Raw genomic sequence first — 144,179 nt, forward strand, 5'->3', positions numbered from 1 at the left:
TGTAACTAACTCACACATGATAACCAATTATACGAATAACCACTAGAGAAACAACCACCACCACAACCACCTTTGTCGATAGAGCCACCCATGGCTCGCGAAGAACTTGCACTATGAGATTATGCGTTACCAAAATTGGATGTTGTGCGAGGTAGTATCGAAAGGTCGACAATAAATGTGAACAACTTTGAGATTAAGTTGACCATGACAAAGATGATTCAAAATAATCTGCAGTTCAAATGGACAATGATGGAGGATCCCAACCAGCATTTAAAACGATTGCTTCAGCTTTGAGATACTTTTAAATTTAATGGGGTCACCGATGACGCTATTCATCTTTGGTTGCTCCCCTTATCCTTTGTTGATAATGCTTTTTCTTGGTTAGATTCGCAGGCTCTAGGTTCAATTACAACATGGGACGAGTTTGTGGAAAATTTTTTTGTACAAAATTATCCCTATCAGTAAAACTATTCACTTAAGGTGATATATCGAAAACTTTAAGCAAATTGAAGGAGAAAATGTACACAAGACTTAGGAACGCTTTAAACTGCTATTACGAAAATGTCCTCATGATGGTATGCAAGAATGGTTGAAAATGCAGATATTCTACAATAGGTGTAAGATCCCGTTTTTAGTAGTGTCGAAAATAGTGGTTCTGGGGCCATAAATCTTACGCGTGACTTCATAAATATTATTATCTAATATTTACGAGTCAAATATAGTTTTATATTAAATTTTGATTTGATAATTTTTGCTAATTGAGCTAATGGTCCCTAAAGTTAAGTGGTTTTTGAAAAATGAGATTTTGAGACCTCATTTCTGCAAATTGAGCCCATAAATATTTTTATTAAATATTTAGAAGTTACTAAATAGGTATATTAAAGTTTTGTCCGAAATTTTAACGCTTTTATAGTTAAATTAGTAATAATGGACTAAATCATAGAGTTTGTAAAAGTTAATCGACATCGATTATTATTATTTAAAACACATGATTAATGGTTGTTTAAGTGTTTAAATAGCAAATTCACCCTTTTTAATTATAATTGGTGGTGGATGAGTAATTTTAAATGTTTAAGTTAAAATTTTAATTAAAATAATATTAAAATAAACTAAGCATAAAATAAGAAAAGAAAAACCTTACCGTCTTTTTTATTTCTTCTCTCCCACCGAATAAGCCACCATTGAAGAAGAATTTGAAATCTTCAAACACCTTTCATATTCTTCCTTTGCATGGTATGTATATTTTAATCCGTTTTAGTAATTTTATATTTTTGAGATAGTTGTAACTTAACTAGCTAGCCTAGAGACTAATTTTTAAAATTGTTAAATGTTTAAAATTTTACCATGGATTAATTTTTGATGTTTTTGACGTTTAATGATAAATTATTAATCTTGATAGTTAGATAAGACTATTTTGTAAAGTGATATTGGTTAGTTTTAAGTTTAAGGACTAAATTGATAAAATAATAACTTTAGGATGAAATTCTTGTGAAATTTAAATAATTATGGGCTGTATTTGAATAAATAAAAATTCGACTAGCTGGGTTTTTGTGCTTAATTGTGATAATTGTGTAAGTTTTGGGTTTAGGGACTAGAATGAATAAAAGTTAAAAGTTTAGGGTAAAAGTGTATAAGTTTAATAAAGGGTCAAATATGTGAATATAAATGTTTTAAGGTATTTGAATTGGGTAATTGAACTATATTATTATATTAGATCAAGAAACAGATCAGTAGGTTAACAATCGCGGGAAAGGAAAAGTCTTTGAATAGTTGTCATCGAAGTGTTGATAACTACTGCTTTTTGTTAAGTTCGTATTAGAGGATCTTATGTTTATTAATGTTGAAATCATATTTGTATATAATTTTTTGTGTATATGTGTTTGATAAACATGGTTGATAAAGGTAAGTTGAAATATGTGATGGTGAATGAATGATCTTGTATCTAAATGCACTTTTAATTGTTGTTTTGGTATGTTTATGTTAATAGGTAACTTGGAATGTTTTGTGCTTTGTTGAAATGGTCAATTTAGTTGTGGTAAGTTATGACTTAGGATTAGATATATGTGCATTACATAATTTGGCATTTGGTGTCTAGAATTTGGATGATAATTGAATGAGTTTACCTTGTGGTATTTGTTTTTGGCTAAATGGTTGTTGTTTATGTTTGAAATTTTGGTGCCAATGAGGGCATATTGGTCAGGCAAATAGGTTGATTGTGAATTGGTATATTTTTTCTTGTTTTGGTACATTTTGAATAAGTTTGATAGTTGGTTAATGTATAGCTTGGAGTCTAAGTTTTGGAATGTGAAATGATTTGTGTTTGAATGTGTTTTTTGGCACACATGGCCTGGACACGGTCTTCATGGTCGTGTCATGCAACCGTGTGGGACACACGGCCTGAGACATGATATGCTACACAGCCATTTGGCATTTTTTATTTTTGGTGCAGGTTTGTCTACACGGTCTTAGAGAGTTACAAAGCCTAGAGACATGGCCGTGTGAGCCTAAGTTACATGGCCATAAGCTGTTACACAGTTTTCCCACACAACCATGTTCTTAAGCTGCATGGGCTGAGGTTTGTCACATGACCATGTGACCCATGTTGTCACTTTTTACTTAAATTTTTTTAAAAGTTCCATTTTAATTCAGAATTGTTTCTAGTTTGTTTTAAATATTCCGTAAGCTCGATTTAGTCCCTGATTGATTGAAAGCATGGAAATGATTACATATGAATTATTTTGGTTATGCTTGATTAAATTATGAATAATGTTAAAGTTTTATAGCTGTAATACCTTATAGCTTGGACCGGTGACTGGGCTAGACCGACGGTGTCCACAAGTGCACGGGTTAATTTGTAATATAATTAGTACAATGAAACACTTGGAAGTATTTTGAGGATCGTGCCCAAGGAAGGATGTAATAAATCTATGAAAACCTTTTTTTTACACTAATAAGTCTAAGTAGCAGTAAGTAATTCCTATATTACGATAAACCATAAAATATATTAAGGAGAGAATTTAAATGACTAAAATAAATAATCAAGAAAGAAAATAACAAACTACTAAAATCAATAAACCAATCAGAAAGATTAACTCGCTTTAGGGTTTCTAAGTAACTTTGAATTAAGGTTTTAGGGTGGATTAGCTACCGATTAACTAATTATTACCTCCTAGCCTTTAATTAACATATCGATTGATTGATACTCGCTTATCTCCTGACCTCACTTTCTTAACCAGGATAAATTATGATTTACTCGATTCAACTTATCTCCCGACCTCGTCTAGCCTATTATAACTTTCTAGGGTTGTCAATCCTAGTGGTTTAAGAACACATAATTTATACGAACTAACCCTATTGGGAAAACCCTAAATCCTCTGTTAACCACATCCCATCCACTTGTTCATCTCCCCTAAAGGATTTAGCCACTCATGTTATTTATAATCTTAATCTCAATTGAACAAATCATGTGAAGAACAAAATTGAATCAGAAGAGAAGAGAGATTTTAATAATCGTGGATTTGATATAAAATGGAGAACAAAGTAGAAAATCATTTGATTGAAATAAAGAAATAAATCGAATGCAAAGACATGATAATCTGAAATACTTCGATTAAAATAAATAAACTCTTGGATTGAAACTGATTCTAAGATGAAAAACAACTAAATTATGAAAAGCTGAAAGAAAATTAATCTAATCCTGCTCCTAAACTACTAAGGTTTTTTAGTGCATCTAGGACGACTTCGTTACATCAAACCCCTAATGTCTTAATTATAGAAGTGTTGGTCGCCTAAATTAGGTCATCAATATGTCCTAGGTCTTCGTATAAGGTTGATTGCTTGAACAAAAATAATCTCAATATTCTTGGGTATCACGTTGACCTGTGGCATTGTAACACCCTCAGCCAACCCGATCACTGAATCCGGATGTGAAGTGCTACAAATGGGTTTTTTTGGACTAAATATCAAATTGTAAGCTCGAAAATTTCAAGTTAGACTTTATTAAATAATGACTAATTCTTTACAACCGCACCCTTAAATTTTAAAAAATAAGTTTACTATCCCAACTTAAACTCTATGGGGTCTTATATAACTACAACATGGACATCTCGAGGTGAAGTTTAAAATGGTACTCCATTTCTATATGCATGACACCTTACTAATAGTGTTTCTTATTTCAACACTATCTAGCTTGGTCCCTCCCCGAGTCCCTTATCCTATGAATCCTATAAACACAAGCCAAAACTTTGTTAAGTTCAAAGAACTTAGTGAGTTCTTTTACTGTATTATACTAAAATTGTCCCCATCTTGTAAGGGTTTCAAATAGAAAAAAACTAAACAAAAAAAAATCCTTGTTTTGTGTTGGTGACCCTAGTTTGCTTGAGGTGTTAGACTTTAGTTCCACGTCCACCTATCTTTACTGGTGGTGTGATCACTAGACGAATTTTACCAAGTCGACTTATAACCCTTTTGACTACCTATGATGGGTCTTAGCTGATTTAACATTCATGCGAATTCCCACACTGTTTTTCTCAATTTTCTTTTTGTATTCTTTCTCCTCTCAACTTCTTCAATGTTTAACTTTTTTGATTTCATCCTAGCTTGTTAACATGCCATAGTTTCAGTGCACACACTGATATTCTACCCATGAGGTCTATCCACTCTTAAGGTCCACTAAAAAGGTCCACGCGCATTGGTGTCCTTATATGGGTTCTTCTTTATTGTTTTTTCCCAACCCTAAGGTTACAATGTTGTTTGGATTACTTTCTTGTACTCTGCCCTAATCATGGTATCTTTCTTTGAGGGGAAACATGCTTGTTTACTCTGGATTGCTTTTGCTTGCATTACCCAATGAGCCGTCATCTGGGTGACCATTTCGGTTCATGATTCCTCTCGCTTTCCAGTTCCCTACGGAACTAGCCATTTGGCTAATACTTCCACACTAATTTTCCCTTAAAGAGGAATAATCTTGACAGGCATATTTGTCTCTTAATGTTTCATTTTTTGGTAACTCTCTCTATTATTGGGTTCTAACTAAGCCCTCATTTCCTTGTTGACTATTCGGCGTACTTTCTATCAGCCACTAACATATAGGGTTCCTTGAGCACCCTTTGGAGATTGTGATGGCGGATCCTTATCTGTGATCTTCAGCTAAACCTTATTTCATTTGCTTGTACACTAGACACCACTAGTGTGTTAACTCCCGTAGCGACTTCTTGCTGGGTTACCACCCATATGCCCTATTGGCTTTCACCATTACTCTTATAACAATATTTTCTCGCTTTTATTATGTTTCTCATTCATTGGTGGATTCCTTCAACCCCGTTGGCTAACTATTTTTTGTCTATAATTCCATTTTGCCTCTAACTCTTCTTCATTGTTTTCAAAAGTTCCCACTATTGCCGTCCTAATTTACCACTTGTGTTTATAGTCCCAATAGACCCCACAAGCTACCATAGCTGAGCTATGATCTTACTCGTTAGGTTCCATGTTTAATGTCCTGACGGACTCTAATGGATACCATAGCCGAGCTATGGACTTACACCTTGTAATCCCCGTGTTTATTGTCCCAATGAATTACCCTATTTTTACTGTCCCGGTGGACTATATCGGTTGCCATAACCGAGCTATGGTCTTACACCTTAAACTTCTGTTAGGTGTCACCTTAAAGGACCTTACTGCCATTGCGGTGTCCCCCTATAGAGCTTGGTGATTGCTATCGTGGTGTTATCCTATGGAACCTAGTAACCGTCAATATCGTTTTATCATATATCCACCTTGAAGCTTGAACACTGAAGTGTCCCCCCTGCAAGGCCCAAAGCTTCACACATTTTCCTAGTAATCCCGGATGACAGAATCTTAATAGAATTCCATTTTCCTTTTTCCCTATTCCTTCATCCATTCCTCCATACACTATCCTAACCTTGATTCTCGAACACTGCAATGTCCCCTTGGCGAGGCGCGGAGCTTCGCACATCACTGTTACACTCAGCACCCTAGGGAGATACACTCGATCGGATAAATCCTTTGTCTAACAATTCTTGCAACTTTGCTTTAAGTTCTTTCAACTTAGCTAGTGCCATTCGATACGGTACTGTTGATATCGGAGCAGACTTAGGCATTATATCAATTACAAATTCAACTTTACATTTCGACGGCAAACCCAGTAACTCTTCTAGAAACACATCTGTAAACTCATTCACAATCAGTACCTGATCAGGTTTCGACCCCGAATCTCGAGTATCAAGTAGATAGTCCAAAAATGCCTTACAACCTTTACGAATCAATTTCTGTGCCAAAATAGTTGAAAAAACTCCGGTAACACTGTTTTAGCTATTTGACTCAATTGAAATCATTTCACTCGTCTGACATTTCAAATCAATTGGTTCCAGTCTACAATTTACCACAGCATTATGTAACGTCAACCAATCCATTCCCAAAATGATCTCAAATTCACAAAAGGGTAACAACATCCAATTAGCAGGAAAGTCACAGCTTTAAATTCTCAACGGACATTTATGACATATTAAATTAACTAACTCACTTTGACCTAGTGGATTAGTAACTCGAACATCAAACTTGGTTAACTCAATAGGTAAATTCTTACCCATTACTAATGTCATGCAAATATACGAGTGATTTGGCCCAGGTCAATTGGTGAATACACAGTAACATCAAAGAGATAGAATGTACCAGCAATAACATCTAGTGTGGTAGCTTCCTTTCTAGCTAGGATAGCATATGCTCGTGCAGGTGCTCTAGCTTCAGACCTAATAGCTATATCTTTAGTCCCATTGCGATTTGCTATCGTATTACTACTTTGGCTAGGACGTCTACTATTTAGAGGTGTAGACAACTATTTATCATTCTTTTCTTCATTATCTACCACTAGTCTCGGGCAATTTTGCACAAAGTGATCTGTCAAACCACATTTGTAGCATGCACCTGTTCTAGTTGTACATTCACCAGCATGTGGTTTTCCACAATGTTCAGACACTAGCTTTGGAATGTTATGAACACTCCCAACACTATCAACAGGCTTACCCTAAAATTTTAAATCATGTCGTATCGATTTACTTTAACCTGAAAACCGAGATGGTGAAGTGGGACGATTAAAATCTTCTTTTGTTTTCTTTGACAGTGGTGCAAAAAATGACTTAGAAAAGCTTCTTTTACTAAATTCCCGACCCTTCATTTCTCTCTGTTTCTTGTGATTATAAATTTCCACCATCTTTTGAGCTCGATCAGATAAAACAATAAACTCTCCTATTTCTATCCCTTCAATCATCATTTTAATTTCATCATTTAATCCATCTTTGAAATGAATGAACATTTCTTCCTCATTTGGCACAATTTCACGAGCATACTTGCTGAGATGTACAAAATCTCTTTCATAGCTATTGATTTGTTTCTCTACTTTAACTCAAGAAATTCTTTCTTTTTTCAATCCAGGTATCGTTTAGTAACATACGTATTTTTAAACTACTGTTAACGTTGACCACCAACTGTAAGCTTCGTCTTTAAGTAAAGATACAACACATCTAAGATAATTATTAGGAGAACAAGCCATTTCGTCGAAAACTCGCTGAATAATTTCGAGCCAATACTCAGCTTTAGCCGGATCATATTCTATTCTACCCTGAAACTCTTCACCACCATATTCTCTGACTTTATCAATGGGAATACTTCGACTCGTTTTAGTTGTTTGAGGAGGTAGAGGTAACATAGGAAGTACAGTAGGGGGTAGAGGTTGTTGTGCCACAGGAGTGGTTCGTATAAATTTCGTGAACCACTGATTCATTAAACCGAAGAAAACATTTTTGACTTCATTTTCAGAAATTTGTGGAATCGATAAACTACGACTTGCTTCTTGTTCATTATTCAGAACATTACTATTTACTTCATCAGTGTTAGCACAACCATATTCTGCCGACATCTTTTAAATCTATAAGAAAAATAGGGGTTAGATCGGATCAATTAATATCACACTATCACATGTTTAAATGGCATGTAATTTTTAGACTTTAACACACTACGTTCAGTCCAAGAATCAACTAAACTGTAGCTATAATAACACTAAATGTAACACCCTGAACCTGTCTTTGTTATCAGATTAAGGTTACGGAGTATTACGACACATATTGAAACATTTAACATCATTAAACCATTCATATATTAATTTAAATATCAATAATCAAAACTAAGTATTATTCATAGCATAAATACATTTACGGGCCTAAAATCAAGTTTAAGGGGTCCTAAAAATAGTTTGGAAACAACCAGGGACTAATTTGAATCAAAACAAAAAAATATGAAAAATTTTGAAAATTTTAGAAATAGGGGTCACATAGCTGTGAGAAAAAGACCAGCCTGTGTGGCCTTAAACATGGCCGTGTGGCTACCCCACACGCCTGTGTGGCTACTCTGCACGCTTGTGTGCTTAGGCCATGTAACTAACTGTGACCATGTGAAAAATCATGCACTTAAAATTAATAAGGCACATGGCTGTGTGGCAGCCTGTGTCCCAGGCTGTGTGCAGCTTAAAAAGCTTCCAAAACAAGGTAAACTTTCATCCAAAACTTAGGTACCAAACCAAATCAAAACCAACCATTTCCAAACTTTAAAAACACATTCAAACAAGACTAAACATTCCAAAACATTCAACCTAAGTGTCTAACCAATGTGTCCTCATTGACACCACAATTCAATTATCAACCTCAATTCACACGTCACACAAAACTAATTTGCATTCAAGTTCATATATAAAACTCATGCCAAACTTACAATTTCTTTTTATTCATTCAAATTTATTCATACCATGATTCAAACACTTACATAAGGTTTATATCAAATGAATAAAACAACTTTATATGAACATATTCACACCAAGATTAAAGGCACGTACACCTGTAAGCTAATACAAAACTTAAAAAATAACATTTTTAATAAGTATCCAAAAATATACAAACACACCTATTACATGCTATATAGCCCAAAATAAATGTATTAAAATGTAACAGCCCAATTCTAGGCCTAGTCGGAACAGTGGTTTCGAGACCATAAATTCGACGAGGAAAAATATTATTATCATTATATTTTATGGTCTTAAATTTCATGGAAAAATTTCGTAAAAATTTCGTTTGAAAATTTCGACGTTTGGACACTCAATTTAGTCAAAAGGACTAAATTGTAAAAAGTGCAAAAGTTGAGTTCTATATGTTAGAAGCGTCTAATTGTTATGAAATTTTAAATTAGAGGTCCTTATGTGGTAATTATACCATTATTTAATTGATGGACAAAAATGGGCATAGAATTAGTGAAATAGATTTTTTTAAAGCAAGGGCATTTTAGTCATTTGGTTAATAAATAGAATTAAATGGGAAAAAGATGACAAAATATGCTCCTCTTCTCCATAGTTGCTGCCAAATTTCTGAAGACACCATAGCTAGGGTTTCTTCACTTTCTCAAGCTCATAGTAAGTACATCCTAGCCCCGTTTTTAATGTTCTTCGCATTTTTGAGATACTCGTAGCTCGGTTTAGCTTATTCTACCATTAATTCATGTTAGGTTTCATATTTGGAAAAATAACCATAGGTGAAATGTGTTTATTTTGATGTTTTATGATAGAATATGAAGCTATAAATTATGTTAAACAACTTTTGCTAAGCGATATTAAGTGAAAACGGGTAAATTGACATAATCGGTAAAAATAATTAATGTTCAAAAGTATGTATTAGAGTGAGAATTTGATGTTTCCATAGAAGGGAAAAGTGTTCAGCATGTTCCAAAACATAAGAATAAGAAATGAAATTTAATTTTCGAGCTTGGGGACAAAAGTGTAAATATGCAAAAGTTTGGGGACAAAATCGTAATTTTTTTAAAAGTTGAGTCAAGGATTGTTGTAATAAATGTGAATATTAAATAAGCTAAATTTGCTATTATAGATCAAGAAAGACGAGGAGACAACCTCAACCGGGGAATAGAGAAGATCGTGGAGTAAATTGCAAAATTTCAATATTTTGCACCGAGGTAAGTAAGCATGTGAATTAATGCATTATTTTGATATTATTTAATATGTGTTGAGATTTAATTGAACATAGAATAAATAATTGGTATAGATCCTAAAAAAATATGGTTAAGTTGGGAAAGGTGGTAAAATGTTGAAAAACAAGGTTTCCGGTTGAACACTCGGAATAAGCCGGAATACACTGAATATAAAGGTGGTTACTAAGTGTTGATTCCCCCAAGGGGTTGCTAAGTGCTGATTCCCCGAATCATTAGTGGTTGCTAAGTGCTGATTCCACCATATCTTAAATGTGAAAGGGGTTGCTAAGTGCTGATTCCTCGAATCATTGGTGCTTGCTAAGTGCTGATCCCACCGTATCTTAAATGTGAAAGGGGTTGCTAAGTGCTGATTCCCCTAATCATTGGTGGTTGCTAAGTGCTGATTCCATCGTATCTTTGAATGTGAAAGGGGTTGCTAAGTGCTGATTCCCCGAATCACTGGTGGTTGCTATGTGCTGAATCCATCGATAACGGGTAACATTCCGAGTGTTCAACAGGGTAATTGGAAAGTTGAATGTATATATAAGGTGGACAAGATTATGTGAGGAATATTGGGTTTGATACTAAATCAACCCATGTGTAAGATGGAAGGAAATATCAAATCTACAAAAGAGCAAATTTAAATACAAAACAGTTTTGAACAACAGCAGTTGGACAAATTTTAAAAATCACCATAAATGGTGGAAAATGAACTAGAGGTTGAATAATATATGAAATTGAAGCTAAATGAGTCTATTTTCATATGAAAGAAACTGAGAAAACAAAAGAGTTGTATATTTTGGGATATTTGAATTTTATTGAGACAGAGTTGAATTGATTTTGAAATCCCCTGTTCCAACTTTGGAAAATCACCAAAAATTTAAAACAAACAATTATGGCTTGAAATTTACATGATTAAATTTATTAATAAGTTTATTTTAAAGAGAAGCAAACAATAACATTTTTTGAATTTTTTACAGAGAGTTAAGTAAATTTTAGTAAGGAGAGGTTAGAACTATCGGGCAGTGAAACAGGGGAAAGTTTAAAGAATAAACTGTACTAATTGACTAAACCAACAATTCTGAAAATTTTATGGTAGAAAGAAATACAAGTATAGTTTTAGAGAAAATTTATGGAACTTAATTTGGAGCCTTGTAGATCCAGATAAAAATAAATTAGTTACCATGACGCAGACAAATAGCTTGCTGGAAATTGAACAAACAATGAAATTTATGTGTGATTAAAATTATGTTACTAGGTAATCATGTGAGAAATTTATTTATTTGTCATATGTTTACTTACTAAGCTATATGATTACTCTTCTTTATTTTCCCTTGATTATAGTGACATCAATAAGCTCAGAAATTGGACGAAGTCAAAACATCATCCACACTATCATCATCTTTTGGGTATTTTGCAACCAACACTTTCGAAACATGACATGTATAGATGACTTAATGTAATGTGGTATAAGTATGTATATAAAATATTGTTCGGTTTAAAATGTTGGTGTTTACCATTGGATAAATTGTGTTTGAACATATAAATGTATTTGGTTGAAATATTGAGTCGTTTGAAATTGTGTTTGAAAATTTGCAGGGGGTTTTATGTAAAAATAAGCAGAGATGCTGCCGAAATTTATAAAAAAAATATTTAGTGACAATGTATCGCAATTAGAACAATTACAAGTGTCTGAGTTCTAGTAATACCTCATACTCTGTTCTGGCAAGGAACACGGGTAAGGGGTGTTACATAAAATCTATCAAAATGTATTTGGATAGTGTGATCTTCAAGTTGATTCGATTGCCCGACTCTACAAAACGTTATCTTCAAGGAACGGGAAAGAACGCGAGTAAGCTTCACTAGAGCTTAGTAAGTTTAACAGTTGAAACAATAAACTTACCGTATAAATATATTAATCATAATAATTGTTTGCAAATGATAATCTTGTAAACCAGAATCATTCAACAGGTGAGTCTTTATGTCTATAGACATATTGTATAATTTGATCGATCATACTAGATCATTCAATATCAACTCACTTTATACCTTCAAAGGATATAAATGAACGATATAAATGAACTACCCGATGAACAATATAAATGAAAATGGATACATGGTTAACCATCTAGAACACACCAGAACGCTCAAAAGAGCTTAACCAACCGAGAACACACCTGGGCACCAAGTGCCAATCCCGTAGGCTGTACATCTGCCCTCAATAACACACCAGAATCATTGTAAATATAACAAGATAGTCCGCAACAAATGCTAGACTTTGTTATATTCAGTGAATAGAAACAGCAACAAATGCTAGACTTTGTTATATTCAGTGAATAGAAACATGTCAACAATCATCATCTCATCACAAGTCAAAAACCGTACCGCGCGCATTAAAACTATTGGCATGCCAATTGTATCCTATCCTATATTCATCCAGACTCGATAAATCATTGTATTAATAATAAATAAATCATTTACTTTCTCAACTCACAAAAAATTATAACAGTTCAGTTATATCTAAAATATCCAATAAACACAACACGACATTTAAAATTAATTAAACTAAATCGTACGAACTTACCCGGGCTAAACTGTAGTGATAGTAAAAGTTCAGAGACTAATCAACAACTTTCCCTTTTCCTCGGTTATCTACTTGTTCTTGATCTATTAATAGTTTATTTCAACTTATTGGCCTCAATTTCGCATAATATTCAATTTAATGCATATGATTTCCTATTAATAAATTTTCACATTTACCCTAAATTTTTACATTTTATTCAATTTAATCTCCACAATTAAAACGAGCTTATTTTTGCAATTACTTCATATACTCGACTTTGTCAAACCTTTAACCATACATAATCAACCCCTAAATTCTAAAGTTTCACAATAAAATCCTTCCTAATTTCACATTTTATCTATTTAGTCCCTAAACTCAAAACTATTCAAATTTACTTTACAAAAGAGTTCAAATTCATCATTAAGCTTTAAGTTCAAGCATAAATATTAAGAAAGCTTCAAAACAACAATGGATAATTTTTAAAACTTTGAAAATTTCACAAAATAGTCCCTAAACCATGTAAATATCATTACAATGATCTCAAAAATGTAAAATTCATGAAAAACGGATGACAAACAGACTTACACGCAAAGGAAAATAGAAAACCAAAGCTTCCTTCTTCTCCAAGAATGCATTTAGTTTCAGGCCAAAATAAAATGAAGATGATGGCAATTTCTTACATTTTCTGTTGTTTTGATTTTACATTAACTACAAAAATGTCATTACTAACATATTTTTAATCAATTTCTATTTACCTACCGTCAACTAAATTATGAAATGACTTAATTGTCATATTAAACCAACCTATTTTATTTAAATGCCCAATTGGCACTAAAAACTAATAATAATAAACTTTTATACCTTTTACGATCTAATCCTTTTTCTTTAATTAACTATCTAAATATTAAAATTTCTTAACCAAAATTTAATACGATATTAATGACCTCGTAAATATTAAAGAATTAATATTTATGGACTGACATGTCAGAATTGGGGCCTCAAATCCACTATTTTTGACACCATTGAGAAAATGGTTGTTATGGAATAACTAAAAATTGAAATTAAATTATGAAATTCCATCTCTATCTCAATCTGGATATCGTACTTGTGGTTATAAAGTGAATTATATAGTGTAAACTTGAAGTACTAAGATGCCTTTTTGATTAATATTGCAATTAGGGTTTTTAAACCCTAAATTACCCTTTTGACGCACAGCTATTGCAACCCAAGAATCGTCATGATGTTGCGACGTGGAGCACTTGCTTGTCATGATGTCACATCTTGTTTATGGGTTTTTCTTGCTTCAAAATTTTGTGTCGCGATGTCATAGCTTGGTGTTGTAACATTCATTCCTGTGTGTGGGTTTTTTATTGGATCTGGTGCCGTAATTGTAATATTTTCGCCTAAGTACACTTGTAATTTCTTGAACAAATTGGTTAATAAAGTTATTAATGAATTACATTAATACTTTTTATATTTTCTTCACATGATTTTTGCATGCCAAGCAAAATGGAAGCAAATGTTGCTTATTAATTATCTAGTGTTTAACTAATATTAAGCGGTATTACGTGGTCGGATCATACTATAGAAAGATAAGTTGTATTAGTAGACGAACTTAAACATGCCTTTAGTTTAATCAGAAATAAGAACTGAATGAAAGAATAATATGTTTTCTATAAAGTCCAATTAGGGAGATGCTTTGTCTTGGGCATCGGAGCAGATGACTCCCAGAAGATAGAGACATAAATGTGACTGAATAGACTGATAGTACATCAAACATGACCAAAAATGAATATATCTTAGATTCATTTATGGATTTATTCACTTGTGACGTTCATAATGTGACATTCCTAAATCTTGAGTGGATGACGAACTATGTATGTGTGACTCGTACACTTTGATGTAAGTAAAAGCTTAAGTTTGAATTGATAAGGAACCGAAATGTGGTGTATTGGGTGTTGTACGTGGCAACATTTAATTTTTTGGTGAATAAATTGATTACTATTTAATAGTAATTGACTTTTATGAAGAAAGATATAATACTATTTAATATCATGGGTAAAATAAGATCATATTGGGAGAACAGATATTGTCCTACAGAGATCAAGGATATCCTATGATGGTAACACACTTATGACAAGATCATTGGACGAGCACTAAGTAGATGCTTTTGTAATGGTATTCTATTGAGGAGAGCTTAGCCATGAAAATAAACCATTCGATCATAGTGAACAAGTTGAGTTGTGAAATATTACATATATTTTTTAGAAATTTTACCAGGGGTAAAATTATCATAATTTTATTGGGGGTAAAATTGGGATGAGAAAATTATTTAATATATAAATATTGAAGTTTAATTTGGGAAATAGAAATACAAAATCAGGTTGGATCAAATTACAAAGTATTGGGTCAAAAAGTTTGGGAAGTACTCATAATTAGACCCGATGTGAGAGAGGCCCAAAATCCCCTTATGGATATGAGGGGGCAGAAACCTTAGTAGGAATACTAGGGGATTCTATCCACCCTAATCCTACTCTAAGTAGGAAGTAGTTTTTTGATTTGAAAAAACTTCTAGAATTCAATAAGGGTTTTACCTTCTCTTACTATAAATAGATGACATTGTAGGATTATAATAACAACTTTAAAATATTGTTACTCTGCCAAAAAATAGAGAGAATTTTATTCTCAACTATTAATTATATTTTTCTAGAATAACAATTCTACAAGTTTCTATTTGAGAAGAGATAATTTTTGTTTTCACCTTAAAAAGAAAAGAAAAATTTTTCTAGTTTTGTGTTTTGATTTAATTGATTTGGACCTACACTCGAAGTAGTTTGTGGCACGAGAATAACAGAGAAGATCGTTTGGTTGAAAGCCAGAAAACATAAAGGATCCGCTTATTCAAAAACACAAGTACGATTTTAGTTTAAGGTTTATTGTTATAAATATCACAAATTAGGTCGATTTTCAAAATTTTGAATTTTCTACTATGTAAGAAAACCATTTTTAAATCAGATTTTTTCCAACATTTTCTTTGTTTTGATGTTTGGTGTTGTGAATCAACAACCTGGTGTTGCGACATTCACTCCTGAGTCATTTCCACGGCTGTTTTCAGCTCTATCTTTGATGTCATGACTTCCATGCTTCCTTGTCACGACATTGGCAGCAAATTCAGTCCTAAGTTACATCTTGAGCTCCCAAATCAACCTACATAACCATATAATCTTATTAAGTATCAAAACATCATAGAAACTATATTTAAAAGCACAGAATACGACTTGAACTATAAGACGTAAATAAATACTTAAAAGGACTTAATGATTCAACTATTAAACAAGCTCAAATTATGTGAAAAGGGATGTAAATAATAGTGTAATTCGGGGAAGATCAACATAACAAGTGAATGCATCCATAAATAGATTTAAGATTTATTCTACTTGGATCTTGCCGATATACTGTTAGCCTAGACAAACACATCCATGTCTCTATCTTTTGGGAGTCATCCACTCGGATATGCAAGACAATGTATCTCCCATTTGGACTTGATAGACGACATAATAGTTTTTTAATCGACTTGGTCAATTTTTTATTAGACTATGGACCATTCAGATGATATACTAATATAAGTTTTTTTCTTGCATTATGATCCAACAACATAATGCAAGTTACTATTAGTTAAATGCTTGATAATCAATGAACTAATATTTGCTTTCATTTTGTTTTGCATGCAAAACTATTGATGACATTATACAAAAGATATTAATAAGAATGATGAAATTTTATTAAATCAATCTGCTCGAAAAATTACAAATATATTTGACGATATCACTACATTAAGGGCATTCGATCCTAACATTGGTTACATCCATCCGACTTCAGGAAGTTTCAATTATGTCAAACACAAACAATTCGACCTCTTTGTTATTCAAAATATCATGAAATTAATATTTAATTTCTCAATCTTAAAACATTTTCATGCCAACAACTTGAACGAACTAGTGGTTAAAACTCTATGTTGACACCTTAAGGTTCAGGGTTCAAGTCTTGCTTATTTCATCCCCTACCCCCAATTTGTAAGCTTGTAATGGCACGAACATTTTCATAATAACAAAATGAAAAAATTAAGTAAGAAATTTTACCATATTGACAACATGGTAAACTAGAAACCTTAAAGCATCCATTTTTTTAAAAAGAAGAAGTAGAAGATATCATTATATTAAATGAGTTGGTTAGACCAACGAAAAAAATAAATTTCACTCAAAATTGACTATGTTGAACTCAATATCCATAGGTGTTGAACTCCTGTAAATTGTACTTAATAATAATATTCTCCTAATAGATAAGAAAATTCTATAATAATTTAATCATGCACTAAATAAAACACACATATATATTAAGAAACCACTAACAAAATGTACTCTGAAAAATAATCTTTTCATAATTGCGACGAGGTGAAGTCAAGTCACAAAGTTGGGCAGCAACACCGCGACGATAGTATCAATGATATTGTGACGAGACTCCCTATTTGTCACATACTCCAATTTCACCTGTTTTGATTTCAAACTATACCAAATTCTTACCATGACTTAAAGCACCATATAATTCACTTACCAACCTCATTAAACAACATAAATATACAACTTGAATCTAGTTTAAGTTTTGACACCTTATATATCTAAAATACCTTGATGAATTCAATAATTTGGCCACTTAAACAAACTAATGAGAACTAACTAATGAAGCAATTGAACATTTATTTGTTTCTAACTCATTTATGCTAGAAAACATGGAATGCATTCAAATGAAACCACAAGGACTTAACTAGTCATATTATGATCAACAGTGACTTAAACTTGTACCAACTTATTACCATACACTTATACATCAAGTTAACCACCTAATCATGATCCTAGAAAATTCAAACATATCACTCAATATACCACAATCCAACAAAGCTAAGTTCATGAAAGATCACTCATAAACATGCATATTAACTTGCTAATTCACGTATCAAATGTAACACCCCTAACCCGTCTCTGTCTCTGGATTAGAGTTACGGAGTATTGCAATAAGATATGAAACCTTTAGCATTACATAGAAACAATATTCAAGATTAATTATAAATAAATAAAACACTTTTGATTTATAAATAACATATACTTATGGGCTTTAAATCGGGTTTATGAGGTTCTAAAAATTTGGAGCATTCTGGGATCAATTTGAAACAAAAAAAAAAAACAAATTAGGAAAAAGTTAAAAATTTTGAAAATAGGGGTCACAAGGCCGTATGACAAAAACCAGACCATGTGGCTCAAAACATGGCCGTGTATGTAGACCATGTAACTTACTATTCCCCGTGTAACATAAAATCACACGGCCGTGTGACCAGATTGTATAACTCACTGTGACCTTGTAGCTTAGGTTTATACGACCGTGTCGCTAGGCCATGTAACTCTCTATGCCCATGTGGACCAACCTACACTGAAAACAAATAAGACATACAGTTGTGTGGATAAACCGTGTGTCCATGTGACAACCCGTGTGCACCAAAATTTGCTTCCAAAACAAGGCACATTTTACACTTATCTTGGGTATCAATCCAAGCCTAAAACCAACCTTTAAACATCATAAAAAAAAAACATTTTCAAATAAGTCAAAACATGTCAATATCATACAACCTAAGTGTCTAACCAATGTGTCCTCATTGACACCATAATTCAACCACAACCAAATCATACATTCATCTTATTCAAATATTACGAACCATAAATTTTAATTACCATATCATAACAAGCATAGTGACTTAAATCATTCGCCTCCAAAAGAGCCAATTCAAGGTAATTTATAACATACTCTTCCAAGGGAAATCAATTTTATTTAGCATACACATTCATGCATATATGTCATCAACTATATTCACAAGATAACTTTATCAAAAACTAATTAATACAAAAAATGACCATTTCTAAGACTTATAACGACCTAGGTACATGCCAAGACACAAAAAGAATACATCACCAATGTTGAGTTCGGGATTATCATCGGATGCTGAGTCGACAATCAAAAATAGATGCCTAACCTGCGCTTAGAGGAATAATCAAATACCGAATAAATTTCATTAACTCCAAGAGCTAAACTTATATATATTACAAGGAATATATTTAAACATTCTCAACTCATTCCATTATATAACTCTTTAGTTAAACTCATTCGTTGGATTGATTTTACGTAATCAACAATCATACCATTATTGGCACCTAGTGCCTAACGGCTATGATGTAGTAAGATTTTGCGCCCAAAAGGTAGTTGGATATACTGAAAAAGTTGTGCCCTGTGCTGCTCGGTTAAATCGACAATTTTTTGCGCCCAGAGCTGGTGGATAAACTGACAATTGTTGTGCCCTGCACTAATCAGATAAACCAACAATGTTTTACACGCAGCGTTGGTTGAATAAACTGACAATAGTTGTGCCTTGCTGTGGTTGGTTATACCAATATTACAAATGTTTCAGTGTGCCGGGCACTAGTTGATAAAACTGACAAATACAAACATAATTATTATATTTCCACAATCTCTAATTTCATATTTCAACCATTTGCATCAAATGACTATAATTAATTTCCTTGATTTATTCTCTAAGCTTATATTTATAACTTCATAATTCATCATTTCAACTACCAATCCATTACATATATCAATATAATTATTTATTAAAGTAACAATTAAATTAATTAAAGTAAATAACAGAGTTCGAGTTCAAGGACTACGAACTTACCGAAATTACATTAATTTTTGATGATCGAGGTTGATTATTCGACAACTTTCTCCTTCCCTCGGTTAACGACCGTTTTACTCATTTCTTGATCTAAATAAGATAATTAAATTAAATTAACTAACTCAAACCACAATAATTCAACTTAAGCAATCTATCTCATAGTCATATTTATACATTTAACCTTCAATAATTAGCATTCACACAACTTAGTCCTTATCATAAAAACTAACTTAATCATATCCTTATCTAATTTCCTTAGCTAACCAAATGTACATATGATTCACTTACAGTCCCTAGACTCTTGAAATTTATAATTTAACACCATGCTATTTTAATTTATAACATTTAACTCCTTGAAAGCTAACACTAACAAGAATCACTACCTAAGGTAATAAATTCTCAAACCATAAGATTTAGTAACTCAACCAACATTTCCAACACAATAAATAGTCTCAAAACTGTCCCTATACTCATCATGTTTTATCCATTTAGTCCCTCAATTAGCTTGGTCTAGCTTCAAGGGTTCCAAAAATGAAAAATCTATTAGAAATGAAAGATAAAACACTTACATGCAAGGTATTCAACAACCAAAGCTTAAGTTTCCCCCTCCTATGGTTTTTTTTTCGGTGAAAAAGAGAGCATTAGTAAAGATGACCACTTAGGTTTTATTTTATCAATGTTTTCTCTAATTTCCTAATTACAATTTTACCATTTAAACATATTTAATTTACAACTAAACCAATCATGTACATCCACTATCTTGGTATTTAGTATTATTACCCACTAAATCCTTTGAACTTCCTTTTTACATCAATTTGTCACATTTACTAATAACTCTAAACTTTCGCATCTATTACACTTTAATATTTTTACTTAATTAACTAGTTGAACCTTAAAATTTCACCACCAAAATTTTATATGACATCCGTAATACAATATAAATTCTACATAATTAATATATTTTGACCCACTAGCTAGAATTGTGGTCCTAAAACCTTTATTCCTGATACCACTGAAAACGAGTCGTTACATCAAATCCATCCCAAAATATGCCCAACCAACAAGATGGACATTAAATCATGCCATAAACTATATACATTCAAAATAAGAACAAACTTGGTTATGAGTTGAGCTGATGAGTTGGATTCTTTACGAACTTTTGATCTAGACAATAAGCTATTCAAAACCCGTGTAGGAAAACAAACATAATTGTATGTTGAGTAGTGTATACTCAGTGGCATTAACATAATTCATATTCAATTATAAACGTAATATTAATCAAATACACAAGCTAAATAAATGAATACATTTGAAATCAAGAATCATTTCATCATCAATGTTCATATAAACATGTATTCAAAAGAACCATTAAACTTTCGAGGTATTCCATAGTCATACATCACATAACTATGTTCATATCAATGCAATGGTTGCTTGCACATTTCAAAATTTCGATGTACCCTTAGGATAATTGCATATATTTATTTGTACAAAAGTCATTTCATATTATCATTATAATCATATTTCAACAACACATATACTTAGTATATAATTTCACATTTCAATTCTTATTAATAGAATCAGACACAAAGACGGATACTTGGATAAATCCACCAACACACCAGTATACACATTGAAGTGCTAGATGGGCATAAATGCACCAATCTCATAAACCACACAAAGATACACTCATACCCTTAGGAATTTAAGTTGGTGATACGTTCTCACCCCCGGGGCATTAGAGAACTATCACAACATAATACGCACTCAACACTAGATCTGTCACCTATAAAAACGGATCCTATAACATAACAACTATACTTGTAACTCAACCCAAAAATGTTAATATGACATTTTTTCATTATCAATAATTATAGAACAAGTTTCCAACAAAATAACAATCAAATAGCACATAGAATATAACAACTCGTTTTCATTGAAATCAAAACAGTGGTTTCGAGACCACAAATCTGATATAAAAATATTTATTTTATTAATATTTTAACATCTATACCATGTTGATAGTGTCGTATAAAAATTCATTAGGAAATTTAATCGTTTGCATGCTTAATTTGATAAAAAGGACTAAATTGCATAAGGTGCAAAATTAGAGTTCTATAAGTAAAAGGTGTCAAATTGCTATGAATTTTGAATATGAGTGGCCTTAAATGGTAATTAGACCATTAATATTCTAGTGGACAAAGATGGGCATCATTTAAGTGATTTTAAAATGTTTAATTAAAGGTTATTTAAGTAAATTAATAATTAAAGTTAGTAAAATGATAAAACAAAGGCTATCATCTTTGTTTTTCTTCCTTAGCCGATTTTTAACCTAAGAAAACACCATTGTTGTGAGCTTGAATTAAAAGGTTTAATTAAAGGTACATTTGAATGTTTTCATTGAGGCATGATTTGAAATGGAATTAGATAGTGAGCATTAAGTTGTTAAATGGCTAGTTTTGGTAACTTTAGATGTGGTTGACATATGGTCAAATTGCTAAAGTAGTGATGATAGGTGTTGAAAGGTCATAATAGTGTTTGTGAGTATTGAAATGGTGTGTGAACATTATGGTAAATGTTGGTATGGAATTAGTTCAACTGGTTGATTGATATATGGTTAGACTTAGCAAATGTTTAATCAAGTTTGATTGTTGTGATTGAGGTGCCTTTTAGGCATATTGGTTGTATGGTTAAATACTATGATGATCTAGCTTGAATATAAATATGCTAGGTACAATTTTGATGCATGAAATTAGGTGCATTAGGTTTGTGTAAGTGACTAAATTTTGGGTGAGAAAAATGGCTTGAAATTGACCTATTTTTCGTTCACACGGGCATGTGTCTTAGCCGTGTGTGACACACGGTCATGCGACACGGCCATGCATCCTCTGTAGGTTTCAAAGGGTTAAAAGTCAGGTAGTTACATGGCCTAGCACACGGCCTGGTACATAGGTGTGTGAGGCCATTTTAGAGGTACACGGCCTGGCACACGGGCGTGTGAGGCCATTTCGAAAGGTACACGGCCTGGCTCACGAGCGTGTATCTTGGCTGTGAACCCAAGTCAGAGAGTTATACAGGCACAGACACAGGTTGGGACACGGCTGTGTGTCCCTACTTCAAATGCCTACACAGCCTGAGACACGGGCGTGTGTCTCAGTCGTGTGAGTCACATGGCCTATCCACAGGACCGTGTGACCCCTGCAGTGTGAAAATTTTTTACTTTTTCCTAAAATTCTGTATGTGTCCAACTTAGTCTCGATTCATTTCTAATGTGTTTTTAGGGCCTTAAGGGCTCGCATAAGGGACAAATAGTATGAGTTTGAATAATATTGCTATGATTTATGTTACATTTTGAATATGTTGAATAGTTTTTCGTTGTGAGATGTAAACTTTCGGTAATGCTTCGTAGCCCAATTTAGACGACGGATACGGGCTAGGGGTGTTACATTTATTGGTTCAGAGCTACAATTTAGCTAATTCTTGAACTGAATGTAGCGTATATGAGTCTAGAAATACATGTCATTATATAATCTGTGATAGTATGATAACACCTGACTCATTTTGAAATATGCTTTTATATAGTAATGACTTCCAACTGAGCCGTCTCCGATAAAGTAGAAAGTAACGGGCAAACCTTCGTTCATGGAGTAGCGTTGAGCAGTACAAAGCCCGTATTTGAGGGTCAAGAGGAGAGGCTAAAGAAGCTTTCTTCCATATAACGAGCGAATGTTTTTTCGAGTTTGTACGTACGAACCCGACTGCTCAATGACCTCCACCTCCACCTGTTCTCCAATCGATCCCCGTAATTCCTCAAGGTCTAGAACCTTTACGTATTATTAAGTTGCCTGTTGATAAAATCTATAAATATGGGGCCGAAGAATTCAGAGCCATAGTTGAAGATGATCCGAAGAGAGTGGAATTCTTGTTAGAAAACACGATTAAAGTTTTTGATGAGTTATCTTGTTCACCAGCAGAATGTGTTAAATGTGCGGTATCTCTATTGAAACAGTCAACTTATCAATGGTGGAATACGATGGTTTCTTTTATACCGAGTGAATGTGTAGAATAGAAATATATAAGTCAGAGGTTTCTTGATTAGAAACGCAAAGAGTTCTTTGAGCTTAAATAGGGACATATGTTAGTGTTTGAATACGAAAGAGAAGTTTTCAAATTGAGCAAATATGCCCAGGAATGTATTCCAACCGAGGTTGCTATGTGTAAGCAATTTGAAGACAGGTTAAATGAAGATATAAAGCTGTTAGTCAGGATTCTCGAACTGAAAAAATTTGTTGTTCTGGTGGTCAGCTGTTTAACGTCAGAGCAATAATGTGCAATCATACACTGTTGATGCAAGTTTAGTAGACAGATGTGAGTCTCTCAATTATCGATCCCACATGGATGGTAGTCTTTTGTCTATTAATGTTGGTGTGATAACTAGATGTAAACAAGATAAATTGTGAGGATAGTTGTTGATGCAATAAATTTAAAAATAATAAAGTAAAATATGATGATGATAAACTGGGATCCCCAACATGAATCTCTAGCAGAATACTAAATGCTCACAAGGTACAAAAGCATAGGTGATTTTCAATGCAATAAAATTCAATGTATATCTTACCCAGCATCACTCCTCTATTTAATCTAAGACTTAAACATGCATATTAACCTCACCTTCTAATGAAGCCAATACGACACTATTTAGAACAAATGGACTAAATTCCTCTAATCCTCACTCAACTTTCGTTGAAATGCTTGTTGGCTCAACTATCACTGCACTTTCCAGTGTCAGTGACTACAATAACACTTCCATGTTAAAAAATTCAAACCCTAAGATTAAACAATAAAAGCAAGCTTGAATAAGGTAACATTTAACCAAGAATTCATGTGTACTTCCATACAAATAGAAATCAGAGATTAATCACCAGCATTTAAAAAGAAATAAGAAAAAATCGAATGGAGAAGACTATCCCTATCAACTCGTCTGAATCTCTCTATTCCCTCTTGTCTCGCACTTAGGTCTCCTCGTCAAGACTAGTCTGCATCTGGTTTTCACGTTGGCTCACCCGTGAGAGGCTTAAGCTGCCCTGGCCGCAAGCTTCAATGTAAGATGATAAAGATGATGATAGAGGAGAAAAAAAATAAAAATCTCCCCTTTTTCTTCTCACGCCCCCCTTTTATGTCCTGCTCCAACAATATATGTGTCCTTTCCTTGAAATTATGCTGTCCTTGTACGTACAGGTTGGTTATACCAGACTGGACAACTCACGCAGTTTTGGTTCTTATTCGGACAACTGTCAGTTGTGGCGACAGTTCTAGATGCACTTTGGGATTAACTCATGCAGCAACATTGCAGATAGCTATCAGGTGCGGTGACAATTCTGGATGCAATCTGGATTTTACTCATGCATCTATATTAATGCAATAAGATAGCAAAATTAAGGATAAAATAGGCTAAGATTCACTGAGTTATAAAATGTAAATTACTGAACTGACAATGCTAAAATATATGCTAAAGATAATTAAATAGAGAAAAATTAACTAATAAGTGGGGAGAAAACATATGTTCTTTCTAGTACTATCATACCTCCAAACTTGAGATTTTACTTGTCCTAAAGTAAAACAGAAACTAGCAAGGCTACACAAGAATTTACTAAGGCAAATGATCATTCTAGCAACTTTAATCACCTAAAATCCCAATGAATGGGTCACATTTAGATGACAGAATATTACATTGACAATACATAAGTATGAATGAATACGATTGCAACTTCATCAAAACTAGCATCATGCATTAAATCCTAAATTCTATCTACCAATACAACATTTATTGTACAACATATGTCTCTTCTTTTTTTTTTTGTGAATAAGGGATATCATTGCATTACTGTACCCTTGTTCCTGAGAAGTAACGATGGAGTGCAACAAACCCCCAAGGAGTATGTAATTACATCGACACATATTCATGCAACGATAGCATTTTGCCAGATTCATTTTTCTAACGCTTGCATTGGAGTGTTCCCTCTTTAACATTTCATAATACACTCACTTTAGAGTGTCTCTTATTCATAACTATATATATAAGTAGCTGTAAAAGGTAGATTCATTCAAGATTCAAGGAATGCTACTAGTCATCCATTACTAATGCAACCTATATCATTCATCAAAGAATTGAAGATACAACATTTAGTAAATTTATCCAACTCATTCATTGATAATTCACATGATTCAAGAATTAAGCATCGAATGAAACAAAAATTTTCCAACACATTTGCATTAACCACAAATAAACCTTGTATGCTTCAAAGAAAAATTTTGAAATGCGAGTGTAATTCCAAACCTCATATGCATTCCCCCAAACTTAAAGTTTGCATTGTCCCCAATGCACTAAAATTAACATGCAATGGCAATAGAAATGCAATGACAATATATACTTATTAAAATAAAACCTACAGCTACATCCAATGCATGAATACTACAACTAAAACTTAAAATAAACTAACTCAATTATCCGCAGCCGTCGATGTGGTTGCATGATGTTTCTTTTTCCTCACTTTCTTCTCCTCATTCTTTTATTTTTTATCCTTGGAGTACTTTTTTTTCTTTTCCTTGGGCTTTGCACAGTCTTCAGATTGCTCCTCATTCCAGGCTCAGCCCTGGCATCATCGACTACTGTTTGTGTAGGAGAGGCCGCTTGGAGTGGTCCAGTGTACACCACTATTACCTATGAATTTTATTGCTCATCACTGGTAATCTCAGTAACTTCTTCTTGTCTCGCTCTAGTTTGCTCCAACTTCTCAATATTTGCACCCATAGATTCGGGTGCAGTGACAACCTTCTCAACAAAATATTCTTTTTCTTTTTCTTTCTCATTTTCAGCAACTTCTTCTTCTTCAGCAACAACTTCTTCTTTTGTAACATCAACTTCCTTTTCAATAACAGTGTCCTCTTGATCAGTAAAAATGTCATCCTCAAAAAGCTATCAATCTTTCACAAGTATTTATCGATGTCTCTGGATTCCTCTTCTTTCTCAGTATCAGATACCTACACAATGGGTGAGGATGCCACGGGTTCATCTCGGTCTTCAAAGTTATCATCTGAGGAAGAGAGGTCATAATTATGAATGATTGGTGGAAACCTAGAGAATTCTGGTAGGGAGGATGAAATCAGTTGGCCTAATGTGGCTACAGTAGAATTGTTCCAGGTTCCGGTATAAGCATAAAACAAATTTTAGGATCGCTCCATATATTCTATTATAGCGTTAAGCTTGATTTTCTTGTTGTTGATGGAATTTACCATTTTTTCGACATCCTTCAGCCTGTGCCATAATGATGTCTCTGCATTCATGCTTGTTCCTTTTTTGTCAACTTTGGCTTTTCCCTTTCTTGTCTTGTTGGTCACCACCTCCTTCAGTATTGGCGTGTCCTTACCTCGATTCATTCTTTCTACAGAGACTTCAGTGGTTGAGCCTTTATTTTCTAGGATTTCCTCACCAGCACGGGGCATGATTCCTCTTTGCTGGCATAATAACATCACTAGGGATGGGAAAACTAAGATCCCAGACTGCTTTGCAGCGTAGTCAACTATTTTTTGTTGAGCCTTTATTTTCTAGGATTTCCTCACCAGCACGGGGCATGATTCCTCTTTGCTGGCATAATAACATCACTAGGGATGGGAAAACTAAGATCCCAGTCTTCTTTGTAGCGTAGTCAACTATTTTTTGTTGAAGAATTATGCCCACATCAATTTTTCGGCCCTTGACTATAGAATGTATCAGACACATTCTGTCTAGGGTGACTGTGGTGCTGTGAGTGAAGGGCTTTAGTTTGCAGTTGACAAGGTGAAACCAACTTTTACCTTGCAATGTCAGGAAGTAATGGTACATCGTATAGTTCTTTTGATGGGAACCCGTCCAAACTGCTCCCTTGACACATAAGTCTCTCACCAACAGGTTGCATTTTTCATTTGTGACGTCATCCATGAACTCAGAGTGTTCGTTGACATCGACCTTGGTGTTGTACAACTCGTTGATGTTTGCAGCGTCCCATGGTATCAAACCTTCTCGAATGAAAATAAAATCTAACTCATGATCGTAGAGATTGGCATAGAACTCACGTACCAGTGAAGGCGAGTAGCTTCCAGGATGGTTGTAAAAAGTTTCCCACTTTAACTTTGAGATGGTTTTGGAGACTTGTTTACCCAAATCTTGTTGTGGCGAAAGAGAAATGACTTGCTCGAGATGAAAGTTACGGTTCAGTATGTTGTGAAATCGTTCCTTTGCCGCTTTATTCAAAAAGACTACTGGCTCTTTTGCCTACACTGGCCTGGGGGATTTTGATTCACGGACTGTGGTAGCAGGGAATGCATGTTCCCTAGCAGATTTGGTGGCTTTTTGGACTGAGCCTCTTGTTTTGCCATGTTTTGTTGAGGGAAAATAGTTTAAAGGTAAAAGGATAGGATTTTTAAAAGATAAAAGAAATAAAAATGGTTGCTTGAATGTGTTACAGTTAGTACAGTGAGGGAGAATTTATAGTGGGTGAAAGAGGAAGATGGACAGGTGTGCTGTTTTGTGGGAAGGTATAGGGTTGGCGGGAAGAGTTGTGTCCAATAGAAATTGTGCCTGCTCAGAAAGATCAAACGGCTGAGTGAGTTTTGATCCAACGGTGGAATCGAAATTTCTCTGAATTTTGACGAGCTATTAATGGTAGTGTAAACGTATAGACTGCGCTGACAACAAGATTTCAATATGTTGACAATGGTACCTAATTATTCTGCAAAAAATAAGGAAAGAAAACTTTAACAAAACATGAATAAATAAAATAAACTAAAATCACAAAGTATTAATTAAAAATTAAAACTTTTTGACCAATTTAATGGTCTCTGCCTACTTTTGATCATTGTTGCCAAAACAGTGATTCAGCCTCTGTCTATTCACTTTAAACTGATGTCCATCACGCAAATCTCAAATTCTGACTGCACCATTAGGAAATACGGTGACAGCTTTAAAAGGTCCATACCAACGTGAACACAATTTACCTGGGTGCAATTTGAGTCGAGAATTGAATAATAAAATCTGTTGACTCACGAAAAATTGTCGCTGTAAAATAATCTTGTCATGCCATCATTTGGTCTTTTCCTTGTAAATTGCATCATTTTCATAAGTATTTCTCCTAATCTTTTCCAGTTCAGTGATATCCAACAATCTTTTCATTCCATCCGCTTCATAGTCCATGTTCACTTGTTTAATTGCCCACATTGCTTTATGTTCCAGTTCAATTGGAAAGTGACATGCTTTTCTAAAAACCAATTGATACGGAGACATCCCTAAAGAAGTTTTGTATGCTGTCCGCAATACCGATAAAGTGTCATCCAATCAGAAAGGCCAATCTTTTTGCGAAAGGTTTACAACCTTCGCAAGAATGTTCTTAATTTGTCGATTTTATACTTCGGCTTGTCCATTGGTTTACGAATGATAAGTAGTAGTCATTCTATAATTAACTCCATATCTCTTCAGTGTGGTCACCACTTGGTTTCAATGAAAGTGTGTACTTTGATCACTAATAAATGCCTTTGGTGTGCCAAAGCGAGTGAGTATATGCTTGTGAAAAAACATTTGCACTGTCTTTGCATCATCCTTTAGGACTGCAACAGCTTTCACCCACTTCGAGATGTAGTCAACAGCTACTAATATATAGAGATTTCCAAATGAACTCAGAACGGTCCCATAAAATCTATACCCAAAACATCGAATAATTTAACTTGCATAATTGGCTGTTGCAACATTTAATTACGTCGGGATATAGAACTGATGCGCTGACACCTATCACATTGATTCACGATAATGCTTCAGGATTGAAAGCATCTCATCTTCCGGAACACAATGCTGAATGATGTTTTCATTGCATACTTTGAATAAATACGACTCGTTCCAATGATACTTCATTATGTCACGAAGAAATCTTTCTTTTTTATGGCCTGTGAAACCCAATGGAAGTTTTCTACACACTAGATAATTAACAAAATCTACATACCAAGGGGTTGTATCTATAGCAAATAACTTTTAATCTAGGAATGCGTCGACAATTTGAAGTATGTTCCCGTCTTCGCTGCTAACTTCTAGTCGAGACAGATGGTCTACAACTTGATTCTCTGAACCCTTACGATTTTTTATCTCGATGAAAAATTCTTGCAATAGTAATATCCAACGCATCAATATTGGTTTGGCATCCTTTTTCACAAAGAGATATCTCAACGCCGAGTGATCAGTGAATACAGTAACCTTTGCGCCAACGAGATAGGAACAAAACTTGTCAAAAGAAAAGACTACATCGAACAATTCTTTCTCGGTGGTGGTATAATTGAGTTGAGCCTTTGTAAGAGTTTTTCTAGCATAATAGATGGCATGAAATATTTTTCCCTTTCGTTTTCCTATAACTGTACCCACGAAAAAGTCGCTTGCATCGCATATAACTTCAAAAGGTTAGGACAAATCTGGTGCAACAACAATGGATGCATTCATTAGCTTCTTTTTTAACTGAAGAAAGGCATCCATGCATGCGTCGTCAAAGAATAATTTTCAATTCTGTTCCAACAATGAGCACAAGGGCTTTGCAATTTTGAAAAATCTCTAATAAACTGTAGGTAAAACCCCGTATGTCCCAAAAAACTGCGAATATCTTTCACGTTTGTTGGTGGAGGTAGTTTCTCAATGATTTCCACCTTAGCTTTATTTACTTGAATGTCTTGACTAGAAATGTGGTGTCCTAACACAATGCCTTTAGTTGCCATGAAATAACATTTTTCTTAATTCAGGACAAGATGTATGTCTTCACATCGCTTCAGTACTTTATCCAAATTGTCAGCGCAATGATCAAAATCATTCCTATAGATAGAGAAATCATCTATAAATACCTCTAAAGAGTCTTCGATCATATCTGGCAATATTTTCGTCATGCACCTTTGAAATGTGGTTGGTGCGTTGTAAAGACCGAAAAGCATATTGCGAAAAGCGAAAGTACCAAAGAGACAGGTGAAGGTTGTTTTCTCTTGATCCTCCAATGAGATAGCAATTTGATTGTACCTAGAAAGTCATCTAAAAAGTAATAATTGGTCTTTCAAGCAAGCCGGTCCAGTATTTGGTCGATGAGGGGACTGGAAAGTGATCCTTCTTTGTGGCCGCATTCAATTTACGATAGTCCATACAAACTCACCATCCCGTAGGAATGCGTGTAGGACTTAATTCATCCCTATCGTTGTGAACCACAGTGATGCCAGTCTTTTTAGGCATGTATTGCACTGGACTTACCCAACTGCTATCAGAAATCGGGTAAATAATTACGGCATTAAGCCATTTTATGATTTTCTTCTTGACAACTTCCTTCATCTTCTCATTTAATCTTCTCTACTGTTGAATCGGTTGCTTGGCTTCATCTTTCAACTTGATCTTGTGCATGCAAAAAGAAGGACTAATACCTTGAATATCAGCAATACTCCAAACAATAACTCATTTATGTTGCTTGAGAATATGAGCCAATTTCTCTTCTTGAGTTGCGTCCAGGGTTACGGAGACAATAACTGGGAGAGTATTGTGATCACCTAGAAACCCATATTTAAGATGATGAGGTAGTAGTCTCAATTCCAGAGTAGGAGCTTCTTTAATAGATGGTTTGAAAATTGGGGTTGTTCTGTTGGCTAGGTCTAAGGATTCAATCTACCATCTATGCTTGAGTTCAAGATTATGAGCTTCAACCATGTTGTCACCATCGGCTAAGAATTCAACATCAAATGTCACTGCAAACTCTTTAAAGAGTGTTGTGCTTTGGCCATTGAATTCTTCCTCAATTAGATCATCTAGCACATCGACAGTATGACATTCTTCTTTGTCCTTACATTGAACATATTTAAAAACACCGAAGGTAACTTGCTCATCATTCAGTCGCATGGTTAGTTCACTGTTATAAACATCAATGAGAGTTCAGCTGGTGGCTAAAAATGGTCGTCCTAAGATTGTGGGAACCTCCTTGTCTACCTTGCAGTTAAGTATGATAACATCAGCCCAAAAAATGAATTTATCCATACGAACTAAGAAGTCTTTTATTTGCCCTTCAAGTTGAGCCAAAGATCGATCGGCTAGTTGTAATGTCACTATAGTAGATTTCATGTGACTAATTCCCAACTTTTTAAAAGTAGATAGTGGTATTAGGTTAATGCTAGCTCCCAAGTCGCATAAAGCCTTACCCAAATAATGATTTCCAATTGAACATGGGATGGTAAAGCTCTTAGGATCTTTCAATTTAAGGGGCAACTTGTTTGTCAAAATAGTACTACAGCCTTCTGTGAGTGCAATAGTTTCAAAATCAGTGAGCTTCTTCTTCCTAGAAAAGAGGTCTCTCATAAATTTCCCATAATTTGGAATTTTTACTAGAGTGTCCACTAAAGGAATGTTGATTGGCAATTACTTCAGTGTGTCTAGGAATAGCTGGTACTACTTGTCATGCTCATTCTTCCTGAATCTTTGTGGGAAGGGTAAAGGTAGAGATATATCTACTTGTGCCGGCACCTTTGATTACATATTTTTAATCATGTTTGTGAGAGAAGAAATTTGAGCACTTAGTGCGGTTATTGCATCCAATTCAATAACTCCTGGAGTAGTTTTTGTTTGTCCAGCTCTAGAGATAAGGTATTGATAATCATTCTGAGTAATTCTCTCAAGAATTCTTACAGCATCGTTATAAGAACAGTCCAACAAAGGTCCATTAGCTGATGCGTCAACAAGATTCCTTGTATGTGTATTCAACCTATTATAAAAAATCTCAATTTGTGTTTCTGGTTGAATGCCATGCATGGGACAATGTCGAAGTAAAGATTTATAACTTTCCCATGTGGTGTGAAGATTTTCATCATCAAGCTGATGTTAAGCAGTAATATCATTTTGAAGATGAGAATTCATTATCGGGGGTTAAATCGCAAAATAAACTGTGTTGCTAGTGCATCCCAAGAAGTAATTGATCTGGCAGGTGGTCCGAAAAACCAAGTGTGTTCTTTTCCCTGTAACTAATAAGGAAATAATTGCATCTTCAAGGCATCATCAGGAATGTCTTGTTGACTAAAAGAAGCACAGATCAATAAAAAAGGATTTAAGATGTTCTTTCACATCTTTATGTGGCAGCCTAGCATATTATCCATTAGAATTCAGCATTTGAAACATTACTGGCTTAAGTTCGAAATTCCCAGCTTGGATTGCTGGCCTAACAACTCCAGGTTGTAAATCATCCAAGATAGGTACTACAAAATCGCGTATAGTTTTATTTTGTATGCGAGCATCTTGCAGCAAGAATGGGTTATTTACATTTTTTTGTTGTATCGGGGGTATGGCTGTATTGTTCCTTAGTAAAGCCATATTTTTTTGTTCTCAAAGTCTATTCTGAACAGTCCTTTCAATTTCTGGATCAAAATTCGCAAGAAAATCCAAATTTTTTTGGGTCATAAAACACCTAAATTGAAGTTAAAGAAATAGCAACAAAGAAAAACCAGTTAGTGAATACTAAATATTTTAGAAAGAAAATAAAATGTAAAAAAAAACACAAACACAAAAATAAACATCAAACAAACGCCATCCCCAGCAACAACACCAAATACTTGGTTGGTTATTTAACGTCACAACAATAATGTGCCAATGTACACTGTCGATGCAAGTTTAGTAGACAGATGTGATTCGGTGGGATATCGATCCTACAAGGATGGTAGTCTTTTGTCTAATAATGTCGGTGTGATAACTAGATGTAAACAAGACAAATTTTAAGGATAGTTGTTGATGCAATAACTTTAAAATTAATTAAGTAAAATATGATAATGATAAACTGGGATACCCAATATGAATCTTCAGCAGAATACTAAATGCTCACAAGGTATAAAAGTATAGGTGATTTTCGATGCAATAAAATTCAATGAATATCTTACCCAGCGTCACTACTCTATTTAATCTAAGACTTTAACATGCATATTAATCTCACCTTTCGATGAAGGCAATACGGCACTATATAGAACAAGTGGACTAAATTCCTCTAATCCTCACTCAACTTCCGTTCAAATGCTTGTTGGCTCAAACTGTTATTGTACTTTCCAATTTCAATGACTACAATAACACTTTCGTGTTAAAAAACATTCAAACCCCAAGATTAAATAATAAAATCAAGCTTGAATAAGGTAACATTTAACCAACAATTCATGTGTACTTCCATACAAACATAAATCAGAGATTAGTCACCACCATTTAGAAAAAAAATAAGAAAGACTCGAGTTGAGAAGACTATCTCTAGACAACTCGACTGAATCTCTCTATTCCCTCTTGTCTTACACTTAGGTCTCCTCATCAGGAGCTAGTCTGCATCTGGTTTTCACGTTGGCTCACCTGTGAGAGGCTTAAGCTGTCATGGCCGCAAGCTTCAAGGTAAGATGATGAAGATGATTATGAAGGAGAAAAAAAATAAAAATCTCTCATTTTTCTTCTCACGTCCCCCTTTTATGTCCTGCTCCAACAGTACATTTGTCATTTCCTCAAAATTATTCTGTCCTTGTATGTACAGGCTGGTTATACCAGACTGGACAGCTCATGTAGTTTTGGTTCTTATCTAGACAGCTGTCAGTTGCGGTGACAATTTTAGACATAGTCTGGGATTAACTCATGCAATGACATTGCAGGCAACTGTCAGGTGTGGCAACAATTCTAGATGCAATCCAAAGTTTACTCATGCAATGATACTAATGCAATAAGATAGCAAAAGTAATGATAAAATAGGCTAGGATTCGCTGAGTTATAAAATGTAAATTACTAAACTAAAAATGCTAAAATATATGTTAAAGATAATTAGATGGAGACAAATTAACCAATAAGTAGGGAGAAAACGTATGTTCTTTCTAGTACTATCATCTGGTTGATCGAGCACACAAAGCCGAAGAACTTAGTAAAGAAAAGAGAAAAGCTTATTATGAAACTCGAGATTGGAGAAAGAGAGCTATTGGAAAGTCACATCAGTCGACATCAAAGAAATCAAAAGAACACCACAACAGTTCGACTACTTCAGTGGGATATCCTAACAGAGATCGAGGTAAACAACATGCAAGTTCTAAAGCTTAAGCTACATCAGTAGCTAGTGTTGGCAATGTTAAAGCCAATAAGCCTAATTTTTAGTGAAGTGGACGTCGACACTTTGGTGAATACAGGATGAAAGACGGGGCGTGTTTTAGATGTGGTTCACATGAACACTTTATTTGAGATTGTCCTGAGTTACCTGAAAAAGAAAAGATCTAAACTGTCCGATCGAGTATCACAACTCAAAGAGGGAAACCATCGAGAAACTCTGGAAATGTAGATAATAGCCGTAGTGTAACTAAGGACCCTGCTATGAGATTCAAGGGAAAAGCACCAACTAGAGCTTACGCTATCTCTGCACGAGAGGAAGCTTCTACTCCAAATGTTATTACTGGTATTTTTTCTATCTTTGACACTAATTTTATTGCTTTGATTGATCTGGGATGAACCCATTCGTATGTATGCACGAATCTAGTGTCAAGTAAGAGTTTACCTATTGATTCCATTGAATTCGTGGTTAAAGTGTCGAACCCACTAGGTCAGTATGTGCTCCTTGATAAAGTCTGCAAGAACTGTCAATTGTTGATTCGAGGTTATAAATTTCCAGATGATTTAATGCTACTGCCATTTGATGAGTTTGATGTGATTTTGGGCATGGATTGAGTGACTCTGCATGATGCTATTGTGAATTGTAGACGAAAGCTTATCGTATTAAAATGTTAGAATGGTGAAAAGCTTCAGTTTGAATCGGGTAGTTTGAGTGGTTTACCTATTGTTATCTCGGTTATGTCAGCACAGAGATATGTGATAAAAGGCTGTGATGCATGCCTTGCATATGTATTGGATTCTAGAGTTTCTGAGTTGAAGCTAGAATACATTTCAATAGTCTGTGAGTATCCAGACATGTTTCCAGAAGAGTTACCCAGGTTACTGCCGATTAGAGAGGTCAAATTTTCCATTGAGTTAATACCAAGAACATCTCCGATATCGATAGCTCTTTACAGAATGGTTCCTGCTGAGTTGAAAGAGTTGAAAGCGCAGTTGCAAGAGTTGACAGATAGGGGTTTTGCTCGACCCAATTTTTCACATTGGGGTGCACCTGTTCTATTTGTTAAGAAGAAGGACAGATCAATGAGATTATGTATTGACTATCGTCAGCTCAAAAAAGTTACGATCAAGAATAAGTATCCATTGCCGCGAATTGACGATTTATTTGGTCAGTTGAAAGTTGCAATAGTGTTTTTGAAGATTGATCTATGTTCTAGTTATTATCAGCTGTGAGTTAAAGATTCGGATGTGTCGAAAACTGCATTTAGGACTAGGTATGGACATTATGAATTTCTTGTGATGCCATCTGGTTAAACTAATGCACCTGCAGTATTTATGGATTTGATGAACATTGTAACAGGCTTATTTTGCCCGGGCCCAAACCAAACAAACAAATCAAACCAAATAAGAAATAAAAAAAACAGTCCATCAAACCCAAATGAAAATTGGCCCAGTGGCCCAAAATACTTCAGACATTTTCAGTAAAATAAAAAACCCTAACCTTAACACCTCATGTGCGCCACACCCATCTGCTACCACCCTCAGTCGCGCCGCTCGCACCTCATCCCAAGGCCTGACACATTGCTGTTGTCGTTTCACCAAAGAAGCAAGGAGCCACCCGCTCCTCTCCGTCAACGCCTGCAAACAAGAAAAAAAAGAGCAGTAGCAGAAACGAAAGCATGAACAATAGCAAATAGTAGCAAAAATATTGTAAGCTGGCTATAAAAGCCACCACTACTAGTTTGTAATTTTGGACACACAATCAATAGAAAAAAGAGTTGATTTCGAACAAAAAAAGGAAACAGATTGAAATTTTAAGGTGATTTTTATTTTTTTACTCTCAAGTTCTTATTTATTTATTTATTTTATATTTTTTACCTATGAAAATAAAGAAGGGAAAAGAAACTCACCTAAGTCGGTCGATCTACTCGCCGTCGAAGGCCACGCCGGAAAAGGAGAAGAAATGAAACGTTTCTTCGTTGCTCCGTCAGGTTTGGCCAGGTTTTCGGCAGTCTTGGCCTCGGATCCTTGCTCCACATGTGACAGGCTTCAAAAGGAGTTTTTTTTTCTCTCCGACCACCGCGGACGGCAACGCCGTCGCCGGTGACTAGCGGCCGCCACGGTGGCCAACAGCTGGAGGGATAAAGGGTGAGAGAAAAAAAAGGGGGTTTCAAGTTTTTTTTTGAACTCAAGCTAAAAATGATTTTTTTTAAAAAAAATTGGTTTATATAAGCCTTATAAAACTGCATCATTTTAGGGTTGATTCCAATAGCCCAAAACGATGTCGTTTCACACTCAACCCGCGCATTGACTCGACCCACAAGGGGGATCCGCGTGTTTTTGATAATTGGGTTATTTACCCTTTCAGTCATTCCGCCTTTTTGGTTTGTTTTAATTTAGTCCTATTGGCACTTTTTATGCTTATAAATTTCTCCCTGGATTCTTTTACTATTTTCAATTTAGTCCCGGGGACGCATATCCCAAGAATTGGGATAATTTCATATTTGGTCCCTGTTCTTTCTTCGCGCGTTTATTTAAACCCTTATTTTTGTTTTATTAGTTTCTATAATTTTTAATCTATACCCCGAATTTGAATTTGATTTCAGTCTCGTCCTTCGTCCATTGAGTTCATTTATTTATAAAAAAAATGCTCTTTTATTTTCATTTATTTTAAGTTTTTATATATATTATTTATTTGAAGTTGTTTTACATATTATTTATTTAAATTTCTTTTATATATTATTTATTATAAACTTATATATATCTTTCAAATTTATATATATTTTAAAACTGTTTTATAAGTTATTTTTTATATTATTTATTTTAAATTTATTTTATTGTTATTTATTTTTATTTTTTATATTTTGTTTATTCGAACTTTTTATTATTTATTTTGAATTGTCATTATAAATCATTATTTTAAACTATTATTTACTTCAAACTTTTTATATATTATTTTGTTTCATTTTCTTTGATTGTTAATATTGGTATTAAAAAGGATGTGTTGTGTAATTATTGTCATTATGTGTATTATAATTGCTTATTCGTATTTTCATGCTATAGTGATTTATTCGTGTAACATTTTGTTCGTAAATTATTTCTCCATGTTATATATTACCATTCCATCACATTTCATTAAAATCACTTCAAAATTTCTTAAAAAATAATAAGCAATATTTTTATTTTAGAATTTGAAAGGTCGTTCCTTAACTTACGGGGATTCAATTTTCTCGATAAATTCAAATGCATGAACCCCCTTTTTAAGCATAAGTTTTTAATAATCTCAGGAATTAAGAAAAGATCGTGTTCTAACTTACGAAATATGATTATTTTTCTAAAATCGAGATAATCAAATATCTTTTAAAATAATAAAACTTTTGGTGTTTATTCTAGTTTCGGGGATTTAAGATATTGTGTCCTAACTTACGGGATATAATTCTTTTTCTCGATGAACATGAAATACACCCATTTCTAAATTTTTTTCAATTAAGCGATATTTTAACAAAGGATCGTATTTTCAATCTCTTCAAAGTTCTTAATTTTCGAGACAAAGACATTAATTAGTCAGCTAGGTACCAATTTTGGGCGTTACGAGGGTGCTAATCCTTCCTCGTCCGTAACCGACTCACGAACCCATCTTCCTGAATTTTGTGAACCAAAATTATTATTTTAATAAATCAAATCGTTTATTAAAATAACTACTTTTTCGAGGTGACCCGATCACACCTCATTAAAAAGGATTGGTGGCGACTCCCGTGTTCGTTTTCATTTTCAAAACTAAAGTCGACCCTTTTACAAAAAAAAATGGTTTCGACAAACATAATTTTCAAACCATATCTAGGCTATTTTGTTGGGTATTCATTAATGATATTTTGATTTACTCTCGAGATGAGTCTGAGCATGCCGAGCATTTGAGAATTGTATTGCAAACCCTGCATGGAAAGCAATTGTTTGCCAAATTTAGCAAATGTGAATTTTGGCTACGGAAAGTCAGTTGTCTAGGACGTATTATGTCAGCTGAAGGCATTAGAGTTGATTCGAGCAAAATTTTAGTTGTTATTGATTGGAAACCTTCGAGAAATGTATCTGAGGTCAGAAGATTTCTAAGATTAGCCGGTTATTATAGAAGATTCATTAAGGGATTCTCGATGATTGCTAAACTGATGACGAGACTACTACAAAAAGATGTGAAATTTGAGTGGCCTGAGAGATGCCAATAGAGTTTTAATCAGTTGAAAGTATTGTTAACCGAGGCACCAGTGTTAGTTCAACCTAAGTCAGGCAAAGAATTTTTTATTTTCAGTGATGCACCTTTAAATGATTTAGGCTGTGTTTTAATGCAAGAAGGCAAAGTGATAGCTTATGCTTCTAAACAATTAAAGTCGTACGAAAAGAATTATCTAACACACGATTTGGAACTGGAAGCTATTGTGTTTGCGCTAAAGATTTGGTGACACCATTTATACGGTGAAAAATGTCACATCTTTATAGATTACAAAAGTTTGAAGTTTTAATGTCACAGAAAGATTTGAATCTGAGTCAGCACAGGTAGCTTGAGCTATTGAAAGACTAAGATTTGATTATTGATTTTCATCCAAGTAAGGCGAATGTAGGTGTTGATGCTCTGAGTAGAAAGTCTCTATTTGCATTGTGAGCGTTGAACACGTGATTGACGTGGTCTGATGATGGTTCGATTCTAGCTAAGTTGAAAGTTAGACGATGTTTTTACAACAGCTTTGTGAGGTTCAGAAATGTGATGATGTGTTATTAGCTAAACAGAAACTGAGTGAGTCGACTCCTGATTTAGATTTTTAGATTGGGTCTAATGATTGTTTACTTTTTAGAGGTAGAATTTGCGTACCGAGGAATTCAGAGCTATTTCGAAAGATTTTACATGAAGCTCATAGTGGTAGCTTATCTGTTCATCCTGGTAGCAATAAGATGTATAGTGATTTGAAAGAAATGTACTGGTTGCTTGGTATGAAACGAGAGATTTCTGATTTTGTATTGAGATGTTTAGTATGTCATCAAGTTAAAGCTAAACATCATGTACCTTCTGGTTTGTTACAGCCAGTCATGATTCCGGAATGGAAATGGGAACGAATCACGATGGACTTTGTATCAAGATTACCCTTGTCTCCGAAAGAGAAAGATGCAATTTGGTTTGTCTTCGATCGTTTGAAGAAGTTTGCACATTTTGTGCCAGTATGTAAAAATTATTCTCTTGAGAGATTAGTTGAGCTCTATGTTGTTGATATTGTCAGGTTGCACGGGGTGCTAATTTCTATTATTTCAGATAGAGATTCGCGATTTACATCACGATTCTGGAACAAGTTACAAGAGGCTCTAGGTACGCGGTTGCATTTTAGTACTGCATTTCATCTACAGACTGATGGTCAATCCGAGTGAGTGATTCCAATAATCGAGGATATGCTTCGTTGTTGTATGTTAGAGTTCGAAAGCAACTGGGAGAAATATTTACAGTTGGTTGAGTTCGCATACAATAACGTTATCAGTTGAGCATAAAGATGGCACCGTATGAAGCTTTGTATGGTCGTAAATGTCAAACTCCTTTGTATTGGATTGAGCTCAGTGAGAAAAAGATCCATGGGGTTGATTTGATTCGAGAGACTGAAGAAAAAGTGAAAGTAAATCGAGATAGTTTGAAATCTGTTTCGAATCGACAGAAATCGTATGCAGATTTAAAATGTAAAGACATTGAATTTCAACTCGACGATAGAGTGTTCCTAAAAGTGTCACCCTGGAGAAAAGTTCTTCGTTTCAGTCGCCAAGGAAAGCTAAGTTCTCAATTTATCGGGCTATATGAGATTATTGAAAGAATTAGGCTAGTAGCGTGTCGTTTAGCTTTACCGTTGGAGTTAGAAAAGATGCATAATGTATTTCACGTATCTATGTTACGTCGGTACCGATTAGACCCTTCACATGTTATCTCATCAGTAGATGTCGAGATTCAATCTGATATGTCATATAGCGAAGAACTGATCAGAATATTAGCTCGAGAAGCTAAAGAATTGAGAAATAAGAACATGGCTTTAGCAAAGGATCTTTGACAGGTTCACGGCTTAGAGGAAGCCACCAGGGAAACGGAAGAAGTTATGAGAAAGCAATATATGAATCTCTTTTTTGGTAAGATTTTTGGGGACGAAAATTCCTTTAGGGAGAGAGAGTTGTAACAACTTGTTTTCAGTGAAATCAGAATAGTGGTTTCGGGACCACAAATCTGACGTAAAAATATTTATTTTATTAATATTTTAATGTCTACAGCATGTTGGTAGTGTCGTATAAAAATTTTGTTTGGAAATTTTATCGTTCGCATACTTAATTTGATAAAAATGACTAAATTGCATAAGGTGCAAAATTAGAGTTCTATAAGTAAAAGTTGTCAAATTGCAATGAATTTTGAATATGAGTGGCCTTAAATGGTAATTAGACCATTAAAATTATAGTGGACAAAGATGGGCATCATTTAAGTGATTTTAAAAGGTTTAATTAAAGGTTGTTTAAGTAAATTAATAATTAAAGTTAGTAAAATGATAAAACAAAGGCTATCATTTTTTTTTCTTCCTTAGCCGATTTTCAACCTAAGAAAACACCATTTTTGTGCATTCAAACATTCGACCATCTCTCTCCTTTGCATGTAAGTGTATTTTCGTTCCGTTTTTAATTATTTCTATGTTTTTGGAGTCGTTGTAGCTTAATCTAGCTAGCACAGGGACTAATTTGCAAAATTGTTAAAAGGTTAGGGTTTTACCATGAATGTATATTGATTTTTATGATGTTTGCTGGAATGAAATGAATGGTTGTTGTTAGTTAAACAACTTTTGTAAAGTGAATTTTGATAAAAATGTAAATTAGAGGTTAAATTGAAAATTGTGTAATATTCATGATATGATGTGAAATTAATTAAAAATATGAGCTACTAAGGACTTAAGTGAAATTCGGCTAGTTTGGGTTAGCATTAAATATGCATGGACTTTCATTTTATAAGCTTAGGGATTGAATTGTAGTGAAATCAAAATTATAGGGGAAAAGTGTAATTTTGCTAAAATATGATTTTTAGATTGAATTGAATTGAATGATTATTGAATGGGCTGAATTTGATTATTTAGATCAAGATAAGCATCGTACGGATTTAGATTGGGGAAAAAAGTGTCGGATTAGTTGAACATATCTCTTCGTTTACGATCGAGGTAAGCTCGTAAGTTTAAATAGCATTTTAATATATATTTTATTTAAATGCTATTTTGTTGTATCATTATATTATGTCTCTACGGAAAATCCAACAACGTTTCGGTGACTTTCGAATCCCGTTTGAACCTTAGGAATATATAGGATACAAATGACATGTCATTAGGGTTACTATGTTTCAGGTGTTGGTCCTGAACGTCTTACCGGTGGTTGAGTTCTAGCATGTGTTGCGGATACTTGACAGCTTGTGTGAGCAGCACCGTGTAACTACATTACGACCAATAGCTTATGTGAGCAGCACCGTGTAACTACATTACTACCGTCAGCTTGTGTGAGCAGACCCACTTGTGGCTTGAGAGAGAACATCTATATGAGAAAAAGAAAGAAATGGTTTCGAACATATGTTAGCACATAGTGTGTGAGATTCCTGCGTATCTACTATTATTCTAAGTGGTTCAATGGGTATACAAAGGGAACGAACGATAGATGTTTCGATTTGGTGAAAGCATTAAAAAGGTATGAGTTGTTGATGTTTAAAGTATGCATAGTCATGTTCATAAATCATGAATGCTTATATGCTATGTACCTAAAAGCTAGTATGTTATATGATGAATTTTCTAAGTTATGTGTTTATCACTAACTTGATTTGTTGTTGTTGTTGTTTAGGCTTGTTCCAAGCTATGTTGGATTAGTTCATTAATTATTCTTAAGCTTAAATATTGAAATGGTAAACATTGTTTATTATTTACGAACTTACTAAGCATTATATGCTTACTTGGTGTATCTCTCTCATGTTTTAGATAATCGGAAGCTCGTTCGGGTTGGAAGCTTGTCGAAGATCCATCATACTATCCATTGGCCATTTCGATGGATTTTGATGATTTTTGAGTCATGGTTATAATGGCATGTATAGGTGTTTTTGTTTGATGAAATAGCCATTATGTTCGGCTAGTAAATTTGGTATTTTGGGTGATGAAATTGTTGTTATGTTAACATGTATGTAAGGTATTTTAATGGTTGCTATTTTAGCATTTTGGTCCTTAAATGATGGTAGTTGGAATGATGAATAAAAATGCATGTTATGAAATGTTGTTTTGGTACGCTTGAATGTTGTCATTGAGGCATGGTTTTTTATGGAATTAGATAGTGAGCATTAAGTTGTTAAATCGCTAGTTTTGGTAACTTTAGATGTGGTTGACATATGGTCAAATTGCTAAAGTAGTGATGATAGGTGTTGAATGGTCATAATAGTGTTTATGTGTATGGAAATGGTGTGTGAACATTATGGTAAATGTTGGTATGGAATTAGTTCAATTGGTTGATTGATATATGGCTAGACATAGCAAATGTTTAATAAAGTTTGATTGTTGTGATTGGAGTGCCTTTTAGGCATATTAGTTGTATGGTTAAATACTATGATGATCTAGCTTGAATTTGCATATGCTAGGTGCAATTTGGATGCATGAAACTAGGTGCATTAGGTTTGTGTAAGTGACTAAACTTTGGGTGAGAAAAATGACTTGAAAATGGCCTATTTTTCGTCCATACGGCCAAAGACACGGGCGTGTGTCTCAACCGTGTGTGATACACGGCCATGCGACATGGCCGTGCGTCCCCTATAGGTTTCAAAGGGTTGCAAGTTAGGCAGTTACATGGCCTAGCACATGGCTTGTCACACGGGCATGTGAGGCCGTTTCGAGAGGTACACGGCTTGGCATACAGGCGTGTGGCTTGGCCGTGTGACCCAAGTCAGAGAGTTACACGGGCTGGGACACAGTCGTGTGTCCTTACTTCGAATGCCCACACGGCCTGGCCACACGCCCGTGTGACCCTTGCAGTAGGAAAATTTTGTAATTTTTCCCAAAAATTCTATATGTTTTCGACTTAGTCTCGATTCGTTTCTAATGTATTTTTAGGGCCTCGAGGGCTCGTATAAGGGACAAATAGTATGAGTTTGAATAATATTGCTATGATTTATGTTATGTTTTGAATATGTTGAATAATTGGTCGTTGTGATATGTAAACTTCAGGTAATGCTTCGTAACCCTATTCCGGCAACGAATACAGGCTAGGGGTATTACATAGCAAGCATATATATGTTCAATTAACATATCCTAAACATTTAGAATAATCACGTATACATGTATTCATTTGCATGTACAATATTAATATCTTTCCATTTCCATTTAATTATTGAATTATGCATATACGTATATATTGAAAGCGAATTATGAAAGCACAAATCGAAATAGATTATTCATTTACGCTTTAGCTTTTCATTTAGCCTGCGACATCTTGACGTCGTCTTTAGTTACGCGCGATAAATTCAATTACAAAAAATCATTAGCTTTACACGCCAACCATAAACAAATATTAATTAAACATGAAATGCATTCTATTTAATCTAGTACTTCAAGACCCTAACATATGAAACGCTCATATCTCACAATTTACCTAATCAAATCTAATTTCAACCTCATAAATATAGCATAGGACCTCATATTATCATTATTCACTATCAAACCTCAAAGTTTTTCTCTCTTACAATTAATTCTCTAACTACACATAATTAACCAAATAATTCAAACTTAATTCAAACTTGATTCAAGCTTAACTTAATATTTCCTACCACAGTTCTAACATGTTCTTTTCATAAACTAACATCACACATGTATAAATTTGAGCTCTTATCATCCAAGTTCTTAAAACTATTAACAATGGAATTTGAAGCAAAACTTCATCATTTGAATAATCTAACAAATGGACTTCTAATATCTATTATTCCTTAGCTAATTTCCAACAAAAATAAGAAGAAAACCTTACCAATACTTGGGTGAAAGCTACGACAATGGAAGGAAAATTCATGCAAGCTTCTTTTTTCTTTCTTTCTGTTGTTTTCTTGTTTTTCCCGTGTATTGAAGATGGAAGAATGAAACCACTCATTCTCTTTCTTCATTTCGTATTTCTTCATGACTATAATAAGCCTTAATCTATGGCGGTATGGCCATAATTAAATCATGGAATAAGTAGTGGGATTTGATGACCATGATCACGTCATGCCACCAACTCCCTATAAATTTGGTCAAATTGCTATAAGGTCTTTGGTAAGTTCCCTCTTTGAGGCTTGTTCATTTTATAATCAATTCTTTTTCCTTTAATCAATTCACAATTTAGTCCTCATACTATAGTTAATAACTAATCTAATTTAATGCCACTTAATAATTTCACTCTACCATTTTCGTATTTGACATGTAACTATTTGATTTTAATTCAATTTAAAAAATTCAGCCTTAAAATCAAAATTTCCGGCCCTGTTAAAAATCGGATAATTACCTTTTTTTTCTTTTCTCTTTAAATATGTATGTTTAAACGAGTTGATCTATACGATTGCTCGAATATCGATTTAAGATTTATTACAGAAAATTAAACCACATGTCGATTTCCTAATAATATAAAGTAAAACGTGGATAACTAGTATTTTCTGTTTTGGAAGAAGAATAACTCTAATACTGAAACAAATGAACCGGGGCTTTAATGCTAGTTATTACACAAATTTTAGGTTTGAATATTAAGTAAATTGGTTTCTGACAACAATTTGAACTTTGTAATTTTTAAGGAATTACTCACAATGATAATGTTTTTAGTTAATTGTACATTTTATTGATATAATAATAAATTTAGCTCATAAAATTTACACATATCATCAATTTAGTCTTAATTTAATAAATTTAGTCCAAATATTTACACGTTCTGTCAATTTAGTCATGATTTATCAAATTTAACTTGCAAAATTTTCACAATCTATCAACATTCACACAAGATGTGTAAACATCAAAAACTAAATTTGTTTTTATATTAATCAGAATCAACCACAATTGACAGAAAATATTAATATCGGGATTAATTATTATTAATTATTTATTATTAAAAAAAACCAATTTTCTCAATTGATAGAGACTTAAAGGTGTTTTTAGCGAAGTTTTACTAACAGTGAACTAAAGGGATATTTTGTGGCAAATATATGAGATAAGAACGTGTTTTTAGATCTAAACTCGGCTCATGAATAGATTTGAGCCACAGCTCCTCCATCCGTTCTTTTTCCTTTAGTGCCCTTGCATTATTTTCAATTTTCCAGAATGACCACACCGCAAACAAATTGTTGGGAACAATAAAAGAATATTATATTTAAAATAATAATAATAATAATAATAAAAAAGCCTGCTTCATTTAGTATATGTAAGAGAACAAGCAATTTTGTGGGTAAGTTTGAGATCATCTTTTATGGTGGTGAAGGAAATTGAATATCTAATGTGAAGTAGTATGCATTTGTGCAACAACCACCCCGTAACATAGTGAAGAGACAGACTGTTTACTTGAAAACAGGAAAATTACAATAAATTCACATATTATTTCATACCGAGGATGACAATATCAGTTAAGTGTTAAAACAGCATCTGAATAATACAAGGTAGCCCATTCATATGGCAGTTTCAATTTCATCAGAGTTCACCGCAACTCCATTCGGAGCATCTTCGGATCGAAGCTGAGCAGAAACATCATCAATAGCAGAGTTCAACTGAGCAATCTTCTCGGTCAGTATCTTTCGTGTTTTCTGCAACACAAACCCCACTTATTACCATTTAGAGGACGCATGTTTAATCCGTAATCACTTGTCCTTTAGACGCCAATAATTATAGACAAAAAAGGTGGGAGGGGGGGAAGTTACCTCCAAAGCTTTTTCTTCATCATATATGAATTTAGGTAGTCTCTTCATTAGATCCTTTCTATCAGCTCCAGCTACTGCCTTGCTGATCTATTGAAGAATAACAAGAAAACCCAAATTCAACATCATATAAGCCATGACAATAAATAGTGCAGGTTATACAAAAAGCCAAACACAAATAATAGTTCCCAGAGTTCTGCAGGTCTGAATCATCTAAACAGAAAAATCAGAACGAATTGATGAATCAATGGAGATGTTTTATTTTACTTGAACAGATAACAAATATGCATAATGGAGAAACAAGGAGATATTTTAGTGCAATTTTGCATCCATTTGCAATGCTAATATCACCTGGGGAGCAAATACACATCCAAGTGCACCAACCACAAGTCCTCCCAAAATAAAACCTCCAACAAAGATGCTTGCACTGCTTGGTCTTTCACCATCACTAAGGACACAAGAAGAGAAAGACTCCCACTGAGTATTTCTATAATATTAATGCCCACAACAGAACATCCAAAAACAACATAATACAAACTTAAGGTATGTTACTCAAGACTTAGATATGAATGTCGGTTACATGTATATGTTCGACATGGGTATATTCAAAATTTTCTAAGTTTTTTTCCATACATTTGGATGGTCTTTGGAGTGTCATCTCTCCATATCCAATCCAAATGTGTCTGAAACATACACTTGAAGAAAAATAAAAAGTTGGATCAACATAGAACCTAATATTTAGTTGATAATGCTTTCATTAGTAGGTGCCAGTTACAGGACTACTTGTACGTATTATTATGCATTCTTGTGCTCCGAACGTGATCAGTGATGATACCTGTAGGAAGCTTGAACTGTTACTACTGGCCTTCTAGAGGAAGAAAGATGCAGTTTTCCTAAGCCATTACAATTGAATGACAAGTTTGTGGGACTAGCACCCCCTGCTGTCTTTAAATGTGAGCCTAAACACACACACAAAAAAAGTAAGGAACAAAACAATGATACAGCTTTGGTGTAGACATACAATAGAAAATAGAATTAATATTAGTTTAGTTTTGCGTTTGTATAAAGAGCAAAGACAACCAATTTTCTGATTTCAAAGAATGGACATGAGCATGATGACGATAATGATGGTATGATCTAAAAATCTGAATCAACACTAAAACCCTGATTCTTGTTGTAAAAGATCTGAACGGCTGAACTAAAATAAACAAACAATCATGAGCATCATGTCAAACAATCAATTCCAACCAAGCTATTACCTTTAGCGAATCCAATCGTTATCTTTTCATCTTTAGCTTACAGCATTTGCAGTCGGTTATTTCCCCAGGGTTTAAGGGTACACCAAGTCAAATATTTTATAAGTATGCTAACAAATTTAAAGAATGAATAAGGCCTATTGTAATTATTCTACTACCCTCCCACAGCTTCAATATTGAAAATTTAATCAAAGTCCACAGATACAACGAAGATGGATCATATTCCTTCAATTTTTTTTTTCTGCATCACTATCTTATTTCACTGAATAAAAAAAAAAAAAAACAAGTACAGTTTAGGGCAATCAAAATTAAGCAGGGTCTTGAACCCAAAAAAATAATTGAAATGACTAGTGTAGAACTAAATGCAGCTAAAAGTTTTCAGCTACTGCAATAAATCCGACGGGCTAAGCAAGAAAGAAGAGGAGAGTATTAATTTATTATGCATTAGAACTTAGAATTTGAATCATATTCCATTTAAAATAAAGTTGATTAGAACGAATGAACAGAAAAAACAAGATTAGAAGAAAAAAAGAACAGAGATGAAGAAAAGGAATTATATTACCAGAAGAAGATAATTGGAATGGAAGACTTGTGGGTAAAACCAAAGAATTAGAGAGGATAGTCATAATGTAAGAGAGAGAGAGAGAGAGAGAGAAATGCAAAGGAAAGGAAGCAGGTGAGAATTGAAAGCAGGGAAGTTGATTTTGACTTTGAGAAGCCCTGTGGTGGAAGTTGTTGGGCCAGGCCTAACTTCTTCTATGGCGCCCGTTGTTTACTTATATTTCTGAAATATAGATATTTATCAGTTCCGGGACATCATGAGGGTTTCTGTGCTGGTTCAGAATTTGTAGTCCAATACTCCAATTCTGTCATGCAGTGCTACAAGTTATTTTAATATTAATTTAATTAATATATTTAATCGAAAAAATTATAAATTTAATTTAAAATATTTTAAAAAAATTATAAAAATATTTTATTTTTTATTTTTATATAAATTAAAAATATTTTAAAACACTAAAAATAATCGAGGTCCAAGAATCAAACTGGAATTGACGAAAATTTGTACATTTATTATTAACATTTTTATAAATATATTTTTACATAAAAGATTTTACTTTTACACACGTGAGTGTGATATAATCCAACGTTCTAAAATTAAATTAATTCAACCAAAATATTATACAACTCCCATTGTATGCTTGGAAATTGGTTTTAACCGAGCAAAGTGAATGGCTTTGGGCAGAGAATCCACTTAAAATTGTTAAATCAACCTAAACAATCGATAGTGTGCCAACTTGACATATTTATGTGCTTTATTCAATTTGGCGTTGTGCCTTTCTACCGTTTTCTTTTCTTTTCTTTTTCTATTTTATTTTTTTAGCTTTATTCAATTATATTTCCTTTGTTATTTTCTTTTATTATGAGCAACTAAATCAATTTCTAACCAAAGGTAAACCAAAATTCGGTATTTGAATTGTGAGATCCGAAATCGTATTTAACCCTTCTCGTTAAGGTATTTGCTTTTTCTCCAGGTTAAGAGATAGATAGGATCGTCTCATAGTATTGTTTTTAGCTCCGTGTCAAGAAGGATCCTTTATACAGTGCTGGGAACAATACACAATTGGTACAACTAATTTGGTGCTGAATTACTTTACCGAAGAACAAGTTGGTGTGGTTCAATTGGCAGTGCAGTTGGGTGACGTTGTGGGATTAAGTGATCTAATCTAAATGATCCACGCAGTTGAGATTGTTAACAAGAGTATGATTCTTCTAGTTTGCAAGGCTGCTAGCGGATTAAGTCGTGGAAGCGTCTTTTGGGGTTATTCATTCGATAAGGGTTAATCGTTGGGTGGTTCCCATGATTATTTACGATTAAGGAAGAATTGGTTATTGAAGCGTCCTTAATCACTATATATGTAACTGCCCGCCCAACGAAGTTCTAGTATTCGGTTACTGTTTATCGAGATATGGTCTTTAATGTAAATTTTGAATAAGGTATTAGTTTTGACTAAGTATAAGACTCTATGAATGTGCTAACTGGCGAATCTTGTGTTTGGTGAGCTCAGTAGTTTGGTCTGTGGAGTATACACCACCCTAGTTGTTTAGGCGTTTAAGTTAAGTTCGTAATTTGATAGAATTAGTTATTATTTTTGGGTGGGACGATTTAGTTAGTCTAATGAGAACTGGTTAGAATGGAACTAAATTACTATAGTTCATAAGACTAAAATTATGGTAAGAGTACTTAGTCACGGTTATCGAGGGAGGGTTAGTGGGATAATTTGATTTTTTCTCTAAACCTTACTTTCGTGTTTAGTTGTATAAAGTTAGTAGTGACTTCTTGGGCAAGTTTTATGTCTTCTTCGCATTCATTTTCCTTTTAGATTTTTCTCTACTCTCGCTTCTTCTGAAACTTAAGACCAGAAACCTGCTTAAAGTTGGGTTTGCTGTATTTAGCTAACTCATTCGTTTATTTTAGCACTCTGGAAACTATCGATGAACTCTAGGTTATTTCTTGGTTATTTACGTGATCTTAGCAATGCATGCTTTAGTGTTAGATTTGTATGTAAGGAAGGAAAATTCCTGAATCTGGGTTTTATGATGATTTTTCTTACAAGCATATTTAATTTATGGTATAGTGATCTGATAAGTTTAACTATCTATATTATAGCTCAAGACACTCTTGAAGGTTCTCGTAATAAGGGCAAAGGTCCTGCTGTTTAGACTTATTGCACTTTCTGGTAAGTTCCATCTTACTTCTATGTGTGTATTGTCTTTGTTAATATTTTGCTTAAGGTAAGTATTCATACCCTGTAAAGATGAAATGTCTGTATATGAATGATGGTTTTTCAGAGTTGTTAGTCTGGTTTTAGCGTATCTGTGTTAAAGAGTATGAACTATTCTTCATGTTTAAACCACTACCTTTTACTCTAACAAGAACGATATAAACTGAATCATGGAAATAATGGTTAAGGAAAATATATTCATGGCATTGCCTTCAATGGATTGTACATTGAACTAGCAGATCATGATACATGAAAAATGTTGTGTAGCCTCTAGCAGGGCAATTATACGTTGCAAACCAGATTGTCAAATCACAACAAAAGACATAAATGATATGGCTTTGACTAAAGGATCCGAGTACATGGTTAACATGAAAAAAAGTTTGTCTAAATGGTGTCATGGGTGTACCATATATGCCAAAGGAAAGGTATGCGTATAGGTTGTCTGTGTACGGTACTCGCCATCTAACGTATAGTGTGATTGTTTGACTATTTGAAATGGTGCATTTGGGTGCATTAGTAAATATTTGATATGTTTTCTCTAGGAACTCACTAAGTTCTTTGAACTTACTTAATTACCTCTCATTCTCAAGCTTGCTGTAGAAGTAAAAGAAGTATTGTTGGACTACGACAGAGGACAATTTTTGTTGTGAGATTTCTAGTGTTTTGTATTATGCATGACATGGTAGGGTGATGTCGAGATGTTTAATTTTGAAGAATGAATCTTGTATTTAAACTTATGTTCATGAAAGTATGATTCTAATGAATTTACAATGAAGTATTTATAGTGATACAATGTGCTATTTTAATTAGTCTTGTACGTCAAATGGTTTATATTTCATATCACCTTAAACTATAGTTTAAGTTAGTTGCACTAAAAATAGTTTTTAAGATAATGGTTTAAAGTAGTGACACAATATTATTGGATCCTCCTTAAGGATTGGGTTTGGAGTGTTTCAAGTTTTGGAATCAGAGCTAAGGTTTAGCGAATTCTTGAAAAGACTGAAGGCAATGTCACACTCCTATCATCCATAGTACACCTCTAGCTTAGTTCTTAATGCTTTGTACTAAGATAAATCTTCTTTTGTAGTAAGATAAGAAAATGTCTAATAGCTTTAAAGAAGCCGCCATGAGGAAATGGAAAGTCATGTGCCTACCCAAGAACAAGCTACTACTGCCAACAACATGGGTAATACAAAGAACACATTTAGAAATGTGTTTTTCACGATGATGACTCAATTGTTTGATCAATTATTGGAAATAACCAAGAACCTCAACCACAACAACCTTATCAGCCACAACATGAAGTGGTTCATTCAACTCAACATGCTCCACCTTTACCTACTACAACTCAACTTAAGATTGATCCTATTAGAGAGATTCAGAAAATAGGTGCCAAGGAGTTCCTTGGTGATAAGGGAAATGTAACAACCCGTTTTTAGTGAAATCAAAATAGTGGTTTTGGGACCACAAATATGAAGTCAAAAAATTTATTGTATTACTTTTTTATGGTCTACAACATGATAGTATTATCGTATAAAAATTTTGTTAAAAAATTTTACCGTTTACATGCTCAATTTGATAAAAAGAACTAAATCACGTAAAGTGCAAAAGTTGAGTTCTAATAGCTAGAGGTATTAAATAGCTATGGAACTTTAAAGTGGAGGTCCTTATATGGTAATTAGACCATTAGTATGTTAGTGGATGATAATGGCTTGGCAATTTTGAAATTTGGCTTAGTTATTAAGGTTAATTTTAGAAATTAGTAAATAAACATTAAATAAATAAAACAATTAAAGCCTTCATCTTTTAATTTCTTCTTCAACCGAATATCAAGAAAAAAGAAGCCCTTTTTTCACTTCAAATTTGGCCAAGCTTGTAAGCTTAATTAGGTATGCATTTTTGTCCCGTTTTTGATAATTTCTATGTTTTCGGGATCGTTGTAGCTTAATCTAGCTAGCCCGAGGACTAATTTGAAAAATTGTTAAACTATTAGGGTTTTTCCGTTGATGATTATGCTTGAGTTTTGATGTTTAATAATATAAAAATGAATGGTTTTTGTTAGATAAACAACTTTTGTAAAGGAATTTTTGATGAAATTATCAATTAGGGGTTAAATTGAAAAATGTAAAATATTGTGAATTTGTGAAATATATGGGCTACTATTAGTATAAATAGAAACTGGCTAGGCTTGGGTAAGGGGAAAATTGCATGAATTTCATTTTCTAAGCCTAGGGACTAAAAACTAAATTGTAAAGAAATTAAAAGTATAGGGGCAAAATGGTAATTTTTCCAAAAATATGTTTTGGATTAAATTGAATGAATTGTATGTTGAAATGAGTTAAATTTATCTGTAGAGATGTAGTTAGACCTTGTACGGAGTTAGATCGAGGCAAAGAGAAAGTCTCGGAATAATCGCCTCCATATCTATGTATATTCGTCGAGGTAAGTTCGTGTAATTAAATTGTGTATTTATATGCTTTAATTGAAGTATATGTATGTGAATTGTATAATTTCCATGCATGAATACCAATCGCATATCCAACGACATACGACGATTACTAAGTCCCGTTTGAACCTTAGGAATTCGTCGGATGTAAATGACATGCCATTAGGGTTACCGATTTCAGCTCGAGAGAGCTTACCGTTATTTAGCTCGCATGAGCTTACTGTTATTCAGCTCGCACGAGCTTACTGATTACAGCTCGTACGAGCATACAGATTCTTAGCTCGTATGAGCATACATGTACAGGAATTGACGGATTACAGTTTAGCAAACCATGTATGAGCTACCCGAGTATCCAACGATATTTTAAATGGTTCAACGGGAACAATTTTGTTAAGAGATTATATGAGTTCGATACGAACTATTACAGGTATATACAGGAAATATATGGAAATGTTATTACATGATATATAGTTGAATGTAATAGGTGATACATGAATATGGAAATTTGATTTTTTATTGAGCTCATCCATGAATTGGTATATATATGTGATTTTACATGGCTAACATGTTGGTGAATATGTGTTTAGGCACTTGGCCAAGTTGTGTTGGGATATGTATTGTTTACTTACCTTATATGTGAATAAATGGTAAGTTAAATTCTATGTTATACTTACTAAGCTTAAATGCTTACTTTGTATTATTTTCCGTGTTTTATAGTGAATCGAAAGCTCGTTCAGGTTGGCGGAGCTATATCACACTATCCATTGGCTCCTTTGGTACATTTGGTTGTTTAATTTTGGTTTTAATGGCATGCATAGGTTTTTTTGACTAATGTTGGCCTATATGTTTTGTTGTGATTATAACTATTTGAGTTGGCTTGTGTTTTGGTATATTTTGATATGTGCATAATATACCTTATAAGGTTTATGTGTAAATTTCCTTATGGTTGAATGATGAAAGGTAAAATAGTAGTTGATTATGCATATGAGGCATGTATTATAACTTGGTGTGATTTGGTGCTATGCTATGGTAAGCATATATATATTTAATGCTATTGATTATATGTACAATTGGTACCAAATTGTAAGTTTTGGTAAATGAATTAAATGTTGTGTATTGATGCAATTATACACATAAGTTGGTTGATGACTTGGTTATATGGACCACAACATAATTATACTTGTCGTTTGAGGTACCTAAGGGCATATTGGTTGTATGTGAATATACTACATGTTTAAAGCTTGCTCATACTTGTTTTAGATGTTTGATTATAGCTAGTGTATGTGTGCATTTTTGGGTGTAGGTTGGTGCCAAATTGGGTGAGAAATGTGGCTTGTAAAATGGTCTATTTTCGTCCACACGGGCAGAGATATGGGTGTGTGTCTTAGCCGTGTGTGACACACGGTCAAGTGACATGGCCGTGTGTCCCTTGTATCTTTCAAAGGGTTGTAAGTCAGGCTGTTACACGGCCTGGCACACGGGTGTGTAAGGATACTTCGAAGGGTACATGGCATGACACATGGGCGTGTGGCCTGGCCGTGTGACCCAAGTCAGTGAGTTACACAGGTAAGGACATGGACTAGGACACAGCTGTGTGTCCCTATTTTAAATGCTCATACGGCTTAAGACACGGGTGTATCTCTTGGCCGTGTGAGTCACACGGCCTGGCCACACAGCTGTGTGACCCGTACAACTTTGAAAATTTACAGTGTTTTCTAAAAAAATCATCGAGTTTTCAATTTAGTCCCGACTTATTTCTAACGCGTATTTAGGGCCTCGAGGGCTCATATAAGGGATAGTATGTATGATTTTGATTGGTTTTATTATGAATATTGATAAGTTATGAAATTATTGAAATTCTATTTGTTTGTACTGTAAACTTTAGTAATACTTTGTAACCCTATTCCGGCAACAAATATGGGTTAGGGGTGTTACAAGAAATGATCCTACTATGGCAACAATATTTATGCTTTGATTGACCCATGGTCTATTCATTCTAACATTTATACTAAGGTCATAGAGGGTCTTAACCTTGAGATAGAGTACTCTAAAATGAATGTGCTTGTAACAAACCCTTTGGGTCAAAGTACTGTTGTGAATAAGTTATCAGGAATTGTCTATTGGATTTTGGCGAGCATGTATTTTTGGTTGATTTGTTGTTGCTGAGTTTTCATGAGTTTGATGCCATTATGGGATTAGATTAGTTGACTAGACATAATTCCATGGTTGATTGTCCAATTAAAAGTGTATGCTCAGTAAGTCTTGAGGATAAAGAGATAGTAATATCTTGTAAACCAACTGGATTGGCGAACATGATTTTTTCTATGAGTGTCCGCCAAGAAAATGATTGTTCAAGGTGCAGATGCTTATCTGACTTACATCATGGACACACTTGAATCTAGGAGTGAGATTAGTTAAGTTCCTATGGTTAGAGAGGTTGTAAATGTGCTTCATGGGGAGCTTCTTGGAATGCCTCTTGAGAGAGAGAGAGAAAGAGAGAGAGAGAGAATTTTCGATTGATCTAGAGCCTAAAATAGCTCCTATATTGTGTACTCCCTACAGAATGGCGTCCTTAGAGCTTAAAGAGTTAAAAGAACAATTGCAAGATCTATTGAGTAAGGGTTTTATTAGGCCTTCTGTGTCACCTTGGGGTGCAGCAATTTCATTTGTAAAGAAGAAAGATGGAACTATACGCCTATGTATACATTGTAGCCAACTAAACAAGATTACGATCATGAATAAGTACCTTCTGCCAAGAATTGTAGATTTATTTGATCAGTTAAGTGGGCCAAAATCGACTTAAAGTTAGGTTATTATCAATAAACATTAAAGGTGATGATGTAAGTAAAACAACCTTTCGATCAAGGTATGGTTACTATGAATTTTTGGTAATGTCATTTAGGTTAACAAATGCGCCTACTGTATTCATGGATTTGATGAACAGGGTATTTCAGCCTTATTTAGATTAGTTTGTAGTGGTGTTTATTGATGATATATTAGTTTATTATAAGAATGAGATCGATCATGAAGAGCATTTGATAATTGTATTGAGAACCCTGCGTAATAATCAGTTGTATGCTAAGTTTAGTAAATGTGAGTTTTGGCTGAAAGAAGTGCATTTTCTAGGACATGTATAGAACGACGGAAATGTGCAAGTGTACACAATCGCAACAAGTAATAAAATGACAAGTAAATGTTGAGTTATCGTACCCACAGGGACTGTGAAAAGAAATATTTATGAATGCTATTTAAAACACATTGGTGAAGAAAAATATTTTGTTTGAAGAGAGTGATTAAAAACTAAGATTTTAAACTAAGTGAACTAAATAAATAAATAAATCTCAATGCACGATTTCAAAATATGATTTTAATCAAGATGACATAATTGTGTTAGATTAATTACATTTCTTAACTTAGAATTATTAAACTCATGTGTATATTGTTACGAATAAGTTCACGGCAACTCTGTAATTTTCTAACTTTTGAACATACTCACCTACCAAAATCCATTTATCTCTTGACTATATCCCTATGTCAATTCAACCGATTAAACAAATCTTAATAGGCAAATATGTTATTGCACATACATACTTATTAAATAGAAATAATCTCTTGTACATATCCCTATGTCAATTCAAACAATTAACTCGATTTAATAAGCACATAAAAGACTATGCGAGGTAACAAAGTATCCTTACCTTGAAATAGTTTAATCACAATAATCTTGCAAGTTATGCGAGGCAAATGTATCGTCAACTACCATTGCTAATCTAACCCTCAGCTACCTTAGATGATTAAACATGCACTGATTAAGTACTTTGTCCATTAATTACAATTTCAATCCGTTTAAATAATTAATTCATTAGTTACCTAACAATTGTAATGCAAGAATAACTTAGTCATGATTTTACTTAATCAAGCATCTTACCGAGGCCTATAACAACATAAACACAATTTTAATAATTTTAACAAACAAAATGCAATCAACCTAACACAAATTAAATTTAAGCTAAATTGATTAAATTAACCATTCCAACAACATAAATATTTATATATATGTTCAGCATAACAACAACAAAAATTAAAAAGATAGGGAACAAGAATTAAATTTGGTGTTTTTCCGTGGCTTGACTAGTTTCTCTGTTCTTCCTTCTCTGTTGTCCTCATCGACCAAGGCTACTATGAACACTTAATTGCTGCTCCAAATAGCTGATGAATGCCCCTTTCCCAAGAGGAGAAATCGGCAAGAGAGAAAGGGAATTTTGGAATGGAAAAGAAGAGAGAAAGTGGAGAGAAGAAAGGAAAGATGTGAATGTTTGAGGTGTGTTTTTCAAATGACTAGCCTAAGGGGGTTTTATAGCTGAGTAGGGATGCTAAAAATAGCTAAAATTATGAGCCAAAGAGCCCTCCCTTGGCCGACCACACATGTGGCAGGTTGATAGTTTCAACTTTGCTAATTTAGGCTTGTGGAAAATCTATAAAGCCACCAATTGTGGAGGGGTTTGATTTCAACTTGAACAAGTCTTCAAGGGCCTCTTTGCAAGCTTAAATAATCAGCTAATAAGCTGATTTTGGTCAGCTCTTGGGACGGTTTTTGGTCTGTCCATTTCTTGGTCGGTTCGATTCACTCGGTTCAGTTCAACTGGACCACTTTTTCATAATTAATTAATAAAAAATTATTAACCTAAATTAAATTGGATATAAATTAAAAATAATTATATTATAAATTAATATAATTTTGGACAGTCTTAGGCTGAAATTTAGTTCACCACGATACCTAAAATTGCTTTTCAGTTTTGCACTTCTAGTAGTGTCTGCCGAGCCATTTTTCGCCCTTTGTGCAAATCTATCGAAAATAACCAAAATTTTTAAAAAATTAATTATAAAATTAAATGAAATTCAACATGTTCATATTTTAAGTACATTTTAATTATTTTGTAAAAAATAATTATTTTTTCGACAAGAATTTTATTGACACTGTATGATTTTATGTTAAAAAGGGTATGTAAAAATGTGTAAATTTTCGTGTTTCCAATGTCATCTCGACTAATGGTATTGTGGTAGATCTTATTAAGGTAAAGGCAGTTCTTGAGTGGAACTAGCCCACAAATGTTTTTGAAGTCTGCATTTTTCTAGGTTTAGCTGGGTATTACAGTAGGTTCGTGAAAGGTTTTTCAATGATAGCATTGCCTGTCACTCAGTTGTTGAAAAAGAAAGAAAAATTTGAGTGAAACTACGAATTTCAATAGAGTTTTGAGAAATTGAAGATAGTTCTGACTGAAGCTCCGATATTACACAACTAGAGCTTGGGATAGAGTACACAGTTTATACAGATGAGTCTCTGAATAGGTTAGGATGTTTGCTGATGTAGAGAGGGAAGGTCATAGCTTATATGTCATGCTAGTTGAAACCTCATGAAAGAAACTACCCTACACATGACTTAGAATTGGCAATAATGATTTTAGCATTGAAATTATGGAGGCATTATTTGTATGGTAAGAAATGTCACATATTTTCTGATCATAAAAGTTTGAAGTACTTGATGACTTAGAAAGACTTGAATCTGCTCCAAATGAGGTGGTTAGAGCTGTTAAAGGACTATGATTTGATCATTGAGTATCATCTCAGAAAAGCAAATGTAGTAGCAGATGCATTGAGCAGGAAAACTGTGGTAGCCTTATTGTCTCTTCGAGCTAGGGTAACTATGTTTGATAGTGGAACATTGCTAGCAGGTTTAGTTGTAAAGCCAACCTATCTATCTTAGGTATTGGATGAATAGATGAAATATATTCAGTGTGATCGGTTCAAGAAAAGAATGATGTCTGGCAAAACAGCAAACTTTAGTATAGGAAAAGATGGTGAGCTAAGATTCAGGAATAGAATGTTTGTACTAGTGGGGAAATGATTACAAAAAGAATTACTTAAAGAAACTCATCAAGGACCTTTTTCACTTCATTTAGGAAGCATCAAAACATACAGAGATTTAAAAATCTCTTATTGGTGACCTCGCATGAAAAGGGAAATTGCAGAGTCTGTCTTAACCTATTTCACTTGTATAGAGTTAAGGCTAAACATCAAGTTATTTTAGGTAAAGTGTATCCTTTGGAAATTCTAGAATATAAATTGGATAAGATTACCATGGATTTGGTATTAGGATTGCCCTTCAGCCCGTCCAAAAAGAATTTTGTATTGGTGGTAATAGATCGGCTAACTAAGTCAACCCATTTTATGCATGTGAATACTACTTATTCTTTGGAGAAATTGGCTAAACTCTATATTGCTGAAATAGTATGCATGCATGGAATTCTATCTTCCATAGTGTCTAATAGGGATCCAAGGTTTACCTTGAGGTTCTAGAATTAGTTGTAGAGATCATTGGGAACTAAGCTGTAATTCAGTATTGCATTCCACACTAAAATTGATGGTCAGTTTGGAAGAGTTGTTCAGGTTTTGGAAGACATGTTGAGGAGCTGTGTAATTGATTTTGGAATAAACTGGGAAAGATATGTTCTTTTGGTCGAGTTTACTTATAACAACAATTTCTATGCCGGCTTGAAGATGTCTCCATTCGAAGCTTTGTATGGTAGAAGGTGTAGAACACCTACTTGTTGGATGGAGCTTAGTGAAAGAAAGTTAATGGGTCTAGATCTGGTATGTGAAACCAAAGAGAAAGATGCTATCATTCGTAATCATTTAAAAGCTGCATATGATCATAAAAAAAACTTATGTAGATTTGAAAAGAAAAGAAATTTCCTTTGAGGTAGGAGATAAGGTATTTTTGAAAGTTTCTCCCTAGAAAAAAATCATCAGGTTTGGCTAGAAAGGAAAATTGAGTCCAAGGTTTGTAGGGCCTTGTGAAGTTTTTGAGAAGGTTGGACCAGTGGCTTACAAGTTGGCTCTGTCTCCTGAGCTATTAAATATCCACAATGTACTTAATGTATCAATGTTGAGAAGGTATAGTTCTAATCCTGATCATGTTGTGCAAATTGAAGATTTAAAGATTGAACTGAACTTGTCCTATTAAGAAGAGCCTATATGTATTCTAGCAAGGGAGGTAAAAGAGCTAAGAAATAAAAGAATCCCTTTGGTTAAAGTGTTATGGAGGAATCATAGTATTGAAGAAGCTACCTGGGAAATAGAAAGCCTAATGAGAGATCAGTATCCTCAGTTGTTTTCAAGTATGAATTTCGGGGACGAAATTTTCTAAGTGGGGGAGAGTTATAATAGCCCACCCGACGAAGTCCTAGTATCTGGTTACTGTTTATCGAGATATGGTATTTAAATTAAATTTTGAATGAGTAAGGTATTAGTTTTGACTAAGTATAAAACTCTTTGATTGCGCTAGCTGGCTTGTGTTTGGCAAGCTTGGTAGTTTGGCGGACTCTCCTGTGGAGTATATGCCACCCCAGTTGTTTAGGAATTTAAGTTAAGTTTGTAATTTGATAGACTTATTTTTATTTTTGGGCGAGACAATTTAGTTACTCTAATGAGAACTAGTTAGAATGAAACTAACTTACAGTAGTTGATAAGACTAAAATTATGGTGAGAGTACTTAGTCACAATTATCAAGAGAGGGCTAATGGGATAATTTGACTTGTCCACTAAACCTTGCTTCCGTGTTTAGTTGTATAAAGTTAGTAATGACTTATTGTCCAAGTTTTATGTCTTCTTGGCATCCATTTCCCTTCTAGATTTTTCTCTACTCTAACTCTTTTTGAAAATTAAGACTAGAAATTTGCTTGAAATTGGGTCTGCTGTATTCAGCCAACTCCTTCGTTCGTTTGAGCACCCTGGCAACTATCGATGGACTCTAGGTTATTCTTGGTTATTTACATGATCTTAGTGCTATATGCTTTAGTGTTCAATTTGTATGTAAGGAAGGAAACTTCTTAAATCTGGGTTTTAGAATGATGTTTCTTGTAAGCATGTTTAGTTTCGGCTATAGCGATCTGATAAGTTTAACTATCTATAATATAACTCAAGACACTCTTGAAGGTCCCTACGATAAGGGCAAAGGTCCTGCTATTTAGACTTGCAGCACTTTCTGGTGAGTTCCTTCTTACTTCCATGTGTATACTGTCTTTGCCTATATTTTGCTTAAGGTAAGTATTCATACCCTGTAAAGATGAAACGTTTGTATATGAATGATGGTTGTTCAGAGCTGTTAGTCTGATTTTGGTTTGTCTATGTTAAAGAGTAAGAAATATTATTCATGTTCAAACCACTACTTTCTACTCTGGCAAGAACGATATGAATTGGATCATGGAAACAATTGTTAAGGAAAACATATTTGTGGCGTTGCCTTCAATGGATTTTGCATTGAACTGGCAAATCACGATAAATGAAAATGGTTGTGTATTCTCTAGTAGGCCAATTATATGTTGCAAACCATATTGAAAAATCACAACAAAGGAAATGAATGATATGACTCTAACTAAAGGATCTGGGTACGTGGTTAACATGGAGAAATTTTGTGTAAATGGTGTCATGGGCGTACTGTATACGCCAAAGGAAAGGTAACAGGCATATAGGTTATCTGTGTACGGTACTAGCCATTTGGCATATAATGTGATTGTTTGACTCTTTGAAATGATCCATTTGTGTGTATTAGTAAATGTTTGATATGTTTTCTCTGAGAACTCACTAAGTTCTTTGAACTTACTTAGTTACCTCCCTTTGTCAGGCTTGTTGTAGAAGTAAAAGAAGTGTTGTTGGACTACGCTAGATGACAATTACTGTTGTAAGATTTCTAGTGTTTTGTATTATGCATGATGTGGGGGTGATGTCGAGATGTTTAATTTTGAAGAATGAATCTTGTATTTAAACTTATGTTCACGAAAGTGTGATTCTAATGAATTTACAATGAAGTATTTATGGTAATACAATGTTTTATTTTAATTAGTCTTGTACATCAAATGGTTTATATTTCATATCACCTGAAACTATAGTTTAAGTTAGTTGCGCCAGAAACAATTTTTAAGATAATGCTTTTAAAGTAATGACACGACATTCTTGGATCCTCCTTAAGGATCGGGTTTGGAGTGTTACAATATCTGGTTTACCAATAACCTAGAAGATATCAATAGTCAGTGATTAACTCTAGGACCGTGATTGACATCGCACCTAAGGCTATAATATTCATCAATTGGGTTTCTCTTATTTAATTGTGAATTCTATTTTTATTTACTACTATATTATTCTTTGATTTTTATTTATTTTAATGTCGTATTACTTGAATCCCTCTTTATTCATTTTACACAGGTCTGCAAAAGTCGTGGGCACGAAATTGTCCACAAAGTGCCTTGGTTGTGAGAAATTCGAACACTGTCAAGCCAATCCCTATGGGATTGACCCTACTTCCTATATTAAAAATTTTATATTCTATTTTTAGGCATAGGATTTATTTTGGTGTTTTTAACAACCGTTAAATTTTGGCATTATTGTCGAGGATTGACAATAATCAAACTTTGTTTTCTTTTCTTAATGACCGGGTCAAATCTAAGAGAATCGTTAGAGTTTAATCCTGAAATCAAGAAAATCGCCCAAAGTTTACGAAGAGAAGCAATAAGATGTGATAAACAACTAGAAGGGTGTAAAATGTTAGAAGACGAAATCAAAGATGAAAATACAGTAGTGACAGAGGTTGACGGTCAGGAGATAAGTTGTAACAACCTATTTTTTAGTGGTGTTGGAAATAATGGTTTCGGGGCCACAATTACAACATGTCAGCTTGTAAATATTAATTAATATTTACGAGGTCATTAGTGTCATATAATTTTTTTATTAAGAATTTTATTGTCTAGGTAGTTAATTAATTAAAAAGGGCTAAATCGTAAAATTTACAATAGTTAGTTCCTATTAGTTAAACATGTTAAATGATTAATTAATTATATTAAAAGGTTTTATTAAGCAAATAAACCATAATGGTTTAAAAATTTTAGTTAATTTTGAAAAGGAAAAAAAGATGAAAATATTATCATCATCTTCAATTTGTTTTAGTTCTTGTTTAGTCCTTACATATTGAAAACAAGTAGATAACTGAGGAAAAGGGAAAGTTGCTGAGTAGTCCCTGAACTATTACTGTCTCTATAGTTTATCCCTGGTAAGTTTGTACTGTTTAGTTTTCTATGAACTACAATGTTAAATAAATTGTGAGTTGTATTTGTTGGATATTCTGAAATTATTGAATTGTATTAAATGGATGTGAGTCAAGTTAGTAATTGATTTGAGTATTTTTACTCGATAATATATTGAGCTGATGAACGTAGGATAGGATGTAGTTGGCATGCCCATAAGTTTTTAATGTGCGCGATACGGGTTTGGCTTGTGATGAGATGATGATGATTGATTCGTTACTGCTCATTGAATATATCGGGGTCTAGCATTTATTGCGGACTATCGTGTTATATTTATAATGATTCTGTTGTGTTATCGGGGGTGGATGTAAAGCCTTCGGGCATGCACTCAGTGCCCAAGTGTGTTTCGGAGGGATGTTAGCCTACGGGCTAGGCACTTGGTTCCCAGGTGTGTTATTGGTTGGATAAGCTCGTTTGAGCGTTTTGGTGTGTTCTAGATAGTTAATCTTGTATCCAAATCCGTTATATCGTTCATCAGGTAGATTTTAAATGGTTATAAAATTTCTTGATTGGTTACATGAGTTGATATTGAATGATTTAGTATAATTGAATAGATTATTTATTATGAGAATCGATATAAAGACTCACCTAATGAATGGTTGTGATTGACAGGATTATAGTTTATTAACTGTTACTATGTGATTTATATGTTTTTACGATAAGTTTATCATTTTAACCATTGAACTTACTAAGCTCTAGTATAGCTTACTCGTTTCTTTTCTTCTATTTCTTTGTAGATTAAGTTTTGTAGAATCGGGCGATCAGATCAACTCGAAGAATCACACTATTCGAATATCTTTTGGTAGTTTTTGAAATGTTTACCATTGGGTTATATGGCATGTAATAGGTGTGTTATGTGTAAGATTTGACTAGTGACTTTACGTCATGCTACTTTAGTTAGTATAAAGTTAGGTAAGTTACTTGTATATGAGTTTATGGCTTTGGTATGTATATGTCTTTGTGAACTTGTCTCTGGCTATTTGAAATATGGTAAGTTTGATATATGCATTATGTATGGATATGTGAATTTGAATGCTATTAGTTGGTATGAAATGTGGATAGTTTTTTATAATTGAATTGTGGTGTCAATGAGGGCACATTGGTTAGGCACTTAAGATGTTGGTTTGGTATGTTTTAAGCCTATTTGAATATGTTTTTTTTAACTATGGAAATTATTGATTTTGGGTTAGCTTGGTAGCTAACATTTGGTTAAAAGGTACCTTGTTTTGAAAGCTTTTAAGGGTGTACACGGCCTGGGACACGGGCTGTCACATGATCGTGTGTCTTCTTAAATTTTGCTGTAGGTTAAACTCACGCGATCGCAGAGTGTTACACAGCCTAGCGACACTACCTTATGACCTCATTTTAAATGCCCACACGGCCTAGGACACGGGTGGGCACACAAGCGACGAGACGGCCATGTGACCCTATTTCAAGTTATGCACGATTTGGCGACAAGGCCATGTCCTTGAGCTACATGGCCCCGACTTTGTCACACGACCGTGTGAGCCCTATTTTCAAAATTTTTAGATTTTTCTAAAACTTTCTATTCTGTTTCAAATTAGTCTTTGATTGTTCCCAAACTATTTTTTGGGTCCCGTAAGCTTGTTTTATGGCCCGTAATTGTGATTATGCTATCAATGAAATGTAGATTCGAATGTTGTTATTTAAATTAATAAATGGATGGTTTAATGATGTATATTGTTTTGATATGTGTTGTAATACTCTGTAACCCTAATTTGGCAACAGAGAACGGTTAGGGGTGTTATATAAGTTTTTCGAGTAAATTGTAATTTATCCTGGTTGAGAAAGTGAGGTTGGGAAATAAGCGAGTATCAACCAATTAATTGATTAGTTAGTGGCTGGGAGGTAATAAGTGGTTAGTTAATAGTTAATCAACCCTAAAACCTGAATCTGAAGTTAATTACAACCCCTGAAACGAGTTAATCTTCCTAATTTGTTTAATTGATTTAATCGTTTGTTCATTTTATTGTTTATTTGTTGTAGTTATTTAGTTTTCGATATTCAACTTTTTTTATCATTTATCGTAATATAGAATTTAACCAATACTATCTAGACTTATTAAAGAGGTTTTCAAAACATTTAATTCATCCTCCCTTGGGTACAATCCTCGAAATACTTCTCTATGTTCCGCTGTAACACAATACTATGTTATTATAGTTGCGGACACCACTGTTTTAATTTTGTATATATTTCGTGTAGTATTTTTTAGTCAAACGTTCTCATGTTTGGCAGTGGTCAAGTTGTTGGCGCCGTTGCCAGGGTGGTTTCGACATTAAATCTAGAAAAAATATTTACAATTAATAATATAAATAGGAAAGTTAAAGACTATAAATACAATACTTTTATTTCTTTTATTTTTAATTTTTGTTTAATCTCTTTTTCGTTTTTCAGGTTGTTTATGACCCGAAGCGGAAGCACCCCAATCGAGCCATACCTAGATCCTGAGTAGATAATTCGTTATTTGAATATCCATAAGAGCGACGAGCAAACATCCAAGAAGAAGTCTCGATGGATCAAAGGACGTTGCGCGAGTACGCCTTACCAACACTTGGTACGGTGCGAGTAGTATTGAAACGCCAACGATTAACGCCAATAATTTTGAAATAAAGGCAGCCACAATCCTGATGATCCAAAACTCACTGCAGTTTAAAAGAAATATGCAGGAAGACCCAAACCAGCACTTAAAGTGGTTTCTACAACTCTACGACATCTTTAAGGACAATGGGTATCCGATGATGTACGTCTCTAGTTATTTTTGTTTTGTTTGTGCGATAATGCGGCTAATTGGCTAGACTTGTTAGAACCAATTTCCATCACCACATGAGACGATTTAGTGGAAAAATTCCTATACAAAATTTCCTCGATTAGCCGAAAGATTCAGCTTAGGTGAGAAATTACCAACTTTAAGCAATACGAAGGTGAATCCCTATACGAGGCGTTGGAACATTTCAAGTCAATGCTCATGAAGTGCCCACACCATGGACTACAAGCATGGTTTTAGATTCAAATTTTTTATAATGGTGTTGACGGTAATATCAGATCCTACCTAGATAGAGGGGTTGGAGGATCAGTCATGTCCTACACATTCGAATGAGCCAATAAAATCATAGATGATATGGCAATGAATTCATATATGTGGCCCAATGAAACATTCACTTATTGGAAGAGGAGAATTTCATAGGTAATAGGGGTCAAGATCCCTATTCAAATATCTAAAACCCTAATTACCAACCTCCACACTTACAACAAAGATCTGTGGGTAACGACCATGCTGCATGTGGTCAACGATTCGATCGACTAGAAGGGGATAAAGACTGACATTCAACAAGTCAAAGCCACATGTTGAAGGCTCAAATCTCAAAAGGATAGCCTCTATGATCAAATGAATCAACTAATGACGATGTTTCAACAGCAAAATGGCCAGAGTATCCCCAGTAACACTGAGAGCAATCCTCGAAGAAATGGGAAAGAGCATGCAAATCCAATTGCTTTGCAGTCGGGAAAGACTGTAACACCTATTAGCCAGTTAAAAAGACATGGCATGTACCAGCCAACCAAACAATCACCCAACAGATCGGGGCATTATTGAGATATTCAAAACCTTGACTTGTTTCAAAATTTGAGAAAATAATTATAGGGATTTCCTCTTTACGTTTAAAATGTTATTCCTTACTCATTTGGTATTGCATCTTTAAGGAGGATAATAGGAATAAATAAACTACCCATTAATCAGGCTCCACCATTAAAGGGGAATGCACTTAGGAAAAGATAGTTTTGGAAACTGCAAATTAGGGAATTTGGTGATCACCATTATAAACAAGGTAAATTAAACATTATAAGACGAAACAATACATTTGTGAAGTAAAATCAAAAGTTAAAAACAAAACGTGTATATACGTCATTTGCCGAACAACTATACATGATACAAAACAAAAGAGTGACTCACTTGTAGACGCAACTCTAGTGCAGTCCCCTTCTATGGATCTTCTTCTACTTATTAATTACCTGAGAAAGAAAGGTAACGGAGTAAGTTCATTTAAACTTAGTGAGTTCCAAGTGGATACATGTTGTTTATCGGATTACCAATAATCGACCTAAAAATAAAAACATTTTTGAGACTCAGTCTTACAAACGCATTGCACCAAGTTTCCAATACAATTTTCCAATAACGACACTTAGCCAAAACAACGCACACTGTATCCCTAGTGGACACATACTAACAACTTATACGCACTTTTTAGAGTCACGTATGTTTACCTATAACTCAACCTTGTTCCAGCCTCGGGCCCACTTTTAGAATCCACAATTTTATTTAGCCAAATCATATTTGTTTTTATATTCTTTGTTAGATTGAACACGTGTTCTCCCGTAAGTTCAGATCATGATTTGTTATTCCAGTTTGAAATAAAGCTGCCCCACCAAAGGCATCACAAATAAATCTTCTTTCCACATTTTTATATATCACAAACAATTTGACACTGGGCACGTCGATCATGGCCATGCTCACGCACACAAAACGAACTTATTACACATTTGTCAATACAAGATACATTGACCTGTCTTTGGCAAGGTCAACTTACCTTTCATAGCCCAAATATCATAGAATTTTCATAACTGAAAATAAACAAGACGAAACTCACCAAGAACTTCAGGATAAAATCTACTTTATTGGTCCTTTGCCTCGATTGTTCAGACTTTCGCTAGCTTCTTAAGCTAAATAAGAAGGAGTCATAATTACCAGAACATTCATCTATTGAAAATTGATTATGCATGCACTAATTCAAATATTTAAATTTTCTCGACAAGATCCTAAGAGTTTTCCCAAAAATTACCAATTAGCTGGTACTTATCAATGGCGTTTGACAAGCTTCTGGAAACTTTCCTCGTCTCCTGTAAAAAAGATAACTTAAAAGAATTTTTTTAAGGATGTGGGAGAGAAACATAGAAAAAAAGAAGCAAAAGTAAAACATGTTGGCTATAGGCAACGAGAATAAGCTTAGTGGGAAGGTCTGAGACCCCACTAGAGGTGATCATGGGCCGAGCCGGGCCGGGTGTATTTATAGGGAATTTTCATGGAATAGAGACTTGACAACAAAATATAAATTATGGAATTTTCATGGAATAATGGTTGTATTTATAGGCACTAAGTGTCTTAGTGATCTTAGGATACCTGACTTGACTTAGGAACCTATTCGGTTTACTAGAAGGTTACGTACACGAAAATTATCGTAGATACATAGTATCTTTATTTCCTAATTTGAGTCTGACTTAAATCTAACTTGCGAACCCCCAATTCCCAACTCAACCGGTGAATCCCCAGTTCGCAAAATAGGTTAACGAACCCCCAGTTCACCAAATAGATTGGCAAACACAACTTCTAATGAATCTGGCAAACCCCTTTACCACATCTTTTGTTGTACACTAGTTCACCAGAACATTGGCAAACTCTCACTTGCGAGGCCAAAACTTCCAGACCTGGTCTTAGGATGTTACAATAGTGATAGGTGTTAAAAAGCCTTCTCTAGGGATTTTGTGACAAAGGTAAGGACCTCGGCAATAATAGTGAGCCCTAGCGCTGTAAGGCTTTAAAGATATGGAATTCCTGAGGGAGACCGTAGTTGTAGAATCCATTTGAGCAATTGCCAATCGTTGGCTATCGAAATTAATGAATACGGTTAACAAGGCGTTAAAATTTGAGTTGAATGCTTTAAATTTGTTTTATTTTATAAATATATGTGAATCTCACTAAGTTCACCTAAACTTATAAGCTTCCTACTCAAATTACAGGTTCATTAAAGGTACTAAAAATTTGAGAGGGTCCAAGCCAATCTTTCGTTAGAAGCTAGGTGGAATACAATAGCTGTGTATGCATATAGAGGGGCTCCCTTAGAGGCAACGCCTCAAGGATTACTTTGGAAGGATTTGTATTAAATTTAGTGAAGTTGTAAACACTATTAGTACAACACCGCTAACCCGTCTCAGTCGTTGGATTAGGGTTATAGAGCATTACAGTACAATCAAAAATTTTAAACTTTATATCATTCAATAATATAATTGCATCATAAGCCAATCATATACATGCATACTGTCCCTAAATCGAGCCCTCGAGGCCCAAAAAAATAGTTTAGAAGCAATACGGGACCAATTTGAAACAACATGGAAAGTCTAGGAAAAAAATGTAAAATTTTCAAAATAGGGCCACACGCCCGTGTGGCTAGGCTGTGTGCCTCACACAGTTGAGACACACGCATGTGTCTCAGGCCATGTAACTTTCGAACAAGGGACACACGACCGTGTCTCAGCCTGCGTCCTCATCCATGTAACACACTCAGTAGGGTCACACGACCATGTCACACACCTGTGCGCCAGGCAGTGTAACTTACTGACTTGAAACATTAATTAACTTACAAATTACACACGGCTATGTCGCCAGGCCGTGTGTGTCACACAGCCGTGTGACAGCCCGTGTCTCAAGCTGTATGAACCCAAAAATGTACCTAAACTCATGCCAATTCAAGCCTAATTCATATCTAACCAATCAAACCATTTAGGCACACATTCAATGGTTCAAACACCATTGAAACCTATATAAACATGCCATTTCAATCATCCAAAATCACCTAACCAATATGCCATTCTAGGGAACTATACGTGCTAACATTACCTCAATACATGCATAAAGACCTAATTCAAATATGTGCCAAACCATGTCTTAAATTAATCATTTGTAAGCCATCATCAACATACCAAAAGAACCTTAAATACAAGAATTATAAGGTAACCAAAATGACATAACTTGGTAAGGCATCAAAATGTACCAAACCAACATACCAAATAGACATTCAACCCTATACATGACACTTATAACCAAAATCAAAGTAATAAAAAACTACCATTATAATAAATGAATAGCGTGACGGTGCTCCGACGAGATTCCAATCGACCGAGCCTTCTGATGATCTACAGGAAAAGAAAACAACTAACGTAAGCAATAATGCTTAGTAAGTTCGCATAAAGGCAACTTAACTACTGAACATATCAGAATAAAAAACTAGGCATAATTTTCATTATATCTTAAGCTAACTTTTGTTTTCTATTCACTACACCTCTCATGGATAATTGGTGTAGCCTTGCATATACATATATTTTTTTTCCATATAAGCATTTCATCTAACTATTTCACTTAAAAATTTCTTCTTACGATAACACCTACACACTTAACATGTGATTATTCTACAATTCATCTTTCGTTTCAAACTTTCATATAAACATATAATCCAGAATCACTTACTTTCACTTAAAAGTGAAAACTACATAAATAGATTAATCATCATGTTAATCATTTATGAAGCACTTATTAGTCTTGAATGTTAATCATTTTGAAGCACTTATTAGTCTGAAAATCATTCATCGTGACGCTTCTGTACTATAATAATAATTCAATCCAAACTCATTGATCTATATCTATATCTATAAACAACTATCTTTAACCGTATAATCATTGATATAATTATACTCACACATGATCAAGTAATTCATTAAAAATTTAACATTTACTAATATCTTGACTATACATTAGCCTTTAATCACATAAATACTTTTGTAAAGTCATTAATATTTAGCTCGATGAACTAGTAACTTGACTCGGATACTCGGGTAGCTACACCACACCAGAGGCATCATAGATGCATAAAAGGAGCACCGAAGTGTTGACAGGGCACAAATGTGCAAACAGGGGCACCGTAATGTGAACAGGGACACTAAAGTGTATACAAAGGCACCGAAGTGCAAACAAAGGCACTGAAGTGAAAACCCCGTACAAGCACACATATTGACCCTATTGGCATGCCAATCGTATCCTAGTGATTACTACGTTCAATTGGGCATTTTATGTAATTCATTACCTTTATACAAATTTATCAATCAAGGGCACTTCATCGTTTCCGTACACATAATAGAATATCAATATATATTCATATTGTCAATGTGCCATCACAAGGATTGTCACCATCCATTAATCACTTTCATGTGAATTTAATTTCAATATTTAAAATACTATTATAACATATAAAATTTCACATGTATTTATACAATTTATTAGGAACAATTAACTTATTTTCAAGAAACTTACAATTTCCACATCAAACATTATGAACTTACCTCAATCCAAGTAACATTTATATAGACAATCAATAATTAATAATCACCAAATACATTAACAATAGTTCACATATCCTTTAATTTGATTAATTCCTCTAATTGACCCATAATAATAATTTATCTCAACTTTATCAATTAGATTAACCAAAACATAAATAACTATTTACATTCATCCAAAATGGAAAATAATAATTTCTATCCATATACGAACTTACCTCGACAAATACAGTTGTAACAACGAAGTCGACGACTAATCCAACCACAAAATTTCCTCAATTTTGATCCGTTTGAATTGTTTTGTGCTCTAAATAATAATGTTTCACTCCATTAAACTCTTCAATAACTTAAAATAATTAATTTAACTTTTAACTCTTATTAGTGGAAAACTTACAAAATTACCCCTAATCTTTTAGCTTTTATGCAATTTAGTCCCTAAATCCAAAACTTGAAATTTCACCACATTTAATACAATTTCATGTTAACCGATTTTCTTAAGGTTTCATATCAGGCCACTTTTCTCTTCATTTCGCACAATTTACTTTGAACTTTACTTTTTCAACAATTTAATCTCTAAACATTAAAATTATAAAAAATCACTTAATAAAATACTCATAATCAACAACTAACAACTCAAATATATTATTTAACATCATGAACATGAAGAACTCCTAAATGGTATCATCTAAAATTTTTGATAGTTTCAAAAACGAAGCTATGGGTTAGCTAGACCTAGTTGCAATGATCTCAAAAACATAAAAATTACAAGAAATAAGCTCAAATTGAACTGACATGCAAAGAAAATGTGATGGACGAACCTTCAACCTTCAATGGTGATTTTCTCCTTTCTCAAATTCTGTCAAAAACAATTAGGAAGATGATAATTCCCTTTTGTTTTATTTTACTAATTATTTCTTTATTAAATTACCAATTTACCCTTCAATTATGCATAAATTTCAACCTATTTCATGCTTTAACCATCCATGCAATTTAGAAATGGCATAATTACATAATAAAACCTCCCATCTTTACTATTTTTTCCCTTTAATCACGTAATTCAATAATAAATGAGTTTTAACATCTATTACAATTTAGTCCTTTTATTCAATTGACGAACTAAACATTAAAATTTCTTAGCCAAATTTTAATGCGACCTTAATAACACTGTAAATATTTGATAAAATATTTACAACTCGGATTATGGAAACGAGGTCCCGATACCTCATTTTCTAAAACCACTTGATTTTAGGGTCATATCACTTAAACCTAATTATTCATTCAAATAGTAAAAATTATCAATTCAAAATTGATTTTAATACCATATTTGACTCCTAAATATTAGATAATAACATGTCATACCACGAGCTCGGTTGAAACTTAGGAATTCATAGGATACAAATGACATGTCATTAGGGATTTCATGTTTTGGGTGTTGGTCCTGAATGTCCTACCGATGGCTGAGGTCCTGCATTTGCTGCAGATACTCCACAGCTCGTGTGAGCAGCATCGTGTAGCTTGCATTCTGACCCACAGCTCGTATGAGCAGGCCCATTTTACAGCTCGTGTGAGCATTGATGTTAAGGAAACGTTAAGGTTATATGTACGAGCACACTTTGTGTGAACTTTCCCATGTATCCAATGTAATTCTAGATGGTTCAACAGGTATGAAAAGGAAACAAAATGGTAAGTATCCAAATGGAATGAATCATGAACTTATGTAAAGGATTTATGATCTAAATGGTGTGATTACATGTATAAATCTATTTCTTTTATGGATGAATGCATTTGAATTATGTACAAGTGTGCTAATTTGTGAATTAATTATGTTGTTTAGGATTATGCTAACCATTTTGGATGGAATGGTAAGTAAGTAAATGGAATGGTATATAATTTTATAAAAGGTTTATGACTATGGTATTGTTGATGAATTAAAGGTTATGTTCATGCATGGTAAAGTTCATATATTATAGATGATCTCATATGTAACATGGTGCTATAAAAGATTGATAAATTAAATGATGTGCTTATATATGAGAAATTTACCTATACAATGGATGAATTCATTTATATCATGGATAGGTGAACTTACTAATTTGAGAGTTTGATGGTGTTCCAATAGGCCTATACCAAGCTTATGGCATTGGTAATGATTTATGTTTAATCTATGAATTGTATTAATGAAGTGGTAAGTTTAATTTAAGTTTATACGAGCTTGCTAAGCATTTGTTGCTTATGTGTTTTCTTCTCTATGTTTTATAGGCCATCGGAAGCTCGATTTGGTTTGAAGCTCGTTGGAGATCTATCACACTATCCAGCAATCAATTCAGTAGTTTTAAGTATTATGGCTTAGGTTTATAATGGCATGTATAGGTCTTTTGTATTGATGACTCATGAATGTATTGGATGGTTGAATTCTTATGCTTATGTCTTGAAGTTTATGTTTATATGATGGATGGTATGGCTTGATAAGTACAGTCATTTTAACCACCTTTAGCGATTAAAAATCATGATCTTATGGTATGTTTTGAATGGTTGATGATGGTTAAATGTGGTATGTTTTAGTATCTATATGGACTAGGTTGGTAAGCTTGAAATGTAGCTTATGGATATGTTTAGATAATTGTTGTGCATGGTCATATGGTACGATAATGCTGGCTTGGAAATGGTATTTTGTAATGTGATTTAGTTACATAATGGAATCAAGTATTCATGTTTGAAAATAAGGCAGCACTTTGAATGGCACATTGGTTAGTTGACTTAGGTTGTTCAAGTCGCATATTTATGTAAGTTTGAATGATGTTTAGGTACTTTGAATGTGTGCTGAAATAGGTTGAATGTTTATGCATGAAATGGTATTGTAATGGCTTGATTATAGGTATATTTTGGGTCCACACAACCTGAAATATGGGCGTGTGACTCAGCCATGTGTCATCTGAGGATTTCAAAAGGTGTAAGTCAATGAGTTACACGACCTAGCACACGTGTGTGTGACACGACCATGTCACCGTACTCAGAGAGTTACACGGGTGAGGACACAGGCTGGAATACGGTCGTGTGTCCCTAGTTCGAAGGTTACACGACCTAAGACATAGGCTTGTGTCTCAACCATGTGAGGCACATGGTCGTGTGATCACTATTTTGCAAATTTTACAGTTTTTTTCCTAAACTTTCTAAATAATTTAAAACTGGTCCCGATTTGCTTCTTAGCCATTTTGTAACAGCCCAAAATAGGGCCTAAATGGAAAGTGGTTGTGAAACCAAAAATCCGAGATAGAAAAGTTTATTGTGATTAATTTTTATGATTTACCGATTGATTGGATGCATGTGTTAGAATATCGATAAGAAATTTCAGCGATTGCATGTCTAAATTACATATTAGGGTCTAATTGCAAAAGTGGGTAAATATGAGTTTTAGATGATAAAGGATTTAATTGAAGTGCATAATTGAAGTAGAGGTACTTAAATGGTAATTAGACCATTAGATTTTCATGGACAAAACTGGGCATGCATAGATAAAAATAACTAAAGTTTTAATGAAGGGCATTTTAGTCATTTGGTAATAAAAAGAATTAAAAGGGAAAAATATGGCAAAATGTGCTCATCTTCTCCATAAGGGCTGAATTTCAAGAGACTCCATAGCTAGGGTTTCTTCACTTTCTCAAGCTCATAGTAAGTGCATCCAAGCCCCGTTTTTAATGTTTTTTTACGTTTTTGGAGTCCTCGTAGCTCGATTTAGCTTATTCTACCATTAATTCATGCTAGGGTTAATATTTTGAAAAATACCCATAGGTGAAATGTGTTTATTTTGATGTTTTATGGTAGAATATGGAGCTTTAAATTATGTTAAACAACTTTTGCTAGGCGGTTTTAAGTGAAAATGAGTAAAACGACATAATCAGTAAAAATACCTAATGTTCATAAGTAAATGTTAGAGTGAGAATTTTATGTTGCTATAGAAGGGAGAGATGTTCATCATGTCATAAAACATAAGAATAAGGGATGAATTTTAATTTCTGAGCTTTGGGGCAAAAGTGTAAATATGCAAAAGTTTAGGGGCAAAATTGTAATTTTTTCAAAGTTCGAGTCAATGACTGTTTTGATGAATTTGAGTATTAAATAAGCTAAATTTTCTATTATAGATCAAGAAGAACGAAATCTGAAGTTAGACCGGGGAAAGAAAAAGGTTGAGGACTAAGTTGCTAGATTTGATCATATTTTTTACTAAGGTAAGTTTACGGTAAATAAATACAATATTTCAATAATTATTATTAATTTTTTTATTTTCCAGCAATTATGTACTTATTTCATGAAATTGTTTAATGTTGAGAATCAGTGTTAAAAAGTCCCGTTGAAACATTAAGAATGTATCGGATACAAATGTCATGACATTAGGAGATGAGATCCCGTGTAAGACCATGTCTGGGACATGGCATTGGCATTTTTGAGGATATGAGAGGTCCCCCGTAAGATCATGTCTAGGACATGGCGTTGGCACCGAGATGAGAGGTCCCCCGTAAGACTATGTTTGGGACATGGCATGGGCTCCGATATGAGAATCTCTCATGTAAGACCATATCTGGGATATGGCTTTGGCAGTACAGAAAACATCCCATGTAAGACCATAATAGATAGGAGACCCGAGTATCCTTAGTATTCTAAGTGGTTCAACGGGCTAGTAAATAGACTATGTTACATGAAAGTTCAGGTAAAAGCATAATAAATAGATTCAGGTGAGTTATAAAGGTTATGAATATCTCAGTTATCAGTTGAGAAAGAAATTTCAGCAAGGGAGGAGTAAGTTATAATCATGAGTTATTTAAGTAAGCAAGTAAGTAAACAAGTAAGAGAGTAAGTAAAGAAGAAGTAAAGATCATGATACTTGATGATAATTTATGAGTATAATTATTTATGATAAATGTTGTTATTTATTTGCTTGTAAACTTACTAAGCTTTATGCTTACTCCCTTTATTTACTCCCTTTTTTTTATAGTATCGCCAAGCCAATTCAGGGATCGTAAGGACGTCAGAGATCGTTTCACACTATCAACAGACATCTTAGTATTTTGTGGTTGAAACGTTTTAAGTTATGTCATGTATAGAGACTTAGTCATTTTGTGTGTGTATCCTTATGATATGGCTAATGAATAGAATGGAAGTACATGATAATGATTAGCTATTGAAATGGCTATTTAAGAACATGTTTTGATGTTATGTATGCCTAAATGATAGTTAATACAAAGAAATTATAAAAGAGTAAAAATTTGCAATGGAATAGTTTTTGGACAGCAGCATTGACGTGATTTTGAAAAATCACCAAGAATAGTAGAAATAGAATTAGAGAGTGAATGATATATAGAATTAAATCTTATCGAGTCTATTTTCACATGAAAGAAACAATGTAGGCAAAGGAATTATATATTATGAGATATTTGAATTTTAGTGAGACAGGGTCAGAATGGTTTTTGAAGTCCCCTGTTCTGACTTTAGAAAATCATTAAAAATTGTACAGAAAGAATTATGAGTCATAAAGAAGAAACAAATGAGAACATTATCCAAATTCTGTACAATGAGATAATTGATTTTTAGTGAAGAGGGACCAGAACTATCAAGCAGTGAAACATGAGAGACTTTAAAGAATAAACTGTACTTATTGTCTGAGCCAAAAATTCTGAAAATTTTATGGTAAGAAGATATATGAGTCTAGTTTCAGGGAAAATTTATGGATCTAAAATTCTAGTTTCTTAACTCGAGTTATAATTAAATTAGTGACTGTTACGTAAGTGGATAGTTTTATTGTGAATAGTGAAATAAAGTATTTTGATTTGTTTAAGTATTCGAAAAATTATTAATGTTCCCGGTTTGGACCCGAACCATTTCCGTTGCATGTTTTAGGGTCTCGAGGGTCCCTTTTAGGGACATATTGATTGACCGTGAGCGAATTAATTTTAAAAGCGGATTTTTATGCTCTGAATTAGTAACTTAAGTCAGATAACGTCTCGTGGTCGACTCAGGCAACGGTCTCGGGTAAAGGGTGTTACACATTTTTAAGGGATTGAGGGCTCGATAAAGAGACAGTATGCATGTGTATAAATGATTTATGATATGGTTTAAATTATTGAATGTTAAAATGTTTAAAGTTTCTGATTGAACGGTAATACTCTGTAACCCTATTCTAGCGACGAATATGAGTTGGGGGTGTTACAGTTTTAGATATTCTCTTCGGCAAGAATGACTACCATTCTTTCTTATAATCTATTGCGATCCCAAACTTGTCACAACATTAAGCACCTGTTGAAGAAAATCTCAATTTATATTTGTCATCATGGCAAAGTATTCATCTTCTTCAACATCAGGTAGGTTAAACAAATCATTAATAGACTTAGAAGTTAGGGGTACCTTCTTCTTGAGAACAAGAGCTTCTATCTCATCTGGCTTAGTCAAATTAGCATAGAACTCACAAACTAACTCCTTATCGGGTAATGATCGTGCATCACAAAAATAATTCCAATTGAGGGCATCAATCATCTTTCGTATTGGCAAAGGCACAACCATCTTATCATTGCTTTCCAAGTTGAAACCTTTTTCCGGCATCATAGGTCAATTTTTGAAGATAAAATCAAACCTTTATTTCACTTCTTCATCTTGAATCACAATCGGATTTTCAATAGAGGTCTTTGAAAATTTATTTCTTTTGTGAGACATGGTGATTTTTCCCAAAAAATAGGTGAAATTCAGCAATGGATGAAGTAAGGGATTTTGCGGCGGTGATAGGCTCGCGACGGCGATAGGGTTGCGACGGCGATATGGTTGCTCCGAAAAAAGGCTCACGGCGGCCGTAAGCTAGGGTTTTGCAACAAAGGAAGAAATTTAGGGAGAATTTTTTGGATTTAGGCCGACGGCTAAGAGGAAAAAGAAAGAGTGGCTAGGGTTTAAGCTAATTACTTGAAGGGTTGTGAAGATTATGGTGGTAGAGAGGAGTTTATATAGTGGTGAATTAGGGAAATCTTGTAGCAAAATTTTAACTTCTTAAGTGACTTGGGTGGCAAATATAGATGGAGGGAAAAAGTGGTGGAAATTTTAAGGTTTTGAGGAACCCTTAATGATGACACTGATGGTGTAAATTTCTCCTCTTTGTTGTTTCAAGCATTGAGCCAAAACCGTATTTACAATTACACTGCTTAAGATAAAATAAACTTATTAGTACTTGGGTCAATTTGACCCCCTTATAAATCATAAACAATTAAAGTTAACATTAAAAAAGAAATTAAAGTGAAAATAAAATTTTAAAATTAATCGAAAATTTCTTCTCAAAAGATTACATTAAATTAATGCCCAGGAACGGTTGGAGGGGTCAATATTAAACATAAACAATTAAAGTTAACATTAAATATAGAAGTTAAAGTGAAAAAAATTTAAAATTAATCAAAAAATTTCTTCTCAAAAGATTACATTAAATTAATGCCTAGAAAAGGTTTGAGAGGTCACAATGGTCCCGCTTAAGTTTCAATCTCTTTAGGCAGAATTAATTAAATGTACTAATTTAAGAAAATTATTTCTAACTTTTTATTAAAGGGTAAAACCATGAAAAATTAAGGGTCTAATAATTTGAACGAGGTTTTAATTCGTTCAACTTCACCACCCCAATAGTGCTTGAGACGTTGACCATTAACTTTAAACGTACCTCCGTGGTTGTCGTACAATTCGACAGCTCCATCTGGACAAAATTTGTAGATGGTATAAGGTCCTTTTTATTTAGATTTGAGCTTTCCCAGAAATAACCTTAGCCTCGAATTAAACAACAACACTTTCTAACCTTCTATGAATTCACGAGGTTGTATATGATTATCATGCCATCTCTTATATTTTTCTTTACTCATCTTGGTATTCTCGTATGAAAATAACCTCAACTCTTCCAACTCATCAAGTTGTAACATCCTTCTCTCACTGGCTTGCTTAAGATCCAAATTCAATTGTTTCAAAGCCTAGTGAGATTTATTCTCCAATTCGAGCAGGAAATGACATGCCTTTCCAAAAACTACCTGATAGGAAGTCATTCCTAACGACATCTTAAAAGTAGTTCGATAGGCCCATAAAGCATAATCGAGCATTCGAGACTAATATTTTCTATTAGGGCACACCACCCTCTCAAGAATACCTTTGATTTCTCAATTCACCCTTCCAACTTGCCCATTTGACTGTGGGTGATAGGCAGCAGCAATCTTATGCTTCACATCATACTTGTCAAGCAACCACTTAAGCCACCTATTTACAAAGTGAGATCATTCATCACTAATTATAGCTCTAGGAGTCCCAAACCGTGTAAATACATGCTTATGTAAGAATTGTATAACTACCTCGGGATCATTTGTTAGGTATGCCTCGGCTTCAACCCACTTGGATACATAGTCCACAGCTACCAAAATATACTTATTCCCATAAGAAGAAGGAAATAGGCCTAGAAAATCAATGCCCCATATGTCGAATAATTTTACCTCTAAAATATTTGTTAAGGGCATCTTGTTCCTCATTGATATGTTTCTGTTTCTTTAGCATCTATCGCAAATTTTCACATATGCATACATATCCTTAAACACTGTAGGCCAAAAGAATCCAGTTTGTAAAATCTTCACTGCTGTACTGGAACCACAAAAGTGTCCCCCACTCAGAGATGAATGATAGTGGTACAAAATCTCGTCAATTTCACTTTCAGCTACGCACTTCCTGATTATATTATCTGCACATTGTTTAAACAAAAATTGATCCTCCCAGAAATAATACCAACTATCATAAAGGAATTTCTTCCTTTGTTGGTATGTCATTTCTTGAGGAACTATTCCACATGCTAAATAATTGGCAAAATCAGCAAACCAAGGTGATTTATGAATTCAACTTACCTCGAAGATATGCTCATTAGGAAAATTCTCATTAATTGGAACGAGTGAAGAAGTTACCTCATTTTGTTCCAGCCTCGATAGATGGTCAGCTACTTGATTTCCGACACATTTTCTATCTTGGATCTTAAGATCAAATTCTTGGAGCAAAAGTATCCATCGATTTAGCCTTGGTTTAGCATCTTTCTTCGTGAGTAAATACTTTGGTACCTATAATATATGAATGGAACTTGTCAAAAGCAAAAAACTGTAACAAAAAGTTCTTTTTTAGTTACCATATAATTGATTTGGGCTCCTGTCAAAGTTTTGCTTGCATAGTAGATAAGATGAAAAACTTTATTCCTTCTTTAACCCATCACAACTCCAACAACAAAATTGCTTTCATCCCACATCAACTCAAAAGGTGAGTTCCAATCAGGTGTAACAATTATTGGGGCTGAGATTAACTGGCTTTTTAATTCTTCAAAAGCTTCTAAACATGCTTTGTTAAAATAAAAAACAATTTCTTTTTCTAAAAGCATACACAAAAGTTTAGAAATTTTTGAAAAATCTTTGATAAATCTACGATAAAAACCAGCATGGCCTAAGAAACTTCTAACTCTTTTCACACTAACTGGAGGTGGTAATCTTTCAATTATGTCCACCTATGCTTTATCCACTTTAATTTCATTTTTGGAAAATTTATGTCTTAAGACAATTCCCTCATCGCATCTTTTAAGTACCTTAGCCAAGTTATTGAAAAAAACTCATAAGTGTTACCAAAAATAGAAAAATCATCCATGAAAACCTCACCAAAATTTTCAACCATATTAGTGAAATTTGCCATCATACATCGTTGAAATATGGCATGTGCATTACATAAGCCGAAAGGCATTCGCCTAAAAGCAAATGTTCCATACGGGCAAGTAAAAGTAGTTTTATGTTGGTCTTTTAGGGCTAAAACTATTTGGTTGTATCCCGAATATCCTTCTAAAAAGCAACAAAATTCGTTGCCTACCAGTCGATCTAACATTTGATCCATAAAATGCAACGGAAAATGATCCTTACGAGTTGCTTTGTTCAACTTTCTGTAGTCAATACAGATTCTCCAACCTGTGGCAGTTCTCATTAAGATTAACTCATTACGTTCATTCTCGACAATCGTGATTCCATCTTTATTTGGTACACATTGTATCGAACTTACCTAAGAACTATTTAAGATGGGGTAGATAAATCCCACATCTAACCATTTGATCACTTCCTTCCGTACTACCTCTTTCATGATAGGGTTAGGTCTCATTTTCCCATCGATTCTACCTTGCTCACCTTCCTCTAAACTAATCTTATGCATATAGAAGGAAGGGCTTATACCTCGTATGTCACCTATGGTCCAACCAATTGCCTTTTTAAATTTCTTTAAAATAGAAATCAGTTGCTCCTCTTAATGTTCTATCAGTTCTACTGAAACAATCACAGGTAAAGTAGAATAATTACCTAAATAAACGTATTTTAAATGGGATGGAAGTACATTTAGTTCAAGCTTAGGCGGTTCCTAGATTGATAACTTGGGTTGTGTAAATTCCCGAACTTCTAAATCTAGCAGTTCAAACCACAATGGTTGAATATAACTCCTTGGGTTGGCTTCCATCAAAGTCATACCTTCATACATTTTTCATCTTCCAAGGGTTCAGACCCTAAAGTGTTCTCTGACGGGTCTTCTTCAAAATTGCTTTCCATAGAAACTAAGGCTTCTAATTCCTCTATAACTAAACATTCTTTCGTCGGACAGGGAAATTTCATGGCCTTCAGTACGTTAAATGTTACCTGGTTTTCTTGAACTCTCATTATAAGTTCTCCTTTTTGCACATCTATTAACGTTCTTCCCGTGGCTAGGAAAGGTCTCCCTAAGATGATTGGAACTTCCTTATCTACTTCAAAGTCTAACACAATAAAGTCAGCAGGAAAAATAGACCTATCAACTCTTACCAAGACATCCTCTATCTTTCCCTTGGGATATGCAAACGAACGATCCGCAAGTTGAAGTGTCATAATAGTGGGTCTTACTTCACCTATTCCCAACAGTTTGAAAATAGATTTAGGCATTAAGTTGATGTTTGCTCCAAGGTTGCACAAAGCTTTACCGCAGTATGATTCTCTGATGTTACAAGGTATCGTAAAGCTTTCAAGGTCTTTCAGTTTCGATGGTAGCTTGTTCTGTAAGAATGCATTGCACTTCTTCATCAAAGAAATAGTCTCATACTCACTAAGTTGTTTCTTCTTGGACAGAATATCTTTGGTTTCTCCAAGAAAAGTTTGGATGATTTTGCCATGATGGATTGTAGAAGTTGGATTGTGGTCCTTGGCCACTTCTATTTTGTTACCGATTCCTTACATAACAAACAGACTTGGTGTTTGAAGGACAATTCTTGAAAGAATGACCATCCCCACTATACACACAAGAAATAATATCATACTGACTTGGTGATTGAGCTACAAAATTATTCAAACCATTAGTGGAAAACTATTTTAACATTGAGAAAATAGAAGATACCTAAGCAGAGAGTGAAGTCAATGCGCCCACTTCATGCACTCCAGCTACTCGTCCTTCAGAAACTGCTTGATTTTTTAGCCATTGGTAATTGTTCTAGCGATCTTTTCGATAATCTCGTAAGCCTTTTTATAAGAATTAAAAAAATCGCACCATTAGTAGAAGCATCTACCATTAATCTTGTATGTCTGTTGAGACCGTTATAAAACATCTCCAATTGGATACAATGAGGAATCCCATGATAAGGACACTTACAAAGTAATTCCTTGAATCTTTCCTATGCCTTGTATAAGGACTCATCATCTAATTTTTTGAAAGTAGTTATCGCATTGTGCAACTTTGCGTTCTTGCTTGGTGGAAAATACTTTATCAAAAACCTTTTTGCTAATTCTTGCCATGTAGATATTGAACTTGGTGGTAGTGAATTCAGCCATACTCGTGCTTGATCTGTCAACGAGTATGGAAATAGCTTCAAACCTAATGTATCTTCAGTCACACCAGCTATCTTAAACGAATCACTCACCTCCATGAATAATCGAAGGTGTAAGTGTGGATCTTCCATGGGAATACCACTAAATCGGGCCACTGTTTGGAGCATTTAAAACATCACTGGTTTCAATTCAAATTGGGTTGCCTCGATATCTAGCCTCTTGATTCCCGGATTGAACTAATTGAAGAGTGGCACAACGTATTGTCTTATGGCATGATTTCTGTCATCAGCAATAAGGATTGGGTTGTGCACATAATTGGCTCCACTACCTTGTCTGTCATTTTGATTTCCAAAGTCCATCTTGGTTTGAATTTGAGCAAATCTCTCGCGTCTTCTCTATCTAAATGTTCACTCAATTTCAGGGTCTACAAGTAATAGTGGAAACACAAAAATTTACACATTTTTATATACTCTTTTTTAACTTAAAATCATACAGTTTCGATAAAATTCTTGTCAAAAAAATAATTAATTTTTACAAAAAAATGAAAGTGCACTTAAAATATGAACATGTTGAATTTTAGTTAATTTTATAATTAATTTTGATGAATTTTGGATATTTTCGACAGATTTGCACAAAGGGCGAAAAATAGCTCGGCAGATACTGTTAGAAGGGCAAAACCGAAAAGCAATTTGAAGTATCGAGGCGAACTAAATTTCAGCCTAAGATGGTCCAAAATTATATGTATTAATTTATAATATAATTAATTTTAATTTATATCCAATTTAATCTGGGTTAATAAATTATTATTAATTAATTATGAAAAAGTGGTCCAGTTGAACTGAACCGAGTGAACTGAACCGACCAAGAAATGGACAGCCCAAAAATCGTTCCAAGAGCTAACCCAAATCAGTTTATTAGCTGATTATTTATGCTTGCAAAGAGGCCCTTGAAGACTTGTTCAAGTTGCATTCAAACCCCTCTACAATTGGTGGCCTTATAGATTTTCCCCAAGCCTAAATTAGCAAAGTTGAAACTATCAACCTTGCCACATGTGTGGCTGGCCAAGGGAGGGCTCTTTGGCTGATAATTTTAGCTATTTTTAGCAGCCCTTCTCAGCTATAAAAACCCCCCTTAGGCTGGTCATTTTAAAAATACACCTCAAGCATTCATATCCTTTCTCTCTTTTCTCCACTTTCTCTCTTCTTTTCCATTCAAAAATTTCCTTACTCTCTTGACAATTTCTCCTCTTGGGAAAGGGACATTCAGCAGCTATTTGGAGCAGTAATTAAGTGTTCATAGCAGCCTTGGTTGACGAAGACAACGGAGAAGGAAGAACGGAGCAACTGGTCAAGCCACAGAAAAACACCGGATTTGATTCTTATTCCCTATCTTTTTAATTTTTGTTGTTGTTATGCTGAACATATATATGAATATTTATGTTGTTGGAATGGTTAATTGAATCAATTTAGCTTGAATTTAATTTGTGTTAGGTTGATTGAATTTCATTTGTTAAAATTATTGAAATTGTGTTTATATTGTTATTGGCCTCGGTAAGATGCTTGATTAAGTAAAATCATGACTAAGTTATATTCTTGCATTATAATTGTTAGGTAACTAATGAATTAATTATTTAAACATATTTAAATTGTAATTAATGGACATAGTACTTAATCAGTGCATGTTTAATCATCTAAGGTAGCTGAGGGTTAGATTAGAAACGGTATCTGACGATACATTTTCCTTGCATAACTTGCAAGATTATTGTGATTAAATTGTTTCAAGGTAAGGATACCTTGTTACCTCACATAGTCTTTTATGTGCTTATTAAATCGAGTTAATTGTTTAAATTGACATAGTGATATGTACAAGAGGTTGTTTCGATTTAATAAGTATGTATGTGCAATAACATATTTGCCTATTAAGATTTGTTTAATCGACTGAATTGACATAGGGATATAGTCAAGAGATAAATGGGTTTTGGTAGGTGAGTATGTTCATAAGTTAGCAAATTACTGAGTTTTCGTGAACTTATTCGTAACAATATAAACATGAGTTTAATAATTCTAAGTTAAGAAATGTAATTAATCTAACACAATTATGTCATCTTGATTAAAATCGTATTTTGAAATCGTGCATTTGAGATTTATTTATTTAGTTCACTTAGTTTAAAATCTTAGTTTTTAATCACCCTTTTCAAACAAATTATTTTTCTTCATCGAAGTGTTTTAAATAGCATTCATAAATAATTCTTTTCACAGTCCTTGTGGGTACAATAACTCGACATTTACTTGTTACTTTATTACTTGTTGCGATTTTGTACACTTGCACATTTCCATTGTTCCAAGTTTTTGGCACTGTTGCCGAGGACTGTGTTTTAAAAAAAGTCATTATTTGTGAAGTTGTTAGTTTTTCATTTTTGTTTATTTTTCTATTCAAATTTTAACTTAGTTAATTTTTCTGTGATTATTTCAGGTGTTTATGAGTATTGAACGAATCATCGATTTACTCCCTGTAGACTCTGAGATTGAACGAACTTTCCGACAGCGAAGAAGACAAGCAAGTTAGAGAAGGGCTGAAGAGAGGAACTTCGAAATTCTGTATCAAGGAAACGGAGCAAACCTTTCTCAAAATCCTATCCTTATTGCTGATGATAGGGATAGAGCTTTGAGGTAGTATGTCGTGCCAGTATTTCATGATCTTAATCTGGGTATTAGGAGACTCGAAATTGAGGCACAACAGTTCGAGTTGAAGCCAGTCATGTTCCAGATGCTTCAGACAGTGGGCCAACTCAGTGAAATGCCTACCGAAGACCCTCACCTACACTTAAGACTGTTTATGGAGGTGAGCGATTCTTTCAAGTTAGCCGGAGTACCCGAAGATGCCTTACGATTAAAGTTGTTCCCATATTTACTAAGGGACAAAGCTCGAGCTTGGTTGAACTTATTACCACCAAAATCAATTTCAACATGGCAAGAGTTACCAGAAAAATTCCTTATGAAGTATTTCCTGCCTAGCAAGAATGCTAAGTTGAGGAATGAGATCACTGATTTCCAACAAATGGATGATGAGTCATTGTATGGGGCATAGGAAAGGTAAAGAATTATTACGGAAGTGCCCTCATCACGAAATCCCACATTGCATAAAACTTGAGACATTTTATAATGGTCTCAATGCTCACACAAGGATGGTAGTGGACGCTTCTGCTAGTGGTGCTCTCCTTTCTAAGTCTTATAATGAGGCTTATGAAATCATTGAGAGGATTGCCAGCAAAATTATCAATGGCCAACCAATCAAATAGCGTCGAGAAGACGAGTCACTAGAATACATGAAGTAGTTGCTCTTACTTGACTCGCATCTCAAGTACCATCAATATCCTCAATTTTAAAAAATCTTACTACTAATAGGTGTAACAGTTTTGCAACACAGCCACTGAATCAATTTGAAAATGTAGCCTGTGTTTATTGTGGGGAAGGACATTTATTCGAAGCATGTCCATCGAACCCAAAATATGTGCATTACATAGGTAACAGAAGCAAAATCGAGGAAGGCAAGCGCTGCAATCCAATTTCTATAACCCATCATGGCAAAACCACCCGAATTTTTCCTAGAGTAACCAAGGGGCAGGAACCAGTAACAATTATGTCCAACCTAGATCGACCCAGCCACCTAGTTTTTCCTAACAAGCTTAGAAACCAACCCAAGCTGAACCATCAAATAGCCTAGAGAATCTATTGAAGGCATACATGGTGAAAAATGATGCCTCTCTAAGGAATTTGGAGAATCAAGTGGGCCAGCTTGCAACTGAACTCAGAAACCGACCACAAGGTGTTTTACCTAATGATACGAGAATCCGAGGAATCCAGGGAATGAGCATTGTAAATTGTTAACATTGAGGAGCGAAAAGACTTTAGATCCCAATTCCGTTAAAGTTAAGAAGGAGCCAGCTGATGCTCAAGACTCAGAGGAAGTTCAACCGAGTGTTGAAATTCTAGTTTCACCAGAACTTGAATCTGCAAAATCTAAGAAGGTAACTTCTGAACCAGCTAATTTTGATCAACTAATAACTCCGTTAGATACAGAATTACCATAGAAAATGAATCAAACAATTCCAATAAAGAAACCTCCACCACCCTACCCTCAAAGAATTCAGAAGAAGAAGCAGGAAATTCAATTCAAGAAGTTCCTAGACATACTTAAGCAACTTCATATCAACATCCCGTTGGTTGAAGCACTTGAACAAATGCCAAACTACGTCAAATTCATGAAGGATATCCTATCTAAAAAATGAAGGCTTGGAGAATTTGAGACAATAGCCCTAGAAAAGGAATGCAATGTATATCTTCAAGACAAACTACCCCCAAAATTAAAGGATCCTGGATGTTTTACCATACCTTGCAATATTGGAGTAACATATTATGGTAAGGCACTATGTGACTTGGGTGTGAGTATCAACTTGATGCCCATGTTAATATTTAGAAAGTTAAGAATAGGTGAAGTTAGACCTACTACGGTTACACTTCAATTAGCAGATCAATCCTTAGCACCGGAAGGACCCTTATTGATGTGCAGAAGGGCGAGCTTACTATGCGTGTTTAGGATGATCAAGTAACATTTAACATTTTTAAGTCCATGTGATTTCCTGACACAATTGATGATTATTCTGCAGTATCCGATTTAGAGGATTTAATTGTGGAGAGAGAACTCAATTATGTTGAAGACCCATTGGAACAAATTTTGACATCAGATCCTCCAAATGATGAAGATGAGGATGAATACTGAGCTTTGTTAGAAGCTAATCAAAAGGGATTTAATCCGTAATCCCGCTTTGAATCTTTAGAGTTAGAAAAAATGGATTATGCCCAACCAAAAGCATCAATCGAGGAGCCACCTAAATTAGAACTGAAGGTACTTTCCTCACATTTGAAATATGTTTATTTAGGTAACTCTTCTACTCTGCCTGTGATTGTTTCAGCAGAATTAACTACTGAGCAAGAAGAGAAACTCATCCTGGTGTTGAAACAATTCAAGAACGCTATCGGATGGACCATAGTCGATATTTATGGAATTAGTCCATCTATATGCATGCACAAGATTATCTTAGAAGATGGAAAAAAAGGGACGATTGATGGACAACGAAGACTGAACCCCATCATGAAGGACGTAGTCAAGAAAGAAATCATCAAGTGGTTAGATGCGGGTATAATTTACCCCATCTCAGATAGTTCATGGGTAAGTCCGGTCCAGTGCGTGCCAAAGAAAGGAGGTATCACGGTCATTAAAAACGAGAATAATGAGTTGATACTGACTAGAACGGTTACAGGATAGAGAATTTGCATCGATTACCGGAAGCTGAACAAGGAAACTAGGAAAGATCACTTTCCTTTGCCGTTTTTGGACCAGATGCTGGATAGACTCGCAGAGCGAAACTATTACTGTTTTCTTGATGGATAATCAGGGTATAATCAGATTACAGTAGCACCTAAAAGATCAGCATAAGACAACATTCACCTACCCGTAAGGTACATTTGCATTTAGGCACATGCTATTTGGTTTATGTAATGCACCTGCTACATTTCAAAGATGTATGATGTCTATTTTTACTAACATGGTTGAGAAATATTTGGAAGTTTTTATGGATGATTTTTCAGTATTCGAAGATACATATGATGATTGCCTAGCCAATCTAGCCAAGGTACTAAGGTGATGCGAAGAAACAAACCTTGTAGTTAACTGGGAAAAATGCCATTTCATTGTACGAGAAGGTATTGTTCTAGGGCATCAGATAACAAGACATGGAATTGAGGTAGATAAAGCAAAGGTAGATTATCTGTAAAGGGTGTTAGGAGCTTTTTGGGCCACGCCGGTTTCTATCGAAGATTCATCAAAGACTTCTCCAAAGTTGCTAAACCTTTATGCAAATTATTGGAGAACTACACAGCGTTTAAAATTGATGAGGAGTGCTTAAGAGCTTTCAACGATTTGAAGAGTCGATTAGTCTCAGCACCCATAATAGTCACACCAAACTGGGATTTGCCATTTAAATTGATGTATGACGCAAGTGACTTCACGATCGAAGCTGTCATGGGTCAGCGAAGGAACAAAATTTTTCATCCTATCTTCTGTGAGAGTCGAACTCTGACAGGAGCTCAACTGAATTACCGGTAACAGAAAAAGAGTTACTTGCTATTGTGTTTGCTTTTAACAAGTTTCGATATTATCTTGTAGTCACGAAAGTGACTGTTTATACGGACCACTCGACAATTAAGTATTTACTTGCCAAGAAAGACGCTAAGCCAAGACTGATCCAATGGGTACTACTACTTTAAGAGTTCGATCTAAAAATTCAAGATTGAAAGGGAGTGGAAAACCAAGTAGCAGACCACTTGTCCAAATTGGAGTTGCAAGAAGGGAACTCTCCTCTTATACCAATTCGAGAGACATTTCCAGATGAACACATACCGAAGGTAAATCATGTCGATAATACCCCTTGGTTTGCTGATATTGCTAACTTTTTAGCTTGTGGTTTGATGCTGATTGATAAGTCGTATAATCAAAAGAAAAAGTTTCTTCACGATGTGAAGTACTATTTCTGGGAAAAACCGCATTTGTTTAAAAATTGTACAGATCAAATGATCAGGAGATGCATGGCAGAAGATGAAGTATATAAGATTTTATACCATTTTCACTCAGCTCTGAGTGGGGGACACTTCGGCGGTACATGTACTGCAACCAAGGTATTGCAAGCCGGATTCTTTTGGCCAACACTATTCAAAGATGCATATGCTTACATAAAGAGTTGTGATCGATGTCAAAGGTTTGGAAATGTCACCAACAGAAATGAGATGCCTCGAACAAACATTATTGAGGTAGAATTATTTGATGTTTGGGGTATTGACTTTCTCAGTCCTATCCCTCCGTCTTTTGGTCACAAGTACATATTAGTAATAGTAGACTATGTGTCTAAGTGGGTTGAGGCAGAGGCATAACCGACAAACGATGCTAAGGTTGTAATAAAGTTTTTGCAGAAACCTGTGTTCACAAGGTTTGGAACCCCAAGAGCCATCATCAGTGATGAAGGGTCCCATTTTGTGAACAAGTGGTTGATATGGTTATTAGATAAACATGGAGTGAAACACAAGGCCGCTACAGCTTACCATCCGCAGACAAATGGGCAGGCTGAACTGGCAAACAAGGAGATCAAAGACATACTTGAGAAGGTAGTTTACCCAAATTGACAAGATTGGTCCAAAAGATTGGATAATGCTTTATGGGCTTACAGGACAGCATACAAGACACTTTTAGGGATGTCACCCTATAGGTTATTCTTTGGGAAAGCCTGTCATCTACCCTTGGAGTTAGAACACAAAGCTTATTGGACTCCCCAACGACTCATTTTGGATCTTAAAAATGCCAAAGAGAAATAGATGCTTCAACTTAACGAGTTAGAAGAATTCTGAATGTCTTCATACGAGAATGCCAAATTACTTAAGGAGAGACTTAAGAAATGGAATGACAAGCACATTTGAGTTCGAGAATTTGAAGCAGGTCAGCAAGTCTTGTTATTCAATTCCAAATTAAGGTTCTTTCCAGGTAAGTTAAAATCACGTTGGTCCGGTCCATTATGATTCATTGAGTCTATCCATACAGAGTTGTTGAACTTTAAGGAAAGGGAGGTAATTTTCGAGTTAATGCTCAACGCTTGAAACATTACTGCCGAGATAAAATTGAACGGAATCAAATCTCGTTCATTTTATCAGATATTTAATTTTTCTTGATCTTCTGTTTGAATAAATGATTTAAGGTATATTTTCGGGATTAGTATGTTTAAATAAATTCTGTCTAGGAGATTGGAACTTAAATGGAACCGCTTGTGACCTCTCCAATCTTTCCTGGGAATTGATTTTAACATAATTTCCCAAGAAATTATTCCCTAAATGACAATAAATTTTTAGTTTTTCAAATAAACAGGTCAATTTTGATCCAAGTTTTATGTTGCAACTCAATTTTGAATTTTCATTAAGTCTAGGAACTTAATTGAATATTTTTAAATTTTGGTTACTTTTTTTGTAAATATTAAAAATTAGATGTTTTTTAATATTTTTAAAAGCATCTAGAATAAATGTTTTAGTTCAATAAAAAAAAAAAGAAAAGATGATAATTATTAATATATAATTATATCTATTATAATATATATTAATTATTATCGTTTTATTTAAAGTTAGGATTAGTTTTAATTTATCATATTTTATTCGATAAGTTTTTATCTTAATAAATTAATAGCAAATAATAATTTAATATGCATTATATTAATTATTAATTGTTATTTACTTTGAGTAGAATTAGAACTTAAAATTTTTAAGAATTCTACTCTAGCTCCTACTCCTTTCACTATAAATTCCACCTATCTATTCTTTTCTTCTTTTTTTTCATTCATACACCATTCCCTCCAAAAACACCAAAACCCTTAAGTGTCGAAACCTCCTAACAATTTCCTAGCCACAACATCGCCCAGCTAATTGGTCAGCAGCACCCCGCGCCTGCCCACACCAGGCCTGCTCAACGATCCGCACGCTGCTCACATCCATCCTCTTCTACGCACTGCTGCCTTGCATACCCGAGCGGCACACCACCCTTTCACCCATCCTTAGCCAAAAACCCCTAAACCTATTTTAATTTGCCATCTTTTGATTCAAAATTATTTTTCTTTAGAGCTCTTAATTTTTACAAAAAAGGTGGTAAGACCAATTTTTCTCCTAAATTTTGATTTAATTATCTAATTTTTCAATTTATTGAATTGTTAATATTTTATATTAATTAAATTTTTGAGAAAATAGCTGTTTCCATCTTATGATCAGGTTATTCATGCCTTGCAAGAGAACTCAGGCATCTGCCCAAATTAACGAATCACAAAACAAGTTCCACTGTGAAGAAGCCAAAGCAAGATACGAGAGTATCTTCAACAGTCAACAGATGCATCCAAAGAAAAGTTTCACATTGAAAGAAAGCAACTATATTGGTTTTATGGCGTGTATTCGTCAGGTTGCTGAAACTCTCAATTGGGAGTTGTTTTGTGAGAAGAGACCTAGTGTGGATGAGGAGTTAGTATGTGAATTCTATGCAAATTTAACCTCAAGCGAGTTGATAGAAGTTCCAGTTCGCGAAATCAAGGTATCAATAACTTCAAACGCTATTAATGAGTTCTTTAAATTGCCTGATTTCAAAAACGACGAATATTCCTCCTTGATAAGCAATATAGAATCTGAAAATTTGCAATAAATTCTTGGGAAACTTACAGTTTGAGGTTCTAAGTGGACTGTGTCAAAGCAAAGAATCCACACTTGTCGAAAAGAATATTTGACACCACTCGCAAAGGTATGGTTCTACTTTATCCAATTCAGCGTTATGCCTAGCTCACATGGGACTACAATCTTATTACAGCGAATGGTCTTATTATACTCGATTTTAACTGGGAAGACCATTGATATGGCAAAAATCATCCTGAGGGAACTGTGAAATTGTGTCGTTAGATGTTTACATTCTGGCCCAGCTTACTTTCCCTTTACGATAACAATTTTGTGCTTGAAAGCTAAAATTCTTGCAAACGTAAAGAAGACAGGTTATAGCCAGGGAAAAATCATAGATTGGGACCTCTATTGAATAGCTGGAGACTTTGTTCTATAGTAACGAGTTGAAGAAAGTAAGGATCCCAAAAAAGAAGAAGATCCCACAAAGATTGAGCCAGTGCAATCGGCTGAAGTCCCTGATAAGGTGGAACCAGAAGCTGAACCTGATATCAAGACTTCAATGTTCAGAGCTCAACCGCCTTGCCCAGATCTTCGAGATGAGCTGTCAAAGTTAATGGACATAATGCAACATATGCAGTGGCAGCAACAAGCTTACTAGAAATACTCAAAAATAAGGGATGACTCAATAAGAACTGCTCTTAAAAAAAATTTACGATGACCCATTTATTTTTGTGCCTGAGTTTCCAGATTACATATTTGAACCATGGAGCCCATTATCGAAAAAGAAACGAAGCAATTCATGCAAAGACAATAATGATGGAGCAAAAGATGAGTCAAATTTGGAAGGATCTGCAAAAATAAATAAAGGGGGGATCTCGATTTTATTTTATTTATGTTCTTAGGTTATTTTAGGATAAAGTTAATTAGGAATTTTTGCATAATAAAACAAGAGATGGAAGTCATTAATAAAATTGAACAATTCACGAAGTATAAAGTGTGGCAATAGATATATACATGTCTAGGATTGGATTTAGAAAGAGCTTGGTACTTAAGCAGTCAAATTGACTCGCCTCCTCTTTCCTAGAATCCTACATGGTGTATAGTCTCTATTCACTTTAAACAATGAGGACATTGTTCATTTTAAGTAGGGGGACCGAAAAATTGAAATTATTTCCACTCAGAATATATAGTTCTTTTAATTATGATTAGGATATATTGTGTTCAATAATTTGAAATTTTGTTAAGTATGCTAAACTTCAGTATAAATAAAGTTCTATTATTTTAATAAATTGTTATGTTAGCTGAATAATGATATGAATGTATTTTTAATAAAGCATGCAAATTGTACCATACAATTTTTAGTTCCTTAAGAAAGGTAGGCATGCATGAAAGTTTAAGTCTCTAGAATTGACTTAGTAGTTTCTTGAGGCAAAATCTTAGGAGGCATGGAATGTTGAAAATGATTTAGGCAACTCTTGTTTGGACCATTTGAGCCTTCCAAGCCAACCTTCATGAAGTTTTATCCTTTGAAACCAAACTTTGAGACTATTTGGCCTAATTTTATTTGAACCCTTGCAATATTTAGCCATCACTTTTCTCTTAATTATCTTTAAATTGTCTTAAAAACTAGACTCAGTATTATTCAGAATATTCTTTGAAAATAATTTAGGGGAGTTGAATGAAGTATCAAATGCTCTAAAAATTATAGTACATTCAAGAAAATGCTAAAAAAAAGCACATGTACTTAAAAGAAAATAGATGTACAAAGGAGCATGTGAAAGCAAAGTAAGTTTGTGTATTGAGGGAAATTATTCCAAAGGTCTGATTGAAGCTGAGTCTAGGGTTTAAAAGCCTAAATTTATCTATCTTTTACCTACCTTTAGCCTAGCTACGTTACAACCTTTTTAAAGACCTATTGATTCAATTTTTCTATGCTACCTACATTAGTGGAGAGAAATTGCTATGTTCAACATATGAATGTATAAGTTAAACTTAATGATTGCAGCTTACTGTTGAATAAGAAAATAAAAACAAATTGGTAAGGGTTAACATGTCTTGTTAAGGAAGCATTTAGTCTAATTGTGCTATCATAATAGTTGTTGAGATTAATTTGAACGATATGTATACTTAAGTAGCATAACTATAAAATTTCTTGTTTTTGAGCATAAGTATATTAAATTCATAATTCGGGAAGAATGTTATTTTGAAAGAATTTTTCAAATGTGTTTTCTCGAGTAATTCTTTTAATTTGTGCATTGCTCGGGAAGAGCAATGAATTAAGTTTGGGGTGTGAAAACACTAAAATTTACACATTTTACATACCTTTTTAACTTAAAATCATACAGTTTGATAAATTTTTGTCGAAAAAATAATTAATTTTTACAAAATAATTAAAGTGCACTTAAAATATGAACTTGTTGAATTTTATTTAATTTTATAATTAATTTTGATGAATTTTGATTATTTTCAACAGATTTACACTAAGGGCGAAAAATGGCTCGGCAGACACTACTAGAAACGCAAATCGGAAAGCAATTTGAAGTATCGAGGTAAACAAAATTTCAGCCTAAGGCGGTCCAAAATTATATGTATTAATTCATAATATAATTAATTTTAATTTATATCCAATTTAATTTGGGTTACTAAATTATTATTAATTAATTATGAAAAAGTGGTCCAGTTGAACTGAACCGAGTGAACCGAACTGACCAAGAAATGGACAGCCCAAAACCCGTCCCAAGAGCTGACCCAAATCAGCTTATTAGCTAATTATTTAAGCTTGCAAGAAGGCCCTTGAAGACTTGCTCAAGTCGCATTCAAACCCCTCCACAATTGGTGGCTTTATAGATTTGTCCCAAGCCTAAATTAGCAAAGTTGAAACTATCAACCTTGCCACATGTGTGGCCGGCTAAGGGAGGGCTCTTTGGCTCATAATTTTAGCTATTTTCAGCAGCCCTCCTCAGCTATAAAAACCCCCTTAGGCTGGTCATTTTAAAAACACACCTCAAGCATTCACATCTTTCCTCTCTTCTCTCCACTTTCTCTCTTCTTTTCCATTCCAAAATTCCCTTGCTCTCTTGTCGATTTCTCCTCTTGGGAAAGGGGGCATTCATCAGTTATTTGGAGCAGAAATTAAGTGTTCATAGCAGCCTTGGTTGATGAGGACAACAAAGAAGGAAGAACAGAGCAACTAGTCAAGCCACAGAAAAACACTGGATTTGATTCTTGTTCCCTATCTTTTTAATTTTTGTTGTTGTAATGCTAAACATGTCTATGAATATTTGTGTTGTTGGAATGGTTAATTTAATCAATATAGCTTTAATTTAATTTGTGTTAGGTTGATTGCACTTCATTTGTTAAAATTATTGAAATTGTGTTTCTGTTGTTATAGGTCTCGGTAAGATGCTTAATTAAGTAATATCATGACTAAGTTATTCTTGCATTACAATTGTTAGGTAACTAATGAATTAATTATTTAAATGGATTGAAATTGTAATTAATGGACACAGATGCTTAATCGATTGCATGTTTAATTATCTAAGGTAGTTGAGGTTAGATTAGCAACCAGATGTCGACGATACATTTGCCTTGCATAACTTGCAAGATTATTGTGATTAAACTGTTTCAAGGTAAGGATACTTTGTTACCTCACATAGTCTTTTATGTGCTTATTAAATCGAGTTAATTGTTTGAATTGACATACGGATATGTACAAAAGATTATTTTGATTTAATAAGTATGTATGTGCAATAACATATTTGCCTATTAAGATTTGTTTAATTGGTTGAATTGACATAGGGATATAGTCAAGAGATAAATGGATTTTGGTAGGTAAGTATGTTCATAAGTTAGCAAATTACCGAGTTTTCGTGAACTTATTCGTAACAATATAAACATGAGTTTAATAATTCTACGACAAGAAATGTAATTAATCTAACACAACTATGTCATCTTGATTAAAATCGTATTGTGAAATCTTGCATTTGAGCTTTATTTATTTAGTTCACTTAGTTTAAAATCTTAGTTTTTAATCACCCTCTTCAAACAAAATATTTTTCTTAACCAAAGTGCTTTAAATAGCATTCATAAATAATTCTTTTCACAGTCCCTGTGGGTACGATAACTCGACATTTACTTGTCACTTTATCACTTGTTGCGATTATGTACACTTGCACATTTTTGTCGTTCCAAATAGATCAATGATTCGAAATTAAATAAAAATCAAAGTGCAAAAATAATTTATCAAAGAATGATTAAGGCTATTGTCCCCAGCAACAGCACTAAAAACTTGTAACGTGGTTTGTGCAAGTATACACAGTCGTTCAAGTAATAAGTAAGTTAAATGAGTTATCATTTATATAGGGAATGTGTATGTTAATCGGTTAATTTCAAAATTATAAATCACAATTTGATATAAAAACTCAATAATTTTGGATAGTAATGATTAAACTAAGTAAAATTAACTAGATGCAAATATTTATCCCTATGCAATTTTAATCTAAATGCAAATCATCTAAATGTATGAATGAATGGCTATAGCAACAAAAACAATCAACATAAAATAGGCTAGGATAATTATATTAATCAATTCAATTCATTTTCATAATGCTAAACAATGTTCGGAAAACATTCTATGGCAACTCGATCTTTCATGAGTTTGGAAACCAAATTAAGTCCCCTCGGATCTTTTACTTAGTGAAATAGGCATTTTACTGATCATATTAGGCTATGGGTTTCTTAGCATTTATGCGAGGTCATAGAGATATTTATGTTTGCAACAGTTTAATCACATAAACATAAAAACTATGCAAGATAATAGAGATAACTACAAATATTATGAACCTCAACTTAGTTGGGTTTAATGATCTAAATTGAGCATTGCACTTTTCAATTATGTGTCTACTAGTCATCGTCTGGTTAGGATTGCTTAGCTAATCTGGATGCACCCAATCACGTATGAATGGAATACATCTTCATTTTAATTGAAAACATATTCAACTGAGGCACAAACATGTTAAACATGAATCAAATAAATCTTATTGAATTAACATAATCATCCTAGCAAATAGGATTTAAAATACCATATTTTATTTCAAAAACAATAAACTCAAAGCAAATATAATTAAAACAAATAAAAAGAGGAAAGAGTAAACTCTATTCAGTTCAGCAGTGTTTCAGATCTGTTTTGACAGATGCACTCCTCTGTTCTGATCGATGCTCCTTTTGCTAAGGGTTTCCCAAGGTGGCCAGCCAAGGTAGTGTCTTGACAAAGCTTTTGTTGGCTAAAGAATGGAAAGGAAAATAGGAAGGCTAGGCGTGGGGAAAAGGGAACAAGAGAGGAAATGAGAGAATGCTAGTGAATGAATAAATTAAGGGATGCTTTGAAAGGTAAAAGCTGTGTGGTATTTATAGGTGAAGGTAAGGGTGAAGTTTACTAAAAATAACATCACATCTCCCTTGATTCTCTCCTTCCTATGGCCGCCCATGACGTGTGAGAAGGTGTATAACACCCTAAATCCAGCCTAGACGTTATGGCCGAATCTGGCGAATCATATTGAAGTGTTTTTCAAAAACATAGCTTCTATGAAAAAACCTGCTCTATATTAATTCTCGTTTATTGAAACTTAAGTTGTCTTTAGCAGTTTTTTGATCTTATTTGTTGTTACTATATTCAAAACATTGTTTTGATGCGGAAGCCTTTATTTTATAGTACGAAAATGTGGTGTTTTGAAAAAAAACATTTATCTTTTGAAAATTCATGTCCTACTTCTATCAGAAATGAATTAAAATAAGTAAAATCCCCAAATTAAAAGTTTAAAAGAAAATTTTAAAAGGCCTTATTACCCAAAATAAATTTCTTATAAAAAAATAAATGTAAAAGCAGTTGCGGTTATGTGGCCACCTCTGAGTCCCTCGCAACACCTGTGTCTAAGATTGGGGATTACCTGTAAGATAAACAGAGGGGTGAGTTTACGAAAACTCAGTGTGTAACCCCATAAAAGTAAATGTCCAATGCATTTACAGTCTGGGCTTAAGCCCAATTTAATAATAGTTTAGTTTAGTTGGGCCTTAGCCCATTACAGTGACAGTACCAGTTCAGACATGCAATCAGAAATCCTACCCATCCAGCCTCTACACTCCACTCCGTCTAACCCAACACTCCATGTGGGGATAAAATCACCCACCTATCCCTACACTCTAAAAATTAGCACCGGTTGCGACACTAAATAGTATTTGCAGCAAAGCTGCCAGTACAGTACACTTCTTCCAATCATAATAAATCCCACTCCCATACAACATATCATACATGTATGCAACATATATATATCGTGGCATGCTCATATACAGTCATACATAACATTAAACATACAGTCATTTTATAACATAGGGGCATAATAGTCATTTTATAACATAAGGGCATAACAGTCATTTTATAACATAAGGGCATAACCGTCATTTTATAACAGTTTGGGGGTCTAGGCCTACTTACCAACCCACAGTTGTCTCGGGTGACCCATGCAACCTTAACAGTTAAATAGTGAAGTTGGGCCCAAGGCCCATAATGCGGGCCCACACACTCGTGTGGCCCACATAGCCCAGAATTGGTCTTGGTCATGACATTACAAAATTTGGCCCAATTTTCTCCACATGCTTGTGTTGTTTACCCGTGTGGGGTTTATAAGCCCGTTGGGCCCATATAGCCCATTTCGGCCTATCGTGGCCCAAAATGCCCTAAGACCATGAAATCACTCATGATGCCCACAACAGTCTAATGCCAACGTTTTATACGTTTGGTTTACCACACGAGCAAGGGCACGCTCGTGTAGCATCAATTGCCATAATTTTCGCCTTTTGCCAGTTTACGTTTTGGGTAGGATTTACACACCTTGTTTCTATTCGTCACGAACAATCACTTAAACACTCACCAACCTACATTTGGTCAATCAAACACCACCATCAGTCCTACTTTACAGTTAAAAAGAAACTCAAAATCTACAGTCTATTCATATAATAGAGTAGCGTTACCTTCGATCGAACCACAGTGATCTCTACGAATCTAGTCTTCAGCAATTGATTAGGAATTCCTTGAATCCTTCCTTAACTTTCATACAATTGCTATCAGTTATTACTAAAGGCAGACGAAGAAAGAAATATTGATTCGACACTAACACAACCCTCGATTTAAGGCGAAAAGAAAATAGTAAAGTCAATCAGTGGAAGAAGAGGAAAAGTTTTGACAGTGGTTAGAATTGGTAATCGGCAGCACAACACAAGAGGGAGAGAATAGGAGAATAATTTTAGGGGAGAAGAGGAAAGAAATCGAAGGAGACAAAAACAATATTCAGCCAACACAATGAATGGGGAGAAGAGGTTTCGGCAAACGCAATGAATGGAGAGAAGTAATATTTGAAAAACTCAATAAATAGGGAGAAGTAATATTCGGGAAAGGGAACAACTCAACAAAGCAGAACCAAAAAAATGAGAAGCCCCCTCTAACCGAATTCTTGAGTGCCACAGAGTCCACTTTCGGCACTACATTCCCTCTCCCCTCATCCCTTGATTTTTTCCTAAAATCCCTCCTCAAATCTCTCCACCTGATCACACTTCCCCTCAACCACTCAATTTGAATTCTCCTCAACCACTTCACTATCAGAATTTTAGTCCAACACAAACTCACACATGGCACAAGCAGCAAAATAACACCCTTTGTTTGTACAGGTATTCGAACTCAAGACCCCCAGCACACTGACTCTCCACTTAACCACTAGACCAGCAATCCCATTTTGATATAAATCCACAAAATTTAAAATATAAGCTTATTAAACTCAATTAAGGCTTTATTTAATTAAAACAACAAAATTCTACCCAAGTTAAGGCTTGAACTTGGGACCTCTTAGACACTTCCCAGAACACTTAACCACTAAAGCAGACATGTATTTATGTTACAAACATGCAAAAATAAATACTTGGATTTTTGCGGCGTTACAACTCTACCCCCTAAAAGAAAATTTTGGCCTCAAAATTTACCTGGTCAAAAAAGATAAGGGTATTGCTGTCGTATCACCTCTTCGGGTTCCCACATGGCCTCTTCTGAACTGTGATTGTGCCAAAGCACCTTAACGAGTGGGATAGACTTCTTCCTCAAAATTTTCACATTACGATCTAAAATCTGAACTGGTTCCTCCTCAAAATTCAGGTCCGGTATAACCTCAATCTCCTCAGTCGAAACCACATGTGTGGGATCAGAGCGATAATGCCTTAGCATAGAGACGTGGAACACATCATGAATCTGATCTAACTCTGGAGGTAACTCAAGTTGTTAGGCAACCGATCCCACACGTTTCAGTATGCGATAAGGCCCAATAAACCTAGGGCTCAACTTGCCCTTCCGTCCAAATCTTAATACCTTCTTCCATGGCGAGACCTTAAGAAAGACGAAGTCCCCCACAGAATACTCAATCTCCTTGCGCTTCAAATCCGCATACGACTTCTGTCTGTCAGATGCCGCCTTCAGTCGATCTCGAATTACTCTAACTTTATCATCGGTATCAGAAACCAATTCAGGGCCTAAAACACGTCGTTCGCCCAACTCAGTCCAACACGAAGGAGTACGACACCTACGGCCATATAATGCCTAGTAAGGTGCCATCTGTATGCTAGACTAGTAGCTATTGTTATAAGCAAACTCTGCCAAAGGTAAATAGTCTTCCCAAGAGCATTAAAAATCAATTACATAACACCTTAACATATCCTCTAGTATTTGAATCACCCTTTCCGATTGACCATCTGTCTGGGGGTGAAACGCAGTACTAAAGTCCAATCTTGTACCCAAAGCCTCGTGTAACTTCTTCTAGAATGAAGACGTGAAGCGAGGATCTCAATCTAATATTATAGAAACTAGCACCCCATGAAGTCTCACTATCTCAGCCACATACAGTTTAGCCAACTTCTGCAAAGAGTAATTAGTACGAACTGGTATGAAATGGGCTGACTTGGTCAACCGATCCACTACAACCCATACCACATCCTTCTTAGTAAGTGTTAGGGGTAGCCCACTAACGAAGTCCATAGTTACTCTCTCCCACTTCCAAAGTGGAATTTTAACTGGTTGTAACAACCCTGAAGGTAACTGATGTTCAGCCTTCACTTGCTGGAAAGTTAAATACTTACTTACAAAATCAGCAACTTCACGCTTAAGACCAGGCCACCAATATAACTCACGAAGGTCTCGGTACATTTTATTTCGGCTGGGATGCATAGCATAAGGACTACTATGCGTCTCTCACAGTATAGACTGCCTCAAATCATTATCCCTTGGTACACAGACTCTCCCACGGAAGCACAGTACCCCTACGCTATTCAGTCTAAAATCTGAGGTATCCCCACTCCCAACCTGCCGAAAATGAAATCCCAACAACTCATCCCCTTTCTGTTTACCCCTAATCTATTGTATCCACGTCGGTTTAACTTGTAGTTCGGCCAACAGACTACCATCATCAAATAAACTGAGGTGAGCAAGCATCGCCCTCAGATCAGTTATAGCCCTACGGCTTAGTGCATCAGCCACCACATTGGCCTTTCCAGGATGGTATTCAATCAAACAATCATAATCCTTAAGCAGCTCAATCTATCGATGTTGCCTAAGATTTAGCTCCTTCTGAGTGAGGAGGTACTTGAGGCTCTTGTGATCAGTGTAGATGATACACTTCTCACCATACAGATAATGCCTTCATATTTTTAGTGCGAATACTACCGCTGCCAACTCCAAGACATGCGTTGGAGAATTTGCCTCATGAATTTTAAGCTGACGAGACGCATAAGCCACTACTTTACCCTATTGCATCAACACACATCTCAAGCCGACATGTGATGCATCGCTGTAGATAGTGAATTCATTCCCAGACTTTGGTTGTATTAAGACAGGGGCCTCTGTCAGAACCTTTTTAAGTTTCTCAAAACTCCCTTGCTGCTTACCAGTCCAGACAAATAGTACCCCTTTACGCAACAGTTTAGTTAGAGGTGCAGTAATTAACGAAAACCCCTCAACAAAACGTCTATAATACCATGTCAGACCTAGAAACTTCGAATCTCAAATACCGTCTTAGGCGACTTCCAATCCAAAACAGCTTCAATTTTCTGAGGATCAACTCTAATCCCTTCAGAAGATACCACATGGCCCAGAAACGTTACCTCTCGTAGCCAAAATTCACACTTGCAGAACTTGGCGTATAATTGTTTCTCCTTCAGAATCTATAGAACAACTTGAAGATATGCATCATGTTCATCCTCAAATCTCGAATACACCAAGATATCATCTATAAAAACCACTACGAACTGATCCAAATAAGGTTGGAACATTTGGTTCATCAAATTTATAAAAGCCGCTGGTGCATTCGTTAGTCGAAACGGCATCACAAGGAACTCATAATGACCATAACGAGTCCTAAACGCTGTCTTGTGAACATCAGCCTCTTTGACTCTCAGTTAATGATACCTCGATCAGAGATCAATATTAGAGAAGACCGAAGCTCCTCGAAACTAATCGAATAGATCATCAATCCACACCAGGAGGTACTTGTTCTTAATAGTCAATTTATTCAGTTACCGGTAGTCGATACACATACGCATGGATCCATCCTTCATTTTCACAAATAAAATCAGTGCTCCCCATAGAGACACACTAGGGCGAATGAACCCTCGATCCAGTAACTCTTGAATCTAAGCCTTAAGCTCTACTAGCTCCTTCAGTGCCATTCTATAGGGAGCGATAGACACTGGAGCTGTACCCGGTAGGGCTCAATCCCAAATTCAACTTCACAGTTTAGAGGTAGTTTAGGTAGTTCATCCAGAAAAACATTCGAAAAATTCTTGACTATTCTGATATCTTTAACAGACAGAGCCTTAGAATCAATACCATTGATGTAGGCTATATACGCCTCACAACCCTTACGAACCAAATTCTAAGCCTTTAGAGCAAAAATCACATTTGATAGATAATTCTGACGCTCCCCTATTAGCACCACCTTATCCCCCTCCACAGTTTTCAGTACCACCCGTTTAGAAGTACAGTCCAAATTCACTTGATGCTTAACCAGCCAGTCCATGCCCAGTATTAAGTCGAATTCTCCAAAAAGAAGTTTCATTAAGTCCACCAAAAAGATGGTTCCTTGAACCTCCAACGGTACATCTCTGAACAATTTTTTCACCTTAACTGAATGCCCTAAAGGACTCAACACAGTAATTTCACTCGCAGTGGTTTCAACCATTATACCCAAAGTCTCAGACACCGAGCATGCTATATATGAATGCGTAGACCCAACATCAATCAGTGCAATATAAGGTACATTATAAATAAAAAAATACCAGTAATAACATCTGGGGCATCTCCATCCTCTCGACGACGTACAGCATAAACTAGAGCTGGTTGTCTCGCCTCAGTATGACCAGAACCTCTGCCCAATACTCTACGACCACGGCCCATACCATTTCCACTTCTGGCCAGACCACGGCCTCTCTGTGGCTGCTGAACACCTCTCGGTGGTTAAACAGTACCCCGACCTGTAGCTTGCATCTGCTCAGGCCTTCGTGGACAGTCTCTGATACGGTGCTCTAATGATCTGCACCTCAAACATGCCACAATCCTTTTCCAGCACTCTCCTTGATGGCGTCTACCACAATCAACACATGTATGCGGTCCAGTAGCAGTAATAGGGGCCCTAACCCTGACCGGCCCATCCACTCTGGCCTTTTTCTTCAGCCTCTGAACGAAACTCGAGGGCTCCAAATCCCTTTTATTCCTACATTTTTCTCTATTCAGATGCTCAGTACACTTCACCTCCTCAGCGATATTCGCCTTGTCCACTAGTGTGGCAAAATCTCACTCCCTCGGTGGAGCTATCAAAACTCTCAAACTATCCCTGAGACCGTCCTCGAACCGAACACACTACTCATAATCAGTTGCCACCATCCCATGTGCATAGCGGCTTAATCGTAAAAATTCAGCTTCATACTCAGCCACTAATTTATCCCCTGAGTCAGATTTAGAAACTCCCTCCTCCAGGCATCTACATAACTAGCACCCACATACTTCCCTTGGAAAGCAGTTTTAAAGAATTCCCATGTCAATCGGTCAGCCTGAGTACCCTCTTTAGCTGTAAGCCACCACTGGTAAGCTTCATCTCGTAACAATGACACAGCTCCTTCTAATTTTTGTTCGAGGGTACAGTCGAGGTGATCCATAATCCTCTCTGTGGCTTCAATCTAATATTCAGCCACGTTAGGGGAAACTCTAGCAATACCCCTAAAAATCTCAGCTCCGTTAGACTAGAGTCACTCTGTAACCGACCCACGTCCTACGGTACCAATATTAGGCTAAACGACCCTCTCCAAAATTCGCAGCTGTTCAATATTGGGCCCAACATCCTACGGTACATATCTTGGGACAGTGCCTCATCCCCAACTGTTCGATCGGGAGACCCAGTCTCAGTCACCAGTGAGGCTATTTTCTTACTAGTCTCCAAATTAGGTATATGGTCAGACGACGATGACTCAGTTCGAGCACCTCTACGGCCTCTACCACGACCTCTTGTACCCTGTCCACAAGTACCTCTTGTGCTCATTATTGAATTGTGTTTTATCTGAATTAACAGTTTTATGCAGATCAGTTTACAGTTTCAGTTATTTATTAGCAAAGTTTTATGCTAATCTTTATCAGTAACTCAGAGTTCGTTTTTGTATATCGCCCTCTTACTACAGTTTTCAGTTCACACTAACTAGAATGTCTCAGTATGGTATAGTCTTCTACCTACAGTAGTCTCGGTATTTCTATTTCTAGCGTTTTCAGTTTAAAACAAACAACAATTCCAGAAGACTTACAAGATCGGCGTCGGAGCCTCGGTGTGCCACACATTAAGTATAAATATTTCAAAGTACTTCCAAATCATTTAGAACAGTTCTTTTTGAAAATTCCAAGTTTTAGAAAATAATACCCAAAAATCACAACCGAGATTTGAACTTGGCTCTGATACCACTAAAAGTAACACCCTAAACTCTTCCTAAACGTTATGGCTGAATCTGGCGATATCATATTGAAATGTTTTTCGAAAACATAGTTTCTATGAAAAAACCCGCTCTATATTAATTCTCGTTTATTGCAACTTAAGTTGTCTTTAGCACTTTGTTGCTCTTATTTGTTGTTACTATATTCAAAACATTGTTTTGATGCGAAAGCCTTTATTTTATGGTACGAAAAAGTGGTGTTTTGAAAAAAAAATCATCTTTTGAAAATTCATGTCCTACTTCTATCAGATATGAATTAAAATAGGTAAAATCCCCAAATTAAAAGTTTAAAAGAAAATTTTAAAAGCCTTTATTACAAAACAAATACCCAAAATATATTTCTTATAAAAAATGTAAAAGCAGGTGCGGTTATGTGGTTACCTCCGAGTCCCTCGCAACACCGATCCCTAAGACTGGGAATTACCTGTAAGATAAACAGAGGGGTGAGTTTACGAAAACTTAGTGTGTAACCCCATAAAAGCAAATAGCCAAAGCATTTACAGTCTAGGCTTAAGCCCAATTTAATAACAGCTCAGTTCAATTGGGCCTTAGCCCATTACAGTGAAAGTAACAGTTCAGACATGTAATCAGAAATCCTACCCATCCAGTCTCTACACTCCACTTCGTCCAGCCCAACACTCCATGTGGGGACAAAATCACTCACCCATCCCTACACTCAAAAATTTAGCACCGGTTGCAACATTAAACAGTATTTGCAGCAAAGCTGCCAGTACTGTACACTTCCTCCAATCATAATAATTTCATTCCCATGCAACATATCATACATGTATGCAACATATATATATCGTAGCATGCTCATATACAGTCATACATAACATTAAGCATAAATTCATTTTCTAACATAGGGGCATGATAGTCATTTTATAACATAGGGGCATAATAGTCATTTTATAACATAGGGGCATAACAGTCATTTTATAACATAGGGGCATAACCATCATTTTATAACAGTTTGGGGGTCAAGGCCTACTTATCGACCCATTAATAGGCCCACAGTTGTCTCAGGCGACTCGTGCAACGTTAACAGTCAAATAGTGAAGTTAGGCCCAAGGCCCATAATGCGGGCCCATGTGGGCCCACATACCCGTGTAGCCCACATAGCCCAGAATTGGTCTTGGTCATGACATTACACAATTTGGCTCAATTTTCTCCACATGCTCGTCTGGTTTACCCGTGTGGAATTCACAAGCCCGTTGGGCCCACACAGCCCATTTCGACCCATCGTGGTCTAAAACTGCCTAAGACCACGAAATCGCTCATGGTGACCGCAACAGTCTAATGCTCACATTTTATACATTCGGGTTACCACACGAGCGTGTGTTATTGCCATAATTTTTAGCTTTTGTTGGTTTACGTTTTGGGCAGGATTTACATACCTTGTTTCTATTCATCACAAGCAGTCGCTTAAGCACTCACCAACCTACATTTGGTCAATCAAACACCACCATCAGTCCTACTTTACAGTTAACAAGAAACTCAAAATCTACAGTCCATTCATAGAATAGAGTAGCGTTACATTCGATCTAACCACAATGATCTCCACGAATCTAGTCTTCAGTGATTGATTAGGAATTCCTTGAATCCTTTCTTAACTGCCATACAATTGCTATCAGTTATTACTAAAGGCAGAAGAAGAAAGAAATATTGGTTCACACAAAGAAAGAAAAATAAATATTGATTCGCTTAAAGAACTTACCGAAAGAGAGCATGAGAATCAAATAGTGGAAGGATTCGACACTAGCACAACCCCTCACCCTCGATTTAAAGCGAAAAGGAAAGAGTAAAGTCAATCGGTGGAAGAAGAGGAAAGGTTTCGGTAGTGGTCAGAACTGGTATGTAACACCCCTTACCCGGTACCGTTTCCAGAGTCGAGCACGAGGCATTACTTAGCTTATCTTACTAATTCGAAGCATAAAAATTTGTTTTGAAAATTAATTTCACTATTTACAGCAAATCTGTCAAACCGCGCAGCAGTTACTAAATTGATTATAACTTGAGCTAAGGGACTCAAAATTTAATTCCATAAATTTTATTTGAAACTAGACTCATATATATTTCTACTATAAAATTTTTAGAATTTTTGGTTCATCCAATTAGTACAGTTTATTAGTTAAAGTCTCCCCTATTTCACCATTTAACTGTCCTGACCTCTTTCCACTAAAAATAAGTTTTCTCACTATAGGATTTTCATATTGAGTTCTTACTTGTTTCTAGAGAAAATATACTCAATAAGGAATCTATTCATATAAACTATAACTCATAAAAATTTTGTACAATTTTTAATTATTTTCTAAACTCAGAACAGGGGACTCCAAAAATAGATCTGACCCTGTCTCACTAAAATTCACATATCTCAAAATATAAAATTCCTTTTGTTAAACCATTAATTTTCCATTAATTTAAATGTATATATCATTCACCTTTTAAATCATTATATACTATCCTAGGTGATTTTTCAAATTCACGTCACTGTGCTGCCTGAGTTCTGTTTCTTAACAAAATTTTACCCCTTTCATGATTTCCATGCATAATATATCACCTAGACTCTTATAACAACAAACACCTTCATACTTAACCATTTTAATAACCATTCATCATCAAATACTTAGACACCATTCTTTAGCAAAATCATAATTACAAACATGCAAAATAACTAAATCCCTATACATGGCATAACTCAATTGTGTTTCATCATAAAATACCGAGCAGTTGTGGTTGATAGTGTGGACGATCTCCGACTTCTTTAGGATCCTTGAAGTAGCTTTGCAATACTATAAGAGAAAGAGAAATAAAAGAAGTAAAAATAAAGCTTAGTAAGTTTACTAGAAAATAAATAACAACATTAAACACAAATAATTAAACTCAAGTGTCTATATCTCTAGTTTACTTTTTAGTTAATCTCATTCTAGTTCTCTTGCTTTTTACTTAGTATACTTGTGTGCATAACTTACTCTTCTCTTGCTGCATCGTTGAATATCAATTATTACTTTAATAAATTCTTAACTCTTATAACTCACCTAAGCTTGCCATTTTTGCTTTTAACTGAACTTTCATGTATATGATTCGTTTACTAGCCCGTCGAGCCACATTGGAATAATAAGGATACTTGGGCCTCTTCTGATCATAACATGCCAAAGCCATGTCCCAGACATGGTCTTACATGGGATGTTCTCATATCAATGCCCATGCCATGTCCCAGACATGGTCTTACGGGGGACCTCTCATCTCGGTGCCAAGGCCATGTCCCAAACATGGTCTTACATGGGACCTCTCATCTTGGTGCCAATGCCATGTCCCAGACATGGTCTTACATGGGAACTCTCATCTCGGTGCCAACGCCATGTCCCAGACATGGTCTTACATGGGACCTCTCTACCCAAATGTCATGACATTTGTATCTGATACATAACTCATGTTTCAACGGGGCTTTTTAACACCGATTCTCTGTCATCTCATACTTGAGTCAACATTAAATAAATTCATAAAATAAATGCATAATTGCTGGAAAATAACAATATTAATAATAATTATTGAAATATTGTATTTATTTACCGTAAACTTACCTCAGTACCAAATATAGTCCAATTCACCAACTTAGTCTTCAACTTTATTCTTCCCTTTGTCTAACCTCGAGTTTCATTCTTCTTGATTTAAAATAGCAAATTTAACTTATTTAATACTCAACTTCATCAAAACAGCCCTTGACTCTAACTTTGTCGAAATTATGATTTCCCCTAAACTTTTACATAATTACATTTTTTCCCCAAGGCTCAGAAATTAAACTTCATCTCTTATTCTTATGTTTTATAACATGCTGAAAATTCTTCCCTTCTATGGCAACATCAAATTCCCACTCTAACATGTATTTATGAACATTAGGTATTTTACCGATTGTGGGGTTTTACTCGTTTTCGCTTAAAATCGACTAGCAAAAGTTGTTTAACATAATTTCTAGCTTCATATTCTATCATAAAACATCAAAATAAACACTTTTCACCTATGGGTATTTTTCCAAATATAAACCCTAGGTTAAATTATTGCTAGAATAAGCTAAATTAAGCTACCGGGATCTCAAAAACGTAAAGAACATTAAAAACAGGGCTTAGAATCACTTACTATGAAGATTGGAACCTTGAAAAACCCTAAATATGGCTTCCCCCTTGCTAATTTCGTTCACTATGAAGAAGATGATATTTTTGACCATCTTTTTCCCCTTTTTAATTCTTTTTATTACTGGATTACCAAATTGCCCCTAACTTAAAAATTTCCTATTTCACTTATCTCATGTCCATTTTTGTCTACCAACTTAACCAATGGTCTAATTACCATATAAGGACCTCCAATTTAAAGTTTCATAACAATTGGACACCTCTAACATGTAGAACTCAACTTTTGCACTTTTTACAATTTAGTTCTTTTGACTAAATTGAGTGCCCAAACGTCGAAATTTTCGAACGAAATTTTCACGAAATCATTTTGTGAAATCATAGACCATAAAAATATAAGAAAAATAAATTTTTCCTCATCGGATTTGCAGTCCCGAAACCACTGTTCCGATAACTTGAATTTAGGCAATTACAACTCTCCCCCCTTTTAGGATTTTCGTCCTCGAAAATCTTACCAATAAAGAGATTCGGGTATTGTTTCCTCATTGTCTCTTCCGGTTCCCATGTCGCTTCTTCAATCCCGTGCTTTTTCCATAATACTTTCACCAATTTTATCTTTTTGTTTCTAAGCTCATTGGTTTCCCGTGCTAATATCTTAATCGGTTCTTCATTATAAGTCATATTCGGCTAAATCTCCACTTCTGTCAGAGTAATAACATGTGAAGGATCTGATCGATGCCGTCGTAGCATAGATACATGAAAAACATTATGAATTATATCGATAAGCAACCGGTCTAATTCTTTCTATGATTTCATATAATCCGATAAATCTTGGACTCAAGTTACCTTTTCGACCGAACCGAAGAACTTTCTTCCAAGGAGACACCTTTAGGAATACTTTATCACCCACGTGAAATTCAATCTCTTTTCGTTTAAGATCGGCATATGACTTCTAACTATTGGAAGCTGCTTTTAGACTATCCCGAATCAGCCTTACTTTTTCTTCTGTTTCCTAGATCAAATCTGTAACACCCCAAACCCGGTCTAAACTTTATGACCGAATCTGGCGATGTCACATTGTAACACCTCTTTCCCGTATTCGACGCCGGAATAGGGTACGAGGCATTACTAGAAGACATACATTTACATACATATTAAACCGAGTTACAAATTTTCATCCGAATTAAAACTTTTAAATTATTAACGTGCTTTTATAATTTTTTAGAACATATCCTTGAAATATTATATTCACAACAAACAGGGCCTACGAGACCTGATATTTACTCATGTAATTCAAAGCTTCATTTTCATTTCATTCAATTCACAATTTATCATGTTCACAATTCAAATCAATTTCTCAATCCAATATATATATTTCAATCATCTAAGAATATAATTCAAGTTACACGAACTTACCAGGCTAAATTGCAGAAATACCAAAATTTAGGGACATTTTGGTAATTTCTATTTTCCTCGAATTTTCACCCAATCTTGATATAAATTAATATTTCATTCAATTTATTAATTTAAATAATAAAACAATTCATTTCATGCAATTTGGTCACTTTTGACATCTTTACCAATTTACCCTTAAAATATTACTTTTCTTCAATTTAGTCCTTGAACCTAAAACATGTAAATTAGCTATTTTAAAATAAAATCATAATATCTGAAGATTCACATATATTTTCCTCCTCCACCACTCCATTCCACATCCTTGATATATACATGATACCACTATTTACTTATTTACTCATAACAAGCTATTCACTTGAGTCATAGTCACTAAATTAATTATATCTTAAGATACATAACTCAAAATTGAGATCCGCAAATTTTCTATGAAACTAGACTCATATATATTTTTATCATAAAATTTTCAAAATTTTTGTTTATCCAATAATTACAGTTTATTCTTTAAAGTCATCCATGTTCTCATTGTCTTACAGTTTCGACCCTTCTTCACTAAAAATTAATTATCTCCTTGTAAAGGATTCGGATGATGTTTCCATTTGTTTCTTATGAAAATAGACTCATTAATGAATCTAAAAATATAAACTTAAGCCTATAATTATTTTTATTAAATTTTTTATGATTTTCCAAAGTCAGAACAGGGGAACCCGAATTCATTCTGACATTGTCTCACAAAATTTATTATATCTCATGTTTTACAATTTCATTACTTACATTGTTTCTTCTATGAAAAACTAGACTTAATAGATTTAATTCCATATTTTATTCATACTCTAATTTGATTTCCACAATTTATGGTGATTTTTCAAAAATAACCTACTGCTGCTGTCCAAAACTGTTTTAGTGCAAAATGTTGATTACTAGGTGTATAACTCCCTTATTCCCTTTCTCTATAATATTTCCCATCACTTTCACTTATTTCTCTTCACTAATATATCAAGAACTTAAGACCTTATATAAGAAAACTCTACTATAACATTATTTCCATACTTTTTCAATAATATCAAACTTAAAAATATATTGAAATCTTGATGTTCTTACCTTGTGCAATTGATTTCAATTTTTAACTTGATTTTCTCTCTCCTCCAGCTTCTATTTCTTGAATCTAACTTGATATTCTAGCTCCCCATTGTCTCCTTATCAATTTTCTCTCTTGGTGGCTATGGAAATTTCTTTTATTTCTAAGTGAAAATGGTGAATTTTTGGTGGAAGGACCAAATTGTAAAGAAAGGAAAACTTCTTTCTTTTCCTCTCTTCTCACGCTGGTTGCATGGAAAAGATAATAATTTTTTTATCATCTTTCCTCCCTTTTATATTAATCATTTAATAATAAAATAATACTAAAAATCTTAATAAAATATTAATTAAATAACATTTATCTATTTAATTAATTAAAAATATCACAAACATCATCATTACCTTCTAGAATTCTCTCTCTCTATTTGACCATTTTGCCCTTTATAATCTTTTCAAATTCCATCCTTGAGTCATCACTTAATTTGGTAAAATTACAATTTAGTCCCTCAAAATTCTTCACCTTTTCAATTTGGTCCTAATTCATCCATTTTCCTTAGTTTCTAGATTATTCCACTCTTAAAATATTTACACTATTGGTCCTTCAAATTTTTCGTATTTACACTTTAACCCCTCAAATTTTGAGTATTTATTCTTGGGCAACAAAACTTTTCTCACTTTTGCAATTTAATCCTTTCTTAAATTAATATGTCATAATATACTTCCCAATGTTGACATAACTCAATATTACCCTTTTTATCACTTTATTTCTTTATTTTACTATATCAAGGATATTATCTTACTTTCTTACTGTAGTAATTTTCGGGGTATTACAAAATCAACCCCGTGTATCTTCTTTTCACTGAGCTTTGTCCAATATAACGGTGTTCTACATTTTCTACCATACAAAGCTTCATACGGAGCCATTTTAATACTGGACTGATAACTGTTATTGTAAACAAATCCAATCAAAGGTAGATACTTTTCCCAATTACCTTGAAACTCTAATATACAACATCGGAGCATATCTTCTAATACCTGAATTACACGTTCAGATTGGTCATCTGTCTAAGAATGAAATGAAGTACTAAAATACAACTGAGTACCCAAAGCTTCTTGTAATTTGTCCCAAAAACGAGACGTAAATCGGGGGTCTCTATCTAATATAATAGAGACAGGCACTCCATGTAGTCTGACAATCTCAGATATGTACAATTCAGTCAATTTATCTAAAGAATAGTCTATGCATACCGGAATAAAGTGCGCGAACTTTTTCAATCGATCAACAATTACCCAAATGGCATCTTTCTTCCTCGGAGACAACAGTAACCCAAATACAAAATCCATAGTGATTCTTTCCCATTTCCATTCTGGTATAATGATTGGATGAAGTAACCCCGAAGGCACTTGATGTTCAGCTTTAACCTGTTGAAATACTAAACATTTTGATACAAACTCAGAGATATCACGTTTCATACCTGGCCACCAATACATTTTTTTTCAAGTCGTTATACATTTTATTACTCCCCGAATGTACAGACATAGTACCGCTGTGGGCTTCGTGTAGAATCTTCTGTATAAGCTCAGAATTCTTCAGTACACATACTCTGCACTGAATAATAAACAACCATCAGTCCCAGTTTGAAACTCTGAATCATTACCTGACTCACATTGTGCCCGTTTAGCCTGTAACTTCTCATCATTTTTCTGAGCTTCACATACTTATTGACGGAATATCGATTTAGCTCTCATTTCAGCTATGATTGAACCATCATCAGTCAGTGATAACCGGGCATTCATAGCTCGTAAAGCAAACAGAGATTTTTGGCTCAAAGCATCAGCTACCATATTAGCCTTACCCGGATGGTAATCAATAACTAAATCATAATCCTTTATCAATTCAAGCCACCTACGTTGTCTCAAATTCAAATCTTTATGTGCCATCAAATATTTCAAGCTTTTGTGATCAGTATAAATATGACACTTTTCACCATACAAATAATGCCGCCATATTTTCAATGCAAATACAATAGCAGCTAATTCGAGATCATGTACCGGGTAGTTTCTTTTATGTGGCTTAAGTTGTCTTGAAGCATAGGCTATTACTTTATCTTATTGCATCAAGACACAACCTAAACCATTTAATGATGCATCACTATAAATAATAAATTCCTTACTCGATTCAGGCTGTACCAACACAGATGCTTTCGTCAACAACTCCTTCAATCGGTCAAAACTTTGCTGGAATTTATATGTCCATTCAAATTTAACATTTTTTAGTAATAAACGGGTCATCGGAGAAGCTATCATAGAAAACCCCTGTACAAATCTTTGATAATAGCCAGCTAAACCTAAGAAACTTCTAACTTTAGATACATTCTTCGGTGGAATCCAATTAACAATAGCTAAGATTTTACTCGGATCTACCCTGATGCCTTCTACAGATACAATATGTCCGAGAAAACCCACCTCTCGAAGCCAAAATTCACATTTACTGAATTTAGTATAAAGTTTCTTTTCACGTAGAATTTGCAACACTATTCTCAAATATTCTTCATGCTCATTTTCATCTCGAGAATAGACTAAAATATCATCAATGAAAACTACTACAGACCTGTCTAAATACGGTCTAAATATCCGGTTCATCAAATCCATAAATACTGCAGGTGCTATAGTCAGCCCAAACGGCAAAACCAGAAACTCATAATGTCCATACCTGGTTCTGAAAGCTGTCTTTGGCACATCTGACTCTTTTACCCGTAACTGGTAATAACCCGATCGGAGATCAATCTTCGAGAATACTGTGGCATCTTTCAGCTGATCAAAAAAATCATCAATTCAGGGCAACGGGTATTTATTCTTTATAGTTACCTTATTGAGCTGCCGATAATCGATACACAATCTCAAGGACCCATCTTTCTTTTTCACAAACAGAACTGGAGCACCCCAAGGTGAATGACTCGGATGAACAAAACCTCTGTCAACAAGTTCCTGTAACTGTGTGTTTAACTCTTTTAATTCTATAGGAGCCATACGATATGGAGCTATGGAAATTGGGGTAGTTCCCGGAATCAGATCTATAGAAAATTCCACTTCTCTTTCTGGTGGTAACCCCGGTAACTCCTATAGAAACATATCAGAAAATTCACATACAACCGACACTGCTTGTATCTTTGACTCAAATACCTTGGTGCCTAACACATATGCCAAATAAGCATCATACCCTTTTTTAACACACTTCTGAGCTGTCATAACTGAAATCACATCAGATAATTCATCTGTATGATCAGATTTAACCGAAGTAATTCTCCATTCTGGCACTTCAACACAACATATTTCTGTTTACAGTTTACTACTGCATCATGCTAAGTTAACAAATCCATGCCCAATATCACATCAAACTCATCAAAAGGCAGTAACATCAAATCAACTGGGAAACAAATACCTTTTACCATCAGTGGACAATTTTTACAAACTTTATCCACTATCACAAACTGGCCCAGGGGGTTCGAGACTTTAACCACAAATTCAGTAGGTTCAACAGACAAATTTTTAACAAATACTAATTTTGTGCATATGTATGAATGTGTAGAGCCAGGATCAATCAATGCAATAACATTAGTGTCATAAAGAGAAAATATACCCGTAATTATATCAGGAGAGGACGCCTCTTCACGAGCACGAATAGCATATGTTCTTGCGGGTGTTCTAACCTCTGATCTAACTGCTGAATCTCTGGATGCACCCCTGTTACTCACTCCCCCTCTTGGGTTTCTCTGCAGTCTACCTTTTGTAGGAGGATTTCTTGATCTCGCACTCGTTATATCTTCTCTTTTAGTTGTTTCAGGACAATCCCGAATATAGTGATCTGACGCTCCACATTTAAAACAAACATTTTCACCTGCTCTACACTCTCCGGGGTGGCGTCTCCCACATTGAGGACATTCTGGCCTAGGAGGTTGAGTACTGCCCGTGCTTGCAACTGTAGTGGGTTGAGTTCTAAAACCCTCGAATCTTCTGCCCCTGGTTCGGCTAAAATATCTAGCTGGAAAATGTGATCCGCTAGAGAACTCCCTAGGCCTCTTAGACGTAGACTGAAATGATTTACTCATTTGCCTCTTCTTTGTATCCTGCGCTTCAGCTTCAGCTTTGCCTTTCTCTTTTTCTTTTAGCAAATCTTCTACTTTACAGGCTCTCTCAACTAAAACAACAAACTCTCTAATTTCCAAGACACCGACTGCTAATCGAATATCATCATTAAGCCCTTCTTCAAATCTCTTGCACATGTTAACTTCAGTGGACACAAATTCCCGGGCATACTTATTAAGTTTGAAAATTTCGGGTTCATATTCAGTCATGGACATCTTACCTTGTTTTAGCTCAAGAAACTCTTTCCTTTTCTGATTTATAAATCTCTGGCTGATATACTTCTTTCGGAACTCCTCTTGAAAGAAATCCCAGGTAACCCTCTCACTCGGTACTACTGACACGAGGGTTTTCCACCAATGGTAAGCTAAATGTCGAAGAAGTGAAACAACACACTTCATACATTCTTCCGATGTATAAGATAATTCTTCAAAAACCCTGATGGTATTCTCAAGCCAGAATTATACTTTTTCCACATCATCATCTTTGGTAGCCCAAAATTCTTTAGCCCCTTGCTTCCTAATCTTATCAACAGGTGGTCTCTCCCTGATAACTATACCTGCAGCTGGGGAAGCTACATAGGGAACTTGTGAATCATGAGGGGGTGGAGGTCTCACAGCCGGATTTGTACGAACGAACTCGGCAAACCAATCATTCATAGCTTGGAAGAACGCTTCTCTAGCTCCTCCTCCACGACTAACTGACATGGGCCTTTCACTAACATTAACATCTGGTGGCGTCGTTCCTTCTGCGGAAGCTGGCGCATTACTCTCTACTTCATCAGTACCAACTCGTTCAGGATCCATAACTATAAAAGAAAACATTTTAAAATAGTCAGGAGTCGTCACACTATCAAAATATAAGTATGGCATGTATAGGCAGACTCTTATTCATACTGAGTATTCCGAGAACTGACAAAACCTACTCTGATACCAACAAAATGTAACATCCTTTACTTGATATTGTTTCCGGACTCGAGCACGAGGCATTACTTAGCTTATCTTACTAATTCGGAGCATAAAAACTTGTTTTGAAAATTAATTTCACTATTTACAGCAAATCTGTCCAACCGCGCAGTAGTTACTAAATTGATTATAACTTGAGCTACGGGACTCAAAATTTAATTTTGCAATTTTACCTGAAACTAGACTCATATATCTTCGTACCATAAAATTTTTAGATATTTTGGTTAAGCCAATTAGTACAATTTATTAGTTAATGTCTCCCCTGTTTCACCACTTAATTGTCCTGACCTCTTGCCATTAAAAATAAGTTTTCTCACTGTAGGATTTTCATATGAAGTTTTTACTTGTTCCTACATAAAATATACTCAAGAATGGATCTATTCATATAAACTATAACTCATAACCATTTTTTTAAAAATTTTAATGATTTTCTAAACTTAGAACAGGGGACTCCAAAAATAGATCTGACCCTGTCTCACTAAAATTCACATATCTCAAAATATAAAATTCCTTTTGTTAAACCGATAATTTTCCATGAAAATAGACTCAATAAGCTTTCAATATATATATCATTCACCTTCTAACTCATTATATACTATCCTAGGTGTGTTTTCAAATAACGTCACTGTGCTGCCTGAGTTCTGTTTCTTTGCAAAATTTTACCCCTTTCATGATTTCCATGCATAATTTATCACCTGGACTCTTATAACAACAAACACCTTCATACTTAACTATTTTAATAATAATTCATCATCAAATACTTACATACCATTCTTTAGAAAAATCATAATTACAAACATGCAAAATAACTAAATCCCTATACATGGCATAACTCAAACGTGTTTCATCATAAAATACCGAGCAGTTGTGGTTGATTGTGTGTACGATCTCCGACTTCTTTAGGATCCTTGAAGTAGCTTTGCAATACTATAAGAGAAAGAGAAATAAAAGAATTAAGCATAAAGCTTAGTAAGTTTACTAGCAAATAAATAACAACATTAAACACAAATAATTAAACTCAAGTGTCTATATCTCTAGTTTACTTTTTAGTTAATTCCATTCTAGTTCTCTTGCTTGTTTACTTAGTATACTTGTGTTCATAACTTACTCTTCTCTTGCTGCATCGTTGAATATCAATTATTAATTTAATAAATTCTTAACTCTTATAACTCACCTAAGCTTGCCATTTTTGCCTTTAACTGAACTTTCATGTATATGATTCGTTTACTAGCCCGTTGAGCCATATTGGAATAATAAGGATACTTGGGTCTCTTCTGATCATAACATGCCAAAGCCATGTCCCAGACATGGTCTTACATGGGATGTTCTCATATTAGTGCCCATACCATGTCCCAGACATGGTCTTACGGGGGACCTCTCATCTCGGTGCCAACGCCATGTCCGAGACATGGTCTTACATGGGACCTCTCATCTCGGTGCCAACGCCATGTCCCAGACATGGTCTTACATAGGACCTCTCATCTCGGTGACAACGCCATGTACCAGACAAGGTCTTACATGGGACCTCTCATCTCGGTGCCAACGACATGTCCCAGACATGGTTTTACATTGGACCTCTCTACCTAAATGTCATGACATTTGTATCCGATACATTCCTCAAGTTTCAACGGGGCTTTTTAACACCGATTCTCTGTCATCTCATACTTAAGTCAACATTAAATAAATTCATAAAATAAATGCATAATTTCTGGAAAATAACAATATTAATAATAATTATTGAAATATTGTATTTATTTACCGTAAACTTACCTCAATACCAAATATAATCCAATTCACCAACTTAGTATTCAACTTTATTCATCCCTTTGTCTAACCTCGAGTTTCGTTCTTCTTGATCTAAAATAGAAAATTTAACTTATTTAATACTCACATTCATCAAAACAGCCCTCGAATCAAACTTTGTCAAAATTATGATTTTACCCCTAAACTTTTACATAATTACATTTTTGTCCCAAGGCTCAGAAATTAAACTTCATCTCTTTTTCTTATGTTTTATAACATGCTGAACAATTTTCCCTTCTATGGAAACATCAAATTTCCACTCTAACATGTATTTATGAACATTAGGTATTTTACCGATTATGGGGTTTTACTTGTTTTCGCTTAAAATCGACTAGCAAAAGTTGTTTAACATAATTTCTAGCTTCATATTCTATCATAAAACATCAAAATAAACACTTTTCACCTATGGGTATTTTTCCAAATATAAACCCTAGGTTAAATTATTACTAGAATAAGCTAAATTAAGCTATCGGGATCTTAAAAACATAAAGAACATTAAAAACGGGGCTTAGAATCACTTACTATGAAGATTGGAACCTTGAAAAACCCTAAATCTGGCTTCCCCCTTGCTGATTTCGTTCGCTATGAAGAAGATGATATTTTTGGTCATTTTTTCCCCTTTTTAATTCTTTTTATTACTGGATTACCAAATTTCCCCTAACTTAAAAATTTCCTATTTCACTTATCTCATGTCCATTTTTGTCTACCAACTTAACCAATGGTCTAATTACCATATAAGGACCTCCAATTTAAAGTTTCATAACAATTGGACACCTCTAACATGTAGAACTCAACTTTTGCACTTTTTACAATTTAGTCTTTTTGACTAAATTGAGTGCCCAAACGTTGAAATTTTTGAACGAAATTTTCACGGCATCATTTTGTGAAATCATAGACCATAAAAATATAAGAAAAATAAATTTTTCCTCATTGGATTTGTGGTCCCGAAACCACTGTTTCGATAACCTTGAATTTAGGCCATTACATGGTAATCGGCAGCACAACACAAGAGGGAGAGAAGAGGAGAATCAATTTACTGGAGAAGAGGGAAAGAAATCGAAGGAGACAAAAACAATATTCAGCAAACACAATGAATGGGGAGAAGAGGTTTCGGCAAACGCAATGAATGGAGAGAAGTCATATTCGACAAACTCAATGAATGGGGAGAAGTAATATTCAGGAAAGGGAACAACTCAACAAAGCAAAACCAAAAAAAATGAGAAGCCCCCTCTAGCCAAATTCTTGAGTCCCATAGAGTCCACTTTCGACACTACATGCCCACTCCCCTCATCCCTTGATTTTCTCCTAAAATCCCTCCTCAAATCTCTCCACCTGATCACACCTCCCCTCAACCACTCAATTTGAATTCTCCTCAACCACTTTACTATCAAAAGTTTAGTCCAACACAAACTCACACATGGCACAAGCAGCCAAATAACACCCCTTGTTTGTACAGGTATTCGAACTCAAGGCCCCCAGCACACTGACACTCCACTTAACCACTAGACCAGTAGGCCCATTCTGATATAAATCCACAAACTTTAAAATATAAGCCTATTAAACCCAGTCAAGGCTTTATTTAATTAAAACAACAAAATTCTTCCCAAGTCAAGGCTTGAACTTGGGGCCTCTCAGACACTTCCTAGAACACTTAACCACTAAAGCAGACATGTATTTATGTTACAAACATGTAAAAAAAATACTTGGATTTTTGGGGTGTTACAAGGTGGGTGATTTAGTTGTTTGATTTGAGCACAATATCATGCTATATTTAGCCAGGGCTAGACGGTTTCAAAGGTAAGTGTAACACCCCTTACCCATGTTAGACACCGGGGTAGGGTACGAGGCATTACCGGACTTAAACATAACCAATCATACAAAACCAAGTCATGAAATTTCATCCAAATTAAAACTTTTCATATTTCACCTTAAAGTCCCTAATATGGGCTTACGAGACCCAATACATTCTTTGAAAGTGGTTCGGGACCAAACCGAGATATTTTCAAAACTTTGATTTTTTTTTTTGAAAAATAGGGGCACACGCCCTGAGCACATAGCCATGTGGCCAGCCGTGTGGATGAAAGTTAGGCTATTTGCCAAGACTTTTTCCATCCAAACATTTACACACTTATACCAAATTTATCAACACACAACATGCCATTATCATAAACGTACAACTTAACCAATAATAGCCAACATCAATGGCCTTATACAAAATGAACTATCAAATAACATAGGACAACATTTTAGGCCAAATCAATTATGATAGATAACAAAATAATCAAGTCCTCTATACATGTCATAATTCATAATATTGCTTTCAAAATACCAAAAGAGTGTTGATAGTGTGGATGGATCTCCGACGATCTCCGTACCCCGAGCTAGCTTGGTGACACTATAAGACAAGGGAAAGAAAAGGGAGTAAGCATATAGCTTAGTAAGTTGGTATGTAAATAATAAACAATTTATTAACATGCTTTTATCAATCCTCATAATGTGTTCTCAAGATAATACAATCATATTTGCCCATAGTTTCACTATTCACTCTTGTTCATATCAAGTTGTCTACGCGAGTCATAGTCAATAAATTATTTATATTTTGAGCTACAGAACTCCGAATTAAGATCCGCTAAATTTATTTGAAACTAGACTCACATATCTTCTTACCATAAAATTTTTAGAATTTATTGTTTAGCAAAAGAGTACAGTTTATTCTTTAAAGTTATCATTGTTCTGCTATCTGATAGTTTCAACCCTTTTTCACTAAAAATTAATTATCTCCTCGTACGGGATTCAAATGATGTTTTCCTTTATTTATATTGAAAATATACTCATTAAGAATTTTAAACATATAAATTCTAACCCATGATTATTTTTATGCAATTTTTAATGAGTTTCCAAAGTCAGAATAGGGGCTTCTAAAATCACTTTGACCTGTCTCATAAAAATTCAAATATTTCATAATATGAAATTCTCTTGCTTACACCGTTTCTTTTATGTAAAACTAGACTAAATAAGATTTAATTTCATATCTTATTCAACCTATAATTTGATTTTCACAATTTTTGGTGATTTTTCAAAGTTATACAACGGCTGTTATCCAAAACTATTTTATTACTAATTTTACTCTTTCATGTTTTCTTTTTATTAACTTTCATTTACACACACATAACACTAAGCATGTCCGTAGCTAGTCATTCCAATAGCTAGTCATTATTAAATATTTACAAGTCTTCATAGTTATACTTACTCCACATCAACCTTACCAAAATTTGATCACATATCGAGCACATTGCTCATAAATATATATATATATATATACACATGTACCTGCACACATTCATCACATAATCACAATCAGTTACAATTAGTCATTTCCCATTGAACACATCAGAATATTAACAGATACATTGAAATATTGCACACAGTGCCACACTTGTAGCCAAAGCTACTTCACATCACTTATCACACTTAGGCTCGTTCTCAAGCTATTCACATTCGCGGGTTTGCTCACACAAGCTGTCGGTCATTCGTAACTACTCAGCGCTGCTCACACAAGCTGTCAGGTATGCGCAACACATGCCAAATTACCCAGTCATTGGTAGAACTTATAAGACCAGCACTCGGATTCACTTAGTCGCAATTTCACATAGTTTTCACATAGGTTCCTGGTGACCTGTCACTTGTATCCTATTCTATTCTTAAGGTTCAACCGGGAAATTTCTCACTTGTCGATATTTTGTCAAATACATCAAATATTCAGCCACATTTCACAAAATATATCAAAATATGAAAGCGTAAGTAAAAATGATGCATTATTTATAGACAAACTTACCTCGGTCCAAAATATCAAATGTTTGCATCTTAGTCCACAACCTTGCCTTTTCTCTGGTCAAGGTCAATTTCTCGTATTTCTTGATCTATAATAACACATTTAACTAATTTAATACACACATTTTCAATTCAGCCCCCAAAATACCTTATGTCAAAAATTACATTTTTGCCCCTAACTTTTCACATATTTACGATTTTGCCCCTAGGCTCGTAAATTGAAAAGTACTCATTTTTCTCATTATTCAAGCCTAGCTGATTCATATTCCCTCTTATAGCAGCCCACAATTTTCACTTAATCACATTTTTTCTTTTTTTTACACATATTTTACACCTTTTACAAATAAGTCTTTTTATGCAATTTCACTAAAAATCACTTAGTAAAAGTTGTTTATTACACTTTAAACTTTCATATTCTACCATAAAACATCAAAACACATGCAAGTCATCCATGGGTAAAATTTTAAACACAAACCCTATCTCAAAATAATAGTAGAAATAGCTAAACCGAGCTACGATGATCTCAAAAATGTAAAGAACATTAAAAACGGGGCTTAAACAGACTTACAATCGAGCTTGGAAGCTAGAAAAACCCCTAGATATGTCTTACTCATGTGAAATTTGGCCAAGAGGTTGCAGATGAGCAAAATTTGGCTTTTAATTTGGCTTTTTAATTCATTTAATCACCAAATTACTAAAATGCCCTTAACTTAAAAATATTCTATTTCACCTATTTCATGTCCATTTTTCTCCAAAAAATTAACCAATGGTCTAATTACCTTCTAAGGACTTCCAATTTAAAATTTCATAGCAATTAGACACCTCTAGAGTCTAGAACTCAAGTTTTGCACTTTTTTTACAATTTAGTCCTTTCAACTAATTTGAGTGCCCAAACGTCAAAATTTTCGAACAAAATTTTCACGAAATTATTCCGTACACCTGTAGATCATAAAAATATAAGAATATTAAAATTTTCCTTGTCGAATTAGTGGCCCCGAAACCACTGTTCCAACTAGGCCAAAATCGGGTTGTTATAGTAAGACTTGTTTGTCAATTTTTATGTCTTTCCAACCATAGACACCTCCAAGAAAATATCCCAAAGCTGATTTTTGGGTAGCCATTTTCTTGTGCCAAAATTGGTCTTCCATTCTTCCTTGTTGGACGGTTTCTTAGTCCAATCAATAACCAAACTTGTCCATCATGTAGCACACTTTTACCGAGACAAATTAACATCCTTATAACCCAGATTTACATGGTCTTGCCGTCCAAATAAAGTGGGTGTGTGCATGTCCATACAAAATTTATATTAATCTCATCTTCCATGGTTATACTGCATAGTGAAAATTCACATTATTAACATGAAATTAATATAAATGTTGCATGAAAATCATGTAATAAAGCATAACTTCACATACTTTATAAATTCATGTCCAATATTAATATTTAAGTAAAATTCACTTAATTTAATAACAGTTACTCAAGATTAACATATTTATTAAGTTAAAAGGTGGTAAGATTATATAGAAAATTCCTATATAATTTCAAGTTTACACAATACCTATAAACATGTGTACTGCATATGAAACTATGAAAGGGGATCAGTGATGGTATAGACGAAGTTAGGAATGGGGAAAAAAGAGTGACTCTGTAACACCCCTAACCCAAATCTGTCACCAGAATAGGGTTACGGAGTATTACCGAAGATTACAATTTCAGCGGAAAGAAAATTCAAACATTTCATAACATGTAGCATTCATGTCAGAAACCAATCATAATCATGCATATTGTCCCTAATACGAGCCCTCGAAGCCCAAAATACACCTTAGAAACAATTAGAGACTAAATCAGAAATTCAGAGCAATTTTCAGAAACTTATAAAATTTTTAAAACTACAGGGGTCACACAGCCGTGTGACACACACAGCCGAGAGACACGCCCGTGTCTTGCCGTGTGGGTATTCGAAATAGGGACACAAGGCCATATCCCAGCCCATTTTCGTGCCCATGTAACTCACTAACTTTGGTCACACGGCCAAGCCACACGCTTGTGTGCTAGGCTGCGTGAGCATACTGACTTGCATTCTTAAAAAGATACAGGGACACACGACTGAAACACACGCCCGTGTCTCTGCCCGTATAGACGAAAAATAGGTTATTTTCCAAGCCACATTTCTCACCCAATTTGGTATCAACCTAAACACAAGAGTTTGCATATAACCAAGTCATAACTAGACATTCAAAACTAGCCAAAATCAAGCTTAAAACATGTAATATCATCACATATAACTAATATGCCCTTAGGCACCTCAGATGACAACTTATAATATGAATATTCATGTATTCAATATATCCAAATGTATAACTCACTTATATGCATATTTGCATCCAAATTTTATTAAGCAAATTTACATCATTTCTTGCCAAACTACTTACCTTCCAAAACATATCGTTTGATGCCAAAATGTATTTCACATATTAACATATTTAACTTATATGCCATACATATCCAGACACCAATTCATGATCAATTCTTCACATTCCATACCACATATATGAAATGCACATTAGGCTACCTTTTTACCACTCTTCATTCAATCATGAACCAAACCACACATCAACCGTAATAAGCAAAATATGCACATATCCAAATTTCCATAACACAAACCAAACAAATGCCTAATCTCAACAAAACACATATAAGCCAACATTGGCCAAATTAACCTATACATGCCATTGTAATCGAAATTAAACAACTGAATGTACCAAAAGAGCCAATGGTAGTGTGATATAGCTTTGACAAGCTTCCAACCCGAACAAGCTTCCGAATCACTAAAGACACAAAAAATAACACAGAGCAAGCATTTTAGCTTAGTAAGTTCGTATAACATAGAATTTAACTTACCATTTAGTTACATTTAAGGTAAGCACACAAAGCATATCCAAACTCAATTTGGACAAAAGCCTAAACACATATCCTCATCAACCATGTTAGTCATGTAATTCATATAAATATCAAGAAACATGTATGAGCTCAACAATAATCAAACTTCCATGTACATATAATTTCCACATCATGTATCTACATATCATGTACAAATCATTTTCATATATCTCATGTAAATACCTATAGTAGTTCATATTGACCTCATGTAATCTCACAACAGAACAGCGCCTATTGAACCATTTAGAATATCGTTGGATACGCAGGTAGTACACACGAGGTGTACTGAACTGTAATTCGTCAATTCATGTACATGTATGCTTATACGAGCTGTAAATGGTAAGCTCTTCCGAGATGAATAACGATAAACTCCTCCGAGCTGAATAACGGTAAGCTCATACGAGCTAAGTATCGATAAGCTCATATGAGCTGAAATCGATAACACTAATGACATGTCATTTGTATCTTACTAATTTTTAAGGTTCAAACGGGGATCGATAATCCTCGTACATCGTCAGATATGCGATCGGTATTCACATATGATGATAATGCAAATAACATGCATCTAATTCAATCAAAGCATATAATTACACAATTTAATTACACGAACTTACCACGACGAGTGTACGTAGATACGAAGGCGGCTAATTCGATATTTTTCCTTTGCCCCAATCTATCTCTCTACGAGGTCTAACCAGATTTAAACGAATGAATTTAACTCAATTCAATATAATTCATATTCATTTTAGTACAACACATATTTTTGGCAAAATTACCATTTTGCCCCTATATTTTTAATTCTTTGTAATTTAGTACCTAGGCTCGGGCAATTTACCAGAAAAAGCTATTTTTCTTCAAAATTTACCGAAATGGACCGATTTTTTGATTATTTACAGGAATGGACCATTTTCCAGGAAATCGCGCAGGTCGCGCTGACGTGGATGCGACCTCCTGCCATTTATCCTGACATCGCGCTGACGTGGGCGCGATTTCGACGTTGATTTCACGTTTGGGTTTTCTGGCTTTTAGGGTTTAGGGTGCAGGCTTTTTAGGGTTTAGGGGTCCCGAAAAAAATTATTTCGAGTTGACGTCTCGGTCAAATAGTATAAAATCGCTTCTACCGGATGCTATTTGAGAAGAATTGTGAAATCGCTACTCGTGGACGCGATTTTGCTACATGAGGTCATGTAAGAAATAATTTTTTTCGATTTTTCGAGAAAATAGTATAAAATCGTTTGTACGAGGATGCTATTTGAGAAGAATAGAAATCGCTACTCGTGGACGCGATTTTGCTCTGATGAGGTCATGTAAGAAATAATTTTTTTCTGATGTTTCTGAGCAAATAGTATAAAATCGTTTCTGCGAGGATGCTATTTGAGAAGAAATTGTGAAATCGCGCCCTCGTGGACACGATTTTGCTACAGTAGCAAGTTTGGACTGAGGCTATAAATTAGGCAGAACATGTTGTTAGAATTCATAAGTCATAGCAGAAACAATTTAGAGAGCCTAAGAAAGTTAGAGTTTCAAAATGAGTGAACGTATTAGTGCTGTTATTTACTACGATTGTGAGGTTTTCCACACTGAGAATGGTGTTGTCTTTTTGTCGGAGAATACGGTGCGACTGTCATTTAACCAGAACATAGATTTGACAGAACTTCGTAAAAGAATTCGGCGTAAAATCTTCGGAACGACGCCAATGAAAGTTCTGTCAATCACGTATCGATTTTGTTCTTGTGTTGATCCAGTGACATATGACTCGTTCGACATAAAAGGTGCTCGTAGCTTGGAGGCAATGTTGCAGACTCATCTTGCTAGTGGAGCAACTTATATTGAGTTATATGTACAATTTACGTCGCCAACTGATGTACTTCCGTCCGGTGTTCGAGATGTATACACGATCCCTGGCCGACACTCAGTAACCGGGTTACAAAATACAGAATAGCCCATGTTTGAAAGAGGTGTCTAATGCACATCCCCCGCAAGACACTCTGTTGGTGGATGGGACATGTACGTCGGTGGCTCGACGTTTGATGCTGGAAATACGTACTGGGGAACTGCGTCAAGTTCTAGTGGAGGGCAATCTACATCCAATTGGGGACGTTATCAAATTCCCAGAAGAAGGGATGACGTACTACCTACGACGTCAACCGGTGAGGGGACGTCGTACGCTTCAGATGATTGTGGGTTAGAATATGACTCCGATGTGGATCCACCTCGAGAGCCCGGGCCGGATGGTGCAGAAGTGGGATTATTTTCTGAACCGGAGCCTATTCCAACAGAAGGTGAAGATGCTGAAAGGAGTTCAGATGATAAAGAAAATCCACGTTTCAGAGCATAGTCACCTCCAGCCCACATGCATAATGTCGATCTATCAGCAGATGATGCGTTAGAGTTTCCAAATCTACCACACCGGTTGCACGATCGTACAAGTTCGGGGGTAGATTATGATGAACTTGAAGTTGGTAATCAGTTTACCGACAAGGATAGTTTTATTGGTGCTTTGAAACAGCATAGCATCAAAAACGGCGTTAATTACCACGTCGTTAAATCAAAATCCGATAAGTTTGAGGCGAAGTGTACGGTGCAAGATGGCACATGTTCATGGAAAATCGTCGCCTCGTTAAGGAAAAGGACGGGGTTGTGGGAGATAAAAAAGTACAAAGGTCCGAGACGTAATTGCCGTTGCCTTTCCTCTCGCGTAAGTAAATACGGCTTGCCATGGATCCTAAACCATGGCATGTATTCTGGAACACACGCTAACTCCGGAACGATGATTGCTCCCCGAGTAGGTAGATATTCATGTCGATTTTCCCACATTTCCATGTACTCAGACAAGTATCCAGTCCAATCCGTACCTAATTGCCGAAGGTCGATTTTGTGGTGCTCGTCAAACTCCTCAGGGTCCGCAGGAATCGGTTGTCTACATCCAAACTGTCTTAGCACTCTGTCTGTCTGGTGGGGCTCTACGATTGCATAGTTGATCAACACCACTTTCACGTGCCAAGCGTTCGGATTTTGTAAAAACTCTTCCGGGATTACTGCCCGAATTGCCGGATCCTCGTATGGTGTCCATTGAAACTATATGAACATGATAGAAATATTAGTTATATACATAATACTAAATACTAAATACTAAATATCAATCGACTAGCGAATGTATGGAAATATCTATTTGCAATAATACTTACTTCGCTTCAATCGCTGGTCCAATAGAAGTCAGATATCTTCAAGTTCGACGGTAATCCACGAAAACTTGCGGATGGTTCCACCTAATTAAATAAATTTTAGCATACTTTTATTGTATAAATCTACATAATAATTCAAAAATGTAATATAAAATTTACCTCGTTACAAGTGGGAATGTATATGGGTGGTTCACTCGAGGACGTAGAAATGGAAAGTGAAACTGTGCCCATGATTGCAGTAGTGAAAGGCAACCTCCGATGTTTGCTCTCCTCGGTCGCGTCGCCCCGCACATCTCCCGATATAATGTTGCCAAGACGGCAGACCCCCAACTAAATTCACCGGCTCCTCTAAAATCAACGAGTTTTAGCAGCCCCTTAGATGTACACGGCTCCGTGACGTGTCCGGCATCAGATAACCTCCAATTATTTGAAGAATGTATGATCGATCATATCGAATTCTTTCGATTTCGGTTGAATTTACATTCGGCTCGGGGAAGGTGGCACGTAACCAGCCCATCTCGACCTTACCTCCATCCATTTTTTCTGGAATAGCGCCTAAAAGCTCATAGCACACCGCCTCCCAATTCCTAGATTGGGTAGACCCGGTGACTGGATGCCCTTCCACCGGCAATTCCAAATGCATGCTGACATCTTCTAGAATGATAGTGCACTCTCCACATGGAAGATGAAATGTGTGCGTCTCGGGTCTCCACCTCTCGATCAACTCACTAATCAGTTTCGGGTCCAACTTGAATCCCCGGCCTACCGTCGCCACGTGCTAAAAACCCGCTTCCCACAGGTAGTTCTCTACTGACAGTGATGGAGGAGCATGCATATTCCGGATATGGCATTCCAATAACCGATCTTTAGACTTTTATAACAAACAATAAATTAATAATTATCTAAAAATACATAAATAAAAAAATCATAAATAATAATTACAAATTAAATTTAATACTTACCATTTTTATTTGCTCCACCGATATGTGATTGCTATCAAGACGAGTCAATGATCCGGCCATTGATGAAAATATAAAAAAAATTAAAATTATTTTAAATAAATATAAAAAAATTATAATTATTTTAAAAATGGATTTGAGAGAATTTTGGAAGGAAATTGAGAGGATTAGAGAGGAAAATTAGATAGGATTTGTTTGTGGAAAAAATAAGGGGTGGGGGTATTTATATTTTTTTTTACTGTTGGGGGGCCAACAGTCAAATTTTTGACCGTTGGGGTAGTCGTTTATTATCAGGAGAAAAAGCGTCCACGCCAAGACGACCGACGACGTGGACGCGAATTTTCTACCATTTACCCCGACATCGCTACGACGTATGCGATTTCCCGAAAAATGGACCATTCCGGTAAATAATCAAAAAATCGGCCCATTTCGGTAAATTTTGAAAAAAAAGGGCTTTTTCTGGTAAATTGCCCCCTAGGCTCAAAAAATAAAATTCAATCAATTTTATCCCTGCCCAAGCCTAGACGAATAAGAAACATATTTGTAGCAGCCCATATATTTTACAAATTCACAATTTTACCACACAATTTATCATATTTTTCAATTTAATCTCTAATTGATAATTTTATCAAAAATTTCTTTACAATAGTTGTTTATCTAATAACAACTATTTATTTTCTTCCATTAAACTTCAAAACCCTAACATTTTCATCAATGGAAAAACTCAAATACTTTAATAGTTTCACAAATTAGTCCCTGGGCTACCTAGATTAAGTTACAACGATCCCGGAAACATAGAAATTATCAAAAACGAGACAAAACACATACCTAATTGATGGAAACAAGCTTGTCAAACCCTAAAGAGCAAAAATGGATTCTTTTTCTTGGCTATTCAGTTGAAGAAAGAACATAAAAGATGATACTTGGCTTTATTTTACTAAATTTTTTCTTTATTTACTTAATTACTTATTTAACCTTTAAAATTATTTCAATACAAGTTTACCAAGCCATGACATTCCACTAACACATTTATGAGTTATTTACCATATAAGGACCTCTACTTTAAAGTTCTATAGCTATTTAATACCTTTAGCTATTAGAACCCAACTTTTGCACTTTATGCAATTTAGTCCTTTTTATCAAATTGAACATGTAAACGGTAAAATTTCTTAATGAAATTTTTATACGGTAATACTATCATGCTTAGACCATAAAATAATAATAAAATAAATTTTTTGACTTCAAATTTGTGGTCCTGAAACCACTATGGCATCATGATAGAAATGAGTAAGACCATGGCTAAAAGATGCTATGGCATCATGGTACTTAGGACTAAGACTATTGCTGAAAGACTTTATGGCATCCTTTGATAATCTATCGAGACAGTGAACATAGGGTTATATGGACTAAGACCATAGCTGAAAGAAATTATGGCATCATAGTTAGTCCATCAGGATATTAAACACGAGGAAGCCCGTCAAGACACTAAACACAGAAAAGTCCATTAGGACACTAAAATACAGAGATTTTTCCAGGGAGTAAAGACATTGGGTTTGTAATTAGAAATCCTTTGGTTTAGGGAGAATATCAAGGGTGAATTTGGAGTTCACAGGTGACTGGAGTGAGAAATCATAAAAAAGAATTTAGTTAGTGTAACCAAGGGATATTGGCCACTGGAATAATGGGGGAAGCCAAGGCTATGTCTCAACCCAGATAAGGTGGAAAGGAAAGAAGCTCCCTAGGGAAAGGGGTATTCGTAGTATATACATATATTAGTATGCCAGGATAGTTGCAGATTCAATGCAAAGTAAATAGGCATAGGCAAGTAAGCACTAGTACGTAGTTGTGTACATATCATGGAAAAGGGGACTAGTCAAAGGGTTAATATTCCTATTCAAATTGCAAGTTCGTTAAAGGTATTGAAAATTTGTGAGGGACCAAGCCAATCTTTCGCTAGAAGCTAGGTGGAATACAGTAGTTGTGTATTCATATAGTGGGGCTCCCTTAAAAGCAACACCTTAAGGATTAATTTGGAAGAGCCTGTATTAAGTTTGGTGGAGTTGTAAACACTGCTAGATTAGTTAAATTAGTAAATCTATAGGGACTCAATTCTGTAATGGTAGGGATTATAGTTGTTGCAACAACTTGTTTCTCAATGGTGTTAGAAATTATGCTTTTGAGACCAAAATTTTGATGAGTGAGTCCATAAATATTATTATTTAATATTTATGAGTCAAGTATTATGATAGTGAATTTTGATATGATAATTTTTATTAATTGGATAATTAGTTAGTATAAGTGGTTCAACCCTATAGTCAAGTGGTTTTAAAAATAAGGTATAGGGACTTCGTTTTGTAAATCGAGCTGTAAATATTTTTATTAAATATTAAGCTTTTATATAGGTGTATTAATTTTGGTTTAGAAATTTTAGTGATTAAATAATTAATTAAGAAAAAGGACTAAATCATAAAAACTATAAAAGTTAATCGTTATTGAATTATATTAGTAAAATTGGGCAAATGGTAAATTTGAATGCATTTATAAGGTAGTTATGCCATATTTAATTATGGCGGATAGTTGGATACGTGTTTTTAATTATCATGTATTAAATAAATTAAAAATTATATTATGTTATGTTAAAAAAAAGCATTAACATGGTTGCCATCTTCACCATTTCATTATTTTCCACCGTTTGAAGAAAGGAAGAATATTAGAAAGCCATGGCCAAACTATTCTAAGCTTTCCAACTGTGCATGTAAGCCATTTTTACCCGTTTCTTATAATTTATATGTTTTTTAGATCGTTGCAACTAGGTCTAGCTAACACGTATCTCCATTTTCAATACTGTTAAAGGTTTTAAAACTTTCCATTAATGAATTTTAGATGTTATTGATAGAAAATGGTAGATTTGAAAGTTAAGAGATGTTTAAAGATTATTTAGTAAAGTGAATTTTGTTAATTTTGCATTTAAAGACTAACTTGTGAATATGTCAAAAGTGACATTAAATTTCTATAAAATTGGATTTTTGAGGGCTGTAAAAGGACATAATTGAAACTAGAATGAAAAATGAAGCTCAATTATGAAAGTTATACTTGTTTTGGTTTTAGGGACTAAATTGAATAAAATATAAAAGTTTAGGGAATTATGTAAAATGAAATTAAAAGATCATAAGCATGAATTAAAGTGCTATTATGAGATTAGTATTGACATTTGAATCTTAACTATTATATAGATCAAGTTGTTGACTTAGACGAAAATAGGACAACTTCCGAATAATCCCTGTTACCTAAAGCAGTATCGTTTTGTCAAGTAAGTTCATACAATATAATTTAAATTGCTTATGCTAATGTGTTATATTTTATTTATTAATATTGATTGTTGGTGAATTGGAAATTGTGTTATAATGTAAGATAAATCCTAATGAAATTAGTAAAAGTCTCATATACAAGGTTATGAGTTTTTGCCCAAGTTCTGAGTTCCTGCATGTGTTGCAGACTCGAGAATATAGGAATAGTTTTCGAACTCTTGCATATGCTGCAGATTCAAGAATATAGGAATAGGTTCTGAGCTCTTGCATATATTGCAGACTCGAGAATACATGAATATGTCCTGAGCCCCTGCATATGTTGCGGACTCGAGAATATAGGAATATTAAACCCTAGCCAAGCTATTTATCATGTAGGTTCAACCCTAGAGGTTAACCAGGCACTATTATTTTCACTTGTATACAGAGTTCTTTTACGAAGTTTCATCGAGTAGAAATAAAATATGGAAATGTGAAAATAAGAAATTGGTGTTGGCAAAAAGGATGAACCTGATATGAATGCTTATGACAAGGATATATGATGCAATTTGAATGATAAAAGTGAACAAAGTGATAAATTGGAAAATTGATTCATGATGGCTTTTAAGTTGAAGTTGGTATTTTACCATTTGAAATTATATATGTGGTTTGAACTAAATCTTATTTGGTTGATATTGTTTTGAATGCTATGATAGGTGAATTTGTTTCATATTGGTTCATGTAATTGTTTAATGGTTAAGGTAAGTTATTTGTTTACATTGTATGAGTTTTCTAAGTATTTTATATACTTACTCGTATTACTACTTTTTTGTAGATTTTGAATGTCAGGAACGTGTCGATTGGATCAACGAGAAGCATACACCTTTCGTCTCCCGATTCGGTAGACTTTTGATGTTTTGAGCTTGGTTATTTGTGGCATGTACTTAGGAGGGTTAAATATTGAAATGTAAAGATTGTGTTTGTGGTTTGGCACAGTTGAGTTTAGATGTATATAAATATATGAATATATGCATATGGTAACTTAACATATGATGATAATGGCAAAGACATGGATGGCATTAGGTATTTGTTTATATGATAGCAAGAAATGGCAATGGACTTTGGTTATGTTAGGTAAATTTTTACATTTGGTGTAATTGAGTTGTGATATGAAAAGGTTAAAGGCATTGGTAATTATGGTATGTTTTGCTTGACGAAATTGGTATAACGTTTTAGGCCATATGTTGAACTTTGTCTATTGATATTCTAGTTGAAGAACTAATGGTTGCATACGAATGTTTAGGTATGATTAACTTGTCAAGAATGGTAAAGTTTGCTTATTGTTTAATGGTTGAACTGTTGGTGGCAATGAGGGCATATTGGTTGCTTGTTTGAATGATTAGTTAATTGATGTTTTGGTCTTGTAATGTGCATATTTTATAGTAGGTTTGAATGGTGTTAAATAGCATTATAGGTCATTTGGTATGAATGGTATACAAATTACTTAAAACAGGTCATTTATGTTGCATACGGGCTACCACATGGTCGTGTGTCACACACGGGTGGTTGACACGGTAGTGTGTGCTTCATGTTCAGGGTGATTTTTAGTTCACACAGCCACAGTGAGTTACACAATCTGGTGACATGGCCATGTGACCCTATATTACACGGCATCAGGTTATTACACGGTTTGGGAACACGACTGTGTGATATTGCACCACACGGCCTCAGTCTGTCACATCTGTATGACCCATATTTTGCATTTTTTTACTTTTTATTTTGTAAATGTTCCAATTAGTCCCGGTTTAGTTTCAAACTTGTTCAAGGGCCTTCGTAAACCTGATTAAGACTTGGTTTTGATTGTAATGCATGTTTAACATGGAATTAACTTGTATTTATTGATTATTGAATATAATTGAAAAAATTGCTTGTGAATGTTTTGGTTTTCTATTGTAACATCTTGTAGCTTAGGTTTGGCAACTAGACTAGGTATGGGGTGTTATAGCTATTGTCCTAAATTGTAAAATTGACAATGTCACCCATTTGAGATAATAACTTTTAAGTAGTTTGTTGTGATAATTTGGGTTGCTGTACTATCCAGTACCTGGGGCTGTTGGTTGGGTCGGGTAAGTGGTGTTATACCAAAATACCCAAGAAAACACTCAAGCAAAATAGAATACTGAGTAAACACAAACACACACCAACAATCACACAAAAAGTAGAGAAGAAGAAAGGAATGATGACGACATACACACAAGAGAGGCAAAGAGTAAATCGATAGCCACAAAAAAGAAGAAAAAACAGAAAAAATCCAAAGCCGAGAATAAAAAATCCAAGATCCACAAATGTATATTTTCTCTTTTTAGAAATTTACATTCATGAAGAGTTAAAATTTTTTTCTAATAATTTTTTATTTTTTTCTAAAAATTTAGGGTTTTGATTGCAACACCCCTTGCCCGACCTGATTGCCAAGTCCGTGTTATGGGATGCTGCAATCATTGTCGTAGTAACAATTGTCAATTAGACATCGAACACTCATTCTTACATTCAATCCAATGCCAAATACATTTAATTCATGTTGAAAAATTAAATCCAAGTCTTAATTGAGCTTATGAAAGCTATTTTATCAACCCGAGTATGAAATAGGACCAAATTGTAAGGTTTTCAAAACTTTAAAGCTGACTTCATGACATCATTTCTTCCATGTTGTGATGTCGCCAAATAGTTTTTCATGTCACAACACCAGCCACTTCAATGTTGCGACATCACATACTGTTAACTAACGTTGCAACGAGGAAAAAGGATCATCGAGGACTTTGTTTTTGGTAAAAATGAACCATTCGGTACCTATTTCATACCTTCCAACCAAAACTTACAACATTTGCATCAAATACCAATTTTCTTTGAATCAAAAAAATACCAAAGACATGCCAAATAGTTCAAGCATCCATGTTCAAGTTTTAACAAGTTTATCACTACTTATACACCATTTAAATCTAAACAATTCAAGATAATTACAACTAACAATCAAGTCATGAAATCTTCAAAACTTACCTATGTCAAAACATATTAAAATATGCCAATTCAATTTCATTATAACCATTTATAATCACATAAACATATCCATAACTTATAGGCATTAAACATAACTATCAACTATCAACTTTAGGCCACATTTACAAGTATACTTCAAGTTAATAATGTTCAATTACAATTCCATCTCATTCACCTTCAACAAGCTACTATTCCTTCCTCATTTCATAACATCCTATAGCCAAACATATAGATATAAATCATCACATCATTTAGCATAAGAGCACACTTACATATCCATCACCATATGAGAGTCAAAACACCAAGTCATCACAAGTTACCAAAAACACTTATATACGATAAGATAACATCAAGACATATTACTATACATGCCACAATCCAAGACTCAAAATGACAAAAAAAATTATCAATTCAAAGATAGGAAAGTGTAAGCTTCAAGTCGATCTGGCTTGATGTGTTCCACAAGGTAACAATCTACAAGGAGAAGGGAAAACAAATGGGGTAAGCATATAATATGCTTAGTAAGCTCATATGGTAACTAAAACTTACCTTGATCATTTAAGCATAAAAAAAATATTCTATTTGGCTACCAACCTAACTTTCCTTGGGATATTAACACATATCTCTACATGAAACATCACCACAAATTGAATATGTTAGTTATGTTCTCGAATCGTAAATACTATCAACATATAAAATAGAATCAGATAGTAATCTATATTTCGAGTATAATCAATATCATTTCATTTTCAATTCATTATTTAAATCTCATTTCCAATCAATTGAACATCTCCCAGTGGAACTATAGTAAAATGGACTCGAATAAATGAGAATGTAATGCTCACACAAGCTGACAGTATTTCAATGTTGCTCAGACAAGCTGACATTTTAATGGAATTGCTCACACAAGTTGACATTGTATCGAGGTTACCCGTCTTGGCTAAACCTATGATATGTATAATCTGAGAATTTGCAACAAATGATAGATCTCGTAACATCATGTAAATACCTAATCAATTACGTGTATAACCCTAATGGCATGCCATACATATCCTAACCTTTTACTAAGTTCACTCGGGCATCATTTCCATATAAATGACATTATCATTTCCTGTACACCATTTCATTTCTCATATAAGACATATACTCAGTCAATATTCTCATTTACATTCTGCTCTATTTTTATATAACTAACATTCTCATGAATTTATGATTCACCCTTTTGAGTTATAAGTGTCAAATTCACTAATTCATTCAATTATTACATATAAAAGAAATAGAACACAAATCAACATGACATAGTAATAAAGTAGTAAGTTCCATACGAACTTACCTAGTAAAACCACAAGCAACTAAATCTTTAAGGGTAATCGACAAATATGGCTTTTCTCGATTACACGATTTGATTCAATTTTAATCTATAAAATTATTTCATTCAGTTCATCAATACCAAATATGTATATGATATTTAATGATATGAATGAACCTATGAAACTTCATTTTGATACCCTAAAGTATTACATTTTATTCAATTTAGTCTATGAAATGAAATAACTATATCTTTCAATTTTGAGCCTCGATTTTAACATCAATTTCAATTACATCCATTAGGGACCCTATACAATATATTATTACTTACATTTCACATAAATATTAAATTTTATTCACTTTAGTCTTTATGTACAAAACTAACAATTAAACTTTACAATCTAGACACTTTTCATATCTAAGCTTAAAATATATCAATTTAACACCAATTTCTTTAAGAAATCATCAATGAAAACTTTCAAAAACCTTAACAATTTTACAAAATGGTACATGGGCTCCCATGACCTTAAAAACATAAAATTACAAGAAAAGACTTAAAATCTTACTAATTGAAGGATTGAATGCTTAGAACCCTCGAAAGTTTTTATCTTTTCTTTTATTAGATGAATTCAACCATGAAAGATGAAGGAGATAATAACTCTCTTTCCTCCCACTAAATTTTGTTTTTATACATTGAGTAAAATTTGATTAACTTTAATTAACTTATTTTAATTAAGCTAATTATGTTTTAATTAACTTAAATCATCATCACCACTAACACACATTCCAAAATGGCTAAATTGCAATTTTTGATCTTTGGTTAATAGCAATTTAAGTCCCTAAGTTTTTGGCTAATTAAAACTTATAACGATAAGACTTTTACAATTTAGTCCCTACACTTAAATTAAACAATTAATAGACCAAATTGAAGAAACAAACTTTAATATTATTTTATACCAACTCAGTAAATATTAAAATTTAATATTTATGGACCCAATTTACGAAAATGAGGTTCCATAATTTCCTTTTTTCTACACCACTGAAAATCGGGATGTCACATTGGTCTTGAAGGAGAATATGAAATAAGTGTTTTTCAAAATACTTAATAGGTTTTGGGGGGAAATAGAAACAAGATAAGGGTTTTCATTAAAAAAATCATTTTTTCTAGAAAATGTGTTTATCAGAATTTGGAAAATCTTGAATTTTCTGGTGAGTTTTTTAACTTCCCAATCATCAGAATTGAAAGAAAACAAGGGAGAAAAAGAAGGTTTTTGAAGTTTTATTTAAAACGCGTAATAAAATAAGAGTTAAAAAAAGATTTATATTTGGGTCCTGAACCTGGCCTAACCCAAACCACGAGCACCTTTAATCCTTACTCTTTTTGAACTTTACTATTTTATTTGGACTGAAATTTATTATCTAATTCTATCTTAGGTTTTAGGTTGATTTTTTATACATAAAATGTTCCTCATTCATAATATGATTTCCTCCTCTAATACATAAATTACAATTGTGAAAACGTAAAGTAGTTTTTAAACTCTTTTTTTAACTTTACACTTTTATTTGAAGTAAATTAGTGTTTTGAAAAGTTTTTTAATTGAAAGTTCATTTTCACTATTTGTATGGCGAGTTTTGAAAACAATTCTCTATGCTTCAAACACTTTATATAATACACTTGATATATTGTTAGTAACCAAATTATCAACTTGACCATTCCCAACTCAAACATACCTCAATACATATGAACATTTACACCATTTAACCACTTAAAACCCAAACCTTAAATTTCAAACCCCAACCCCTCAAGCCCTAATCCCTATGACATAAACCCTAAACCCTAACCTTAACCTCAACCCTAACCTACAACCCAAAACTCAAAACCTTAAACCTTAAACCATAACCCCTAACGCTAACCCTTGACCCCTAACCAATAAACTATAAACATTAAACCTCAAACATTAAACAATAAACCTATAACCCTGAACCATTAACCATAAATTTAAGTTATAAACCCTAAACTATGAATGTAACAAACTATTTTTCAGTTATGTCAGAAAACAGTGGTGTTGAGGCCACAAATTCGACGAACGTATCTGTAAATATTATTATTTAATATTTACGAGTCAAATATAATATTATAATAAATTTTGAATTGATAATTTATGTTATTTGATCGAATAATCAGGTTGAAGTGGTAAATCTTTAAAGTCAAGTGGGTTTCAAAAATGAGGTATCAAGATCTCGTTTCTATAAACCGAAGCTGTAAATATTTTATTAAATATTTATGGTGTGTTATTAAGGTTATATTAAAATTTGGTTAAGAAATTTTAATATTTAGATAGTTAATTAAATAAAAATGACTAAATCGTAAAAGGTGTTAAATCTAGTCACTACTGAATTACAATGATTAAAGGGCTTAACTATTAAATGAGGGGGGTTTGATATTGCAATTATGCCATGTTTTAATTAGTGGATGGTTATAGGTTTGAGTTTTAGTAAAATGTAAGTTTAAATAAAGGGTAAACTAGTAAATAAGTAAGTAAACCTTAAGTAAAAGATGATAAAATAATAATCATCTTCTTCCTTTTATTTTTGGTTGTAAAACCGAACAGCCATGGTTTAAGGAGAAGAAAGTTTCGGCCAAACTTCAATTCATTGCATGGTATGTTATTTTTGTCTCGTTTTTAGTAATTTTTATGTTTTTAAGCTCGTTTTAGCTTAATCTAGCTAACCCGGGGGTCAAATTATAAAACTCTCAAATGTTATAAATTATTCTATGGATGAATTTGATATGTTTTTGAAGTTTTATGGTGTATTGTTAAGCTTGGTTGTTAAATGAATATATTTTGTTAAGTAATTTTGACGATTTTAAGGTTTAAGGACTTATTTATGAAAATGGTAAAATTCAAGGAAAATATTGTAAATTTTGATAAATATGGGTTGTTATAAGATTGGGTAAAATCGACTAGCATGAATTATGGTTAAAAAGGGTGAAATTTCAAGTTTCGGGTTTAGGGACTAAATTATATAAGAGTTAAAATATTAGGGGTAATTTTGTAATTTCACAATAGTATGGATTATAAGCTTGAATTAAATATTTTAAGTTAATTGAATGGTTTAATTGATTGGAAAATTATTATTTAGATCAAGAAGCGCTACAATTGAAATTAAATCGAGGAAAAGCTTAAGTTTTAGATTAGTTGTCGACTCCGTTTTAGCAACCTTTCTAGTTGAGGTAAGTTCGTTTAAGGATGAAAATTATTATCTTATCCATTTTGGATGAAAGTAAATAGTTATTTATGTTATGTTAAAATTAAATGATAAAGATGTGATAAATTATTATTATGATTCAAATAGAGGAATTAATCAAATTAAATGATATGACAGTTAATACTAATGTGTTTGGTGATTTTGAATTATAGATTGTCTATTTAAATGTTACTTTAATTAAGGTAAGTTCATGGTAATTGATTATTAAATATAATTCACTTGAGTTTTATAATGTTTTTTCTAGTTAATGGAATTGTATATATGTGAGATATCTGTGGTTATTTATATAAAAATAAGAATTGCAAGTATTATACATATATATATGAAATTAAAAAGAGATTGTTAGTAGAAATTCTTGGATTTGAAATAAATTACCTGTGAATGTAACGAGTTCTATTGTATACGGGAATGAAAAAGTGCCCTTATTTGCACAATTGTGCCCCTGTTTGCATTTCGATGCCCCTGTATACACTTTGGTGTCCCTGTTTGCACGTCAGTGCCCCTGTTCGCACTTTGGTACCCCAGACTGCACGTATGTGCCCCTGTTTTGCATCTTCGATGCCCCTAAAAATGGAGTAATGATCGAGTATGTGAACTGAGTACAAATGATTTAGACTAAATGATATGGATTGTTAATGAAATTGGTATAGTTACTCTAGTACTCTAGTTAAATTACTAGTTCATTGGGCTATGAAATAATTGAATTGCAATTTATTTATGTGCTTATATATTATAGCATAATTATAGTATTGGTAAGTGAAAGATATTATAATGAGTTTATTAGTTACATGTATGTGATAAGCCATAAAATTAACATGTTTTTAATCCCATTCTTGATGCGGTTTTGGATGATTTATTATGTAAATTAGTGAATTTGAAGCTCCTAATCCTTTAAATTCATGTTTTTATACTTAGGTGAGCATAGGGGAGCGAAAGGAGCGAAAAAGGGCCAAAATCAGACAAAAAGAGCTATTTTTAGGATCCATATGGCCTGAGCATTTCCACACGGGCTTGACACACGTCTGTGTGAGCCACACGGGTTGGCCACACACCCATGTGCCAGCCCGTGTCGATTTCGCACCCTGCTTCCCTTTTACGCTGAAAAGCCCAATTTTTAGGGTTTCTGAGCATTCTAAAGTTTATAAATACATATTAGAAGAGGACCTAAAGGGGACACACAGAGAAGAACGAAGAAAAGACTCGAAGAACTCCACCTGATTCAACTCAGAAGCAGATCTCCTTCAAGATTGAAGATCTCCATTCAATTTTCTAGAAGTTTTATTGAGTTTCTTTATGTCTTGTTGTTATCCTAACTTTGAGATGTTTTCATTCCAAATTATTAACTAAATTCCCTAGATACCTAAGGAAGATGAAATCTAATATGAATCTTATTATTTAATTTCTGAATTACATGATAAATACTTTATTCTTGTTCTCAATTATCTATGCTTATTTCGTCTTTTAATATTTTCAGGATATTAACGCATGTTTAATGTGCTTATTTCAGTAGAGTAAAAGCCCTTATTTAAGAGTAGATCTAGTATAATTGAGTGGAGTTGCATGCAATCCTAGAAATAGGACGACATAAATCTGCCGGATTAGAGTCAAATCTAATAGGGGAATACATAGATCGAGTTAATGCAACAATAGGGGTTTTAATTAGAAAGAGATTTCAATTAATCAACCTAGAGTTAGTTGTTTTTACTCTCGAAAAGAGATATTAACATAATTTAGGGATTTCTATGGATCAAGACACAAGTGAATAAATCATTTAATTCAAATTTAGAATAATAGGTGAAGTCTAGGTGGATTCTTTCTTGGGTATTGTCTATCTCATTGGTTTTATTCGATTATTTTCTTAATTCATTCTCTGTTGTGTTCTTAGTAATCAGTTTAGCTAATTTTAGATTAAAAACAATTTCATCAATTTGTCGGTTAAATAATAGAAAGATAGTAATTACTAGTACTTTTAGTCCTCGTGGATACGATATTCCCTACTCAACATAGTTATACTATTGTTCGATAGGTGCGCTTGTCTTTATCGTAATTATAGTTAGTTTAGTGACCATCAGTATGGATTGTTACTTTAAGAATATGTGATTTATGGCATGAAAATGTCTTTTGAAATGAAGGTTGTTTTGATGTATTTGGATTGAAGAGGTAACATTTGAATTATGTGGATGAATGATATATATATAGTGAAATTCTTTTCATGGTATAAATGTGTAATTAAAGCTTTACAAAATATATGACTATATAAAATGATCTATGATTTAACGTAAGAATATGGAATTTATGATAAGCTTAATTAAAAGAAGACGAAGGTAAATGGTAGTCATATAATAGATGAATGGTGAAATTGAAATGCTTGATATATTATATGACTTGTTTGGGTTAGATTTATATGCGTATTGCTCACCTATTAACCTTGTGAAGTATGATGTATAGGAAAAGGAAATTTGGTCTATAATTAAATGGGTTTTCTCATGGTTGATTAGTTCAATGCAATTGGTAAGTTTAATTTCTTTTATATGAGTTTACTAAGCATTAGTTGCTTATATAATTGTATTCTTTGTTTTGTAGATCATCAGGAAGCTCGAACGGTTGGAATCTTTGTCGAAGCACGATCACACTATCCATCGATCCATTTTGGTAGCTTTTGAATATATTGAAATGGTTATAAGTGGCATGTATAGGGTTGTGTGTTATTTTGGTATGATTTGAATGTAATAAGGTTTTAAGTGTTGTTTTGGTGATTGGTTTGTTTTTGAATGGTGCCAAGTTCATTTTTGTTTATGAATTTTGATGAAGACTTGTAAGTAATGTGTATTCATATGAGGTGATAGTAGTTATGCATACTCTCATGTAAGTAGAAAGAAAAAGGTTGTTTGATATGTTTGTGATATGGTCATTTGGTATGCATAAGGTATGCTAAGTGATGGAAATTATATTGTTGAATAGGTTCAAAGTTTATTGTAATTGTGGTACCTATTGTTGGTACATTGGTTAGAACATATAGAATGATTGATTTGGTATATTTTGAGCAAGTTTGGAATGAGTTTTGGTCTTATGAATGCTTGTGGAAATGGTGTGTATTGATGTGTAAGTTTTGGCTTGACTTTACCTTATTTAAGGGGTTAATTTGGAAACACACGGCCATGTGTGCTCTATTAGTTTTGGTGCAGGTTTCACACTATTTGAGACATGGCTGAGACATGGTCGTGTGTCTCAAGTTAGTAGGTTACACGGGCTAGCACATGGCTTGCGAAATGGTCGTGTAAGCCAAGTTAGTTAGTTGCATGGTCTATGACACGAGCTGGGACACGGCCGTGTGTCCCTACTTCGAATGCTCACGGTCTAAGTTGTGTCACACGACTGTGTGACCACTGTTTTCCAAATTTTCAAGTTTTTCCTAAAA

The 144,179-nt window shown here is 34.3% G+C and overlaps 3 protein-coding genes and 3 non-coding genes across 6 annotated transcripts; 1 reads left to right on the plus strand and 5 right to left on the minus strand.

Annotated features, from left to right (window-relative positions):
- Positions 1-46,074: 46,074 nt before the first annotated feature.
- LOC105793862 (uncharacterized) lies at positions 46,075-48,431 on the minus strand. Its single transcript, XM_012622721.2, has 5 exons — positions 48,266-48,431; positions 47,283-47,406; positions 46,799-46,895; positions 46,451-46,537; positions 46,075-46,336 (listed from the first exon to the last, which is right to left on the minus strand). Exons 1-5 carry the CDS (start codon positions 48,327-48,329, stop codon positions 46,202-46,204), a joined length of 507 nt encoding a protein of 168 aa, XP_012478175.1. The 5' UTR covers positions 48,330-48,431; the 3' UTR covers positions 46,075-46,201.
- Positions 48,432-65,971: 17,540 nt separating this feature from the next.
- On the minus strand, positions 65,972-66,077 carry LOC128040139 (small nucleolar RNA R71). The gene has a single exon (XR_008194799.1). It is a non-coding gene; the product is annotated as a small nucleolar RNA R71 (small nucleolar RNA).
- A 13,337-nt stretch (positions 66,078-79,414) lies between these two features.
- On the minus strand, positions 79,415-82,360 carry LOC105795745 (uncharacterized). The gene is made up of 4 exons (XM_012625407.1): positions 81,779-82,360; positions 80,144-80,350; positions 79,830-80,011; positions 79,415-79,511 (listed from the first exon to the last, which is right to left on the minus strand). The coding sequence occupies exons 1-4, from the start codon at positions 82,358-82,360 to the stop codon at positions 79,415-79,417; spliced, it is 1,068 nt and encodes a 355-aa protein (XP_012480861.1).
- A 540-nt stretch (positions 82,361-82,900) lies between these two features.
- LOC128040208 (small nucleolar RNA R71) lies at positions 82,901-83,006 on the plus strand. The gene has a single exon (XR_008194866.1). It is a non-coding gene; the product is annotated as a small nucleolar RNA R71 (small nucleolar RNA).
- Positions 83,007-86,122: 3,116 nt separating this feature from the next.
- LOC128040188 (small nucleolar RNA R71) lies at positions 86,123-86,227 on the minus strand. Its single transcript, XR_008194846.1, has one exon. It is a non-coding gene; the product is annotated as a small nucleolar RNA R71 (small nucleolar RNA).
- Positions 86,228-100,375: 14,148 nt separating this feature from the next.
- LOC128039923 (uncharacterized) lies at positions 100,376-101,581 on the minus strand. The gene is made up of 3 exons (XM_052628858.1): positions 101,280-101,581; positions 100,729-100,961; positions 100,376-100,644 (listed from the first exon to the last, which is right to left on the minus strand). Exons 1-3 carry the CDS (start codon positions 101,579-101,581, stop codon positions 100,376-100,378), a joined length of 804 nt encoding a protein of 267 aa, XP_052484818.1.
- Between the last annotated feature and the right edge of the window lie 42,598 nt (positions 101,582-144,179).

The sequence above is a fragment of the Gossypium raimondii genome, chromosome 3 (assembly GCF_025698545.1).
Source record: "Gossypium raimondii isolate GPD5lz chromosome 3, ASM2569854v1, whole genome shotgun sequence".
Classification (NCBI taxonomy): Eukaryota; Viridiplantae; Streptophyta; class Magnoliopsida; order Malvales; family Malvaceae; genus Gossypium; species Gossypium raimondii.

What these genes read in the sequence shown, in the direction of transcription:
- LOC105793862 (XM_012622721.2), bottom strand. Translation starts at nt 48,329, where the DNA reads ATGACTATCCTCTCTAATTCTTTGGTTTTACCCACAAGTCTTCCATTC. An exon ending in ATTCCAATTATCTTCTTCTG is followed by an intron (nt 47,407 to 48,265) that starts GTAATATAATTC and finishes GTGTGTGTTTAG; the next exon opens with GCTCACATTTAAAGACAGCA. An exon ending in GATGTGTATTTGCTCCCCAG is followed by an intron (nt 46,538 to 46,798) that starts GTGATATTAGCA and finishes ATTCTTCAATAG; the next exon opens with ATCAGCAAGGCAGTAGCTGG.
- LOC105795745 (XM_012625407.1), bottom strand. Translation starts at nt 82,360, where the DNA reads ATGAAGAAGTGCAATGCATTCTTACAGAACAAGCTACCATCGAAACTG. An exon ending in AAGATGAAAAATGTATGAAG is followed by an intron (nt 80,351 to 81,778) that starts GTATGACTTTGA and finishes CATATATTATAG; the next exon opens with GTACCAAAGTATTTACTCAC. An exon ending in CCTACAGTGTTTAAGGATAT is followed by an intron (nt 79,512 to 79,829) that starts GTATGCATATGT and finishes CTTTGTAAATAG; the next exon opens with GTGGCTTAAGTGGTTGCTTG.
- LOC128039923 (XM_052628858.1), bottom strand. Translation starts at nt 101,581, where the DNA reads ATGTACCGAGACCTTCGTGAGTTATATTGGTGGCCTGGTCTTAAGCGT. An exon ending in TTGCAGAAGTTGGCTAAACT is followed by an intron (nt 100,962 to 101,279) that starts GTATGTGGCTGA and finishes ATATGGCCGTAG; the next exon opens with GTGTCGTACTCCTTCGTGTT. An exon ending in ATTAAGATTTGGACGGAAGG is followed by an intron (nt 100,645 to 100,728) that starts GCAAGTTGAGCC and finishes AGTTACCTCCAG; the next exon opens with AGTTAGATCAGATTCATGAT.